General features: G+C 39.8%; 2 protein-coding genes and 3 non-coding genes across 5 annotated transcripts; 3 read left to right on the top strand and 2 right to left on the bottom strand.

Moving 5' to 3' along the window:
- Window positions 1–21,386: 21,386 nt before the first annotated feature.
- On the bottom strand, window positions 21,387–21,493 carry LOC126003055 (U6 spliceosomal RNA). The gene has a single exon (XR_007493599.1). It is a non-coding gene; the product is annotated as a U6 spliceosomal RNA (small nuclear RNA).
- A 6,693-nt stretch (window positions 21,494–28,186) lies between these two features.
- On the top strand, window positions 28,187–118,010 carry ELL2 (elongation factor for RNA polymerase II 2). Its single transcript, XM_049769176.1, has 12 exons — window positions 28,187–28,420; window positions 58,909–58,956; window positions 83,429–83,550; window positions 87,139–87,302; window positions 96,548–96,807; window positions 100,444–100,568; window positions 100,735–100,822; window positions 103,630–104,200; window positions 109,261–109,327; window positions 113,372–113,543; window positions 115,423–115,467; window positions 116,357–118,010. Exons 1-12 carry the CDS (start codon window positions 28,271–28,273, stop codon window positions 116,471–116,473), a joined length of 1,929 nt encoding a protein of 642 aa, XP_049625133.1. The 5' UTR covers window positions 28,187–28,270; the 3' UTR covers window positions 116,474–118,010.
- Window positions 70,169–70,330, top strand: LOC126002463 (U1 spliceosomal RNA). The gene has a single exon (XR_007493162.1). It is a non-coding gene; the product is annotated as a U1 spliceosomal RNA (small nuclear RNA).
- On the top strand, window positions 86,160–86,264 carry LOC126002355 (U6 spliceosomal RNA). Its single transcript, XR_007493088.1, has one exon. It is a non-coding gene; the product is annotated as a U6 spliceosomal RNA (small nuclear RNA).
- Window positions 99,521–100,003, bottom strand: LOC126001974 (signal peptidase complex subunit 1). Its single transcript, XM_049769169.1, has one exon. The coding sequence runs from the start codon at window positions 99,932–99,934 to the stop codon at window positions 99,626–99,628; it is 309 nt and encodes a 102-aa protein (XP_049625126.1). The 5' UTR covers window positions 99,935–100,003; the 3' UTR covers window positions 99,521–99,625.
- Window positions 118,011–144,179: the final 26,169 nt, after the last annotated feature.

The raw sequence follows: 144,179 nt of genomic DNA, 5'->3' as shown, positions 1-144,179 counted from the left end.
ACAAAGGGCAGAGTGAAAGTAAAGCAGGTAGAGTGTTTGCCTTGTGAACAGCCGACCAACAGGGACATCCCTTATGGCTCCCCTAAGCCTGCCAGGAGTATTCCTACATGCAGAGCCAAGAGTGACCCCTAAGTGCTGCCGAGTGTAGCCCCAAAACAAAGAAGCAAACAAACAAAAAGAGCTGATACTAGGGCCCAAGCCTGGGTAATGAGTTTGTAATGGCCAAGGCATGGGTACAAATACGCTTCAGATTCTGAAAATCTAAGAAGAGCAAGTTAGCGAAAGTCAGGAAAGTTCTGCCCAGAGATTTAAAGCCCCTTGCAATCACTAAGACCCAGGGCAGAAAAAGACTAAAAGTATATAGTACTATTTCTAAAGGTGAGGAGGTTCTGTCTGACCATCCTGGTTTGCTTTGTTCTCTCATCTCCATTCCGTTCTTCCAAAGGTCCTTGGAAGCATGCTCAGAGTCTCTGTACAGAATGCTTCCTCATGGTCAACATCTTCTTTACCAAATGTCACCCTTTCCTGGAACACAGTAGGTTCCTAAAATCATGAGTGAGTAGAGACTGCAAAGAGTACAGCAGGTAGGGTACTTGCCTGTACACAGACATCTGGATTTGATTACCGACACTCTATATGGAACCAAATCCTAAGTAATTGGGGTGTGGGTCCCGGGGGGGGGGGGAAGTGGTAGAGAGGATGGCTTGTCTCTGGGGGCAGGAATCTCCTTTCAGTGGGTTAAAAGGCTTGAAGTGATTAAATAATAGAAAAGAAAATACAGACCCAAAAGGTAAGCAGAAGAACAAAATACGTACCATCCTCATGCATGCTCCAAGTATTCTGAAAAGCACAGTCGAGTAGCATTTATCCCTATCTTGGGTTAGAAAACCATTAAATGGAATTATGGGAGCTGAGCAAGAGAAGTAATAATGGAAAGGCTTAAAATAAAACAGCTATCAAAAAGAAAAGAGAAAAGAAAATACTTCTGAAAATTTTACCCTTTATATTAGCTAACTATGGAGTTCTCTTCTACAATAAAACAAAAATTATTCATGTCCCACATTATGGTCATGAATAGGGGATGGCTCTAAAATGCTCTGTGGAAATCATCTCTCCATTCAGGAGCTTGGCACAGCTGCTCAGAGAAGTGGGTTATATGCAAACTGAAGCTTATATCCTAAGAATTTGCCTTTATAAGTAACAGCTCTGAAAGCCAAGAATAAAAAAAGTCTTAAGGATGACTGGTACAAGTAGCATCTATTGGCAAGTACCTTTTGGGAGGCAAGCTTTGAATTCTTTTGAATAAATACACATCATTCGTATTGTGCATCTACTTACAAAGTAAAGAGAAGGTTGATCCAGTTACAACTGCAGATTCAAACACTGGTTTGTACTAGCTGACATTTCTTTTTGGGGGGCGGGGTATATCCAGCAGCTTTCAGGGGTTACTCCTGGTTCTGCACTCAGGAATTATTCCTGGCAGTGCTCAGGGGACCATAATAAAATGCTGGGGATAAAACCCAGGTCAACTGCAAGCAAATCAAATGCCCTTCACGCTGTGCTGACATTCCTCCTACCGCTCCCATAGCTGACATTTTTTTATGTTTATTTTTTAATTAAAATATTTAAGTACCTTTATTTCTTTTTTTAATTACCTTTATTTCAAACATGGTTGTAGTCATAATAAAGCACACCCCCCTTCACCAGTGCAACCTTCCCACCACCAATGCCCTCATCTCTCTCCTCCCTCATCCCCCTACCTATCTTCAAGACAGACATTCTATTTCTTTCACTCACTACCATTGTCATGGTAGTTCTTGCTGTAGTTATTTCTCTAACTGCACTCACCAATCTTTGTAGTAAGCTTCATATGGGCTGGTCTTTCCAGCCCTCATCTCTATTGTCTGTGGCTGTTATTACAATAATGTCTTCGTTTGTTTGTTTGTTTGTTTGTTTGTTTGTTTTTGGGTCACACAGGCAGCACTCAGGGGTTACTCCTTGTTCTATGCTTAGAAATCGCCCCTGGCAGGCTCTGGGACCATATGGGATGCCGGGATTCAAAACCACCGTTCCTTTGTATACAAGGCAAATGCCTTACCTCCATGCTATCTCTCTGGCCCACAATAATATCTTTTATTTTTCTTAAATATCACAAATGAGTGAGACTATCCTGTGTCTATCTTTCTCCTTCTGACTCATTTCACTCAGCATAATAGTTTCCATGTCCATCCAAGTATAAGAAAATTTCATGACTTCACTTTTCTTGACAGTTGCATAGTATTCCATTGTGTATATGTACCACAGTTTCTTTAACCACTAATCTGTTGTTGGACGTCTGGGTTGTTTACAGATTCTGGCTATTGTAAATAGAGCTGCAATGAACATAGGGCATTTTTGTATTGTATTTTGTGTTCCTAGATTATATTCCTAGGAGTGGTATTACTGAATAATATGGGAGCTCAATTTCCACTTTTTTGAGGAATGCCCATATTGTTTTTCATAAAGGCTGGACTAGACAGCATTTCTTTACTTATGTAAAAAGTAAAACATTCCACAGCTGGAGCAATAGTACAGTGGTAGGGTGCCTGCCTTGCATATGACCAACCTGAGCTTGATCCACCTACATCCTAGCATCCCATATGGTTCTCAGAGCTAGCCAGAAGTGATCCCTAAGCACAGAGCAGAGTAAACCCTGAGCACCACCAGGTGTTGTATAAAAACAAACATAAAATGTAACTCAGCCCAGAGAAGAAGACAGAATTAACTAAAGGTGGTCAAGAGATAGGAAGATAGTGGTAGGAAGGAAAGAAAATACAGTCAAATACCTCCAGATTTGAAGTTCAATGGGAGGTTTCTTTGAATATTATGTTTCCACTTTTAGCTCAACTCATGACTACTCTTTCTGTTTTTAAGAATATATGTTCTCTGGGGCCAGTGAGGTGGAGCTAGAGGTAAGGTGTCTGCCTTGCAAAGCGCTAGCCAAGAAAGAACTGCGGTTCGATCTCCCCGCATCCTATATGGTCCCGCCAAGTCAGGGCAATTTCTGAGTGCTTATCCAGGAGTAACCCCTGAGCATCAAACGGGTGTGGCAAAAAAAAAAAAGAAGAAGAAGAAGAAAGAATATATGTTCTCTGTTTAAGAAATATGTATGACATTTATTTAAATGTAAACATGGCTTTTAAATGGCATAGAGATTGGCAAACTATATTATTAAAGTCTTCTAACCTCTCTTTTCTTTCTATTGCTATTTTAAATCTCCAGAATTTTCTGAGGGAAAAATGTTTTATTTTTTCTATTCTCTCAAAAGTTAAAAGAAACAGGAATATCCAATGATTAAGTGTCCTAGGATATTCTCTGGCCTTGCATTTTCCCTTTCAAGCTAGTGGTGTGAGCTAGAAAACAGAAGACCGAAAATGAAAAGATGGAAGCTGCTCCCAGTCCTTCACAGCTATATTTGTATATACCATTGACTGAAGATAGTCCTCCCTTGAATGCATCTCTCTCTCTCTTTTGAGAAAGAAAAGGAGGCAAAAATGGATTTTTAGCTTACTTCAAAATTAAACCTTTTATACCAGAAGATTTATAACAGAAACACAAATGAGCTACAAATGTGATCTAAGTCTAACCCATGTCCTTATGTATTTGGATCAAGACAGCTTCATTCAGACAAACCACATCTTCAGGGTTCAGAAGTCTGATAGGAAGCTTGCCACAATCGTGTGGAATGCAACTAGGGCATAGAAGTAGGACAATCATAATTGGAAATGACCACTATGGACTAGAATTAGATGCTTAAAGAAGAAAAGGTGATAGGTACCCCTCAGTGCAATATTGAAAACCACAGTGTCTAAAAGTGAAAAAAAGGAAGAAGTAAGGATGAGAGAGTTGAAGAAAGAGAAGGAGGAAGAGATTGAGGAGGAAGAGAAGAAAGGAATGAAGGAAGGAAGGAAAAGATAAAAAAGAAAGGAAGGGTGGAAAATAAAAAGATGAAGAAAGAAAGAAGAAAGAAAGAAAGAAAAAGAGAGAAAGAAAGAAAACATCCTGTACCTAAAATCATCTAAAATAGATTCCAGAGTAGGGTCTGGAGGCAAGGTAGGGGGGCAATCTTGTGGAAAGTGCGGGGTTGGAACACTGTATTATGAAATCCTAGCCATTAATAGTATTGTAATAGTGCTTAAAATAAATTTATAAAAACAACCACTATTAAGGACCATTGGAAGCAACTCTCAGTCATATCTGTATGCAATTTTCTCCAAGTATATAATGATTAGATACCAAAGATACATATATGTATCTATAAACAAATCTTGAGAAGATAATTTTAAAATAATACATGATTAAAATATGTAAATCATATAGAAGCATGTGAAAATGTGATCATCTTCTTTTCAATACTGCTCTTAGTACTTAAATATACTGTTTAAACTATAGTGATATACTATAGTGTCATTTCTGTGAGTAGAATAAATATGCTGGGGGTTAAACCCGAATTAGGTCCTATGAGTTTCTATTAACACTCTGGTGTGGCCTTATTATGAATAAAGGTGATGTTCTCAGAGGGAAAAAAAGAGAAAATGGGATCTTCTATATTTATATACACTATTTCAATAAAATTTTAAAAATAAAGTACCACATGGTCATAGATAAAATGCAAATTCTAAAATGCAAAGTAAAAATTTTCCTGTTTCATATTCCCTCTTCTCAAAGGTACTTAGTTTTGTGTGTGTGCCTTCCTAAATTTTCTGTGAATATACAGTATATATTCACACACATACACATCTATACTTAAATAAATATGTAAATAGAGAGAGAATATACATATACATATATATACATATATACCTGATATAGTTATGAAATATGTTAAGTGATTTCATTATGAAATCTTATATACACAGTGTATATAGAGTATTGCTTTGCCATCACTACCAAAACTTAAAAGTAAGACATAGACCAATAATGAAACCAGTCTCTTTAAAGTCTTCCACATCAATCGTCTTAATGAATCCCCTCTCTCATCCTACCTTACAACAGTTTCCACTAGCCTGACTTTCACAATATACAATCAGTCCCTTGTTTTTCATTTTTCTTTTGCTATCTAAGCACACAACACCAAGCACTATAATTTGTCCTAGTATTTATATTCTAAGTAAATGTAATCATTCCCTACACAGTCCTGCTGATTCCTTCTATTTGCAATATTTGTAGGTTTGCTTGCTTTTTTTTCTTGGTTAATATATCTCAGACGTTTTAGTGAATATACAGAATTACCTGATCCTTTTAATTCTGTGGCATGAACAAATAACTTGATAAATAACTTAATAGTTTCACACCTTTGGTAATTACAAATACTGCTGTAAAGAATAAGTTGAGCATTCATCTCTAACCCCTAACCAATTTTAGGGGTTGGATCATTAGTACTGCTAATTAGGGGCTGCTATCAAGGATGCTCAGGAAATTGAAGACAGAGATTAGAGCCAGCCCTCATATGCAAAGTATAGGGCCTCACGAATTTTTTAACTAAACATTTTTAACTAATTTTTTATTAAAAAGAAATTTTACTACTAATGTGAATCGAGGATGCATGTTGATTATTTCAGAATTATTGAAAAAATTTCAGGGGCCGGAAAGATAGCATGGAGGTGGGGGGCATTTGTTTGTCTCACATGCACAAGGATGGTGGTTCAAATCCTGGCCTCCCAGATGGTCCCCAGAGCCTGCCAGAAGCAGTTTCTGAATGTAGAGCCAGGAATAACCCCTGGGCACTGCCGGGTGTGACCAAACACCAAAAAAAAAAAAAAAAGAAAAGAAAAAAGAAAAAAAAAAAGAATAAGAAAAAAGAAAAAAACATTTCATGCCTAAAACAAGCTTAACATAAATATCATCTATATTGAAGATATTCACATTTTGCAACACTCACATTTGCTTGGAAGCAAGAAGACATCTTGAAAGCACACAGGGATTGTCTCTTTGTAACAAAGAGTTTTCTATTCTAACATTACAGTTACTAGAAGTAATTATAAGTGAATATTGAGTTAGTATCTTTGTAGGTAGTATTGATAAATTCATTAGAACACAGCCTAAAATGTAACCACCAAAAGATTCCAAATGCCATGGCACCAACAAAGCACAAGTTCATTCTTTCTCATTTTAGTCCAGTACTTTTGGTGGGCCAAGTTGAAGGAGGCAATACTATTCCGTAGAGATTCTGAGGTTATCAAGTTAATGCTACTTTGTTGTACTGTGAGCCTGTGGAACATGGTCTTGTTTGCATGCAGAAGCTTATCTCCATCATGTCAATGGATTGTGCCATACACAACAGAGGGAAGAGGAAAGAAAGAAAGCAAAGAGCAAGCTACTGTCAGACAGTACAGAAGTTTTACATATTATATTTCTGTTATGGGAGAGGAAAGATGAACTAGTTAGAGAAAATCTAAGTGGGGACATGCTGCTCTGGCCCTTTTAGCCAGGCACACTTGAAAAGTTGGTGCAGGAGAAGACTCAATTACTGAGAAAAAGGAATAGAAGTTGATCTGAGGGAAATCATACTTGCTGTGGCAACTGAGAATCCAGTATTAAACACTCCAATCTCTTTGTCACCAAGTCATTTTATCAGTCACTCGGCTGGAGAAATGCTTAAATCAGACTAATGTCACTTCTCCCTAGGCCACTGGAACTCCATGTCACTATCAACATTTATCTGAAAATCAGGAATGAAATAAATAAAAATAACTTTTTTTAAAGATCAATAAAGGGTTATCTCTATGCTCAGCACCTTACCTGAATCATCTAATCAATCTTTAAAATAAGCTATGAGAAAAAAAACACATTATTATTCAGCTAATGATAAGATAAGAAGATTAAAATTTAGTAAATTATATTGCCCAAGCTTCACAATTAGTCTATAATTACTAAGGGTTATGAATTGAACATAGAGCCTTTGTGCTTAATCTTAATTTCTACAGTGAAGAGTTACATTTAAAAGCTCTATCCTTAACAATATATACTGTTCAACATGAAGCTGAGATCAATAGTTTAAATATAGAGAAGTAAAATTCGGAGTAACTATTAGAAGGCATTCAAGGCCAGCCTGTCCTAGTATTAATGACACATTACCAATGATTGGATTTGCTTGAGCAACAATTATGTTAGTTAATATAAATATTTTCACTTTTCAAATAAGAAAAGTAGGGCATAGGGGGATAGAGAGCTAGATAGTACAGGGAGTGGGTAGGGCACTTGCCTTGGATGTGGCAGACCTGGGTTTGATTCTAGGAGTTAATTCCTGAGTGCAGAACCCAAGTAACCTCTGAGCATCACTGGGTGTAGAGGGATGGAGGGAGGGAGGGAAGGAGGGAAGGAGGGAGAAAGGAAGGAAGGAAGGGAGAAAGGAAGGAAGGAAGGGAGAAAGGAAGGAAGGAAGGAAGGAAGGAAGGAAGGAAGGAAGGAAGGAAGGAAGGAAGGAAGGAAGGAAGGAAGGAAGGAAGGAAGGAAGGAAGGAAGGAAGGAAGGAAGGAAGGAAGGAAGGAAGGGAGGGAGGGAGGGAGGGAGGGAGGGAGGAAGTAGAGAAGGAAGAGAGTAGAGAAGGGAGGGAGGGAGGGAATAGAGAAGGAAGGGAGTAAGGGAGGGAGGGAGGGAGGAAGGGAGAGAGAGAAGAAGAAAACTAGAGCACAGAGAATTTGCAATTTGACCAAGTTCACACAGTTGATTAGAGAAATGCATTACCACTAAGCTCATTCATTAAAAAAGACAGAGGTATAATTTGGATAGGTTAATAATTATGAGTCACATCATTTTGACATATATTTTTCCTGTAAATAGGACATTCTTAAGTGACAAGTTTTATCTTTAGTGTTTTTATATAGTAGATACATAATAATAAATATTCATGAAGTTTGGAAGAGATCTGATGCACAGATAAAGTATTTATAGGACCTCAATATCATGCTAAAATATCATTTCATATTTATCAATTAATATTTACTAGTTTCCAGATGGTGTCCTAGAAATCTACAGGGTACAATTCATTCTTATTTTTTATTTGTCTTTTTAAAAAATTATTTTTGTATTTGACTTCAGTCATGCAGACTACTCTTCAGATGACTAGATGTCACTAGGAAAAAGATACTGTCTTTTTTCCTCAACTATTGTTACTTTGGCCCCAACACTCATCTCACATCATTGCTTCAGTACACTTAGTTGCTTTGATGGACCAGTTTCTAGTTTGCTGAATGTTAGTTACAATTTCACTATGGTGAGTGAATAGGTATTGTTACTATATGTTATTGGGAATTCTAAATGTATTGCATATGCTCCTAGGGGAGGAGGAAGGGCATAAACTAAAGGGTTATATGAGAAAGTTCTGCAGAAATAAAAGAGTAATATATCCTGATGTGATAGTGATACAAATATATATATATATATGAAATAAAATTATATACAAGCAAGGTTATAGAAATAATGCATGACTTAAGATATGAAATAAAATTATATACAAGCAAGGTTATAGAAATAATGCATGACTTAAGACCTTACCTTGATTGTGGTCAGCTTGGATTTTATCCCTGACACTACATGGTCTTCAATTTCTTTGTATTTTCACAATTTTTCTAAGAAATCCCTTAGGAAACATTAGCAATATAATATACTAAGATCCGAATGTCCTAGATACTCATAATTTTTCAATATCAACCGCTTGAGTATTTTTTAAAATAATTTAAAAAATGTACTTCTATCTTTTGGACATTTCCACCAATTCACTGTTAAAAGCAATAAAGCTATGTGTGAATTTTTCACTTTTAAAAGCATTAATTTAGTCAATAGCTCAATTCAGTTGCCACCAGATAATTTAATTCATTACAATATCACGCTCCAGTCAGTCAACATACTTACTCTTCTGCTTTATGTGGGCAAATTTATATTTGGACTTTGTCAGTTGAATAATTGATTTTTAAAACCAATAATCCAATGTCATGTAATATGAGTTAAAGCAATCTGTAAACTACTTATATTTATAATTTAAAAATTGTTTGACTTTGAATCAAATCATGGGTAATCTTTCATAACGCAGAATAACAAGTTGTACATACTAAAGAATTGTAACTTGAATTCATTATACTTTCAACAGTGTTTAAATAAATCCTATTGAGGGGTAGAGAACTAGTACAGAAGGTAAGGCACGTGTACTGCATGTACCCCTTCTGTGTTCAATCCATGACCACACCTGGTCAGGAGTAGTGTAAGCCAGGTGTGATCTAGGAGATCTCTGTTATCACCAACTGTGCCCTGGAAGTCCCTTAAGATCACCCGTGTGGTCCTCGTATCGTTGATCCCACAGGGCAGTACTATATCATTAGGTAGTACTTTATCCTTTAGCCCAAGTATCAAACTACAGTCCAGATTGCCAACCCGTGGGCCACTCTGAGCACCACTTAGGAGTTTCTTCATCCACCTCCACCCCACCACCATTAATAATAATAATAATAATAATAATAATAATAATAATAATCACTAATAATAAGAACTTCTATCCTCTCACAGTATTTTCTATCAGACCTTACTTAAACTATAAAAGTAAAAGGACAGAAAATACAAACACGAAAGGACAAAAAATACAAACATGAAAGCTTGTATTTGTGTCACTAATCATACAAATAAAATAAATAAGCTAGATTCTGAAAATCACCTACTCCAGAGTTTCTCAAACTTTACTGTGCATTTTTCACTTAGAAAAGTTATCTTAATATACAAATATCTGAAACCAACTCCATAACAATTCAACCAGATTCTTGGGGCTTAGGCATGGAATCTATTTTCGACATTAGTACCTATTCTGAGTACTTTTACAGATGTTGCATCCTTTCACATCATCATTCATACTTTATGACATAGGTACTATTATCACTTCTATTTGACTCGTGGGGAATTGAAGCTTATTAAGAAAACAAACTGGATTAAATGGGGGCTCATCATAGACCAGGAAGCATCAATTTCTGTGTTTGCAAAACAGTCTCAGAACCCTTTAAACCATCTTCCCAGGAGTCTGCAGCCTGGAACACTATCATACAATCTAGGTGTTACAGAATTTTACTAAATCAGATACAGACAGAAAATAATAAAAATAGAATACAACCTGACTTCAGGTACAGTTAAAGGCACAAGTGCAAACAGAAGACATGGTAGAAACCTAGTCAATGGAGTGGTGAAATGAATATAATTAAGGCAGAACCGTTCTATTATTTTTCTGAGAGTTATCACATAGAAAAAGATGACGAAGGCATAGGTTAAATAATGTGTACAGGATCATACAATGAGTAAGTAATAAGACAAGAATCTGAACTGAGGAAATGTGAGAGCCAAATTCATGTAACTTGAAAATAGGAGATAATGATATTAATAAATTATAAATATAAATAATGACAGCTGTGAACTTAGTGATCAAATTCATAAATATTTACCTGGGTTAACTATGGAAAATAAAATCTTTTTCTTTTTTTTTTTTTTTTGGTTTTTGGGCCACACCCGGTAATGCTCAGGGGTTACTCCTGGCTATGCGCTCAGAAGTCGCTCCTGGCTTGGGGGACCATATGGGACACCGGGGGAATCGAACCGCGGTCCGTCCGAGGCTAGCGCAGGCAAGGCAGGCACCTTACCTTTAGCGCCACCGCCCGGCCCCATAAAATCTTTTTCTCAAAAAGTTAAACTTCCTTTTTGGGGCTGGAGAGATAGCATGGAGGTAATGCATTTGCCGTGCATGCAGAAGGTCGGTGGTTTGAATTTCTCCCGGCATCCCATATGTCCCCCAAGCCTGCCAGGAGCGATTTCTGAACATAGAGCCAGGAGTAAACTTCTGAGTGCTGCCGGGTGTGACCCCCCCCGAAAAAAAAGCTAAACTTCCCTTTTAACATACCTGGTCATTAAAAAGAAATATCAAGGGGCAACATATTTTTGGTTTGAATATATATGTCATAAATAAAGATATAAATATAAATATGTATAAAATATCTCTTATATATAAATATATAATAAAATATACGTTTATATATGTACATAAACATATAAATATATATAATCATATATATGAAACAAGAGGAAAAAGATTGCTCCCTTAAGAAATAGGTAATTAAGTGAATTAGTTAAAATAGAACCAAGGTAAGAATCAAAACTAGGGGCCGGGAAGGTGGCGCTAGAGGTAAGGTGTCTGCCTTGCAAGCGCTAGCGTAGGACGGACCGCGGTTCGATCCCCCGGTGTCCCATATGGTCCCCCCAAGCCAGGGGCGATTTCTGTGCGCATAGCCAGGAGTAACCCCTGAGCATCAAAAGGGTGTGGCCCAAAAACCAAAAAAAAGAAAAAGAAAAAGAAGAATCCCGGCATCCCATATGGTCCCCTGTGCCTGCCAGGAGCTATTTCTGAGCAGAGAGCCAGGAGTAACCCCTGAGCAATGCCAGGTGTGGCCCAAAAACCAAAAAAAAAAAAAAGAATCAAAACTAAAGTAAGACATGGTACTAGGGGCTGGAGTGATAGCACAGCAGCAAAGTAAGGCATATGCCTTGCACACCGCCGACTCTGGTTCAATCCCTGTTTTCCCATATGGTCCCCTGAATCTGCCAGGAATTATTTCTGAGCAGAGTCAGGAGTAACCCCTGAGTGCCACCAGGTGTGCCCCATTCCCTCCCTCCAAAAAGACATGACTCTAATTGCTCTTTACAATCTCTTCCCACATAAAGATTCTGAATGTTTTTTGCCTTATTAAAGCTTTGCTTAACATTATCCTTAGCATGGTGAATAGGGCAATTGCCTCGTACGTGCCCCATCCAGTTTTGATTTCTGACATTCCCTATAGTACCAGGATCCTGGCAGGAATAATTGTTGAGTGTAGAGCCAGGAGTAACCCCTAAATGCCATGGGTGTGCCCCCCCCAAAAAAAACAAAAATTAAAAGGCTTTGCTTTGTAAAGTCAGAAGGGTTCATCAATTTATATTTGGATTACAACGAGAGTTATCAAGGAGAAAAAAATAGCCTGACTTTGAGTGTTCTAATTCTGTAAACTGCTGTATTCTCTTTTTTTCTTGAATAAAACACAAAGTCAGCAAACAATTCCTTTTGTTACATACTGGAGAAATTATTTTACGTCATAGCAAAATCATTTGATCAGCTGCTGTCAATCTAGAAACTAGAATTATCCTCAGTGGAGAAAAACTAAAAGCTTTTCCTCTAAATTCTGGTACAAGACAAGGCTGTCTGCTCTCAATGCTCCTCTTCAACATAGTACTGGAAGTGCTTGCTACAGCAATCAGGCAAAAAAAAAAGATATCAAGGAAATCCAGATAGGAAAGAAAGAAGTCAAGCTCTCACTGTTTGCAGATGACATGATACTCTACTTAGAAAACCCTGAAGACTCTACCAAAAAGCTTCTAGAAACAATAGACTCATATAGCAAGGTGGCAGGCTACAAAATTAACACACAGAAATCAATGGCCTTTTTATACACCAATGATGATAGGGAAGAGATGGACGTCAAGAAGGCAATCCCCTTCACATTACTGCCACACAAACTCAAATATCTTGGAGTCAACTTGACCAAAGAAGTGAAGGACCTATACAAAGAAAACTATAAAGCCCTGCTCCAAGAAATAAGAGAGGACACATGGAAATGGAAACACTCATGGATTGGCAGGATTAACATCATTAAAATGGCAATACTACCCAAAGCATTATACAGATTTAATGCAATCCCTCTAAAGACATTCTTCAAAGAAGTGGATCAAACACTTATGAAGTTCATCTGGAACAATAAACACCCTCGAATAGCTAAAGCACTCCTAGGGAAAAGGAAAATGGGAGGCATTACTTTCCCCAACTTTAAACTGTACTACAAACCAATAGTTATCTAAACAGCATGGTATTGGAATAAAGACAGACCTTCAGATCAGTGGAATAGGCTTGAGTTCTCAGACAATGTTCCCCAGACATACAGTAACCTAATTTTTGACAAAGGAGCAAGAAATCCTAAGCAGAGCAGGGAAAACCTCTTCAACAAGTGGTGCTGGCAGAACTGGTTAGCGACTTGCAAAAAAGCGAACATAGACCCCCAGTTAACATCATGTATGAAGGTAAAATCCAAATGGATTAAAGACCTTGATATCAGACCCGATACCATAAGGTATATAGAACAACACATAGGTAAAATACTCCATGACATTGAGACTAAAGGCATCTTCAAGGAGGAAACTGCACTTTCCAAACAAGTGGAAGCAGAGATAAACAGATGGGAATACATTAAGCTGAGAAGCTTCTGCATCTCAAAGGAAATAGTACCCAGGATACAAGAGTCACCCACAATGTGGGAGAAACTATTTACCCAATACCCATCAGATAAGGGGCTAATATCCAAAATATACAGGGCACTGACAGAACTTTACAAGAAAAAAACATCTAATCCCATCAAAAAATGGGGAGAAGAAATGAACAAATACTTTGATAAAAATAAAATACAAATGGCCTAAAGGCACATGAAAAAATGCTCCTCATCACTAATCATCAGGGAGATGCAAACCAAAACAATGATACCATCTCACACCACAGAGATTGGCACACATCAAAAAGAATGAGAACAATCAGTGCTGGCGGGGATGTGGAGAGAAAGGAACTCTTATCCACTGCTGGTGGGAATGCCATCTAGTCCAACCTCTATGGAAAGCGATATGGAAATTCCTCCAAAATCTGGAAATTGAGCTCCCATTTGACCCAGCTATTCCACTCCTAGGGATATACCCTAAGAACACAAGAATACAATACAAAAATTCCTTCCTCACACGTATATTTATTGCAGCACTATTCACGATAGCCAGGCTCTGGAAACAACCAAGATGCCCTTCACCAGACGAATGGCTAAAGAAACTGTGGTACATATACACAATGGAATATTATGCAGCCATCAGGAGAGATGAAGTCATGAAATTTTCCTATACATGAATGTATATGGAATCTATCATGCTGGGTGAAATATGTCAGAGGGAGAGAGAGAGATGCAGAATAGTCTCACTCATCTATGGGTTTTAAGAAAAAAATAAAAATTTGCAACAATCCTCAGAGACAATGAGAGGAGGGCTGGAACTTCCAGCTCACTTCATGAAGCTCTCCACGAAGAGTGGTGAGTGCAGTTATAAAAATAACTACACAGAGAACTACCATAATCATGTGAATGAATGAGGGAACTGGAAAGCCTGTCTAGAGTACAGGTAGGGGTGGGGTTGGATGGAGGGAGATTTGGGACATTGGTTGTGGGAACGTTGCACTGGTGAAGGGGGGGTGTTCTTTACATGACCAAAACCTAATCACAATCATATTTGTAATCAAGATGTTTAAAAAAAAAAGAAATTTTCTAATTTGCCTAATTATCAACCAAGAGAAGAGAAAACCCTGTACTAATTTAAGCTGTTGGAGTGACTGATGAGAATGATGCAATGCTAAGTCTACAGAATACATGGAGAAGAATCTAAATTTTGGTTCTGGTGTTTGAAGGGATTTTAAAATTACTTTTAAAAATAGGTCATATATGCTTGCCTGAATTGGAGAAGGACTCTAGGGATTTCTGCAGTGTTTTAGGAAATCTCCATTGGGCAGACTCTTGTTCCCAGAAAGTAAAGTGCCCTTGAATATTATAGGACACAATTTCTGTCATCTTCAACAGGACCAGAATGGGGTGGAGCCACGGGATTTAACACCCCGCTGGCTACTGCCAAGAGACCAATTACTATATTCACAGCTAACTTAATGGGATCCTGAGTAACATCATTAAGGGCACAGTAGGCAATAAATGATTATAAAGAACCTTGTGAAATTCCCTAGGTATCTATGACTTCTCTACCTCCCTTATCTAATACCATCTGTGGATGCACAGATGACCTGGAAATGGAAATTGTGTAACTAATAACTTCTAATTGAAAGAAATCTAACTTAAGACTATACTGCTCATTGCATAGTAAGTCTTAGTTCACACCTAGGGAATCTAAACTGGCTATTGCTAATCTCTTTGGAAATTTGAAGCTCAATTGTCATTAAGTTTCAAAAGATTTACTTCTGTCAAGTGAAAATGGTATATTAAAAATTCAGCCGGCGCATAATAGCTTTTGTTAAGGAGAATTTTACAACTTCTTGAGAGGTGATTCAGGGTGCCAAATGAAGAGACTTTGTAAAAATGCAGGTTCTTGGCTACTCCTAACACCTACTAAATCTAAACCATTTGAGCCTGGAGCCCAGGGACCTACTACATCTTAACAAGCTCCCTGGATAATTCTTAAGTATATTATTAAAAATTCTGTCCTACAATACACTAGCCCTACCCTAAAAATCACTTGTAACTACTGAATCTTATAAAATGTGAACTTTAACAATCACTCCAAAGGTTCCTATCAAGATGGCATTCTAGGAGGGGAGATATGGGAAGGAACATTGGTAGAGGAAGTTGACAGCAGTGGTGGGACTGATGCTGGAACATTGTATGCCTAAAGCTCAGATATAAATAATTTTGTATATTATGATGTTTTAATAAAAGAATGTTTTTAATAAATAAAAAGCTAAAAATGTTTGAACTTCTAGCACAATTTTAATTGGCTAAAGAAAATCAGTGCTTAGTGAAGGGGGTGTTCTAAAAAAATAAAAAAGAAAGAAAACCAGTGCTTCTGAATATTTAAAAAATTCAACCACAAGTTGACTTTCCTCTTATTTTGGGAAAGGATACAGCATATAGCTAACATTTCTATAGCAATGTTAAATAAACTTGTAAAGGCCACAATGTTCTTCAGCCTCTTAACAAATATTTTGTTGTTCAATGATGTTTCTAACTCAAACAAAGCTAATAATAACACTAAATCCTAGAATAAAACAGGCTTTAGAAATTCAAGAGAAAAAGTTATGTAAGATTGACAATATTCTCTAGAGAGTCAAGAAATATCCACCAAATTCAAATGGAATGGAATGTATAACAAGCAAGGAATTGTTATTTTTCTTATTTATTTATTTTTACCCCATTAGAGTTTCAGGAGCCCAAAAGCTGTGAAAACTATTAGGAATCGGAAATGCAAGAACCTTTTTTAAACCCAAGTTTCAATGCTTGTTTGTTTTTCAGGCAGAAATAACAACTGGTACAAACACTTGATGAAAACAACATTTATCTATCTAACTGAGCTCACACAGAAACTAGAAATTGGAACATTTACCTGTTAAAAAATAAAAAGTTCAATTGCTAAGGCACTGGAAATCAAACCTCTTTCATAAAGAAAATTACCCCAATCAGACACCATTCAGCCAGGCTTCATTCACGTCACTCTCAAAAGGCAAAAATCTTCAATGGGATGAATCATCAAACAGCTGGCTTCCACCAACTGCCACTCCAATATGCAAGAAGCTGGCTGTCGATGGATGGCAGCGTATCCATACCATCTTGTTTGAAATAACTCAGGCTGAAGTAGTGGGGCTCTTCAGGAAGACCATCAAAAGGGACTTATGCCACTCATGCCAGGTCTAATAGAAGAGTCTTTTTCAAATCGTTGCATATTGACTGTGATGAAGAGAAAGTGCTACTTACTTAAATGCTCAAACTACAGAGTGCTTTTCTGTCTAATGTGGGGATAACTAGGGGATAGCACAAAAATGGCCCAGGAAGTAAGGCACTTGCCTTGCCCATGGCCACGTAGGCTATGATCCTGGTTAGATGCCCAGTACTACATATGCTTCCCCAAGAATTGGCAGGAGAATTTGTTCTGAGACCAGACCAGGAGTAGGCCTGAACACTTTTGTGCATGGCACTAAAAGCAAAGAAAAAAAAGAAGGTAAATAATGTATTCTGATTTTATAATCAATGTATATAAATCAAATGAAGATTAAAACCATTTAAATTATTGAGAAATATCCTGCCACATGTGAAACCCTATGTTTGATCTTTGACAACACACACACACACACACACACACACAAACACCTTTACATTCAGGTGGCAAGGGTCTACCCCTGAAACTGCATAATTTTCCAATCACTCCCAGCAGCTGCTCCTACCAGGTATGGTCCAACAGTAAAACTCAAAACAACTTGCTTCTTTCTAGTTCATACAATAAACAACAGTTCAGCAATGAAAACAGCAAACTGCAGAAGCATGTAATAACATGGTGAGTTCCGAATGAAGTGTGCTCAGAGAAAGAAGCCACACTAAAAGCTTTATACAGTATGATGCTATGTATAGAACAGACTGGGAAAGTGAAACTGCTGGGATAGAAAGCAGATCCATGTTAGGGGTAGAAGAAGAAGAAGGAAGACTACAGAGAAAGACCATAAGGAGGTTTTTTTTGAGTAATAGAACTGTTCCTTACCAAACATATGCAATAAATAATATATTTATTATATGTTAATAAAATAACTTTTACATGTTTATTTTGAAAAAGTAGGCTTATTTTAAGCTGAAACTTAAATATTTTACACTAACTTCCTGGAATGACACATTTCAAACCCCAAAGCCTTCACTTTTGTCTAATTTTAAATAAAATTTCAATGTCAGTGTTTTGGCAGATATTCAAAAATAATATCTAATCTGTTCAAATCTCTATGTCAGTAGTAAGTGTGGAAAAAAAATGGTTGATTTTGGGGCCGGGCGGTGGCGCAAGAGGTAAGGTGCCTGCCTTGCTAGGTGCTAGCCTTGGACGGACCGAGGTTCGATCCCCCGGCGTCCCATATGGTCCCCCAAGCCAGGAGCGACTTCTGAGCGCATAGCCAGGAGTAACCTCTGAGCATTACCGGGTGTGGCCCAAAAAACCAAAAAAAAAAAAATGGTTGATTTTAAAACCACAATAAAGAAACTTTTTAAATTGTATTTTATTCAAACATGTGTGATCTACAGAGTCCTTCATAGTTGAATTTCATATTTACAGTGAGTCAGGCCCATTCCCACCACCAGTGTCAACCTCCTCCACCAATGAACCAAGAGTGATTCCTATACCACCACCCTTTGCCCCTTGGCCTGCCAGTATAATAGGCCCATTTAAGTTTAGATTGTTATAGTTTATTATTATTATATGTTTATTATTATTGTTATAGTCTTTTGATTCTATTGTCATTGACTTTAGCTTGGATATTTAGTTCTTTCCTTATTTTCCTCCACCAATGCCTCTGAGACCACTTGGCCTTTGGCCCCCAGCCTTTCTTTTTATTCCTTTCTTTTTAGTTTTATAAAAAATGCAGAAATATGTGGTAAAACAAAATAATATGTGTCCCAAGGTTCTATGAAAAAGGTGGGGGCCTTCCTTTATTTAAAAGATAAGAAATAAAAAAATAAGGGCCCGGAGAGATAATTTGCCTTGCAAGCAGCAGATTCAGGACCAAAGGTGGTTGGTTCAAATCCCGGTGTCCCATATGGTCCCCCATGCCGGCCAGGAGCTATTTCTGAGCAGACAGCCAAGAGTAACCCCTGAGCACTGCTGGTGTGGCCCAAAAACCAAAAAAAAAAAAAAAAGAAGAAGAAGAAGAAGAAAAGAAAAGAAATAAAAAATTAAAATAAAATGTTAAAAAAAAATAGGGTGTATGTGTGGCAGTTGTTTTGTTGTTGTCATTAGTGGGGTTTTTTGTTTGTTTGTTTGTTTTTCATAGGCACAGCAAAAGATAGGGAAAATAGAAAGGGAAAACCTTTGGCCTGTAAACAGAGAGATCCTACCCATGAAACATCAAAGCATCCTGCCTTAAGACCAACTTCAGGGGGCTGGAGAGATAGCATGGAGGTAAGGTGTTTGCCTTTCATGCAGAAGGTCATTGGTTCAAATCCTGGCATCCCATATGGTCCCGGGAGCCTGCCAGGAGCGATTCCTGAGCATAGAGCCAGGAGTAACCCCTGAGAGCTGCCAGGGTGACTCAAAAACCAAAAAAAGAAAAAAAGACCAACTTCAGGCTCTGGGCATACTAAGTTGTCTAACCCTAACTGGTCTTTGTGATCCCAGTAAAAGTTCTTCTCAGTCAAGGTTGTCACAGTCAGGTTTATGTAGTTAAGAGATCCTGGTTTTCATACAGATCCTATGTCAAAGTTAGGATGACAAAGAACATCTTCTGATTTCCTCTCAATCAGGGAACCCTGCCCTAAAAGCAAGTTGTTGTTGTTACCAAGTCATCAGGATGTCACATGAACCCACTCTGCAGCAAGTCGGTGCCAGCGTAGCATTAGAGCCTTCCCTGGTAGAAGTTCGATTCCTGATACTGGTGCAGAAAACCATGCTGGTTCTATAGATGGGATCCAAGGTTCAGGGTTGAATTGCCAATGTCCAATCTTCTGAAGCCTAAGACAAGTTACCATGACAAGTATTCAGGGTGTAAGGCCCCACTGCAATATAAAATATATGCATCCCTATTCCTATTAGATAAGAACTTGTTTCCAACTGTAAGATTTCCACATTTTAATGTGCCTCTGCAAAAAGGAACAATATCACATGATACTACTGGTGCATAGGGGGGTAAAATTAACAAATTAAAAAGTTCAAAAACTCATTAGAGGGATTAATGTTCTGGCTATACATGAAGACAACACATATGGTTCCTCTAACCCCTACCAAAGAGTGAATCCTTAAACACAGAGCCAAGAGGACAGGAGTAAGCCCTGAGTACCACTAAGTATTCCCCAAAATTTTATTCCTATCAAAAAACATTCAAAAACTGGAACTAAGGCACAGATACTGACCAAGTCAATGTCTACATCAAATAGATCTCTTGAGGGATCCCTGAAAAAGACAAGATTTATCAACATTTATAGATCAAGATTATGTTGTTTTTAGCTTCCTGTCCTTTCAAATTTTATACAACCTGTTGAGTCGCGTAGTAATATCTATCATAATCCACTATTAACAATCAGTTCAGTTATCTTGTTTTTTTTAAGAAATGTAAAATCAAGGTCAAAGAGATCACACAGAGGATAAAGAACTTATCTTACTTCTGATTGGGTTCTATCCTTGGCATTCTATGTTTCCTGGGCCCATCAAGAGTGATTCCTGAGTTCAGAACTAGGAGGAAGGCCTGAGTATCCACAAGTTGTGTCCCAACACAAAAAAACAAATTAAATAAATAATGTAAAATCTTTGAAACTAACGTTTTTTATATGTACATTCAATAATATTTTTATACTTTCTATTTTGATAAAGTTCAGAAAAGTTAAAAATAAATACCATAGTCTCAATACCATAAATATTTAAGTCAAGACATAATTTTTCACATGGGAAGTGATATATTCAAGGAAAGAATTAAGTCAGATATAGATATAGAGAACAGTTCTTATTTCCCATTAATGCTCCCATTTCAAAATCAGATTACAGTGTTTCAAACACATTTCTGCTAAGTTAACATTGTTCAACATGCATTGGCAACAGGATGGAAGTATTATTATTCACAGATAAAATGATAATACCAGCTGTTAGAGACAAATATCCTTCTCCAGTTGAAAAGAACATTCTCTAGGATTGAACTAACATTTTGATTTTCTTAAGGGGCAGGAGAGGTAGCACAGCGGTAGGGCATTTGCCTTGCATGCTGCCAATCTAGGACAGATGGTGGTTGGAATCCTGGCATCCCATTTGCTCCCCCAAGCCTGTCAGGAGTGACTTCTGAGCACAGAGCCAGGAGTAACCCCTGAGCGCTGCTGGGTGTGACCCAAAAACCAAAAACAAATTTTTTTCTTTTCTTTTCTTTCCTTTTTTGGTTTTTGGGCCACACCCGGCAGTGCTCAGGGGTTACTCCTGGCTGTCTGCTCAGAAATAGCTCCTGGCAGGCACGGGGGACCATATGGGACACTGGGATTTGAACCAACCACGTTTGGTCCTGGATGAGCTGCTTGTAAGACAAACGCCGCTGTGCTATCTCTCCAGGCCCTTTTTTTTTTCCTTAAGATAATGTATAACCAGCAAATTTTATTCAGTAGATATATTAACTATATCAATAGCAATGAGCATGTACTAAAGGTTTGATACAAGTTTAAGTTATTTTAAGGGGTTACTACTGGCTATGCACTCAGAAATCACTCCTGGCTTGGGGGACCACAGGGGATGCCCGGGGATATGGGACAGAATCTGGTCAGACCTGGGCCAGCCATGTGCAAGGCAAATGCCCTACCCCTGCCGCTGCTCCATGGCTCCGGCTCCAAATTTAAGTTTTTATTGTAATTTTTGTTTGTTTCTTTGAACCATACCCCAAGATGCTCAAGGTTTATTCCTAGTTCTCCACTCAGGAATTATGATGTCACCCACCTTATTCCTTGGTGCTTAGTCCAGAATTCAACTTCCTAAGTCCCATTCCTTGCCATCCTCTTGCCTCCAGTGTTGATGGCTGGTCTTGTCCTATACTATTCTCTACTTCTTTTTTTTTTTTAAATATGGAACGCTTCACGAATTTGCGTGTCATCCTTGCGCAGGGGCCATGCTAATCTTCTCTGTATCGTTCCAATTTTAGTATATGTGCTGCCGAAGCGAGCACACTATTCTCTACTTCTACTGCGTCCCTGTGATGCCACAATTTTTTTTTTAAGAACCAGAATTTCTTAGAAAAGGAAAATAACTTATAAAGATGGGTATCAGGAGCTGGGAGAACTTCCCCAAAATGAAAGGGGCAGAGTAGCTAATAATAGATATAGTTTAAGTTACAATCCTTTTAATCCCTCAAGAAAGTACATATCAAGGCTGATTAATAGTACAGTGGGTAGGATGATTGTTTTGGTTGTGGTTGACCCAGGTTCAAACTCTGGCATCCTAAAGGCTTCCCTGAGCACTGCCAGGAGTAATTCAAAGAAAGAGAAAAAAGAACAGAAAAGAAGAGAAAAGAAAAGAAAAGGAAAAAAAGGAAAGGAAAGGAAGGAAAGGAAAGAAAAAAGAAAGAAAGAAAGAAAGAAAGAAAGAAAGAAAGAAAGAAAGAAAGAAAGAAAGAAAGAAAGAAAGAAAGAAAGAAAGAAAGAAAGAAAGAAAGAAAGAAAGAAAGAAAGAAAAAGAAAGAAAGAAAGGAAGAAAGAAAGAAAGAAAGAAAGAAAGAAAGAAAGAAAGAAAGAAAGAAAGAAAGGAAGGAAGAAAGAAAGAAAGAAAAACAAGAAAGAGAAAGAAAGAAAGAAAGAAAGAAAGAAAGAGAAAGAAAGAAAGAAAGAAAGAAAGAAAGAAAGAAAGAAAGAAAGAAAGAAAGAAAGGAAGGAAGGAAGGAAGGAAGGAAGGAAGGAAGAAGAAAGAAAAAAGAAAAACAAGAAAGAAAGAAAAAGAGAAAGAAAGAAAGAAAGAAAGAAAGAAAGAAAGAAAGAAAGAAAGAAAGAAAGAAAGAAAGAAAGAAAGAAAGAAAGAAAGAAAGAAAGAAAGAAAGAAAGAAAGAAAGAAAGAAAAGGAAGGAAGGAAGGAAGGAAGAAAAGGAAGGAAGGAAGGAAGGAAGGAAGGAAGGAAGGAAGGAAGGAAGGAAGGAAGGAAGGAAGGAAGGAAGGAAGGAAGGAAGGAAGGAAGAAATTAAACATCTAAAAGATTCTGGATCTGGGGTCCTAATTCTACTAATTTCAGCTAAATTTTCCAATACATTCCAGGAAATCATGGACACTTGGTTCCTCACATGTTTTATGGTATTAATTTGGATAGAAAGAGCTTCAGCCTCCATTCTCATAAGTCTCACTGGTGTTGCCCTCAACTTTACCTGCAATCTTATCCCCAGATAATTGTGCAGTTTAAATAAAACCAGTATGCTTATTACGCAAACCTGATCTCAATTCAGGGAAGAATTGAATCAAGGAATTCTTCCTTTTGTCAAGATACAATCTTACCCCATCTCAAGCCCTTCCAAAAAGGGAGGAACTGCTGAGATTCTAATTGAGTGTAACAGCAAAAATGGACATAGACCACAGAACAACCCTGTATTATATATAGTCCGAGCTATAGAAGTATTAGTCTTCCAAAGAATGAGCTGGGTTTCAGAGCTTGATTTTGCAATGACAATGATGATTAATAATGTAAATAATGTTATTGATTAAGTAACAAGTATTTATATTTCTAAATGTGTACACATATTACTTTTCTACTCTAAACTTAGTAATATTCTTTTAAAACCATCAAGCTTCTAACTCATTTGTAACTAAGAAGATATTTTGCACAGAAATGAAGATTTTGAAAGGAAAACCATAGAATGACTGGTGCAGGTAAAAAGAGCAGGAGGCATCCAGGAGATAAAATCCTAAGAAAGAATTTCTACCTAGATATTCTGGACAGATGGTGTCTAATCACCTGGGGTCTAAAAGCTTTGCGGCAGGGAGGTCTTGGGAAGAGTTCTTTCTTTGGGGATACTTTTAGAGCTAAGTCCGGTTTCAAGCAACAGTCCACGTTAGAAAGAGTTGGTAAGGAGGGCCACGCAGCATGAGTCAGCAGGGGAGTTGGTTGCCTTTTCTTGCTGGGGACGAGGTGTGGGTTTAACTTGGCATCCCTTCTCCCTTCGCTTGGGTGCTGGGTACTGGTTCATTGGGGTAGGAGGTCAGTCTTGATACCTAATAGATTAAGAACTGAGGGTGAAGAGTTTTAATAAAGTGGGAAATCTGGATGGGATTGGGAGGTGAAGGGATAGTCGAATTTCCAAAGGGGGTAAGGGGAAAGTATATGTAAGGGGCAGAAAAGAAGAGAAGAGAAAATACATTAAAAAGAAAAAGAGAAGAAGAAAGAAAGAAGAAAAAGAAAAAAAAGAAAGTAGTGAGAAGAGAGGAGTAAAGGGGAAGGGAATGCTAGTTTGTTTGAATGTGTTCGATGAGTAGGGCCTGTAGAATGAGTCTGTAGGTTACAGTTGCTGCTTCAGTGTTCTGGCTGGTCACATGCTTCTATCTACCTAGATATTCTGCTTGAGAGTTTCTCTGCTATAATTACATAAGGTTTTGTGTTCTCTTTTCTTAGCAGAAGTCATTAATTACTTTGTATTCTGACATTAATAAAAATTTTCTATGGCTTTCAGAAATATATCACAAAATTACCCATGCAGGTAGAAGCCAGAATGACTTTCACCAAAGAGATTGAAAACTAGGCTAATATAAGCCCCAAATTTATTTTAATTCCACAAAGTGATTATTAATTTAATTAAGTATGCCAACAAACAAAAAAACTATCAGAAAGTTCTTACAAAGCTGCTCTTTCTTTTATCTGTTTTCCTGTTTTTCTTGGAAAATAAGGTCAGACAAAACTGGGCCCTGGGTGTTTACTTGGCAACATTCAGTTGGACCAAAAAAGCACTGAGCCCTTTAACACCCAGTTACTCGCTCACTAGCTTTCCAAATGCCACACCTTAACTCCCTATTGCCTGTGTCTCACTTGCTGCACTAGTTCTAAATGGATCCTGAAGCATCTTGAATGAGTGACCTCAGTGCCCAAGGAGAAATGGGAGATGGTTATTAAATATGCTGTGACCAGGAAGGGGTGACTAGGTATTTGAAGGTCAACACAAGCCCCATTCTCTACCATCTTTGAACACTTGGCATCCCAGTTGAGTCATTACTCCTCAGGTCAGTTCCTCTGCCACTTTCCTGCACTGAATTATTGTATAAGATGACTTTATTTTCAGTTATTATATTCAAACAATAACTACGATGTGCTACGCAGAAACTACCTAGGAGTTGATTCAAGATGCTACTACCTCTTCTGGTTAGGCAGGTAAAGTGGAAGGGGAGGAGTCAAGGGGAGGGAACCATACCTGGCTGCCTTCAGAAATTACTCCTAGCTCTGTACTTTTTCCTAGCAAGCTCAGTGAGTGGCTTTTAAACCAAGTGTTTCAGTTCCTTCATTTATAAATGGATTCAGCCAGCACGATTCCCCAAATAATTTTAGATGACCTCTCTCCTTCTTACCAACTCTATCCAGAATCCATGCAGTCCTCAAGAGAAGTGTAAGTTCCTCCATAAAAACCTATTCAGACTTGTCTCTTCCTTTGAATTTTTGAGCTTATCATTAACATTACCCAAATTAGCATTCACTAATCCTCTAACTACTTTGCCTTAGGTACCTCAGTTCATCTTCCGGAGAGTCATATTTAAACAAAGTTGCTTGAAATAAGAGAGTAGGCCCTTTAACTTTTAAGCCTTTTACGTTTGATCATCATGAAGTGGCTAGCTGTCAATTATTTAAGCTGAATCATGGTACAGAAAATATGCGTGAGACAGCAAATTTCCCCAAATTGCAGTTTTCGGCAGGCCCCTCTACAAATGAATTCTCCTTATCAGTCCTACAACTTCCCCCTTGTGATTCGGTCAGGCATACAGAACTGGAGAACACACACTAGACTAGAAGATTACCATAGGTCATTCATTTCCTTCCAGGATGGCCAAGTTCAAAAGGTGAAAAATATAAAAAAAAAAAATCTCAGTACAATAATAAATCATTCACTCTAACAGGACATTAAAAAGAAATCTTTTCTTGCTGCAATTAAGAGCAAAAAAATCGAAAGCTAGTAAGAGGCTTGCAGATAGGTCAAACATTAGAAAACTGCAGGGAAGCACCCCACGCCCTTCCCCCGCCGCGCCGTGGTCTTTCTGGGGCTCCGAGTAAGCCTCCCTAGGCCAAGTCGGGTGTCCTGTGGGCGGGGATTTACCTACCTTGGCCGGAAACCCAGCGGGGTACAGGTTTGACTGGTTCTGGTAAATCCCTCCTCCCCCCGAAACCCCCAATAATTAAGGCTTTGGGTGTGCGGTCAGACCTTTCCTATCCAAGTCAAAGCAAACACAAGGAAGGAATCATTCCAGGATGGAATTATTTTTAGAGCTTTTCTTTTTTGGGGGTGATTGCATTAATTTCCCTATTCAATGAATCCCAGGTAATTAACACTCTAGTAAAGTCGATTAACAAGTGTTAATCATATCTTTAACAGCTAGGCGATCCTAGTGGGTTGAAATGAAGTCAATTAAAAAAAAAAAAAAAAAGAAATCCTGCCTTGTAGCTCAAGCTTGATTGCAGGTGTTTCGATTTCCCTGTTTTCCAAGGACGGAGCAGAGGAGCTTTGTCATTCATTCTCTTTCGACACATAACAATGCTGGAGGGTCGGAGTCTAGAGGTGGCGTGTAGAGTGTCTGGGGAAGGGATTTATCCAACGGGGGAGGGGATGAATCATTAAAAAAAAAAAAAAAACAACAACAACCTCCAAATTGGACTTTTCTGAAAAATATTTCAGAAAAAAAAATTTCCAAATCGAAAGGATGAGAGAGATAGTGATGAAAAGCAGGCAAAAAAAATTTTCGGGGAAATTCCTGGGAAAACGCTATCAGTGTCAATGTTTCAAGGGAAATCAAAAGCAAATCGCCTTTCCACGTTTGCAAAGCTGTCAGGGTTGCTTTGGCATCTGGGGTCCATCCAGTGAACCCCACCCCTGGGCTGGGAGAGGGTTCGGGAAATCCACCACCAGGGCAGGCTGGGTGGGGAGCCGGTTCGGGATTCGAGATCGATCGACCCCACTGGGCAGGGAGGGCCAGGAGCCAGGGTCCGAGAAGTTTGGAAATCATCTCGAAGCCGGGGTAGAAAGAGAAAGAGGCGCGGGGGTGCCAGGGAGGTGCTCCCACCCACCAGACTCTTCTCGGGGAGAGCTTAAGTCTGGAATGGAAACTCTGCCCGCCCGAGCACCCCACTCCATCCCTCCACCTGCCTCGCGCGGGGCGCCCTCAACACCCCCGTCCAACTCTGGAGGGGCGCCCCGGGAAACGTCAGGTGTTTTGGGGGGCTGCAGCTTCCACTTAGGTCACAGCCCCCACAAAAAGGCCGGCCTCCTTTCCCCGCCGCCCCCGGCGGGCCCGAATGAGTTGCAGCCAGATGTGGCTGGGGTGGGGTGAGGTGGGGCCCCCCTTTCTGGGGCGCTAAGGCGTTGGAGCCTGGACACCGATGGCAAAAATCCCCCCTCAACGCTTGAGTTCGCGACGGAACTCGAGGAGAGGGAGGCTTCGGGTCGGCCCAGAGCGGGTTTGGAGCCGGGACTCCACTTGGGGACGCCTCCTCCTGCTCCAGTCGTGGGGGGTGGGGGAGAGGTGATAAACTAGAGCCTTTCTGGGGCGCACGATCCGTGTCGAGGATTGGTTTTCTCAGCGAGCACCAACCGCAGGCTCGGGAGGAGAAGCCCCATTCCTCGTCGAGGCCCCCCTCAGAGTTGTTTTTTTTTTCCCCTTCTCTTCTCTTCGTTTTCTTCTCTTCTCTCTTCTCTTCTCTTCTCTTCTCTTCTCTTCTCTTCTCTTCTCTTCTCTTCTCTTTTCTCTTCTCTTCTCTTCTCTTTTTTCTTTTCTTCTCTTTTCTGTTTTCTCTCTTCTCCTTTTTTCTTTTCTTCTCTCTTCTCTTCTCTTCTCTTCTTCTCTTCTCTTCTCTTCTTCTCTTCTCTTCTTTTGGTTGTTGGGTCCCACCCGGCAGCGCTCAGGGGTCACTCCTTGGCTCTACGCTCAGAAATCGCCCCTAGCAGGTTCGGGGGACCATATGGATGCCCCCGTCCTTCTGCATGCAAGGCAAACTCCCTACCTCCGTGCGATCTCTCCGGCTCCTGGAAGCTTCCTTAAATATAAAGCTATAGTAGTGTAGTAGTAAACATTTTGGGGGGTGGGGGAAGGCCACACCCGGCTACGCTCAGGGGCTACCCCTGGCTCTGTGCTCAGAAATCGCTCCTGGCAGGCTCAGGGGACCATATGGGATGCCGAAATTCGAACCACCGTCCTTCTGCATGCAAGGCAAACGCTTCCTCCGTGCTATCTCTCCGGGCCCCCTCAGAGAGTTCTATCCCCCCCTCGGAGAATATCCCTAGGGCTGGCCGGGCTAGAGGCAGTTTAGGAGGGTGGGGGGATCCCCCCAGCTGCAGGTAGGCAGGCAGCCTGTCAAGTGGCGGCCGGGACCCAGCCGTGACGTCACGTTCGCCGGGCCTCCAGCAGCGCCGACGTCACCTCGACGTCAGCCAGACTTCTCCCCTCTCTGGACGTCCCGTCCGGGAGTCCCGGGAGCTCAACTAGGAGAGGACTTCTGGCCCCGCCCCCTTGGGAGAGCCAGCGGCCAATCCGAGAGGGCCTGTCGGAGAGCGAGCCAATGGGGCTCAAGCAGGGCGGGGCGAGGGCGGAGCGGGGCGGGGCGGCGGCGGCGGCGGCGGCCGGCGGCGGTCGGACTGCGCGTCGGCTCTGACAGCACGTCAGCCGCGGGATGGCCGGAGCGGCGGCGGCGGCGGCAGAAGCCCGAGCAGCCGCGGCCGCAGTGGAGGCCGGAGCCCGAGCGGCGGCGGCGGCGTTGGCACCGCGGGAGGGAGTCTAAGATGGCGGCGGGGGGGTCGGCCGGCCTGCGGGAGGAGCAGCGCTACGGGCTGTCGTGCGGGCGCCCGGGGCGGCAGGACCGCGTCACGGTGCTGCACGTCAAGCTCACCGAGACGGCGCTCCGGGCGCTCGAGACCTACCAGCGCCACAAGGTGAGCGCGGGGGCGAGGGGGCGGCTTTGGGGGTTCGGGGACCCTCCGACGGCGGCGCCCCGGGGGCTCTCGCTAGTTGCATCCAGCGGGGCCGGGCTGCGTGCGTGGCCGGCTTGGCTTTGCAGCCCCAGGTGGGAGCCAGCGGGGAGCCCGCGCCGGGCGCACGCACGACGCGGGGTGCACCGGACGGGGACGCACCTTGCTCCGCTCCCGGGAGCTCGTGGACCCGGCTCCGGCGCACGGGGACTCCAGACTGTCCGGCGGGGGGGGGGAAATGCTCCACGAGGGCCGAGATGATGCCCCGGCGCTCGCCCCGAACCTGCCACCCGACCCGGCGGGCGGCTCCGACCTAATCTTGCCGAGAGACATTTCTTCCCCAAGCCCGGTGTTTGGACACAGCCTGCGAGAAAAAGACGTTCCCGGGGTGAGCCAGGAGGGGCTCGGCCTTAGGTCCCCGCGATAGGGTGGGTTAGAATTCGTTTTGGGGGGCCGAGAGAGAGCCGATGGGGTGGTGGTGGCCAGAGCTGAGCGCACTCGATGCGGGAAGGGAAGGGAAGGGAGAGGCGCTAGCTCGCTGTGCGCCCCGAAGGAGCAGCCGCTTGCTTCGCTTCCTCGAGCGACAGACAGCGTTGTGGAAGCCAGCGGGGAGACCTCAAGGGTCCCCCCACCCTTAGTTCCAGCCCCGGCCCCACTTGTGGCGCTTGCTCCGCGCAACTGATCTTGCAAAAACTGGCCCCCAAGACCGGAGGGATACCGAAGCAACTCAATATTCAGATGAAAAAGTAGGGAAAGAATGGACATCTGTTGAGCTCCCACTAGTGCCAACCCGGCTAAGTACAACTAAGGCAAGTCAGAGCGGAGACGGTGTCGCAGGCGAAGTGGGAGCCTGTGTTGGTGGGAGCGAGCCGTGGCCAGACACATTCCCAGCACAGGTGTGTGCACGGGGGGGGGGGGGGGGAGCATAGCTTGGGAATAGAGGGTCCCACAACAGTTTCCTTGTTTCCAGTTTCCAGAAGAGTGGAAAAGAGCACTCTGGAGGGGTGGGGATGACACTCAGAACTGGGCAGACACATACGTGATACAGTGCCACAGAGGCCAGATGTGTGGAGAGAGGGGCGCAATACGCACCATCACACAGGTCGGCACCACACAGGCAGCTGCAATGTCACACAGGCACTTGTGTACACCGCCAGAGACAGTGGAGACAGATATGTGGACATGGGGATACATATATGTACTACCAGAAGGCATGTGTGACAGACCCATGAAAACATAGGTACACATATGCACAAGAGATAAGCAATGCCCATGCTTCTTGGAGGAAAGGGACGTGCGTATGCACAGGGACTGAGATCTTTCGAGAGAGCATGAAATCCTAGGGAGAAAGCTCTCTCCTCTCTCTCTCTCTCTCTCTCTCTCTCTCTCTCTCTCTCTCTCTCTCTCTCTCTCTCTCTCTCTCTCTCTCTCTCTCTCTCTCTCTCCCCCCTCTCTCTCTCCCCCCCCTTTCTCTCCCTCCCTCCCTCTCCCTCCCCTCTTGGTTTGTTTGTTTTTGGGTCACACCCGGCAGCTCATGGGTTACTCCTGGCTTTATGCTCAGAAACTGCTCCTGGCAGGCTCGGGGGATCATATGGGATGCTGGGATTCGAACCACCGTCCTTCTGCACGCAAGGCAAACGCCCTACCTCCATGCTATCTCTCCGGCCCCAAAAGCTTTCTTTCTCTGTATGGCTGGGAGATCAGTGTCCACCACGCAGTTGGTATTTGAGGGGATGAAAACACAATGCTGCTTTATCGGTAGCGTTGCCCCAGACTGGCACCTTCATGAAAAGAAGTAGCAACATGGAGTGGAGTGGAAACCCATTTCTGAAAGATGGGGGCAAGCAGAAAGGACAGAGGCAGACAATGGAGAAGACCTGTGAGACAACTTACCTGTTTCAAGGAAAGGGCATAGATAGAAATGACAGTGGAGAGAAGGTAGGCAAGGCAGTAGAAAGAGAAAAAACCCTGGAAAGGAAGGAATGCCAGTTTCCAGCGAGAAATGCAGGGAGAACAGAGAGACTGGAGCTACCGAGGTATTGCTGTGGATATGGGTCAACCAATCACTTAGGGGAACCCCAGGCCAATTTGGCAGTTGATACAAGATTGACAGGCATTAACGGCGTGGCAAAGAATTGGTGGGTAAAGGGGACCACTTGGTGTGCTCACTGATTCACATGGCTATGAGGGTCCAGGAATCAATTCATTTCTCTGTATCTGTGGCTTTCATTTCTACCTCTTTTTAAAATGTTTACATTCCGGGATTCAGACTGGAACTCTCACTCCAGAAGACCCTACATTTATATGTGTGTCTTCCACAACACAGATCAAAGCCCCTTTCTCTCCTAAAGAACGATGTAACTTTTTTTTTAAATTCAAAGCCACTAGCTTTCTTTGCTGCTGCTGCTGCTGCTGCTATTGACTGTTAAGATCACTGCCTTTTTCCATGTGGATGTATGCAAATAAATGTGTCTTATCAGTCTATATAGAGGCAAAGAAAGGAAAGGGGGAAAGTCTTTTTATTTTTTTTTTCCAAGCACCTCTACTTTATCTGAATGTTAAGTTTCTGTTTCTCCCAGAAAGCGGATGATAAAAACAGTGTTGTACAAGAAGGGTTGGGAAATAGGCTGATTTGCCACTGTCTTCTTTCTTTCTGACTTAACCAGGTTTCTGGCCTGTCTGACTTTCACTTTAACCTGGAGAATGAGACTTTAAGCCCTGATTGCAGAAAACTGGGAGAGTCTGAAGAGGAGAAATAATGAGGGGACTTAGGTGACTGTCCACACTTGTCAGTTCTCATTGCGGTGTCCTCTGACATGCTCAGCTAAGCCTCTTCGAATGCATCATTTGTGCTGCTTCTGGCTCAGGCCAGATCGGGCTCCCCCAGAGGGAGACAGGGCAGCAGCTGCCAGCAGCCTGCATCCGACAAAACTAGCCTCTCGCAGCAGAGGGATGTTATTTGGCCTTTTAGACCTCCTATCCTCATAAATAGGGCTCCTGACTTTAAAAGGAGTTTCAGGGAAACTCTTCTTTCTGGGATAAAATGGCTTTAATTTATCGCGTGAAACTGTCCCCACCTTTCCTGTGCTCCAATCAGGAAGGTACTTAGTGCTTGACAAGTAGCCTCTAAGTGGCCTTGGCCTGTACAGCATTATAAATTACTCTTCCTAATGAATTTCTAAGGGCCAGACACTTCAAGTTGATATCCTAAATTAAGTATCAAGTAATTACTTTTATCCAGATTATCTTGTCCATCGGATTTACTCTCTCAAATCAGTCCTTTAGAGATACATTTAGGAATGTTAGAAAGTTGGATTTTGTCAAAATATGGAAGTTCTTTAGCTATAATTGAGCAAGTATGCTGAATTATTAGGGTTCGTGGAAACGGGATCCTTAATTAGAAACAGTTTTGCACTGTTTCAAAGACAAACAAATCTAATTGACCTTCATTATTCAAGCTTTCTATTTTTAGAGAAGAATTAAAGAATGCTAAATTGGGAACCTTTCTAAATAGGGAGAGGGGAGAGGGGGAGGTGGTAGGGGACAAAGATACCAGCAATCCAAGAATGATAGTTACAGCTGCAGATGATGACTCCATAAAGTTGTTTTCTGAAAAGTTGGTTTCCTTTTAGTTTAACTTTGGTTATACATGAGATTATTAACTGGGAAGCTATTTTCATGCTTTGCTAAATAAATTCAGATTACTAATACCAGATATTTAGGATAACTAGCCAAATTCATTTTCTTTTTAGGCTGTAGGTAATTGTGGGCATAGACAAGTCAATAAATAAATGAAACAATAAAATCACAAATAGGAAATTTTATCATCTTCCTAAATTGGTGTCTAGGATTGTATGGTTTATATAATCTGTATTTTTGAAATTAACCTGTTTTGAAATTTAACTTACTTGATATATTGCCATTATATCCTATTGAATATATCCTAAAACTATATTTAAAATTTAATTAAATCCTAAACTAATGAAATATATTTTAATTTCTTAGTAATGTAGTTTGCTTTATGTTGACATTTGAAAACATTTATAGTAATACAAATCTTATTAAAATAATGTCTTTAGTTTCTGTCACTGTTGAGTCTATAAATCCAGAGTTTTTACTTGGGGAGGAGTTGACGGGGACACACCCAGCATTGCTCAAGGGATTCTCCTAACACAATTCTCTGGGGCCACAATTGTGGGAAAAGGGTGAGGAAGATCATACAGTGTCCAGAATTAAACTCAGGAATGCTTCAGGCAGAATATACACTGTAGCCTTTGAGCCACGTTCCTGACCCACAATAAAATATATAAAAATGTTTCCTGAGGGGCCCAGAGCAATAGTACAGAAGGTACGGTGCTTGTCTTGCATGTAGCCGACCCCAGCTTCAGTCCCCAGCACCCCATAAGGTTCCCCAATCCCCATAAGGAGTACAAAGTCACGAGAATGATCCCTGAGCACAGCCAACAAGGAAAACAAAAGAAAACAAAGCAAAACAAAAAAATTTTTTTTATCAAAGTTGCAATGGTAATGGCCCAAATAACATTACCACTTTTACTCAACTGCACATAAAAAAATCCTTATAAATTTATTTAACAGAAGGGGGAAGAGTTTGTTCATTTCCTAAGTCTAAGGTCAGAAAACAGTTGCCTCTAAGAGGTGTTAAGTCATGCCAACTTTACATTTTTCTGCCTTGATTAATTCTTTCTAGGAAATGTTAGTGTTTGAAAAGTTTGTGTAAATATAGTAATTTTTAATTTTGTATGAGGAAGACTATTTTTTCTAGTCAAAGCAAAAGACTGTTTAAGTCTCCTAAGTTGGTCATTACTAATAACTCCCTTTGAACCAGTTACTTACTTGATATTTTAATATCACTAATTTGACAGGTCAGGAGGCAGGTGATTTCCTCAACTTATTTTCAAGTGAATGTTTAGCATTTGATTGGTTGTGGCTTAAACCTGAAGGTACTAAAAAAGCTTATATCTCTTTATTTCTTTCTCTCTTCCTCTTTCTGCCTGTTCTCTGACAATTCCGAGTGTGTGCACATGCAATAATCTTTACAAATGCAAATAAGCTATTCAGACAATGCACTCCAACACCCAGGCCTGTACAGATCTGCCATAGCTGTTGGACATGTTTTACTGGATAAAACTGATGGAAGCAATAGTATAGTACAATTGCCTTGCACACAGCCAACCCAGGTTCGATCCCTGGCATTCCATATTGTCTAATCCTCCGCACTCCCCAGCACCACCAGAAGTGATCCCTGAGCATTGCCTAGTATACCCCCCCCCAAGAAAAACAAACAAAAAAACTCCCCAAACTGAAGTTTTCATTAAGGAGGTTCTTTCATTGCACTTAAAAAATACATCCAGGTTTGGGGCCGGCGAGTGGCGCTAAAGGTAAGGTGTCTGCCTTGCAAGCGCTAGCCAACGAAGGACCACGGTTCGATCCCCTGGCGTCCCATATGGTCCCCCCAAGCCAGGGGCAATTTCTGAGCCCTTAGCCAGGAGTAACCCCTGAGCATCAAACGGGTGTGGCCCGAAAAACCAAAAAAAAAAAAAAAGAATTGAAAAAAAAAATACAACCAGGTTTAAAGGAGTTGACTTTGCTTACTTTTAATTTAAGTCCATTTCAGGTTGACCTTGTTCTTAAACTGCTTTCTATCAGGTGAAGTAAAGTTTGTGGCCTGGTCAGGTGTTCAGTGCAAAGGAGCCTGCACTCCTCCCAGTTAAAAACAGTAGCCAGATTGCCTAAAAAGATAGACAGGGAACCTTGGCAGCAAAACTGGGAGGAAAAAGAAAGAACATATGTGAATAATTGGAACATGTTCAAGAAAAGAATTTAAAAGGAAAGGGGCATCAAATTCTTGGAATGATTTACAGGAAAGCTTACTGAGGACTATCACCAGGTCCAGCATTTCCATTTGCTCTGTTTGCACTTGTTGCTTTTTTTTTTCTTTTTTAAAAACACAACTGTGAAAGCTGTGTGCCTAGTGCTTATTAGGTAATTTGTGATAAAGCCAACAGAGAGAGGAAAATGAACATTTCAGCTGAATCAGTGCTGGATTGTATTTAAAAATTTGCAATGACAACAGAGAGTTCAAGAGAATAGTACTAGAGTCCAGTATTGGGAATATTTGAGAAGTTGTCCCTAAAATGTGATAATGAGTATTTTTATATTTTAAGATACATTAAGTTTTAGAATACAGAAAATACACACACACACACACACACGCGTGCGCGCGCACACTTTCCACATTTAAACTCTCCTTCATTGCTCAGCTCTATATGACTTATACAAAAATAGAAAAGTAGATCTGGAATTGAATACAAGAAAATTATGATTATATCTCCAAATTTAAATTAAAGCTGAGAAATATTACATAATTCTGATCAGAGCTGGGAGAATTGCCTTCCTGTCTTGTCTTTCCATCCCTCTCTCCTTTTCCTTCCTAATTTATCTTATCTCTAATTTCTGTTGTAGCACTGTGGCCCCAGGAAGCACATTAAATGGTTAGGAAGAACTCTTATAAGGGCTTCCACCAAAATTTTGCCAGAAAAAGACCACGCCAACATTTAAAGTGAAGCTTGTTAATTTGGTTACATGCTCCTTCAAGATGCAAGACTAAATCAGTACTTTAGATTGAACTGTATATTCTGAACAGTTGGTCATTAGTTTAATAGCAACTAAATGGGCAGACAAATGGCATGAGTTATTGTATTGGGAGTCCTGTTTGGTTATTGCTCTCAAAAAACATCTTCAGATCTTAACATACTACCAGGGTTATTGCAAGGCAGACTAGATGGAATGAAACATTTCCATACAAGGGGAATGACACAGGAAAACTAAGGACAACTATAGAAAAGCTAGCTGACTCAGACTCACAAGGAAAGCCCTATTTAATGTAATCCAAAATGCAGGAGAAAATATGGTTGGGTGTAAGAGAAGGAAAGCAGAATGAAGGAAGCTGAATTATTTTCTCTCAATACTAGAAAGACACTAAGAAGGTTTTAAAAATCAGTTTAGTTTTGCTTTGGGAGTATTTAGGGTCTGACATCAGTGTGTGATAAACATAAGGAGAAGCTGAAAGGAAATTACTTAGGCAGTGAAGAAGTCAGAGATAACTAACTGGTCCAACTTAGGATGCTGTGGGAGACATTACAAATAATAAAAACTTTAGAATTTAATGACATTTTCTAAAGAAGTAAGGTTGAATTGGCATTCAGCATTAGTAAAAATGAAGACTCAGAAGCAGATGGGAGAGTATGCACCAGGAGTTGGGAGATAAGGAAGATGGCGTAGCTACCATTTTAAGTAACATTCATGGAGTTTTGAATGTTTGTGTGTGGTTTGGTTTGGGTTTGGGAGACATATCCAGTAGTGCTCAGGACTGAATCTGGCTCTGTGCTGGGGTTTGTAGAGTGGGGGTGAGGGCTCTGTCATGTACTAGGAAACTTGCGCTGGGGATTGAACCAGTGATTATGTATTATATTCTAAAAATGAATCTGGAAGTTTGAACTAGACTAAAGCAATACTACATTGTTTACCTATCTTATACAGATTCTTTCATTTGAATGGATATTTAGGAGATTGGTAATTTTTTTTGAAGGAAGTTAAAATTATCAGAGAAAATAAATTTTTGGGTTTTGAGTAGGGATTTTTAAAATTTTTATTTCTATGGGCTTTTTTATTTGATAGAATCTATAAATAATAATTTAAATTATCAAAGAGCACAAAAATGAGCATCTAGTTTGATTTTAACATGATGATCGACCCTCCATAGTTTCTGTTTCTAGGAATCATTGAAATCTAATGAGTTCACCATAATATACCCCTGACTTAACATTTCAGTAGCATTTTAAAAGGCCTTTAAAGAACTCAGGTTTTCACTGTGTCCAGGTTACCTTCATTTCTATGAAGGTGATTTGATTCTCATTTCCATTTTGATACATTCATGTAAAAAAAAAGGTAACCGGTAGTTCGTAAGCTTTTCTTAAGACACTTATATCATTAGTTATGTGGTTCATGGTCCATAGAAACAACCATGCCTGAAAGAACTTCTCTGGACAGTCAATTTAAGGTTGAAACCAGGTCTAAACTTGATAATAAATAAGATTCACTGAGGCACTTTAAGGTTTAAAGACATCTACGTGGAAATTAAGTGTTGGCATATTTCAAAATAAAATTTACCGTGGCATTTGGTTTTTCTTTCTTAGAAACTATAATACTTCAGTGGACCATTAAATACCCACATATTAAAAAGAAGCAGTTGAATTATAACTACAAAATATTTGTTCAGCAAACATTTGTTCATCTTTTTACATAGTATAGGTATAAAGTTATACTGGAAATATAATGCTGAATAAGTCTAATATTCCAGCCATTTAGAGAAATGTTTGTGATTTAGTAGAAAATTGGCAAATTCATAAAGAAAATGATACGGAAGTCTGGTGGGGTGGGATTATACTTTAAAAGAGAAAAGGATTATGTAAAAAATGTGTATAAAAATCAGTCACTTCTTGGGGGCCGGGCGGTGGCGCTGGAGGTAAGGTGCCTGCCTTACCTGCGCTAGCCTAGGAGACGGACCGCGGTTCGATCCCCCGGCATCCCATATGGTCCCCCAAGCCAGGAGCGACTTCTGAGCGCATATAGCCAGGAGTAACCCCTGAGCGTCACCGGGTGTGGCCCAAAAACCAAAAAAAAAAAAAAAAAAATCAGTCACTTCTTGCCACACATCCTCTACTGCCCCTAGGTTAAAGAGGGTTGTCCCTACCACACCCCTGAGATTGTACTTTGTACTCTTCCATTTAGAAACACTCTTTCTGAATTTTCTCTCCTTTCTCTCTGTTTTTTTTTTTTATTGACTTTTGAGTGTTGGAAATATCAACTCCTTTCTCTTATGTTTTTACTTTTTTTGTGTAAACTCATCCTATGGCTTTAAATGTCATCTGTGTCTTATAATTTCTAAATATCTGTTTACAGCTCTGACTTTTCCTCAAATCCACTCACTTCCTGCTAAATTCTTATAGCTTCAACAAACCTTAATAAGACCTTCCAGCTTAATGTAAGCATAGTCTTTGATTTTATGCTTCAAAACCCTCCGTTAAACAGGCAATAGACCTGTGGATAGGTTGCTTGCATTGCATGATGCCAACCTTAGTTCAGTCCCCAGTATCCCACATGACCTGTCAAGTAAGACCAGAAGTATAATTCCTGAGTGTAGAGCCAGGAAAGTAATCCATAAACAATGCCAGAAGTTGCAGCAAAAACAATATATATATATATATGTAGTTCAAGACTGAAATGATAGTACAGTAGGTAAGGTACTTACCTTGCATGCGGTTACCCTAAATTTCATTCCTGGCATCTTATATGGTCCCCTGAAGCTGCCAGGACTGATTCCTGAGTGCAGAGGTAGGAGCAAACCCTGAACATCATCAGGCATGGCCCAAAAATAAAACCAAACAACAAAAAGACAAAAACCAAAACCTTCAGCTTCCTGCGTGTTCTCATCTTAACAAGGACATCTGAAAGAAGGAGCAATTGGCTTATCTTCCTTGATTTGTCTGGGTTTTCTTTAGGCACTTTTGCTCTTTTATTTCTTTTGGGGGTGGGGCAGCACCCAACTCACTCAGGGATTACTCCTGGCTCCGCATTCAGAAATTACTTCTGGCAGGCTGGAGACCATATGAGATACTGGAGATCCAACTCAGGAGGGCTGCTTGCAAGGCAAACATCCTATCCACTGTGTTATCATTTCAGCCACTTCAAGTATACACTTACTTCACCCTCATCATTATTCTCAACTCTGCTACCATCTCCTCTTGAGGACCACTGGCACAAAGATCAGCTGTGTTCTGGATTTCCACTCTTCCTCACTCATCCTTACAGTCTATTCTTCACACAGTGAAAAAAGAAATTTATTTAATTTTAGTGTTTGAGATACACCAGGCAGTGCCATGGGGCTATTCCTGGCTCTGTGCTTAAAGTTTTTCCCACTGGTGTTCAGGGGACCCCAGGGTACCAGGGTTTGGACCCAGGCTTTTAGTATGCAAAGCCTGGTTCCAGCCTATTGAGTTCTCTCTGCAGCCCCAGACACATATTTTAAAAACCTTACCTGTGATCCGGCAATTTCCTAAACGATTTAAAACATTTAGTGTCTTCCTTTCAAGAGTGTTTTAGATAATTTGAAGAAAATCTTATCTTCCAGTCCAGATTCATTTGACCACTTCTCCTTATACTTCTACTCTTAGAGTCAGGACCCTAAAGAATACATTTTATTTGCACTTATAGGCAGATTTGACTTGTAAACTTACCGGCAGTATAAAGGTTAAAACCCCCCATTAAGCTCTTGCTTATAAAGATTGATGGGATATTATGCCTCAAGTATTGTTGGTTTCACAGGGGTGGGAAACCTTTTTCTTGCCAAAGGCCATTTGGATATTTATAACATCTTTCGTGGGCCACACAATGCGGGCAGACAGGCGGCAGGCAGACGGCAGCTGATGAGAAGCTGCAGGTCGGACGTTCTCCACCCTAAATTAAAGTTTGGGTCACAGTAACTAACATTTTAGTTGGTTATATACTTTAGATTTTTCCACTTAAGATTTGTTTGAATTGGGCCCGGAGAGATAGCACAGTGGCGTTTGCCTTGCAAGCAGCTGATCCAGGACCAAAGATGGTTAGTTCGATTCCCGGTGTCCCATATGGTCCTCCGTGCCTGCCAGGAGCTATTTCTGAGCAGACAGCCAGGAGTAGCCCCTGAGCACCGCCGGGTGTGGCCCCCCAAAAAAAGATTTGTTTGAACTGTTGTTATGCCAGCAATATATTTCCCCCCTCATTTGCACTATAGCCAATAGCTTTAGTTTTGGGGGTAGAGGAATGTATTTCCTTCCTTCCTTCCTTCCTTCCTTCCTTCCTTCCTTCCTTCCTTCCTTCCTTCCTTCCTTCCTTCCTTCCTTCCTTCCTTCCTTCCTTCCTTCCTTCTCTTTCTCTTTGTACTTTATTTAAAGAAAATGCATTATATAGTTGACATAGTTGATCATTTGTTTCCAGGTAAGTGAGAGAAAAGTTATTTTTCAAAAAGAATAGAAAGAAAGAAAAAGGAAAAGAAGAGGGGCCGGACCATTGGCGCTAGAGTTAAGGCATCTGCCTTGCAAGCGCTAGCCTAGGATGGACAGCGGTTTGATCCCCCGGTGTCCTATATGGTCCCCCACAAGCCAGGAGCTATTTTTGAGCGCATAGCCAGAGTAACCCTGAACGTCAGTGGGTGTAACCCAAAACCATTAAAAAAAAGGAAACGTGCTGTGTATGTAAATATTTTAGGGGATTATTATTGTTACTGACCCTAACCTGATTGGTGATTTTACATACACAACAGAAAGGAAGAAAAAAAAAATTATAAAGACAGACAGAAAAAAAAAGTACAGTAGTAAGCATATTTGTGAAAATTATTGTATCTCCAATGAAGTCATTAATACAATAACAGGAGGTTGTAAGCTTTTATTGTTAGCTGTACATTCTGTTAAATTGGAGTATTCCTATAGGAATGAAAGTATCAAACAATTGAAGTTGTCCAGCAATTGAAAGCACTAGTACTGATACTGCAACTTTTGTGGGGCATATTCCCAGCTGCCAAGCCTCCTAGAAAAGGAAGATTACTGAGGGAGGGTGTGCACTTGCTACAAAAAAACCTGGTGATATTATCCTCAAAACTGGTGTACCTGAAGTTTGGTCAGATTGGTGTCCCCAAAGAGAATCATAGAGGGATGATGGGATGGGACCATCGATAAAATGGTGATTCTGGGTGATGGATACAGCAGAAATGACTTCCGCAATGTGGGAATGTAGTCCTACCCTCTCCCTCTGAGATGGCCAGCTTTCTGCTGCATTGCAGGTGTAATCATGATTTTTCACAGCTTGGTTTACATTTGAGAAAAAAGTGAGTCTGTGGAGCTGGCCCCCGTGTGACTATGTTTGTGGGTGTGATAGGTTGAACCCAGAGCCTTGCACATGCAAGATAACCCCCTTTGCCACTGAATTGTACACCTGGCCCATAATAGCTTTCGTTATCTTTCAAGGCAAATATTATATTAAATGGATAATAGCTCAGTGTTTTTGTGCTTGTTTGTCTACTTCAACTTTCTCTACTGCTTCAGTTATATCTTTTCTCTTTCACTCTTTCTTGTGTTCATTTACTCACTTGTTCTTGGTCACGGTGTGCACCTAGTTGAAGGCCTCAAACCAGGTGTAGCTATGCCTGAAGATTATGCTCAGCACTTGTAGGTTCTTGGCTCACATGTTCATTCCTGTGCCTCAGAGCATGGGCTCTGCCAGGTATCTTTATTCCATAGAGTTTCTAATATGGCTCTTAAAATCTGCAGAGTATGTTCAACTATGTTGTGAGTTGACTGAAACAAGGCAGACTGAGATTTTTGTAAATTCTAGTGACTCCACTTGATATCTAATGAAAGATTGGGGGGGGAAATGGGAATACTGTGGGACTAGAAATATAGTACAACAGATAGACCACTTATCTTGCACATAGCTAGCCCAAGTTTGATCTCCAGCAACCTAGCCCACCAGGAGTGACCACAGAGCATAGAACCAGGAGTAACTTCTTAGCATGGCTGGGAATGGTCCAAAAATAAAATAATAAGACTATGGAGATGTTGTTAATATGTATTTACCATTTTCATTGAGGTACTGGAATTTACAACATTGTTAATCATACTTTTTATTCATGTACGTTCCTGCACCACACCCATCACCTGAGAGCCTGACTCTCTACTTTGTCCCAAGAGCCCCTCCTTATACCCCTCCTGTAAGCACTGCCTATAGACAAAAGAAGATGCTGTTTATTTAGGTAATTTTGGTTTGTATCTAGATTTTACATTCATAGTACTATTCTTAACATGCTAATAGCTTCCTCTAAGAACAGAGTAAATTTGATGGGGGGGGGTGTTTGTCTGTTTTCCTATGCAATTTTCTGCTTTAATTCCAGTTTACTTCTCTCCCTGCCTACTGCTTCTATTATAGTGGTTAAAATATAATTCCTAGATAGAATTTGAGTTATCTATCAGATTATATTTTAAAGCATAAATACCTCTTTAATAACTTCGGGTTCTTGAAATGGTATACCAAGTCATTTAATAGAGAAAGATAATTCAATACATCTTGTATCTCAAGGGAAATTTTTTCTTTTTCTTAGGATTTTTTTTGAGGGGGATGGGGAAGTATAGGACATACCCAATGGTCCTTATATTCTCATTATAATGCCCAGGGTTCATTCCCAGCTATACTCCAGGAGCAGGGGTCCTCAAATTTTTTAAACAGGGGGCCAGTTCACTGTCCCTCAGACCATTTGAGGGTCTGACTATAGTAAAAACAAAACTTATGAACGAATTCTTATGCACACTGCATATATCTTATTTTGCAATGAAGGAACAAAACAGATACAAATACAATATGTGGCCCGTGGGCCATAGTTTGAGGACCACTAGAGCTTGGTTGTACTTTCCATATGCAAAACTTGTGCTCTTGACTTTTAGCCAATTTCCAGCTTTTTTTTTTTTTTTTTTTACTTGCACAAGTGAAACAAATTTTTTTTTTTTTTTTTTTTGGTTTTTGGGTCACACCCGGCATTGCTCAGGGGTTACTCCTGGCTGTCTGCTCAGAAATAGCTCCTGGCAGGCACGGGGGACCATATGGGACACCGGGATTCGAACCAACCACCTTTGGTCCTGGATCGGCCATTTGCAAGGCAAACGCCACTGTGCTATCTCTCCGGGCCCGTGAAACAAATTTTTTAAGTGCTCAATAGTTCCTTTAACATGGAATAGAAAAATCAAATGAGGGGTCGGAGCAATATCACGGCAATAGGGCATTTGCCTTGCACGCGGCTGATCCAGGACGGACTTCGGTTTGATATCCGGCGTCCCATATGGTCCCCTCAAGTCAGGAATGATTTCTGAGTGCACAACCAGGAGTAATTCCTGAGCATCATTGTGACGTGTGTGCCCCACTCCCCCCAAAAAGAAAAAGAAAAATCAAATGAGTGAGCCTGAGAAGCCTTTTTTTCTGCCAAGTGCCCTTTGAATATTTATAACATCATTTGTGGGCCACACTATTCCGGCAGCAAATGAGAAGCAAACATTTCCATCCCATCCTGGGTCAGGCCACATGCTTTTATGGGTCTTATATATCCCATGGGTCAGACATTCCCCTTTCCCCAAAACTATCAAATTTCAGGTGTTGAACATTTTGTACAACTATTATTATTATGGAGGAGAAGGAGTGGCTAGCTATATAAAATAGTTGCTATAAGTATGGTATTTGTTGGATTGTCATTGAGGGGGTTTGAGGTCACACCTGGTGGTTTACATAAACTACTTCTGGCTAGGTGTTCAGAAGATGGATTACGTGCCAGGGATTGAACCTGGGTTCCAACATGTAATTATGTGCTGCAGCCCTTTTAGCTATATTCCCAGCCCAAGAGTACAGTTCTTAAACAAGTAAGAGTTTGAGTTCTAGGTCACTTATTTGTTTAATCTTTGGTATGTCATTTACCTGGGATGTGGATATGTATATTGACCCCTCCAAACTAATCTGGAGAATTTACGGATGTAAGAGTGAAAATGACTATTGCGCCTGATATATTTAATTACTTAACAGGGCACTGTAATTCTTTCTTTAAAACAATCCCACCAAAGCAGCCATCTGAGCCATTCATTACCTTTTATAGACAGTCTTCTAGTTTGGGCAAAATTCCAAAATTACATTTGACTTTGGAATTTTTTCTCATGATCGTGTCTTTTCTAATGCAGCTGACTCAGATAAATATCAAATATTTAATAAATGTTGACTCTTTAAATAATTCTAGAATTCTTAGATTAGGTCATATCAAAAATAAATGCAAGAGTTAATTTTGAGATAACTACATGAAGGGTTCAAAAGGAAAGCTGAAGTTTTCCAAGTATATTTCTAATCTTTAGATTAAAATTTAGAAAGATATCTGTAATGTGTTTCTTAGAAAACTCTTTAGGCATAAAACTATTTTTCTTTGTATGGTCTCAAAACTCACAATAATCAATAGAATAAAAATAACCATTGATTTTGTCTATGTTTGCAAGCAGTATTTAAGTAAGCAAGGTATTTTTATAACAACTTGTATAGGATGACTTTTATTCAGCTATGAAGGAACCTGAACCTCCCACCTCACCCACCCTAAAATAATTTGCTATAGAAAAAATGATACTATAGGTTGGAAAGGTAATTCAAGTGCTGGTATGCATGCTTTGTATGGCAGAGGTCTGGGTTCAAACCTTGACACCTCATGGCCACCCAAGCATTACGAGGTAAGACACCAAAACATACTTTTGTATTTTGTTTGGGATTAGAGAGATATTGTTGCAGTATGGAGCATGTGGCCAACCTAGGCTTGATTTCCACATCCATATGGTTTTTGAGCACCGCCAGGAGTAATTTCTGAGCATAGAGAGAGGAATAAGCCCTGAATAAAGCCAGGTGTGATCCCAAAACCAAAAATAATTTAAAAATATATTTGTACAAGATTATTAAGTAAATTATATCTTATGTTAGCAGACATGATAACAGTGTAAAGAAGATTCCATGAAAATAAGTCAATGTAGATTGTTTGGGTTGGAAGGTAATCTTTGTTGCAGTGGAATTGGTATATGATGGCAACTATGAGAAGTATCACCAAGGGCCAGGGAAATCCCACCAAGGAATGTAATATATGTCAAATGTAGAGGCCTCATGTTTGATCCCATATAGTTCCCTGAGTACTTTTGGAGTGTCCATAGGTGCCCTTGGAATTGTTGGTCCCAGTACCAATACCAGTACCAGTACCCCTACAGCCAGGACAAGTATCAATCACTAGGACTGTGGCCCCTGATGCCCTGATCCTTGGAGCACTTACCTTACTTACACTAGGAGCTAAGGAGATAGCTCAGACGGTTGGGGTCATTTTCTAGGCTCTAGGTCTCTGCTACTATGTACCTTTTCACCCCCAGCATTGCCCTACCAGAGCCCTTCCTTACCTGAACAGCTCTACATTTGCTAGGCCCAAGCACCTGATAGAATATTGATTAGCCCCTGAGGTCCAGAGCACTGCTGGGAAGTCAAACCACATTCTTAAGTACTGTTGTATTGGCTATCAGTGTTTGTTTCATGATGCGCTACATCAAATAACCTATATAGAAGGTTACTCCAAGAAGCTCCAAAAGCAGTGAAATGTCCTAGAATTTAACTGAACATTTGAAAACCATCACCTTTATGAAGCTGCTGAATCATTTACCAATAGAAATTTTCCTATTGAGTCCCAGTCTATGTCATATATTCTTTGCTGAAGAAAAATATTGGTGACCATCATACTTACAGTTACTATTTAGTTAGACTCTAAAGTTACTTGATTTTCAAGAGCTAACTTGGTGCAAATATTTAATGAAAGGTCAAAAGTTGAAGTTCCATTGAAAGTAATGGGAATATACTTAGCAAGTTAAACATTATTTTAAAGTATGCCATATCTTTGGTCACTTAAAATTGCAGTATCTTTTATTTATTTTGTTTTATTTGGGGGAGGGGGAGGTTTGTGCCGCAGCCAGGAAACCAACAGGGACCAAATGGTGCTGAGGATCAAGTCCAAGGTTTCAGCATGCCAAAAATAAGGCCTAGTCCTGGGAATTCTCCTTGGCCCACATACATCAGCTTTTAAAGATGCATTTCATTCTGTAAAATATACACAATTAACTGGGATTATTTTTTGCAGTTAATTTAGGCTGAAACTAAGTTAAATATCTCATGCTTTAGACATTTGCTTATAGACATTTGCATATTCACTTTTAGAATTGTTTGGGACAAGAGCAATAGTATTGCAGGTAGGACACTTGTCTTTCATGTGGTCTACCTGGATTCTATTCCCATCATTCCATATGTTCCTCTAAGGACCTCTCAGAATAATTCCTGAGTGCAAAGTTAGGAGTACCCTTAATCATTGTCAGGTGTATCCCAAACAGATATACACACACAAACACATGTTCCTGTTAATTATACCATGAACTTAGTGCCTAGGCAAATAAGTGGCATGTCTCCTCCTATTGACTTTTTAAAGACATTTCAGAACTAGAACACAATGACATGTCTAAATCTGGGATTAAAAATGAAGTGTGTAAGGTTCTTTTTTTAATTTTTTTTTATTTTGGGCCACACTCGGTGATGCTCAGGGGTTACTCCTGCCTATGCACTCAGAAATTGCTCCTGGCTTGGGAGACCATATGGGATGCTGGGGGATTGGACTGTGGTTCCTTCTGGGTCAGCCACATGTAAGGCAAACACCCTACCACTGCGCCATCACTCAAGCCTAAAGAGAGCACCACCATCACCAAGTGTGGCCATACCCCCCTGCGGTGGAATGCAGCAAGGGAGAGATCCAGTGAGGCAGAGATCCTTGTTGTCCGGTGAACCATGAGCACAGCCATGCCCTCAAGATGGGACACAGCAAGATCCTATCCCATATATATATATATGTATATATAATATATATATGTATATATAATATATACACACACATATGGCTTTTTATCCTAGAAAGCTGGATACATAGTCTTCGCAAATGCGCATGAGATATTCTCCTAGATAGATCACATATTGGGCCATAAAATTTATCTCCTTAAAATCAAGAGTTTAGAAATTGTATCAACTATCTTATCATGAAGCACTGAAAATAGAAGTGAATTACAAAGAGAAAAACTTTTAACGCCTAAAAATTAAGCAGCCACTACTGAACAACCAGTGGGTCAAAGACAAAATCGAAGAGGAAATCAAAAGATTTTTGGAAACAAAAGAGAATGAAGACATGAATTTTCAGTATTTGTGGGGCACAGCAAAAGTATTGAGAAAATTTATAACTTTGAAAGTATTCATCATGAAGGAAGAAATGGCATACATACATAGCTTAATGGCACAGCTTAATTGGAAAATTATTAACAAAATAAAACAGAAATGGGCAGATGGAAGAAAAAATGCTTAGAGCAGAAATTTATCAACTGGAATCCCCCCCCCCCAAATCCAAAAGATCAATTAAAGCACAAAAGGTTCTTTGAAAAAATAAACAAAATTGATATGCCAATAGTAAGATTTACAAAGAAGGAAAGAGAAAAATCAAAAGAAAAAGATAAAATAGGTGAAAAACCTATAGAAAGAAAACTACAAAATACTGCTTCAAGAAATAAAAGGACACAAAGAAATAGAAGCATACCCTGCTCTTGGATTGGGAGGATTAACATAATAAAATGACAATACTTCCCAAAGCATTGTATAAATTTACTGCAATTCCTCTATGGATACCCATGATACTTTTCAAAGAAGTGGATCAAACACTCCTGAAATTCATTTGGAACAATAAATGCTCACAAAAATGCTAAAATAATTCTTACGTAAAAGATGGGAGGCATCACTTTACCAACTTTAAGATGTACTATAAAGCACTAGTCATTAAAACAGCATGGTATCTGGCCGGGCCGTGGCGCTGGAGGTAAGGTGCCTGCCTTGCCTGCGCTAGCCTAGGACGGACTGCGGTTCAATCCCCCGGCGTCCCATATGGTCCCCCAAGAAGCCAGGAGCAACTTCTGAGCGCATAGCCAGGAGTAACCCCTGAGCGTCACAGGGTGTGACCCAAAAACCAAAAAAAAAAAAAAAAAACAGCATGGTATGGAAATAAAGACAGACCCTCAGATCAATGGAATAGACATATATTTAGAGCTTGACCCCCAGACGTACAATTATTTAATCTTCGATAAAGGAACAAGAAATACAAAGAGGGGCAAAGAAAGCCTCTTCAAGTGGTATTGGAATAACTGGTCAAGTACATATAAAAAATGAACCCAGCCAGACCCCTCTGTAACACCATGCACAAATGTTAAATCAAAATTAAAATAACAAAAAAAAAAAAAAAAAAACAAGTGAAAAAATTGATCTGGCTATCAGATCTGAAACCGTAAGGTACATAGAAGAAAACATAGGCAAAATACTTTATTACATTGAGACTAAAGGTATATTCAAGGGGAGGCACTACTGTCAAAGCAAGTGGAAGCAAAAATAAACAAATGGAACAATATTGAACTGATAAACTTCTGCATTTCAAAGGAAACAGTGACTAAGATACAAAGACTACCCACAGAATGAGTGAAACTTTACCTAAAACCCTCCTGATATAGGGTTAATATCTAAGATATACAAAGTATGAACAGAAGTTAACAAGGAAAAAAAATCTAACCCCATCCAAAAATGGTGTAAAGAAATGAAGAGACAGTTTTCCAAAGAAGAAATACAGAAGTCAAAAGGCACATGAAAAAATGCTCCACATCACTTATCATCAAGGAGATGCAAATCAAAACAACAATGAGATATCATCTCATGCCACAGAGACTAGCACATATCACAAAGAACAAGAACAACCAGTACCAGTATTTATGCAGATGCTGAAGAAAGAAACTCTCATTCATTGCTGATGGGAGTGCTATCTTGTCCAGCCTTTATGGAAAATAATATGGATATCCCTCAAAAAAAAAAAAAAAAACCCTGGAAATTGAGCTTCCATATGATCCAGCAATACCAATCCTAGGGATATATCTAGGAACAAAAAATCATAATGCAAAAATGCCCTCTGCACTCCTATGTTCATTACAGCACTATTTACAATAACCAGTATCTGAACGAAGTCCATGATCCTGACAACAAATGAGTGGCTAAAATGTATTAGTACATCTACACAGTGGAATACTATGTAGCCATTAGGAAAAATGAAGTCATGAAATCTGCTTACACATGGTTGGACATGGAGTTTATTGTGCTGAGTGAAATGAGTTAGAGGGATATTGATAAACATAGAGTAATTTCTTCATCTGTGCAATATAAGGAAAATAAAAGACAGTGTGGGGACGATATCTAGAGACAATAGAGATTGGATTAGGAGAACCAGTACATGGTAGGAAGCTTGCTGCAAAGAGCAGAGTGTGCAGTTAGAGTAGAAAAGGGTCTAGTACAAGTGATAGTTTGAATTGATCATTCTGAACAAGAACTGGGTGATGAAAAGGGTTAAATGATATGCATGACACCCTTTAATTAATAGTAGTGCAAACCACATAGTCGTAAAAGAAGTAAAAGAGAAAAAGAGAGAAAAAGTGAGTAAAGTAAAATGCCTGTCTCAAATGCTGGCAGGAAAGGGTGGTGGGAGGGAAGAGGGCATCAGGTAAAGTGAGAAGGAAACTGGGGACATTGGCAGTGGAAATACACACTGGTGAATGGAGGTTGTTGTATATTGTAAGTGTGACTGGAACTTAATCATGAACAACTATACCTTTTGGGAAATAATTGTATTATGAGCAACATTGTAAACATGTTTAAATTAAAAAATTTTTAAAAGCTGGAAATTGAGCTTCCATATTATCCAGCAATACTTCTCCTAGGAATATACCTTGAAAATCCAAAACCAGTACAGAAATACCCTCTGCACTCATTTGTTCATTGAAGCACTGTTTACAATAGCCAGAATCTGGAAACAACCCAGGCCCTCGACAATAGATGTGTGGCTAAAAAAAAATGTAGTGCATCTACATAGTGGAATACTATGCAGCCATTAGGAAAAATGAAGTCATAAGTTTGCTTTTATATAGAAGGAAAAGGAGACTATTGTGCTGGGTAAAAAGAGTCAGAGAGAGAGGGATAGACATAGAATATTCTGACTCATCTGTAGTATATAAGAAAAACAAAAGACCGGATAGTAATAATGTCCAGAGACAGTAGAGATGAGAACCAGTCATGATAGGAGTCACTGATCAAGAGGTCCATGATAGTAAGCTCACTACAAAGAGCAGTGAGTACAGTTAGAGTAGAGAAGGGACTACTGTGAAAGTGATCATTGGAACTTATCACTCTGGACAAAAAAGGGATGCTGAAAGGGGATAAAGTGACATGCATGGCATCCCCTTATTAATGATAGTGCAAATCACAGTGTCAAAAAGGAAAATGAAGAGTGAGAGAGAAAGAGAAGCAGAAGGCCTGCCCCAGAGACTGGAGGTGTGGGGAATGGGAGGGGAATGGGGAGGCATTGGTGACAGGAAAGTTGCACTGGTGAAGGGTAGTGTACATTGGATGACTGAAACCCAACTACGAACATTTCTATAACTGCAAAATAAAAATATTATATGGAAAAATTTTAAATATGTGAAAAGCAATAATGCAAATACTTACAATTGTTTAGGATATGTGATTCTTTATAAAATATAATAATCTGATTTCAGAAATTGTCTTGGTTTTATAAATGTTTCCCAGAAAACAAAAAATATCAGCTCTTAGAGAACTCAGTGGCCTTTAAACACTCAGTCCTAGGAAGTAGTTTGTTTTGAAGACGAGAGAAGGAAAAGACTCATCTGTATTTTGCCCTCATAGGGCTGGTTCAGGCTTGCTGTGTACCACAAACTCAGTGACCTTGGCAGGGCATCGTACCTAGTTGCCATCCACACTCCCATCTTCCTCTGAATAGAAGTGTGAGGTGATGTCTCTCTGCACCCTAAGAGTAACCTTAGCAGCTTAAAAGCCTAAAATTTTTCTGTATAATACTAAATTATGTCAATAAAATAATCCGGACTCTTGCTGAATTAAGCAGCACAGATAAAAAAAAAAAAAGAGGTAAGGTTTTTCTGAGGTTAAATGACAGAAAAAAAAATTGTTTTTCAAGTCAAAATGACTCCTGTAAGTTTGTAAGATAAGAATAAGGTATATTCAAAATATTTTGTCTATGTAACCTTGAATGATATTCCATAAGATATAGGTATTGTAGTATACTGCATGTCTTAATTGAAAAAAGAATTTATAATATATGTTTTAGTAAGTTGAATGTAATATCAATAAATGTTTGTAGCTAAATAACTCCGTAGCTTAATGGCTAGGCCAAAGATAGCCTATGAAAAAATATACCTGCCATATATATCTGTAGAATTGCAAACAATAATTGGAGCCACAAATTCAGCATAGTTAATTAGAAAAGTGGCAGCAACAATTTTTTTCCTTTGGTTAGAAAAATGTTTAATTTCTTAAAATTTGAATTCTATCTCTGCAGGCTTTTATTGTCTGGTCATGTTACTTTCCACCTGTTTTTTTTTTTTTTTTTTTTTCTTTCTTTCTCATTTTAACCTTACTGAGTTCTTTGACCATATAGTCTTTGATTTTTATTTATCCAAAAGGAAGATCTGAGGTAATCCATCTTCAGTTTGAGTGTGAAGCAAGCAATTAATGTACACTGTCAAAATAGCATTTGGGATGGCCAGCCAGGTTGAAGAAACAGGAAGAAGGTATAAATAGAGAGGGAAGTGTTTATCCAATAAACAAACCAGAAAAGTAAGTGTGACCACCCCACAGTTGGTGGAGTGGAAAATGAACGAGTCCTGTGGATGGAGGTGCTGGGACAGGGCCAGAACCTTACTTTATTGAAACTTGCTGAGAAGAGCCAGTTTCAAGGCAGGCTGAAAATCATGTCTAAGAGCATTGTCAGCTATTTAAACAATGACTGATCTGTGGAGGAATTAGTGGGGAACGAAGGGCTAGCTGCACTGCTGCTGCAAGGTCTGATGAAGGCAGGAAGCCTTCATAGCAAACTAGGAGCTTGGTTCAAAGAAGTTTAGGTTCAGCCCAGTGTTGAGAGATGATAGGGCCAAAGCCACTGTCATTGGGGCCTGATATCAAGCCTTGAGCACTTTTTATCATTTTTCCTTGCTAATATTCTCTCAGTCCTCCATTTTCAATCCGTTCCAGATATTGTTTTACTAAATGAGTGTGCCTAAATGAAGTATCCCCCACTTGATTTCTAATCCTTTCGTCTAGCACTAGTCCATTAATTTTCCTCACTCAAACTGACACTGCTACTTTTCCCCCATCACTGCTGTTAGCAACTCACTTTCTTATTCCAGAATTGAGAGCCTCTAATTTGTTTATCATGCCAAAGGCAAGGCAGGAGGCCATCGATCCCTGAGTGGGTCATGGGGGGAGAAGAGGAAAGTTCTTTTGACAGAGCAGTTAGTTATTGAAATCCTGGGGTATTATATTGAATTCAACTGAGCTGTCCCCTTTCTTTGGCAGCAGATAGAAGTCACAAATAAGGGCAGAAATTGAGGTCAAAGAAAGATAAAGTAGATCATTACTTTTCATCTTTTGCCCATGTTTCCTTTTCAGTGACCTCTGACCCCTGCAGACTGCCTTTCCTCTGTACACAGCTCTGGTTCCTTAGGCAGCTTCTCAGCTTAGAGCCTCAAGGGCTCTAACTCCACTTTTTTGAATTTGTCTTTTCTAAGTTGTACTCAAGATCCATCTTTTATGTAAGCCCTTTGACTTTTCTAGTGTCTGAGAGTTTTGGTTTGAGGAGTCACATGCAGCTGAGCTCAGGGACTACTTCCAGCTTAATGTTTTGGAATTGCTTTCTACAGTGCTCAGTAGACCATCTGGTGCCAGAAAGTGAATGCGGGGCTTCTGTATGCAGAGAGCATGTGCTCTGGTCTGTTCAACTGAGAATTCTTGCTGCATCTACACATAGAATTTAAAGTAACATTTAATTATTTATTGATGTTCTGTGGCATGAAGAGTTAAGCGCCAGACTTGGAAGTCACCCATAACTGAAGACTATGAAGTAAAAGGCAGAGAAAAAAAAAAAAAAAGCAACAGGGTAAAAGAAGAGGATTGGGTCCACATTCTGTTTTTAGCTTAATTATTAATGGGACACATGGTGAGTGGTGGAGAGAGTGAGTGTGGGGAATGAACCATCACTATATTATCATTAGCTTTTAGTTTCTTTGACTCTAGTGTCATGTGATTGAATAGTTAACTAAGAGAAAAGAAGAGGGGAAAGAGATGCTAAATGTAAGGTTGTCAGGAAGAATGTAAAACACAAAAGTTACAGGCAAGTAGAAAAGTGGGGATTGGGAGAGGATTGCAAGTAGTATGGAGGCTGAAGCACATGCCTTGTGTGCAGTCCACCCAGTTTAATCCCTAGCACTGTGTGGTGCCCAGAGTATCTGTGTGTATAGCTCTGGAGGGCCCAAACATTAAGAAGTACAGCCTTGGAGCACAGTAGGGCATCTTGGGACTCCCTGACAGCACAGAGGCCAAACGTCTTCGCTTCCTTGGGTCCTCATACTGAGTTGCCAGCATAGTAGGCTAAGAATCACAGGCATGGACTTTGGGCCTCCTGATTTCTGCTGGAAAGGCCCCCCTCCCTCATCTCTATACCATCCCTCTTATCCTCCTCCCCACAAAGGTCTGGTTTGGTGGGATGTGAGAGGATATTGCTTTAGTGTTTGCAGTTTGCCATCACTGGGATTTCTAACATGTAATGTCCAGGGCACTGATAAACTAGCTGGCAGTGAAGAAATCCATGTTAAATAATAGAGAACTACTGAATGGGCCATTTGAACATAGAGGAAGAGGAAGAGGATTTAGAAAGAGGAAAGGAATGGACAGCAGATCTTGGGGGTGGGGGTCACACCAAGCAGCAATGCTCAAAAGTTACTTCTACGCTCAGAAATTGCTCCTGGCAGGCTCTGGGGAACATATGGGATGCTGGGATTAGAATCACTGTCCTTCTGTATGCAAGGCAAATGCCCTACCTCCATGCTATTTCTCTGGCCCAGACAGCAGACTTTGAAACTAAAGGTGTGACCCAAGAATGAGCAGTGGGCCAAAGCAATATTACAGTGGTTAGGGCACTTACCTTGGACATAGTCAACCCAAGTTCCATCTCTGGCATCCCGTATGGTCCTCTGAGCCTGCCTGGAATGATCCCTGTGCAGAGAACCAGAAGAGCACTACTTAGTGTGACCCAAAACAACAATCAAAACAAGAACTAGAAGGACTCAAATCTTTTAACAAAAGAGTCTTAAGTCAGTGAAGTCAGCAATGAGAGTCAAGAAGTACAGGAATGGGAGCTGGACAGATAGCACAGTGCTAGGGCTTTTGCCTTGCACGTGGATGACTTGCACTTGCAGGACGGATGGTGGTTAAATTTCTGACATCCCATATGATTCCCTGAGCCTAACAGGAGCAATTTCTTAAGCGCAGATCCAGGAATAACCCCTGAGTGCCAAAAACAAAAACAAAAACAAAAAAAAGGAGAAGTACAAGAATGGTAGGCCAGACATAATTTCAGATTTATTGGGGAGCAGATTTCTCAGTGGCTAGGACACAGCAGCCCCCACGACCTCTAATGTTTAGTTGAAGGGAGATGCAGAGCAAGACTTGAGTGGGACACTGTGCCCTTGAACCAGATTCTGTGCTCTCTAAATTTAGGAGTCACCTTGCTTCTCACTGCAAGGCCATCAGGAACCAATGTCAGGCTGCCTTTGCTTCAGGATGAGGGTTCATCTTTAGAAGGTGGCTTGGTTCTGGAGGGTTCGTATAGCAGTTAGGATGCTTTCATTGCATGCTGCCAACCTTAGTTTGATTACCCAGCAAGCATTAGCATAGAGTTTTGGACTGCTTTGGACTTTGCTTTGGACTTTGCTAAGTCTAAAGACAAAAATGTTCTTTTTATAGTAATAGAGCAATGCTAGTACCTATTTTCTATAATAATTTTGCTGCCATTTGGTTTATATTCAGATAAAATATCTATGAAACCATTTTTTTTTTTTTGGCTTTTGGGCCATACCCAGTGATGTTCAGGGGTTACTCCTGGCCATGTGCTCAGAAATTAATCCTAGCTTGGGGGACCATATGGGATGCCAGGGAGGTTTGAACCACAGTCCATCCTAGGTTAGGACATGCAAGGCAAATGCCCTACCATTTGCACCACTCCAGCCCCTCCTTAATCTCTTCTTAATCTCTCCTATTTCTCTTTAGTGTAATCCCAATTATCTTTAAGATCTGCAGCATTTGGGGAAGTAACTGGAAATGGTAGATAATCTTTGCTCTGCAGTGGCTGAATTAAAGGGCACATGGATGCTTTTGTATTACTTTTCATTTGAGACAGATAAGACGAGTACCCCTATTGTTTGTTTTACCGCATTGTATTTGATATGAGAGTCTGAAGAGTAGTAGTTCAAATGTTGATAAGTTATCTTTAAGTATTACTCAAATATACTTTGAGTAAGCATTTGTTTGAGAAAGCATTTCCTTAGAAAAGTGGACTGAATGGGGCCAAAGTGACTGCACAGTGGTAGGGTGTTGGCAGGGCATGCAGCTGACCCTGATGGACCCGGGTTCGATTCCCAACTTTCCATATGGTCCCTCAAGTCTGCCAGGAGCAATTTTTTTTTTAATTTTTATTGTGACCAAAGTGCATTACAAATCTTTCACTGCATCATTTATGGCACATAGTGACAATGAATGAGGAGCATTCCCACCACCAGTGCTTCTTCCCTCCGCCCCTGTTCCCAGTATGCATCCCATATCTCCCTCCTCTAACTCCCAGTATGCTAGTGCAACTGGTCTCCACTTTACAGCTTGTTGTAGATTCATTCTACCGTCATTGGAGATAAAAAGGATAAGAAAAAGGGGAGAAAAAAAATTTGGTGAGAACTACCAAAAAAAGAAAGAAGAGAGGGAGAAAAAAAAAAAAGGAAAGAAAAATGGAAGAAAAAAGAAAAAAATGGACTCGGCAAATAAAAATAAAAATAAATCTCTAAATAATAACAACAAGCGTGAAAAAGAAAGAGAAAAGTGGAAGAAAAAAGAGAAGGAAAATAAAGTAAAAAACTAACAAATCGAAACAAAACAAGAAAAAGTATGGGTGCTGGAGTGGTAGGGTGTGGCATTGCCCCGACTTTTTTTTTTTTTTTTTTTTTTTTTTTGCATAGGCACAGTAAGCATTAGGGAAGAAAGGGAATTCCCATGGCCTAAGAGATTCAGGGTTTCTCCATCCTTGAAGCATACCATCATGGGATCAACCCCTGGCTCCATATGTACTCATTACCCCATCCCAAAGGCTTTTTTGTGATGCCAGGAAAGTTTCCTCTCGGTTGTGTATGAGAAAATCAAGCCACTGTAGCTAGCAATCTTGGTATTTGCACAGATTATATAGGTCAGGGTCTAGGATAGAGTCTCTAGGTTCTAGAGGTTCCTATTCATCGTTGTTGTGGTATTGTCTTCTGTAACACTTGTTCCCTATTTTCGTTCAGTACTTAAGTCGAAGCCTAGGATATTATGGATCCAGAGGTTCTGCTCAGTCTCTGTTGTCCAAGTTGGACCTCTGCACTAAGACATGTTGTTGTTGTTGTTGTGTTTTTTATGTGTCCTGGACTATAGCCTAGGGTAGGGTTTTCCTTATTAGTCCCAAGGTAGGCTCTGTTCAGTCACAGTTGTCAAAGTCAGTTTTCTGTTGTTGGTGCTCTAATTTTTCACAGTTCAAAGGACGAAAGCTCTTCTGATTTCCATTTAGTGTTAGGTGATGTGATAGGACAGCCTGGTCTTAGGTCAAGTTTTCCTTTCCTCATTGTCATATCAAAACTGGCACAAGTTGGTGCCAGAGTAGTGTTATAAATCTCCCAATGGAGCTCAGTTCCTGGTGGTGTTGCCCAGAACTGTATCATTTCTACGTCAGGGATCTGGGGTTTCGGATTGGACTAGCACTGTCTAATCTCCTGTGGACTGGTTGTATTCACATGACACATGTTCAGGATGGGAGGCACCCTTCTGCTATAAAAAGTGAATTCTCATCCCTAGAAGATAAGATCTTGTTTCTGTGTCTATGGTTTCTCGTTTTTTACTGTGCCCGTACAAAAACGTATGGTATAATACTGTGTTGCTAGTGCTATTCTGGTTAAGGATGACAGGCTGCACACACAGTCTCTGTCATCTGGTTTTGTTCTGAGCTTTTATCCCAGTCAAGGCTTTTTGTACCAAGCAGCACCAAAAATGGTAAGAATAGAGAAAAAAAGTATATATATTAAAATAGAACAAATAAATAAAACAGTTTAAAAAGAAAAGGTATTCGAATAAATCAAGTGGTGGAGGAGGCTACTTGTATATTTAGGAATACACATCTTAAGATGTATGTTATACAGGTATTGAGCTTCCATAGGCAATATAAGACTCCCAATTAAGTCTTTTGATATATTCTTGTGTGGAGTAAAAGCCAAGGTACTTTTCGATTCACAGGCCTTGAAATTGAGTTTGAGAGATGCTTTGCTGCATTACGAGACCATATAGTGTCTTTGAGCTGGGAGTTTTGCCGAGGCCGATTCGTGTATCATGCAACAGTCCGATTTGGTGGGGGTGAGAGGGGCCATCAAGCATGAGTCAGCAGGCATACTGGCTGTAGTTCTTTGCCGATGCATGAGAATGGGGACCCAGAGGGTGTCTTTCACTGAGAAGCTGGAAGGTGGTCTGTTGGGGCAGGAGGTCAATCTTGGTGCCTACCGAGTTAGGAACTGAGGGTAAAGAGGGTTAAATTAGGGGAAGATAATGTATCAGGATTGAAAAATGAGGGGATAGAGGAGACACAGGGGTAGAGGAGAGGCAATACATGACAGGGGCTATATACAATACATATATATGAATTGTTTGTGATTATGGCTTGGAGTCAGTACAGAAAGTCACGTCCATAAAGACTGACTTTAAAGATCTATTTGAGTGTTATCATCCAAATCTTTGGTATTCCGTTTCCTTTCCTAGGAACAGTATAGAATGAAGAACATTTTTAGATAATGCTTAAAAAGTATATTTGTTATAAAAATGAGTATTAGTAAGAAAAGACACCGCTGCGGGGGGGTCTAGTATGAATACGGGAGGAGTTTCCCTCCTCCCCCCTCCCCCCAGAGCCCAGTTTCCAAACCTGGCCCTGAAGACCAGTTTGGCATGGGGGGGGGGAAATCTCGGTCTCCTGGACAAGGTGGTCAGCCCAGGAGGCCATTGGCCAGCTGTCTGCCCAGATTCCCAGCCATACCCGTAGGAGAGGAGCAGGAATCCTGGCATGTGGGATCCTCTGGGTCCAGCTGCAGCCTCCCTCTCCAGTATGAAAAAGCATGGGGGAGGAGTTTTCCTCCTCCCCACCCCCCCCACCCCCAGAGCTCAGATGCCAGGCCTGGCCTTGAAAGCCAGCTTGGCGTGAGGGGCTCTCGGTCTCCAGGACTAACTGGTCAGTCCTGGGGGCCTTTGGCCAGCTGTCTGTACAGATTCCCAGCCATGGGCAATTTCTGAGTGCAGAGCCAGGAGTAACTCAGCACCACTGGCTGTGGCCCAAAAACAAAAAAAAAGAAAGAAAATAAAAAGAGGGGAGGGGAAGGAAGGGGAGGGAAGGAAGAGAAAAAAAAGAAAAAATAAAGAAAAAAAAGGAAAGAGGACTGGTAACTTTGTAGGAACTTGTATCTGAGACTATGGTCGATTTTTACAATGATTTTCAATGGACAAAGCATAATAAAACAAAATATTGTTTTAGAAAATACAGTCTCCTCATGAGGCTGCTATATGATTAGTAACCTGTTTGATCAGCAAAAACTTGTCTCTGATAAAATGTGAGAAACTGAAAGCCACAATTCATCCTCAAAATTTTTTCTATTTTGGGGCAGAAGCACAGCTGGGAGGGTGTTTGCCCTACATAGGGCCTACCTAGGTTCAATCCTCAGCATCCCATATGGTCCCTTGGAGCCTGCCAGAAGTGATTTCTGAGCACTGAGCCAGGATAACCCCTGAGTGCTAAGGGGTGTGGCCCCAAAATCAAAACAAATTTGTATCTCATGGATACATAAGGACTAAAGCCTTGCTTGAGGCTGACCCCAGTTTGAGCGCTGGCATCTCAGGGATCACCTAGTTTGACCCTAGAGGTCCCCAGCACCAGTGGGATGGCCTTTGTCACCCACGGAACCACAGGACTCAGGTAGCACCTTGTCCTTGCACTAAACCATGGGTCCCAAGTGTCCTGAGCCCACCAAATCTTTACAAATAGTCCTAGCCTCTTGTTAGAACTTTCTCAAGTTCCTTCAGTTATCTCTTCCCTCTCTTTCCTCCTTTTAAAAATATATCTAAGGGCCAGAGTGGTGGTGCAAATGGTAAAGCTGCCTTGCCTGCAGTAGCTAGGAGGGACTGGTTTCGATCCCCCAGCATCCCATATGGTTCCCCCCAAGCCAGGAGTAACCAGTGTCACTGGGTGTGGCCCAAAAAAGCAATAATATATTTATCATAAAATTGAACTAACATCCTATAATTTTTGCAAATCATCCCAGCTGTACACCTAAGCAGTAACTTTACTTGTGTGAATCAGAGAAGTACCAAAAGTACCATGTTGTTCACCCCAAGTGTCTCGATGTGCCAACATGTAAACCAAAGTATGCCATGAAAGATAGTCTTACAGACTGCTGACCAAATGCACAGATATAGAGTCTTCAATTTTAGTTCATTTCACAAAATTCAGTTAACTTAATTGTTTTTAATATGTCTTTCCTTTCTTTTCATAGAATTTAACTCCTTTCCGACCTTCGATTCAGTTTCAAGGGCTCCAAGGGGTAAGTACGCATCTTGAATTCACAAGAAGATCAACTCTCTTTTCCACTCTTATTTTTAACTCTTTGTATTTTGTAAATAAAACTACTCTATTTCTCTTTTTTTGTAAAGCATTTTATATGTAAGTCACTGGTTAAAAAGTACAGATCTGAAGGGCTCTTTGGGTTTTAACAGATAGGACCTGGTAGAATCAATGGGAAAGAGGCAGTTGCTATAGAATGAGTGTTGGCCCTACCTTGCTAATTCTGAACTGTGTGTTCAACCCCTCAGTCTCCTTTTTATTCTTTGAATCGGGAACAAAATATATGGACTCAGCATTGTTTCTGAGCTTGCAGCTGCATTCCATCTGCCCTTCCCCCTCCCCTCCACAGAGTCCTCCCCAGCCTTTAGGGACTTAGTAAAAACAAAGAGTCATTACAGGGGAGAGAGTGGGTTGGCACAGCCCACAGGGAATACACAGAGCCACAAATGTGAGGGTCTTCGCACAGTGCTCCTCTGTGTTTTCACAAGAGCCATAACTTAACATTGCCTTGCTGATTGCTTTAAAAGCTCCGAAGAAGTATCCTTGCTGAGTTTTCCCATTTGGAAAGTGTTTAGCACTGTCACATAGAAGATACAACTTTTTTTTTTTTAAAGATATAGATTTAGATTTCCCACACATGATACTCTTTCTTAATGAAATAAAACATTTCTTTCAGTCAGCTCTTTAATGTGAAAAATGGGAAGTTTTGCTGGAAAAGTATTAGGCAGCTTTCACAAATGAAATCTTTCTTTTTTTTTTTTTATCAAATGAGATTGGAACTATACATTTAGTACCTTGGTAATGTTATATAGACATATTTGAAGCCCTACCATTGTTAAAACAGTCTATAAGTGAACATTTAATTTGAATGGTTTTTCCTATTTCTCTGCTTTCTTTAAGCCTTCAGAGTTAGACAGTTGCTTGTTACTAATTATGGGATCCCCTCCCCCAGTAGTATTTAGAAGGTCAAAATCTGGGTCTTGGCAGGTTTACTTTTAAGCATATTTACTTATGTGCCTGAACATGTTCTCTTAGGTTGAAGTTTTCTTCTAAATAAATGTAAACTGGAACATTAAACAAAGTACAGCAGTGTGCTGTTAAAGAGTAAAAATGTCAGAGAATTTATTGATTACCCAGATTTTTTTTTTTGGTGTGGGAGAGGGGCCCTTCCCTGTAGGGCTCAGGGCATACTCTTGATTCTGTGCTCAGGGATCATGCCTAGCAGGCATGGCTTGGGGACCATATAGAGTTCTGGGGATCCAATCCAGATCAGCTACCTAAGTTAAAACAAATGCCTTGCCCTTGATACTGTCTCTCCAGCCCCATTGACCTCGATTTTCTTCATGGTCATTGAAAAACAATTCTTGAGAATCACAGTAGTTTCAATAAAATAATTTAAAAAAAAAAAGACAAGAAACACAACTCCTAGGATAAAAAGTGTAAGTTGTGTCTTTGACAATTTATTTCATCTCTTTCTCACAATAGAAGAGGCTGGATTAGAAGTGGAATTGTGGGGTCTGAGAGATAGCATGGAGGTAAGGTGTTTACCTTTCATGCAGAAGGTCATTGGTTCAAATTCTGGCATCCCATATGGTTCCCTGAGCCTGCCAAGAGCGATTTCTGAGTGTGGAGCCAGGAGTAACCCCTGAGCACTGCTGGGTGTGACCCCAAAACCAAAAATAAATAAATAAATATAGTGGAATTGTCATTGAGAACAGCATTGAAAATTTTCTGGATTCAGTCAGAGGAATCTTTAGGAGTTGTAAATTCTGGTTTCTAAATTTATGAGAATTAGGAGCTGAATAATTGAGTCAAAATGACTGGTTGATTCTAAAGCATAAAGGCCAATCAAAACCTCACACAACTTAACCCACCCCTAGGTTAGTCCTAACTAAAGGTTTGCCAGGATTACATATGTTTGCACATAAATGTAAATTTAACAGAAACGGTAACTGGTAAGATTTACCCGACTACTACTGTATTGAGCTATTCAAGTTAAAATATTTAGAGAAATGTATTAGTTTGCTAAATTGAGTTTCCAAAAACTACATTCTTTATTGCTGGGCAAGCATTATACAAACTAGGGGAATTCTGCCTCATATTTTTGCTGGGTACTGAGAAGGGGGCAGATAAGGATTTTCCAAAAATGTGTGTTCCAGTGTTGTTTATTACACTTATTTTCCTGCTTGTTGAGGTTTCTTGTGTAAAGCTACTCAGCTGGTGGAGGCAGAGCCAGCACAACTAGTCTAGATTTTCACACACCGGAGAAAGGTGCTCCCCACAGTGCTTATGTGATCAAGGGAAAGATGCTGGATGGAGGCACTTGTTTCTGCTGCAGTTATCTGCCAACATAGTTATTCACAGTAAACAATAAACCTATACCTGGTTAATAGATGTGCTGATGAGTTTATTCTCCCTTTTGATTCTTGGTACTATACAAACTTTCAGTTTTGACAAGTGAGCCAGGTACTATGTTAAGGACATGATGTGCAATAACACAGGAATAGATCAACTTGGGTTCTGTCAGCAGGAAACTAAGGAAGAATATGAGAAGCTAATGTAGATTAAAACACTGGAAGGATTCGTAATCTAGAACCCACCATTATTTGCTTCTATGGAACAAGTTTTATGTCTGTATTTTTGTTTGTTTATTTGGTGGGGCACACCCGGTGACACTCAGGGGTTACTTCTGGCTATGCACTCAGAAATACCTCCTGGTTTGGGGGGTGCATTAGGGGACATGGGGGGATCCAACTGAGGTTTGTTCTGGGTTAGTCACACGCAAAGTAAACACCCTACTGCTGTGCTATCGTTCTGGCCCCTATCTCTGTATTTTTAATTGATCTGAATTCTCATTTTAAACAAGGGTTTTGGTAGGTGGAAAATGTTACGTGAAAAATCAGTATGTGAAATTTAGGAAGGCCTATAAAATACATGAAAACACACACAAAGAGAGATCTGTAGCATAGATACTTTTTATCATCTGAAATGGCCAGGGTTTTCAACAGAGTGTGCCTGCCTGTTATTCAGGTACACTGGACTAGAGAATCAGCCTGGGGCTGTAAGAACAATGTTAACTTTGTCACTATCAATAGGGTTCCAGGAATACCACAGTATTAACTCAGTATACATTATGGCAAAGTTCTTCTGAAAGTCTTTCTAATTTAATGGCCGACTTTCAGATTCAGCAATCCTGGAGGCTTTAGAAAATAGAAGTTAGTTTTGCATGAAGCCTTAGAAATCATTTTAATAAGAGAACTGAAAATACAACTTGTTTGTCTATGATGGATATATGCCTGCTGTAAAATACTGAGTCACACACTTTTCCAAGAATGAACAAGGAATAGCCAGTCAGACAAGTTTTAAATGTATGCCTTCCAAAGAGACTCAGTGACCTTCTGAAGACCGAATCAACATTTAACTGCTAACTCTAACTCTAAAAGCTTAAAGAGTGCTATAAAACTCTACAGTACAGTTGTTAAACTTTTTTTTTTTAAATTGGGAGTTTGGAGAGAAGATCTTGTTTGAAAAAACTATACTTCACAGTATTTGAAGATGATATTTCAGTTCAGAGAGATAGTATAGGGCAGGGGTTAAGGTGCTTGCCTGCAAAAGGCCCAACCTGGCTCGATCCCCAGCACCATATATGGTACCTTATTCCTGCCAGGAAAGATCCCTAAACCTAGAACCAGAAGTAAACCTTAGTTTACATAGTCAGTTATAGCCAAAAACAAAACAGTGTGAAATTAGTGGCAATTTCAGCCTAGCTGCAAATATTTTCCACATACTTACTGCCTTTCTCTACCTGCTGGCTTCTTAACTGATGATTTCTGACCCTATTTGGGATTGCAAAACTGAAATGAGGTCATTTTAAAATAAATTATTTATGATTAGTAATTGTTTCATTTGTATATCTATTTTCTATCCCTATATACCTGGAGTCACATAAAAATTTCTCAGGTGAAAAGGGGACATGAGTGGAGAAAGTTTAAACAGTCCTGCTAACCAACTTGGTACCTAGGAAGTAAAGATAACTATGGGCTTGAAACGGCACAGAGATAAAAATAAACTCTGGGCACTGCCATTCCTTCTAGATAATAGGCCTGCACTCTGTCCTGCTCCACCCCTATATTTGGTCTGACTAGCCACTGGTTTTGCCAGCGGTTACATTTAGTCGGTCTGCTGAAAGACTGCTGACTAAGAGCTACCTTTATATACTCATCTCCAAAGTAATTAACACGAGGATCTTAAAAGTGTACCCATTTATAATGGCAATTGTTTTAATTTTTTTTAATATTCCTGTAGTTGGCTTGACTAGATAACATCTTAAATATTTGCAGGGAGTTATACAAAGCTCTTAACCATGTGTTGATTTAAAAGTTATTAATAAAATAATACATTACCTATTCTGAAAGAAATATTTAACTTGGACACATAGCAAAGATTATCATTCTGCCTATCCACATATAATCTCATATTTGACCAGAACTGTAAACAGGTGTTATGGAAACATATTTTGTCAAACAACAGTTAAATCAGTTTGAAGTTCTTATATTGATCAAATTCTCTATTGTATATTACTACTCCCATGTATTCTTCTTTTCTTTTTGAATAAGATCTAGCCATGGGCTTCTAAGTAAGAAAGCAATGAGGGGTCAGAGAGATGGTACAGTAGTAAGGTGCTTGCCTTGTACTCAGCCAACTCAGGTTCGATCCCTAGCATCCCATATGGTCACTTATGCATGCTAGATGATTTTCCTGAATGGAACCAGGATAACTCCTGAGTATCACCAGGATCCCCAAGAAATCAATAAAAAAGAAAAAAAAAAAGAATAGCGAGTTAAGTTCACCAGTCTGTACGCATCTTAAACATGCCTTCATATATAGAGTGCCATCCCCTGGGAATGTTCTAGGGGTGGGAGGCAGTCTCAAATGGTTCCCATGTAGGCTATGCGAGAACAGGACTTCCCAAATAGGATCACAAGCAAGATTTGAAGACAACTATGTAGATCATTGCAGTCACTTTGGGTGCCATGACTGAAGCTAGATGGAAAGCTGATGCTGTCACAGATACTAGATACCCCAATATGAGGCTTTCTTGGGTGCTGGATCAGAGGCCTCATCCTATGGAGTATGTGCTTCGCTTCTGGGCTGCCTGTGCCCTTGGACTGTATTCTAGCACTGACTGAAGCTTACTGTCTTCATTCAGCAAGCACTTATGAATACTTGCTGTGTACCAAGCACCATGGTAGACACTGGGGATAGAGGTAAATAGAAGCTCGAAAATGCCAACTTTCATTCCTGACATCATCTATTGTCAATAAAATCTGGCACTGGTGGCTTCCCTTTTTTGTTCCCACCAAAAACTGAAGCTTAATTAAATTCAATTGTTTGTGTTGCAGATGTTGTCACCTCAATAGCTCTCACTTATTTAGGCTTAGGAAAGAGTCATTGTTTTTCATTACATTATAACACCTGATGGTTGTTAGAACTAACCTGTCCCTCAATTACTTAACTATCTTTGTATATGCAAGGTCGTATCGTAAGTAGGGAAGATGAGCTTCTAAAAGCTTTATTGAAAGTTAAAGGTAGGCTTATTCTCCATTTTAGAGATTGGTCCCCAGTTGCTACACATACACACACCTGACCTATGTATTCTCAGCTTTTACCCTTCTAAAGAAGCCCAAATTTTCTCTTGCACTTGTATCTCTCTTCTCTTCTCTTCTCTTCTCTTCTCTTCTCTTCTCTTCTCTTCTCTTCTCTTCTCTTCTCTTCTCTTCTCTCTCTCCTCTCTCTCTCTCACACACACACACAAACACATATAAACATTTCTTTAACTTTAAGTGAAACTATTTTTACTTCACTTTCAAAAAATAAAACAGGAAAAACAATTTAGCCTAATACATCCATACCCCAGAATTTATTTAAAATAATATTAGCAGCAAAAAAAATGCAGTCTCATTGATTCCAAGGTGTGTTTTCTTTGTATTTTTTAAACTTTATTAATTATTGATTGATTTCTGGGCCACACCCAGCAGCACTCAGGGACCACTCCTTATCAACAGCATCTTATTATGTCCTTTGTCAATATTTTATATTATGAAATGCTATTTCAAAAAATAAATTACCTTTCAGTTGCTGAAAACTTAAGAGTCATTTAAATATAACAAGACAATGAAAGTAATAAAATCCTTTGTGCTCTATAATAAGATTTTATTTAAATAGACTCTTTTCAGAGGTTTTCTTATTTTACTCACATGCCTGTTAACTCCATATGCTTAAGAATGGGGGGTTTAATAGGGAGGATACATATTATATATAGCTATTCCTGATTTGTGACTTGAATTGAAATGAGCAAGGGTATAAAATATAAATGTTTCAATTTTTTTGACGCAAATTTTTATAAAAGTAACTTGTTTGGAAAAGATGCTTAAAAGACTTTTGTTTTTACAGATTAAAATACATAAAGCCCAACTTTGAATCTAATACCTATTTTTATTAGGCAAAGAATTCTGAAATCCCCATAAATAATCAACTGACTTTTACTATATTTAGCCTGAGTACACAATTACTTTTGTTGTTTTGTATACAGATCCCATTTCTCAGGATTACAGCTAGAATTCACCGATTATTTAATAAAAGCTAAGAGCCCTATACTAAGCACTTTATATGTATTTTCCTTTGATCCTCACAGGAATGCTATGAAGCAAATTAACTCCTATTTTGCTGGTGTGTAAAACCAAGCTCTGAAGCTAAATCACTTGTTGAAGCTCACAAAATTAGTGAGTAAAAGAGCCTGCACTCAATTCTAGGCACATAACGCCATTGGCCATCCTCATCTTAGTATAATCAGTGCTCAGTGAGCATTTTATTCTTTCTCACGTTCCCTCACAACTTGGCTGAGCACTTTTGCTACCAGCATGACCAAGGTGGCTAGGGTAAAGAGGTGATGATATTCCAGCAGAGGGTTGAAGGATTGCTTGAAGTTGGCTGATTAAAGGAGGTTAATGCTTTTCTGATTGGTTCAACATGACAAAGTGGTAAACAAACAGCTGTGGCCAATAGTTCTTCCTTGTTTGAATCTTTAAACATGGGAATTCTGTGTAAGAGCTAGACATTTGGACTTTAAACAATCCCTCGGACCCCCTGGCTTTTTTGTTTCTGTTTTGCTCTGCTAGAAATGAAACCAGGGTCTTACACAAGCAAGACAATATGACTGAGCTTTGTCCCCAGCTCCAGCAAGCTCTTTTATGATAAAAAAAAGGTTCCTTATCTTTATAAATATGAGGAAGCGTGCATAAGTAGGCATAGTCTAAGTAGAAGAAGGTTCATAACTTTCATATATTATTATTCTAACCTCCCTAGTGCAAAAAAATGCTGCAGTATCTGTTTTCAGACACATTTAGACACAGTTCCTATTAAGTGGACACATTTTTCCTTGTGACCCTTTATCTTTATGATAGCATATACACAACTAAATCAGGTTTCACAGCATAATGCTTCTCCTTCATTGAAATACTCTGGTATTTTCTATTTTGTTTAAAAAGATGCCTGGCCACAGTTCACTACAGTGTGATGACTTCCAGTGTTTCATAGTCTTATGATTCAAAAGACACTGTAAGAGACTATCATTTAAAAGCTTTTACCAGGGCTGGAATGCTAGCACAGTGGATAGGACAACTGCTTTACATATGGACTGATTCCTGAATGCAGTGCCAGAAGCAAACTCTGTGTACTGCCCAATGTGGCAGAAAAAATAAAAAGTTTTAATCAAGGAGTCATACGATCATGTCTCCCCCCACCCCTCATGTTTGTATCTTAATGTGCATATCCAATAGCTTCTTTGACTTCATTTGAGGAGGAGTCATAGATGGTTCCGTGCTAATGAGTATAGTCTGGCTAGAAGATGAGGCCATCTTTGATAAAGTAGATGAAAGAGCAACTAGCAGCAGGATACCTGACTGATTTGGGACATTCTGTACCTAAGATGTGCACCCAAAACTTTGCTCTTTGTTGAAAATGGATTTTTTTTTTCCTTTTGCTTTTTGGGCCACAACCGGCAGCACTCAGGGGTTACTCCTGGCTCTTGCTCAAAAATCACTCCTGGCAAGCTGGGGGACCATATGGGATGTGGGAATCGTACCCAGGTCCATCTGGGTCAGCTGCTTACAGGGCAAACACCCTACTGCTGTGCTATCTCTCCAGCCCTGAAAATGGGTTTTTAAGAAGCAACTGCAAAGGGTGTTGTATAAAATTTAATTAGATTAGGAATCTTAATAGTGAAAAGGCAAAAAAAAAAAGGGTGTGCTTACAGAAAGAATTGTGTTACAAATTATATTTAAAGTTTGTTGTTGTTAAACTGTCCTAGAGCATGGGCCTCATAGATCAGAATACAGATTTGCTTTAGATAGATGGAAAGAAAGTTCATGAATAGTGGTGGTGGGAAGGCTTATATGTGGGCAGAGATTGCCGAATTAGTATCCTTAGCCACATTTTCAAAAGTCAAAGTCTGATATTGATGAGATTTTAGCAAAGGCTTGACAGAGAAATGTCCAATTGATAGCTAAATGGAAAATTTAGTATCACTGGCTTCCAAAGCACTAGCAATTAGGAATTTTACTGTGAAAATTATCTCCTTTGCTAAAGTAACACCAAAGTAAATGTCCAAAAAGTCATTTTATTTGAAACCGATCTAAAGAGTTACAATACTTCCCTAATGGATATAAGAAAGTGAGTGCTAAGTGTCAAGATTGTCCATATATTTAGCATAGAAACTTTTGAGCTTGTCATTTATTATCTCTGATTAATGAGTAAAAAGTAACATAGACCATTATAAAATTAAAAGACTAAACATATAGGCACAAATATAAACCTCTATAGAAGAGAGGCTATTTTACTATACAGGATAACATAACATCATTGCTGGTGATTTTGTAATTGTGTGATCTAATAATAGTTTATTAATTTAGTAAACACTTAGAGTTTCTATTTTGTAATTGTTCTATAAACACATTTTTTGAGAAGTCAGTTTAAGAGCCTAAAAGGAAAAGCTGAGAAGTCAAAGCTTTAAAAAAAAACAACAACAACAACAACTAGGTTAATAAAATAGAGGCAAAAAAAGAGAGTAAAGAAAATGCAGTCTAGTCTTGAACTTCTTATCTAAAGCCAGACACCAGTTTAATATCTTCTGTCAACTACTTGATAGAGTTGCTTTGTCATCTATCAGTGAAGAAAGAAAGTTTTCTCCCATCTGTGATCGCTTTCCCCAGCAGAAAGAAGGTACAATCAGCTTTGCTGGTGTTGGCAAAGGGAATGGAAGACAGGGAGGCCACTTTCCTTTCTTAGTTACAAGTTGACAGATATTTTGGAGCAGCTTTATGAAATATTCTGGAAATGGTTCTGGCCAAGAAAGGACAGATTAGGGAATGAAAATTAGAAGTTGCATTTTCAGTAATGAATTGCTATTCTTAGTGTTTAGGAAAATAAAACTCAGTATGTCGAGAATTGGTTAGAGAGAATTTTACTAGGGCCACGATAGTAAAAATTGGGGTGAGTTCTGGGATTCAGCAGCATCTCAGTTTGTGATGTGGCTCTAAGCTCTCTCTTTTTTCCAAAAATCACCTTTTTGGGGGGGCGGGGTTGGTTTTTGGGCCACACCTAGTGGCGCTCAGGGGTTACTCCTGGCTCTGTGCTCAGAAACTGCTCCTCGCAGGCTCCGGGGACAATATGGGATGACAGGGATGGAACCCATGTTCATCCTGGGTCAGCCTTGCAAGGCAAATGCCCTAATACTGTGCTATATCACTCTGGCCCCCAGAAAACACTTTTGCCTTGAACATATAAACATGGGTCTCTGTAACCGCAACTGAACGGGTCTTCCGGAAACATAACGAAAGACTTTATCCCAGGCTCCATCCTAGGAGCAACATAATGACCAAGACCACCAATTACAGAAGATGGATTAAAACAACACTGAAGAAGCAGAACTCCTAGAACCACAAAGAAAGACTCCATCATAAGCTCCATTCCTTGAGCTGCACAGTCACCAAGATCTCTAGATACAGAGGTCTGATTTTACCATCCAAGACGAAAGAGAAGTCTTCCATACACCACAAAAGCACCGAGGGGAGAGTAAATGATCATGCAAGGAGTCTACAGTTAATCCCATGACAGTATACTTCAGGGGTGGAGAAACCCTGCAACTCCTAGGCCAAGGGAATTCCCTCTATAATATCCCCAATACTTAATGTGCCTATGCAGGGGGAAAAAAGAAAAAAAAACACAAAATATTCATCTTTCCACACATTTATTTATTGATTGATCGATTTTTTTGACGTCTTTATTTGGGTGTAGATATTGAAGTTGATATCTCCAATTTTATTTTATTTCATTTTATTTTATCTTCTCTTTCTCTTTCTTTTTGCATTCCGGCATGATTTGATTTCAGAACCGAGACTATTGTGTGGTGCTTGTCTTTATTGCTGTAGTGCTCACTGGATATTTAATTTGATATTTCTTTCTGTATTGTTGTGGTGTTTCAATGACCTTTTTCATGTCCTCTCTCAAACTGAGGTTGAAAGCCTCTAGAAGATCTCTGCCCATTTTTAAAGTATTTGACTACTTTTTTTTTTCTTATTTTGTACCCCATTCTATTGCTTTTCTTTCCTTCAAACAAAGCCACATAACTCGATTTATCTAGCTCTGCCTCTTAAATAGAGGAGGAAACAAGGGAGGGTACCAGGACCAAACAGATATATGACCACTAATAGTAAGCTAGACAAAGAGGGGACCACCTACTCTAGCAGTCTGGGGGGTGATGGTGGGGTTGCAGAAAGGAAACTGGGATAGAGGAGGACAAATTTGGTGATGGGTATCCCCTGATTCATTGTTAATATGTACCTAAAATACTACTGTGAAAAATATGTAAGCCATTATGATCACAATAAAAATTAAAAAAAAAATAAACATGGGTCTCTGTCCCTCCTTCCCTATTTCTCCCTCTGTTTGGCTCCCTCTCCCCTCTCATTTTTCCTCCCCCATCTCTCCTTTTTCCTCCCTCTCCCCTTCTCCTTTTCCTTTTCTCCCTCCTTCCTCATTCTCTTTCTCTCTGCTTCCCTCCATCTTAATTTTCTCCCTTCTTCCTCCTATTTTCTAAATAAAAACTATTTTACTTCACTTAAAATATATACAATATACTTACCTGGCAGGGGAGATACCATGATCACGAAGGTGGTTTCCCCAGGGCGAGGCTCACCCATTGCACTCTGGGTGTGCTGACCCCTGAGATTTCCCCAAATGTGGAAAACTCGACTGCCTAATTTGTGGTAGTGGGGGACTGCATTTGCACTCTCCCCTGTAAAAAGAAAAAAGAAAAAAATATATATATATACCCACACACACACACACACACACACACACACACACACACACACACACACACACAATACATAATAGCAAAAGTGTGGTACCTAAGTGATCATAGCAAAGGGCAGCCTTTGATCTCTGATAACACAAAACAATCACTCAAATAAATGTTTGTAATATTTTCAAGTAACATATAAGGCATAACCATATTCATGATATAGAAAAACTTTACTGTTCAATACTAACAATTTTCCTCATGATGATTCTGATTGCCCTTTAGTTTTCTTGTAATCTGTTATGTCAGTTTTCACAGAATAGGAAGGAAGGGAAGTACTTGAAGATAGTTCATTTCCTCCTGAACAGTGAGATGAACCTAACTTCAGCATTCGCTGCTATTTTGATAACTGTATTTGACTGTAAAGAAAATGGTTTCCTGGGAATAATAGGTATTTTTGTTAAATATTGAGATAGTGTTTCTTTCTAAATAACTTGAAGATTAAGATATTTATAAACCCAAAATTAAGATAATTATGAATGCTAGATTATATTTAATAAAATTTTATATTTCCCAGTTTCTATTTCATAAAACAGAAAGAATAAAAACCAATAATACTATCTTAAAGTTAAAAAGAGCCTTTTACAAATCTAACATTTTTGTTTTATTTTAAGATCTCACTAGCGATACTCAGGGCTACCTCTGGGTCTGTGCTCATGAATTATCCCTGATTGGCTCAGGGTATTATATCAGGTTTCAGGAATTGAAGTTGGGTCAGCCACATGCATGATGAACACCTTGCCTTTGTACTAGCTCTCCAGCTCCCTATTTATGTGTTTGCCTTACTCACAAATGACCCAGTTTCATTCCTGGCTATCATTTCTTATCAATTCTGTCTTTGATGTATTTGTTCCCCCAAACACCTCTAGGAGTGGTCCCTGAGCACAGAGCAAAGAATAAACCCTGAATTTCCCTGAGTGAGACCAAAAAAATATCAAAAATAAAAGTAGGTAAATGTACATTTTTAATGTGTACAAAGTAGACCGGAGTAATTGTATAGTAGGTAGGATATTTGCCTTGCAAGTGGCCAATTCAGATTGGATACTCAGCATTCCATATTGTGCCTGCCAAAGCACTGCTGGGAGTAACTTCTGAGCATTGCCACAAATGGCCCAAAACAAAAAAATGTAAATAAAATTTTACAGAGTACATGCATGAATAAAGATAAAATATTGTCTCTAAAATAATTCTCTAAATTTTTCTATAAAATATTCTCTAAATATTCTTTTTCTGTAAATTTTCTAAATATAGCAATTTTTATGTTCATATGAAAAGCTTTGCCCTTTTCTTGCCAATAGCACTTTTCTATATTCAAGGACTTAACTCTGACTTTGCCAGCATGTTTTGCCAGCAGTCTCCACATTTGCTCCTTAAAAATAAAGTCCTGTATTTCTTACAACCATAAATCAAGTGATCTAAGAGACTTGGCAGATCCTCTTATTTACAAAAGTTCTCCTCTTAGAAACCAGATCCGTAGTTTCTCGTTTAGCTCTTGGTACACTGTGCATACATGTAAATCTGAAATAACTTTACTTCCTTTATAGATTTGAAGGAATTAGCAAATGAAATCTGAAAAGAAATATATTTAAATGCCCCGTACCTCAGGAATATATTTTTAGGGTAGATACTTACAAAGTTACCTACAAAATGTCTAAAACTTTTATTATTTTACAACTACCTATAACTTTGACATAGTAAAAAAACAAGCAAACACAAAATTTAAAATATTGTTTGCATTTATGCAGATTGAATATCTTAAAGCCACAAAGTTGTGACCCCTTGAGAACCCTTAATTCTATTTTCCTTGTTTCTTTGTTGTGCTGTAGCTAGTATCTGGGACTCTCTGGGGCACTGAGAAAGCCTTTCTGTTTATGGACGGGACACTGGGGATGTCGTGTTTGCTACCCTTCTGGCGTGCAGCAGCAGCTGTGGTCTTTTCAGCCTTCTGTGGACACCTGTTGTGGGTGATTTGTTATACCTTATCTCTCAGTACTTTGAGTTTGAAACAGTTGAAAATACTGCTAGTCTCTTTGATTTTGTGTTTTTCCACCTTTTGGCTTCTGTTTTAGTAGACACTTACTAAGCTTTGACTTTAAAGTTTCTGTCTAGTGTCTTGAGGATTCAGAATAGAGTCCACATTTGATGGTTCACAGAACACTTACTATGAGCCCTTGACCATTTGAAAGTTACATTAAAAATGAAGCAGTGAAGCACGTGGTTGTGCTAAAAGAGGTGTAAGCATCAAGTGGCCTGAAAATAGCATGAGAACTCTCCCATTCAGTCTTTATCAGCACATTTTGGAGCACAGAGCATGTGCCGGCGGACATCATATCCAGCACCTTGAGACCTTGAGTGAGTTATCTCTTTAAACTTTACAACTGTTTTGAGGTTATAAAGTCATTATCCACATTTTTTTTTTCTGATGAGACACCTGAGCATTAATGAGGTTAAGTTATTTATTTAAGGTAATAAGTTGCACAAAAGGTAGATTCCAGGACTAGAGCTAGAAACTATGCTCTTTGCTGTCAAGCCCAGCCATATATGTGATGTGTTTGCTCAGCTTCAGCTTCATCTGTGTGTAAAAGAGACATTCTAATTTTACTTTTTCCCCCTCAAAACATTGAAGGAGACCCAATTTAGAAACTTGGAATATAAAGGAATCCAATAGTAAAAGAAAGATTTAAAAAAAAAGAAGAAAAAGTCAGCCAGTGGTTCAGTTGTGTGCACTGCATGTAAATGGCCTAGTTTGCTCCTATACAAATCACCATGGGCAGTTTCCAAGCACTGTGGGAGTGTCCTGGATAATCCATAGCATCATAGGGCTGGAGCAGCAACTTATCCTTGTGCCCTTGTATTGAGTTTATGCATTGGCTCTATTCAGGAAGACCTACCAGATATCCTGACAACCACTTGGAAGATCCCCAACACCACTCCCAAATATAAAGTAAAATAAAATAAGTAATAAGAACAAGAATAATACAGGACACCATTTCCTATCTAGGGTACACTTTGGATACCTGTTACTATGTGAGGCCCTGAATCCAGTCCTCCTGGCAAAACATTCCCTCCCACCTCAGTGCTGCTGGATTCTGCCCAAGGAGTCCCTAAGCATTAACTGTCAGACTTGTGCCTCTGTGCCATACCTCTTGGGAGTGGCTCCCAGAGCCTGAGCACTGTTGTGGCCTTTATAAAAATAATATGTAAGGGGACTGAAGTGATAGTACAGTGGGTAGGACGCTGGCCTTGCATGCAGCCAGTCTGGGTTTGACCCCCAGCATCCCATATGGTCCCCCGAACACTGCCAGAATTAATTCCTGAGTGTAGAACCAGGAATAACCCCTGAGGAAGGTCAAGTATAAGAGTTAATATTTTGCATGTACTGTTGAGAATTTATGTAAAATGTAGCTAGCCTTTTGCTAATTAAGCTATATCCCTGAATATTGGACAAATTGCTGCAGCTTCTCTGTCCCTAGTGCAGAGCTGTGGTTTTGTCTTTGTCCTTAGACCTTATGGATTCTATGATGATATCACAATGCTGCCTCCTAAACCCCTGTCCTGTGTCATCCTTCTCTTTCCTCAAACAAAGCAGTTCTGACTGTATTTACAACATAGGGTAGGTTTCTCCATAAAAAGCATTTTAATAATAGCCTTCTGTTAAAAATCGTCTGGAATATGGACCAGAGTGATAGCATGGTGGTAGGGTACTTTCTTTGCATGTGGCCAATATGGGAGAGACCCAAGTTCAGTTCCTAGCATCCCATATGGTCCCCTGAGCCTGCCAGGAGAGATTTCTGAGTGCAGAGCCAGGAGTAACCCCTGAGCACTGCTGGGTGTGGCCCCAAAAAACAAACAAACAAAAATGTCTGGAATATTATTGGTATTAGAAAATGGTATTAAGTAAACTTCCAAATCGATACCCAAAAATTTTCATTTATGTATTGTTTTCTGGTTTTTTTGTTCATTTAACTTTCAAGATTTCATGATAACAGGTTGGGCTTGGGTGAAACCATGTATTCTACAAAGCCTCAGGCTCTGGGCCATTTTTAACCACTTCGGTTAATCTTGCAGATTCAACATCTGTCAAGCAAAGTCTCACCTCTAGATTTACACAGCTGTTGCTAATTAACATGTGTGAATTCTGTTTTCTACCCATGGTTCACTAATTCCCTTGGTCTCATGCAAAACAACACATCTCTCAAGACTCCAGAACTAGAGGCAAGAAGATTGTCTATGAATTAGAAGTTGGCATTTATATTTTATAAGACTTATTTCTGGGCCGGAGAGATAGCATGGAGGTAAGGCGTTTGCCTTTCATGCAGGAGGTCATCGGTTCAAATCCCGGCACCCCATATGGTCCCTGTGCCTGCCAGGAGCAATTTCTGAGCCTGGAGCCAGAAATAACCCCTGAGCACTGCCGGGTGTGACCCAAAAACCACACACACAAAAAAAGACATTTCTTTTAGAATTCTTGGTTAGACTTTATCTCCAAGAAACTAATGATTTTTTTTTTTTTTGGCCACACCTGGTGATGCTCAGTGGTTACTCCTGGCTTGGGGGAACATATGGGAATCCAGGGGATTGAACTGTGGTCGGTCCGAGGCTAGCGCAGGCAAGGCAGACACCTTAGAGCTTGCACCACCACTCTGGTCCCAGAAACTAATGATTTTTTAAAGAAAAATATCTGCTTCCTATTTAGTTGATGAATGCCATTACTAAGTTCAGGGTTATTATAATTATTATTTGGTGAGGTTTCTCTAAATTCTTTAAAATACAGATGACTTTTAAGGTTTTAGGATCATATTTTCAAGTAGAATTTGTGACATCAAATAATCTTGAGTGTTTTAATAAAGAGAAAGAAAAAACAACTTTTCTTCAATATTTTTGTTTTTTGTTTTTTGTTTTTGTTTTTGGTTTTTGGGCCACACCCAGTAACGCTCAGGGGTTACTCCTGGCTATGTGCTCAGAAGTTGCTCCTGGCTTGGGGGACCATATGGGACACCGGGGGATCAAACCTCAGTCCGTCCAAGGCTAGCGCAGGCAAGGCAGGCACCTTACCTTTAGCGCCACCGCCCGGCCCCCTCTTCAATATTTTTAAAGTTTAATATAGAGAACAAAGAGATGGTGCAGCATGGAGGGCACTTGCCTTGCACATGGACAAACTAAGGTTTGATGCCATATACTGCATGTATATGGCCCCCTGAGCACTGCCAGGAGTAAGCCCTGAGTTAAATATAAATGTAAGAGGACTGGAGCAATAGCACAGTGGGTAGGTGTGTTTGCTTGGCAAGCAGCTGATCCAGATTCAGTCCCTGGTATCTTATATAGTTCCCTGAGCACAGAATCAGGAGTAATCCCTAAGCACTGTCGAATGTGGCCCAGTAACCTCTATGTATGTATATAGGTATATAAATATATATACCTATATATACATACATATATACATATATGTATATGTATATATATACCTATATATACATAAATATATACCTATATATACATACAAACACACACATATAGTTCCACAAACTCAGAAGCCACATGGCTTATATTTGGAACTAAGCATAGTATGTTAAGACAGAAATTTCTATCTTAACACATACCATGTGCTAGGCAACTTTATGGGGGTCCCTCCCTTTCATTTTATTATTTATATTTGCCTGCACTGATGAGCTATGATTTTACATAGATTCTTACATGGCCTATTTCAGATCCATTTCTGATATTTTTTATTATCTTTGCATATAAGGCTTATTTGGATTGAGTCTAATCTAGTCCCAAGTTTTTTCAGATGAATCCAACAGGAGTTTATTAGTTCTGTGCTGTTCCCAGATACATATGAAAGTACAGCGAGGCCCCTGAAAAATAATCACACTCTGGAAGCAAAGGCAAATAAATAAGTTCTTACTGTCCATCTGATGAAGTCAGATGAGGAAACTGTGAGCACCCAGAAAAGAGTCTTCTGAACGCATCGCATTGAGGGAAGGACAACTTCCTAGATGAATCTAAAATAAATGCTGTGTTAGCCAGGGCTAACACAAAATACAAGACAAAGCACTATATGTTCTGTGCCTTCATATCATGATTATTACTAAAGCACCACCTATGAGCAGAGAACAAGGCTCAACTCCCCTTATGTCCTATAAGGGACTAAGAAGTAGCAGGAAACCATGCAGAAATTGGTGACACTTGAGTCTGACATAGTCAGATTGGTATTTTATGAGGCTAGTTTTGACAGCTAAATTGGAGGATGTGACTGACAAAGTATAAATGTTGAGACTAAAAAATAAGTTGCCCAAATCAAAGGTTGTGTATCTCTACCCTCTGCTTTGATATGGAACCAAACAGAGGAGAGAGATGTGGAAGTCCATCCCCTGGTCAAGTAGTGTTGGCACTGAAATCAAAAGAACTTATGGTCACCACATGAGGAAGAGAAGAGCCAAAATTAACTCTTCAATGTGTCAGTAACCCAGTGATGGCTTATTAGCAGGGGAAACATGGATGACTGAGACCATGTGGAAAGCTATGCAGTATTGGGGAGATTATGATGACCATTATTTTTATATAAACATCAATTCATTAGAACCTATTTACATTTTGGAAGGATTTCTTACTAAAATGAAATAAAATTAATATGAAAAGTAGTTTCTTAGTCATAGAGCCCAACAGGACGTTTTTGTTGTGGCCAACAAAGACAGACTTCCATTGGATTATTAGTACTGCCATGACTATTTTGAATCAATATCTCAGATAGTCTCGTTGGCTCTTTTTTCTTTCAAAAGTTATTTTGTATTTCTTAATTGTGCATTCATTTTTAAATACAGATTTTTCTATTCAGTCGTGCTGTGTGCTCTCAACCTTTACCCTCATACAGTATCTCTAGAATCTCTATTTGCATCTTTCTTCTGACAGTGACTCTCAACCTTTTTTCCTGGAAATACCCATCTACCAACCCAGTATACCCAGCCACCTGGTCTCTTCTAAGTAATTTTTAGCTCTGAAGCTACAAAAAGAGTCATAATAAAAGTCAGCTTAAAGCCTCTTTTCAGCTGGTTAAGTCAATATTAGGCAATTACATTTTTATGTTCTTGACTAGTATGGATTCTCTTTGTTAAGGCCCTTCATATCACATTCATAATTGTATATATTATGTATGTATATAACTACACACAAATATATAAAAACCCTTCTTCTAAAGCAGCATTTCCCAAAGTGCCTGTAAGTCATTCTGTACTTATGCTGGGGCACTAGAAGGATCCAGATAGAAGTCTCAGATACAATTGAGGGAAGTGCCAATGAGATGGGAGGTCCATTTGTTTATTTGGGAAGGTAGATTTCTGGGAGGATACTGAAATGTTTTCAGTGAAGTAAGTCATTTTAAAAGAGAAAGAGAAATATAAGGGAAGAGACAGATAGGTATTTAAAGGAGAATACAGGCTTCTCAAGAGGGGAAAATTGCTGGGCAATTTTTTAATAAAAGGGACAGTAGGCCAGATAAATTTGGGAAAACTGTTCTGGGGAAAACACTGACATTACATTTGATTTTTCTTTCTTTTACTCTTCACATTCAAAATGTCTAAGAGGACTGGAGAGGAAATTTAATTTCATTAACATTACTATTTGAAACCAATAATATTAGTTTTGAAATGTTGCCACTAATTAAGTCCCTCCCCCCAATGACCATACCTTTAAAATTATCAAGTAAGGATGATATTGCAGTTCTGAGGAATGACTTTTTTAAGGACCACATCCTGCAGAAGTACTAGAACCCTAAAAAAGCTCAATCTGTTCTATACTATGCTTTCATCAAGATTTTTTTTTTATTTTAATACTTAAGCCAGAGCAATAGTACAGAGAGTAGGTGTTTCTCTTATACTCGCTCAACCCAGGTTTGATCCCTGGTCCACATGGGATCTCCTGAGCCCTGAGCTCAAAGTCAAGTATAAGCACTAAGCACCTCCAAGTGTGATTAAAAAAAATTAATACTGTATATACAAGAGCTAGTTAAGAATAATAAGAAAGGCTATTTTACTTTTATTTCCCCCTTAATATTTTTCTTGTTAACAAGAAAGAATGTGAAGACTTACTTCTTTCCATCATTATACCTATTAACTATTAGATGTAAACTTAATGCTATTTTTCTATTTTTCTTTAGAGTTGTCACTTTTTTTTTTTTTTTACTGTTTTCATAAAGCATCTGTCATGTATCAATTTCAAGTGTTTTCAAGTATATGTAGGGACATTTTTCCATCACTGCCCTTCCTGGTCATCAGGAATATTTAGCTCTTACTGATTCAATTTTTTCCAATGTCTGAAGACTCCACCATCGCATCTTCTCTTCTATGCCCACACTGACATAGGTTTTTGCATCTGGACTGATCTGAGAAGCTTTTTTTTCCCCCTTCCCTAAACTCATAATGTTAGGCTTAGAGTCAAAACTACAGCTCTAGTTTGAAAAATAGGACTTGTGGCTTTCAGTTGAAGTTTCTATTTTCTATTCTGACTCTAGATTATTTATTCTGCTCCTAAACTCTGTAACCTGAACAGTATATGCAAATACTTTTCTCTAGCGCTGTTGAAATTTTTGGATTGTTGGCAGATCACAGATTCCTTTTGAATTTGAAAATGGTTCAAGAACAGCAAAAACCTATATTGTTTACATTTTTTATTTAATTTAATTTATTTTAAGATATGTAGTAAAATAATAGTTGCATTAAGCCATTAGTTAGTATTAAGAGACAGGTGGGCCTTCAGAGCTCCTCGTAAAAATGAAGAGGTGGATTTTTCTTTTTTTTTTTTTTCTTTTTTTTTTTTGGTTTTTGGGCCACACCCGACGGTGCTCAAGGGTTACTCCTGGCTGTCTGCTCAGAAATAGCTCCTGGCAGGCACGGGGGACCATATGGGACACCGGGATTCGAACTAACCACCTTGGGTCCTGGATCGGCTGCTTGCAAGGCAAACACCGCTGTGCTATCTCTCCGGGCCTGAAGAGGTGGATTTTGAAGTTTTACATAGAAAGTACTATTCTGTCTGATAGAATATGCAGCAAAGAATGCTTAAGCTGGCATTTCCCACATTATTTTGAGGATAGAATTCCCTTTTCACATAAAGGAATGTTTTAACAGGGTTTGGAAATTCTGGTGAAAAGAAAGTAGACTCTTCATTTCTGATCCTGGTTCAGTGATTTATAACATTTAACAAACATTTGTGAAATAACTACATTGTAGTATCTACTATTAGAGATACTGTAAATATATTCAAAGAACAACCTAGACAAAAGTTTCTGCTTCCAAGTCAGAGGTTCTAGTCCTAAAAGAAAGACAATAAACTTAATCTGTAAGTAGAATAGTGCAGGTATAGTAGATAAACGTTTAATCAGATTAGGAGGTTATAAATTTGAGTTGCAATTTTAAATGGGCCATAACCTTAGCAAGTCCCTGAGCCCCTCCCTCTGTTCCTGTTCCAGAAAAAAGAAGAAATGGAATGAAAAGATCTTAAAGGCCTTGTCAGTACCATAGGTCTGCTTTAAGAAGCAAAAATTATCACATCAAACTGTGCTATTGCTGGGTCACAAGCATGTCGTTGAACATTTATTTATAAGTGCCTTGCAAAAATGGCAGAATAATAGTGCTCTAAAATTATTGTTTAAAGCTGCTATAAGTTTAAATAAATTTCAATGCCTAGAAAAAAGACCAAAACATTTCTTTTTGCACATGTGCAAAAAACCTTTTGGGCCCATCTGATATCCTCAGTCCAGTTTTAGACTTGGGGTGGAAAACTTCTGCACAGTGGCACAAGGGGTGCTAAGCAGATGATGGCGAGCCCATTTCAAAGAGCCATGTGCCCAGAGCACTTCTGCCTTCCATAGAGGCCTGTGACTGAATGTTGAAGTGACCTTTCAGACAGTATTCCACTGCCACATGCCCAAACTTGTATCTGAGAGTAATTAGAAGCTTTGACTTGCATGTCTTGCTATACACTATTTATGTTAATTACAAATGTCTGAAAGTTCCTGAAACTTTTTCTCCATAGCTTTTTATTGAAGGCAGACTGGAGGTTGGAAGGAAGGTTGTAGATGGTGGTCCTTAAGCCTTTGATTTAAGGTCTCTCATTTTTGGAATGAAAATTAAAATCTGCTTTGTCAGTTGCCCAGAATATGGTGGTAAAGTTTTAGTCTTCATCTAATAGAAGCTATTTTGAATCATAATCTCTTAATAGTTAAAAAATAATAGTTCAGAGGCTGGAGCGATAGTACAGCTGCCTTGCAAGCAGCTGACACATGTTAGGTCCCAAGTATCTCCACCAGGAATGATTCCTGAGTACAGAGTCAGGAGTAATCCTTGAACATTGCTGGTGTGACCTTCCCCCCAAAATAAAAAACACACAAAAACAACAGCAGCAACAACAGCAAAATATAATTGTTCATTCTGACACATTTAGCTAAGTTATACAAATAGGTTAGGACTCCCTAAATATATACTGCTCCAAAGGAATAAACTTATAGGAAAAGCTTGAAAGAAGGGCTGGAGCAATAGTACAGAGGGAAGACTTTTGCTTTGCATGCATTTGATCTGGATTTGATTCCCAGCATCCTGTATGGCCCCTTAAATCCTGCTAGGAATGAGTCCTGAGCACAGAGCCAGGATTAAGTAACCCAGAAGCCAAAATGAAAAGAAAAGAAAAAAGAAAAGCTTGAATGGGTACCATTAAACTTGGGACATTCCTATCACTTAAAGGAATACTCATTTAAAATTGTTTCTAAATGAGGTCAAAGAATTTCTTTTCCATGGGAGGAGGCCCATAGCCAAAAATGGCCTGAGGGGCACCACCGACACTGTCATTTCATTCTCACCTCTCCTGAGAGTTCTAGAGCTGCAAAGGCCAGCTGAAGAAAATGCTGCTAAACAATTTTGGAAGCAAGGACTAGCTGTGATTTAACTACCTTGACAAACTGGGATTGTTCTGTGTCAGAGAGAGGAGTGGAGACTCTAAGCCAGTTCCTCAGAAACTTCTAATTGCACAGACTTCTCAGGTCTCTTCAGCCATTCCCTTCACCAGTTTTAAGAAGCTCTAAATTTGTTAGAGTTCCTCAGAGCTTGGTGCCACTGTGTGTTTCACTGTACCTTTCTTCATCTGTTTCTTTTTTTTTTTTTTTTTTTTTTGGTTTTTGGGCCACACCCGTTTGACGCTCAGGGGTTACTCCTGGCTATGTGCTCAGAAATCGCCCCTGGCTTGGGGGGACCATATGGGACGCCTGGGGATCGAACCGCGGTCCGTTCCTTGGCTAGCGCTTGTAAGGCAGACACCTTACCTCTAGCGCCACCTTCCCGGCCCCTCTTCATCTGTTTCATTCGTAAGAGTCAGATATTTTTTTTCTAGCTTAAGAGTTTGCATAATTTAATTTCTTTAAATATTTATTTTGACCATATTGGCTTACATATCTTTCACAGTAGTATTTTAGGTACATATTAACATTGAATCAGGGGAATTCCCATCACCAAATTTATCCTCCCTCCACCCCCGTTCCCTGCAACCCATATCCCCCACCTTCACCCCCCCGGGCTGCTAGAGTAAGTTGTCCCCTCTGTGTCTAACTTACTACTTAGTGATCATATATCTGTTTGGTCCTGGTACCCTCCCTTGTTTCCCCCTCTATTTGAGAGGCGGAGCTAGATAGTTCAAGTTATGTGGTTTTGTTTGAAGAAAAGAAAAGGAATAAAATGGGGTAAAAAATCAAATAAGCTGAAAAAAGTGTGTCTTATATGTACTATCTTCAAGAAATTAAATACAGTAAACCTTATGTTTTGGGGGGGTGGTAAAAAAACAAACAAACCTTATGTTTCAGAGATACAAAAGTTGTTTAATGGCTATTTTGTCTTTAAACCTTTCATAGAAAGAGCCTGAGATAAGTCTTTTGAAATATATCTTCAAGATTCCTGCCCTCTGTCCCTTTTGTTTATACTTTGGGTTTGAGGTCACAAAAAGAGATGTTAGGGTACTGCTTCTGCTCAGGGTTGCTCCATGAGATTTTTAGAGATTTAACCCAGCACGCACTCTAGCCATTTAGTCGTCTCCCCAAAACCAAGAGCCCTTATCAAAATTGCTAAGGGGCTGGTGCAATATTACAGCAAGCAGATAGGACACTTGCTTTGCACACAATCAGGTTTGATCCCCAGCATCCTATATAATCCTCCAAGATCTACTAGAAGTAATTCCTGAGTGCAGAGCCAGGAGTAAGCCCTGAGGGCCACCAGGTGTGGCCCCAAAGAAACAAGAACTTGTTAACTGGAGTAGCCATTCCAAAAGAAGTGTTGTAATAGCTCCTATTAAGTCAAGTACATGGATGTGCTGTCTCTATGATGTTTGGAAGTTGTTGAAATTCATTTGCATTTCTCTCTCTGGCCAAAAATACTTTAAATGTAGTTTATGTATACTGTTTGCCTTCAGTGTCTTATGATTATAATGTATAAAACTGAAATGAAGTTTAAGTGACTTCGTTTGAATTAGAATGAAACTTTTCCCTGCTTTAAAGATACTCCTTTCCTTCTACTTTATTAATTTTTAGAAGTCAATGAATTTTCATACTTGTCTTAAGGGACTGATGTGCTTGTTTCTGATCTGTAGTTTATCAATCACTTTGCACTTCAGGGTATAAGTCTGTATCTGACTTTCAGTTGATACCAGGAGCACCCTCCCAAAACAAGTATCCCCCTGGGGTGCAGTATTGCCTTTGAGAACTTCTATTCTAATCATACGTGATACATGCTTTCAAACATAGCAGCAGGTACAAACCATGAGTGGTATGTAATTTTTTAACTCCTTTTTAATTTGGTCTCATCCTCTTCTGTTTGTGATCAATTTTTTTTTTACTGACAGTTGCTTTGAGGGATGTTTTGGTCACTTAAGTTCTGTAAAACTTTACCAAAGAGTGTGTCCTGGATATAAAGTGACCACCACTTGAAAAACTGTCAGTCATTTGCCCATTCCATGGCAGATTTACAATTTGAGGTGTTTCTCTCCTTTTTCTTTATTCTAGCTTGTCAAAATACCCAAAAATGACCCTTCCAATGAAGTGCATACCTTTAATTTCTACTTGTCAAATGTGGGTAAAGACAACCCTCAAGGCAGCTTCGACTGCATCCAGCAAACATTCTCTAGGTAAGTACATTTCAAGATCTGAATAGAGGAGTATTGTTGCTATTTCAGAGTGTCTTAAAGTTAAACAATAAAAACAATCCACAGAAATAAAAGCCAATGTCACAGCCATCTATTTTAAAGGTACAGATTTTCTACCTATAAAATACAATTATTTTAAATTAGAAAGAAATTTAGAGGTCTTAAAAAAAGTTTTTTGCAGTGCATCTAAATAATATTTCTATAGGATGCTGAAGTTGAAGGGAGGGAGAAAAAATTCATGTCTTACTTATAGCTTTTCTTCCTCCTGTGCAAGCTCTGTTTAAGAGCAATTTCTCCCCTACATCTCTTATTTTATAGAAGAAACAAAACTAAAAATTAACCCTGTCAAGCAGTCACTCCTGATTTTACCCAAATAGGTGGGGTACATAGGAAGCCAAGAATACACAGCTCCCTCCAGAGTACCAGGGAGCTCTTATCTACTCAGGTCCTTAGTGAACAATAAGCTTCTTGTTTGCTCTTTGCTGTGGTTGTTTCTGATTAAAGAATGGGCCCATGAGTAAGGGGCGGCTGCTCTGCCTGTGCATAAAGACAAGACTGTGGAGTCCCTGCTTCCCGGGAGGGAGATCACCGACAGGGACTCCTGAGTGCCCAGAGCCTGTCTCTTCCTATCTCGCATCTGCACAGAACTTGAAGCTGTGCGGGCACTTGCTGGGTGGAGGGGTGGGAGGAAGGAAGAGGAAAGGAAATTTGCGTTTAGGGGAGCATGAAAGAGATATTGACTATCAGCCACTTCACTGAAAAACTTCTGAATCCTCCCAGTTAAGGGGACAGCAGAATTTTGTTGTAGCCAATCTACCTTTCCAATTGCTTTCTAAAAACTGTTCACCCTAAGTTGTAAATCATGTTAAAGATTATATAGACCTTTTCACACAGTTTACTGGAATAACCATGACTAGGTGGCTATTTACATTCCAATGGATTGAGCTCAGGCTGGCTGTATCCAGGACAAGTACCCTGCCTGCTATGATATCTCCTTTTCTCCTGCTGTCTTTTTGAAGCTGTCCCATGATTCCAGTAGTCTCCATGACACATTTCTCTTCTGATTTCTCTCTACCTCTTTTTTTGTTGTTGTTGGTATCTTTTCATTCTCCTGTGATTTTCTTTAATCTATTATTTCTTTTAAATATTAGTCTTTTCCACAATCATTTACCTTCTGAGACATCTCCTCATTCTTCCAAAGTTGCCCTGTCCAACAATGAATTCATTTTCTATTTTCCAACCCTACCCCAGTGTCCAGATGAACAGCAGCTCCACTTGCCTTGCCTGTCCTTGTCTCTAGTTTTTCATCTTTCTTTCTTCACTGTCTCTAGAAATAATGCACTATTCTGTATTCCACTGTCCTCACTGGCTCAAGCCATCATTTCTTGCCTCAAATTCTTCTAATTAATGTTCCTGTGTTTTCTATTGTGTCTTCTTTTCTGCTTGTTCTCCATGCAGATTGAACTGTCTAAAATACAAATGAGGCCTTTTCCCTTCATTCACAGTTTCTTTTTTCCTTGGTATAAGCCCCAAGTTCTGCAAAACACCCTATCTGATGTGCTACCAGGACTTATTACTCCTTAAGTATGGTTTTTCTTTCTGGCTCTCTGGCCAAACTGAAAACCTCTTTCTTGCTCTCCCAAAAACACCTCTCTCATTCTCCCACCCCATACCCCACTGCTCTAATCATCCTTCGATCAATTCAGGCATCTTTTCCTCAGGAAGACTTTGCCTCACCTACAGGACAAGGTGATATGCCTTCCTCAGAATCTCCACCCCATTCCCCATCATACTGTTAGTGTTCTGATTTGCTCATCCATGTACTATTAGATAGAGTACTATTTGGAAAAAAAATCACAATCCTTAGCAGAAAATGTATCTGTTTGCTTCACACATCACTTGCCATAGAAACCCTGCCCAATAAATCTTTCTTAAATGAATGAAATGACTTTTTAATAGAATTTTGAGACAGTTGTTAGCAATTTGTAAAATTTTTGCTATTTTTGCTATTTTTGTAAAATGTTTGCTATATTATTATAAGCTGTTGTATCTAGAGAATTTCTTAGTGAAATAAAATAATTTTATTTAGAGAAGTTTACATAAATCAGTGAGAAGGGAGAGAAGGAGGGAGAGTGAGAGAGAGAGAGAGAGAGAGAGAGAGAGAGAGAGAGAGAGAGAGAGAGAGAGAAACTGAAAAGATAGTATAGAAGGCATCCTAGTGTAGAAGGCAATTGTAAGGCACTTGTCTTGCACACGGCCAACCTAGGTTTGATCTCCAGTATCCCATCCCATTTGGTCCCTGAACACTGCCAGAAGTTATTTCTGAGATGCCAGGAGTAAGCCCTGAGCATTGATGGGTATGGCCCATAAATAAAATCGATAGAGCTCATGGTCATGCAAGCATGAACATGGGCTTCTCTAGAGGGGAACTAAAAGAGTACATATCAGGTAGAGATGCGGGCCTGTCTCCAGGGTGGAGAATGTGCTGCGTTCAGGAATTGAACCATCTTATATAGAAATGTAACTAAGTGGTAAATAATAAATTCTATAATTTTTTCAAATATTTAGACTGATAAAATAATCTAAAATGATGCTTGTTTTGGCAGCACATAACTAAAATTGGAATGATCTAGAGAAGACTAGCATGGTTCCTATAAAAGGATGACTTGCAAATTCGTAAAGTGTTCCATATTTGGGGGGAACCATGGTGCTTAAATAAAGAAATTATTATTCATAAAAACAGTAATCTAAAATGCTTGGCAGTTCTTTAGCTTTAAAATTAATATCTTAGTAAAAATAAAATCAGGACTGGAAAGAAAGTTCAGTGGGGAGTGTACTTAACTTGCATGTGGTCTACGTGGGTTTAGTCTCTGCCACTTTATTAAGGCCTCCAAGCACCACTAGGCTCTGAGCACAGAGCCATGAGTAAGCCCCAAGCATGCTATGTATGGTCCAGAAACTGAAAAGAAGAAAAGTAAAATTTGTTGTGGTGAGTCTTTTTAATCTACCTACTTTTAATTGTGTTTGTCATTTTTCTACTAAAAGGAAATTCTTTCTATCCTTTCCACCAGTGGTAGATAATTCTTAAAAAAATAGTTGACTATCAAACAAAAGTAGAACTTAAAGTGCTTATTATCATGACTCTGATTTTCATTTCATAACTGATTTGTTATTATTTTTATTATGGGACCTGATCTGCTCAAGACTGTGCACTCAGAAATTATTCCTAACATGGGAAAGGGAATGTTGGGGGTTGGACTCAGGTCAGTTGCGTGGAAGGCAAGTGCCCTACCCACAGAACTATTACTCTCTAGCCTTCTCCATAAACTGATTTTTATTCAAAATGTTACGGAATAAAGCCTTTGAGAACTCATTTTATGCATTCACTCAAATAAGAGGTGATGAAGGACTTCAGAATTTTGGGTAATAGATTTAAAATGACCAGTTTGATTTATTTGAGAACTGCAACAGTACTATGGCTGCTGAAGTAAAGAATTGCCATTTTTGTTCACCTTCTGATTCAGGGATATCTTTCTCTCTCTCTAACCAAGCCACTGTCTTACTTGCCAGCTCTGGAGCATCTCAGCTCAATTGCCTGGGATTTATACAAGATAAAATTACAGTGTGTGCAACAAATGACTCATATCAGGTGACCCGAGAAAGAATGACCCAGGCAGAAGAGGAATCCCGCAACCGAAGCACAAAAGTTATCAAACCCGGTGGACCATATGTAGGTTTGTATACATATTTTTTGCTTCTCGCTAATTGGAATAATTCAAGATGACTATAGGTAAATACTGATAATATTAACATTACAAACACAGAAATTAGCTTTTGTAACATATGGCTTATAAACAAATGACATGACCAAAGATCCTTTGATCTTTTTGTTGTTGTTGTTTTGGTTTGTTTGCTCTTTGGATTTATGGGGTGGGGACAGGGATCAAACCCAGGTTTTGTGCACATGGCAAGTGCTGTACTGCTGAGCTATCTATATCTGTGGCCTATTCTTTTTTACTGCTGGCCAGTTGGGTGGATTGAAGCTTTCGTTCATAAATCCTGAATCTTCTGTTGTCTGTTACTACTACACAATATTGGAATTTGGTAAATAAAAACTTTATTATGAAGATTATAATAGTTGGACCTTTGTATTTTCTTTGTTATTAGATGGTGTCACTTCAATGATGCAATATAGTGCTTTTGTTTTGCATTTTTATTTGGGATATTTTTATAGTCAAACACATAGAATTTTTGAGTTGATAACTTCATTGTCACAGGTTATATTCCATTTTCAGAGCATCTCTGAAAACAAGGAATTTTTACTACAGAATACTAAAATGTGCTTATAGGAATGTATTATAGGGTATTATCTCTTTCATACCTCAATTGTGATGTGGTTTATAGGCTCTTTGTCCTCGTCTCCCTATTTGTTATCAGCTCATTCAAATATGCATCAGACTGAAGAGGGAAATATAACGTTTTTTAGGGTGGTAGTGTGGGTTACACCTAGCAGTGCTCAGGACGTTCTCTTGGCTCAGGAATCACTCCTGATGGGCTTGGGAGACTCTATGGGGTCTTACAGATCACACCTAGGTTGGCCCATAAAAGGCAAACACTCTACTCACTATATTATCTCTCTGGCCCAGGAACTGAAAATTTAAAGCACTGACATTATCAATTTTTTTAGATTGGTTTTTTTGGTTTGGGGCCATACTTGGTAGTGATACTCAAGGTCTAGTCTTGCTCCATGCTGACTGAATGCTCAGGGGCATGTGGTTGCAGGGATCAAATCTGGGCCTCCTACAAAGCCTGCTGAGCAGCTTCTCCTGCCATAGCTTCTGTGGTTTTGAAGAGTCACATTGACTGTTAATAGTAGTAGAAAGAACTATAAGAGCGAGGAAGAGCTCTTCCCGGCCCTGGGAAGTTTAATAATACAAATCACTGGATGGTAAATAATAAAAGGATATTTATTTAGAAACAAAAACTCACCAAGAAAATCCTAAAAAGTAAAAACTAGTCTTCTGAAGAACCACATCTCTTAACCAACATCTTCCTATGGTTTGGTATAATTCTGCTCCTGTTTTCCCATTGCTGACCCAGCTGCAAAATCAGATTTCAGAAACTCCACTAGTGTCGCTAATAAGTATTTCTTTGGAACAAAGCCAGTGCTCCTGGGACTTAGTGCTTAGCTTAGATACATTTAGTTTGGTTTAACAACAATTCATGGCTTCCCTGGGTATCTGTACCCCTGGGGCCTGGTTCCATGCCCAGTAAATTCCCAGCAATGAGATTTTCACCTCTCCTCTCCTGCAGAGTGAGGTAAAGACTTTTCAGCCTTCCTTTCTTTCTTCCCTTTAAAAGTTACTCAATTAACTTTTGTGCTTGAAGGCTTAATCTCATTGTTTTTAAGATATACAGTTGAATTTAGATACAGACTAGAAATTTTGCTTTTGTAGTTACTGAGTGTCTTACTCTGCTCAAAACCACCAGTTTATTTATAAACAGCTGGACAACTTGGTTTGTCTAAAGGAATTAGAAGACTTGAGCCATTCAAATGCTTTTTTCCTTCCCAGTCTGACTTGCTGAAAACTTTTACTTGATTTGTTCCAAGATTTCCAAATCTGTTCCTGTAATTTTCCATGAATAACTCTTGGGTAGTCCCAGAACTCATATGCATGTCCCTGTCCTAGACAAGTACGATTCATGTGTAGATTACAAAACAAACTGTTCAGTACCCACAAGCTGACTCTACAGGTACAACCTGGTGTTACTAAGGAAGTTCAGAATTTACAGTTTCTTACTAATTTGACAGGTACTTTAAACACACATTGCAGAGTGACCTCTAAGTTTGAAGTGATCAAGCTTTAATGGAATTTGATCTGCCAATGATCCAAGCAGACTTAGTGCCTCTCTGCCCTCTGCTGCACTCTGGCCACTGAGCTTTCTTGTCCAGTGTTTAGACTCGGCTCCAAAATCTGTTAAGAACCTCCCAAGCTTTTCATGCTCAAGCTCAGATAACAACCAACTCAGTCTGCCTTTTTTTTTTTTTTTTTTTTTGTTTTTGTTTTTTTTTTTTTGTTTTGGTTTTTTTGTTTTTGGGCCACACCCAGTGACACTCAGGGGTTACTCCTGGCTATGAGCTCAGAAATTGCTCCTGGCTTGGGGAACCATATGGGACGTCTGGGGATCGAACAGCGGTCTGTCCTCAGTTAGTGCATGCAAGGCAAACACCTTAGAACTTGCACTACTGCTCCAGCCCCAGTCTGCCTCTTCTTTTTGTTTTGTTTTGTTTTTTTTTGGGGGGGATAACACCCAGCAGCACTCAGGGGCTACTCCTGGCTTCATGCTCAGAAATCACCCTGGCAGGTTCGAGAACCACACGAGATGCCAGGATTTGAACCACTGTTCTTCTGCATGCAAGACAAACGCCCTACTGCTGTGGTGCTATCTCTCTTGCCCCAGCCTGCCTTTTCTTAATAGTCCCTGTTTCCCATTCCTTTTAATAATTTTTGTTGCTCTCATCTTTGCCTTCAGTTCTTCACCTAGAATTCAAACCTAGTTGCACCACTCTATTTTTGTTTGTTTGATTTTGGTTTGGGGGCCTCACCCAGTGGTACTCAGGGCTTACTCCTGGCTCTGCCCTCAGGAACTGCTCCTAACAAGCTCAGGGGACGATATTAAATGACAGGGATCAAACCTGGTTCTGCTGTATTTGAAAGCAAATGCCCTACCTGCTATACTTTTACTATAGCCCTGAACACTCAACTTTTTTAAAGTGTCAAATCAAGTCAAAATTGCAAAGGACCCAATTGGCTCTCCTGTTTGCTTTTTCTTTTTATGTTTGATTTTTTAAACTGTGTGTGTGTGTGTGTGTGTGTGTGTTTGTGTGTGTGTGTGTGTGTGTGTATCCAATCTATTACCTTGTTTCTTTCAGGTAGCTCAGCATGCATCTTACTGCTTTCTTCACACTGTCAAAGGGATCTAGTTTATTTATCAGCTCTTTGTTAAATAATAATTTCTTTATTTAAGCACCATGCTTATAAACATGTTCATAATTGAGTTTCAGCCATAAAATGCACACCTCCCTACACCAATGCAACTTTCCCACCACCAGTGTTCCCCCATTTTCCTCTTTATCAGCTCTTGGTGCTAGTCAGTCACCTTTAAAACCCAAAGCCTTCCTTGGCATTTCACTTGTGGCCACTCATCTAAATTGTGCAATCACCCTATGGGACAGGTTCTGATTACTACACCATTTTACATGATCAGTTTGTTTGTATCAACAAATAGCAAATGACATGTTGGACCTCATTTTTAAAGTCATGTTCTTTTGGTTAAGACAATAGAAGACACCTCTTTAATAATAGGTAAAAGTGGTACCAAAAGCTCAGCTCTGCCAGCTAGAAGTACCTGTAGAACAAGACTTTATTCAGCAGTGTCAGCCTCAATAGAGGACAGATGAGATGAATGCTGGTGGTGGCCTGATGCCAGGCCACGTTGGTGACAGCTAAACCTCACATACCAGCCAAAGGCTTAAGAGAGAATCCAGAGGCCTACCTGGCCTTGAACTCAGGGCAACATGCTGCTTCTGCCTTCATTTAGGCTGAGAGAAACAGAAGCATCTTTGCATAAGAAGCAGTAGGAGAGTTTTTAACTTAGAAAACATTTTTCCTCAATGACATTTCCAGTTCTAGTCATGGTATTAATTTCAGTGGTGAACGCTCTTATAACCCTTTGCCTTTGTTAAAGAAGAAAATCACTGTTTAATGAAGTTAACTGCTATCTTAGGCTGCTTAGATCCTATCTGTACTTTTGGAGTTTTGTTTGTTTGTTTGTTTCTTAAGATCAACACTTTAACTGCCAAAAAAGTGGCCAAAATGGCCATCCAGGGCCATCTCCTAAAGGAGATGAGCTTCGCCCAAGGTCATGAAGAAGATTATATAGGAAAAGAATATAGGGGTGTTCTAACCTTCTGATGATCTTTAAAATGATTGGCTATTGTTTATCCTTCCTTCTGCTTCCTTGTCCTTCCCTGATAGGCTACCTGGTATGGCCAGGTACCTTGGGGTGATTGATGTCTGTGGAAATAGGCTTGTGGAGACCTACACCATGTATGAACTTTGGGTTTTGACTGAATGATATATTTTTCTTGTTAAAAAATATTTTATTCCTGGGGTCGGAGTGATGGCGCAGCAGTAGGGTGTTTTCCTTATCACAGCTAACTCAGGACGAACCTCAGTTCGATCCCTGGTGTCCCATGTGGACCTCCCAAGCCAGGATTGATTTCTGAGCACATAGCCAGGAGTAACCCCTGAGCGTCACCCAGTGGGGCTCAAAATAATATATATATATATATATATATATATATATATATATATATATGTTATTACTGGCTTTATTTTATTTTATTTTTAAAATTTTATTAAAACATCATGATTTACAAAGTTATTCAGAGTTGTAGACATACTGTGTTCTAACACCGATCCCACCACCAGTTTCAATCTCATTCATCAGAGTTTCCATGTTCCCTCCCACCAACCAGTTATATATTTTTATGCAGGTTGAGTTTTATGTGCAGACTCGGGTTTTATAAAATAACCAATATAATTTTATACTTCTATTTCATTTTTTTCTAGCCTCTGTTCCATCTATCTTGTTTTTGATGATTATGTATGGGTTTGATTAACATTGAGTGCACAGTTTAACATTTGTGCAATTTCTTTTTTTTTTTTTTTTTGGTATTTTGGAGGGGTTTGGTTTTTTTTTGTTTTTTTTTTTGTTTGTTTGGTTTGGTTTTGGTTTTGGTTTTAGGCTCACGCCCATTAGCACTCTGAAGTCTGGCTTTACACTCAGAAGTCTTTCTAGCAGGCATGGGGGACCGTATGGAGGAATTGAAACAGGGTTCATCCCAGGTTGGATGCATGCAAGGCAAGCGCCTTACTGCTGTGCTATCGCTCCAACCCCACCAGCTTCTTTTCTTTATCCATCAAAAGAAGGTAGTATTTTTTAGTACAAAAATTTTTGTTTAAGTTACCATGATAACAGTTTAAAAATATTTGATAGTTGAGTTTTTGTCATATAATGTTCCCACACCATCCCTTCACCAGTGTTCATTTTTGTCCCCAGTTATCTTCATCATCCCACCTCCAGCCCCAGCCTCTATGCCTCTGTGGCAGACACTTTTCTTCTCTTTCTCTCTTTCTCCTTTTCCTCTTCTTCTCTTTTTCCATCTCTTACTATCCCTCTTTCCCACTCTATTTCTTCCCTTCCATTTTACACTCTTCCTCTTTCTCTCTATTTCTCTCTCTCTCTCTCAGTTCTCTTACTCTCGTTTTCTATTCTTCTCTCCCCTCTCTCTTAGTCTCTCCAACACCTCTCCCTATCTCTCCCTCCCTTTTTCCCCTCCTATCTTCCATAACACCATTCCTTCTGATATTTTTACCCAGGGCCTTAGACAGATGGGCAAATACCTTGTACCACCTCACAGTGAGGGCAAAAGTTAGATGTATGCTCCTTGTTATGAAACAGTGATTCAGATATAGTCCCAGAATACACAGCCCTGTCGGATCCACTGCTGCTGTTTATATAAGGAGCCCAGGGAATTGATTAGCAGTTGGGTCTGGGAAGAGAATTAGGTTCTCCCATAGGTTTTATTAAAAAGGCTTTTCTGAGGCAAATATGAAGAGGGGGGAAAAAAGCCTTTCTTCTGCCCTTTTTGAACCAGATATCCTGCTTTGCTTCTTTTTCCTTATTGTTTTTCTTTAGCATCTTAGTTCTATAGCTACTGGCAGTGATATTTTCTTCATCTATAATCTGTCTGACCCTAAACTAGAGAATTGCTTCTTCTTGGTCAGGAAGTACAAAGACAGTGAAGAGGCAGCAAACAAGTGATCTTTGAGTATCTTTCAGTGTGTTTGGATGATTCTTTCAGCATTTGAAAGAAATGAGTTGTCCTCTGACTGACTCTTGAAAAGAAAGAAAAAAATAGGTAAAGGTGAAGTAAGTGTACTGATGATAGGGGAGACATGGGACATGATGATGGGACAGCCTTAAGCCATCTTATCCCTGCCCAGAGTCTGGTCTCCTCTCCCCAATGCAGAGTAGCCCCAGATTTGTCTGCCTTTTGCCAACTTTGGAAAGGGTGAGGGAAGCGAAGAGACTGAAGCTCTCCTGAGAATAAGGATCAGAGGTGAGGCAGAAACACAGATGTGTCTTCTGAAACATGAGCCTGTACTGACTTTTCTGTGTGTCTGTAATTTTCTATGCTTGCCTTGAGTCATTCTAAATGGCTATTTGTGTGTATGAGCATTAAAAGGCATTTTCAGCCCACCACAGAAAGATGAGAGGGAAAAACTGCACCATCGACTTGTTTTGGGGTAGCATAAATAAAGCAGATTTCAAGAAGATGGGAATATGGAACTTAAAGCATTTCCCAGCAAGGTGTGATCCTGAGCCTATTGTTTTGTCCACAAATTCTTAGGAAGAGTCTCAAAACTAATGCTAACACCATTGCAATTGAAAAATGGTAGGGTGGGAAGGTCCCATTTGCTAGGGTATAAATGTCTCTCTGACTTTAAGGCTCTTGCAGCTGAGAACATGAAAAAACATATGTTGACTCTGGCTCTTCTGCCTGCTTGCTTTCTTAATCTTGTTCTCTTGTTGCTTGACACTTTGCTAGTTAGTCTTACTTCAGTTTGAAAGCCAGCAAACACTGACTCAAAGTTTATTGGTAGACAAAGTAGCTCAGCATACATTAGAAAAACCCTTATTTAAAACAATAATAACAAATTCTACCACAAAAAAGTCCAAGAAGGAAAGCTTGGTTGTTGATCATAGAAACTTCCATATGACTCAGTGAGTACTTTTCCATTTGAGTTTATCTCATCATTGCAAACCTGAAAATGGTACCCGATGCCTAATCATCAGGTTTCCCCAGTTTCACCCAAGAGATTCTGCATACATGGCTGTGAGCATGGTGCTCTCCCACATTATTTTTTCAAAATAAGTAGTGTTGTTCTGCCCATCTCATATAATTTAGCCACCTCTCAATTCAGAAAAATACTGAAACAATCTATATCTAACTCTAAAACCTACATCTATCTCTAAAACTCTAATTGCCCTTGATTTAATAGTTCTTATCATCATGTAGTGTAACCTTCATGTTAAGTTCTTTTGTTGTCCAATACTTGGATTTGATATGTGCCACTGGTTAAAATCAGAGAATTAGAAAAATGTAGCAGCCAATAAAAGTCTTGTCTCTTTATCTCTGCTCTAGGTAGAATAGTGTCAGATAAACAACCCAGTTAATCAGGCCACTAGAGCACCTGAACTGACAGAAATCTTAGTCAGCAAAATTCCATCCTTTTAGGTTGCTCAACATCGAAAGCTGCTCTGAAGTACTCCATGTTTCTGGTTATCCTAAAACAATAGCCCCCTCACAGTATCCCACCATTTTCTTCCTCCTCATTATCTGGCAAACATAAATTGAGGGGCTTCATATACTAGATGAACTGTAAGATTCCACCTCAGAAATGAGAAAATTCTCACTTCTGATTCTCCAAGAAGGAATGGTTTCTCAATGTCAGCGCCAGCTCTTTCCTTGTAGCTTTAAACATTCACATAGTCTTCAGGTTACTTTACTGAAGCTTAAGATCATTTCTAAAAGTAGCCACTGGCCAAACACTTGTCCCTGTTAAGTCTAAGCAAAAAGGTGGGTTAATGGTAGCAAGGCAGCAAGCCTGTGTGGAGAGGATGTTAAGGCCTCCTTTTTGCCGCTTTCTACATTTCTGACTCGTTAAGACACTCAGCACCACAGAGAAGATCCACTTGTCAGCTCTGTGGAAAGTATCTGGTTGTTTGGTTGGCTTTACATTTTGATTTGTAGTTTTAGAGGGTTAGTTCATTTGTTTTTCTTTTTGGATGCTCAGAATTTGTTTTGGAGTGTTGAAAGTGAATGTGACTGATACATTCATTGTTAATCCCAAATTATACCTGACTCTTCACTCTGTGAGAGTTCCTGGGTCTGTGAGATTATTAAGTGATGCCTTAATGATCCAGCCAAACATGTACATGTTCTCAGTGAAGTAGGATAAGTACTTCACACATTTCACATGTTCACTCTATATCTGCCAAGGAAATGGCATAGAATGGGTATATTTAACTTCAGTACTTAACTCAGGTGAGCATGGAAATAACTATTTCCTCTTAATGTCAAATACCTCAATCTTACACTTTCCAATCTATTGCTATGGCATGTGTCACTAATTATACTGCATGTGTAGCTAAGTGACTAAAATACTATCATACTTATCTGTAATACTTCTCTATCCCAATAAATGATTCTGTGAAAAAATAATATTTTACTCATTTACTCAGAATGTTTGCATTTGATAGCTCTTACACGTCAAAACTAGGGGCAGGGGCCCGGAGAGATAGCACAGTGGCGTTTGCCTTGCAAGCAGCCAATCCAGGACCACAGGTGGTTGGTTCGAATCCTGATGTCCCATATGGTCCCCCGTGCCTGCCAGGAGCTATTTCTGAGCTGACAGACAGGAGTAACCCCTGAGCACCGCCGGGTGTGGCCCAAAAACAAAACAAAAAAAAAAACAAAAAACAAAAAAACAAAAAAAAAAACTAAGGGGCAGAAGATATTTCAGCAGAGTACGTGCTTATTATTATTAGCAAGGTTCAATTCCCCTGAGCACTGCCATGTGTGGCCCTGGAGACCTCCAGTAGTGACCTCCAGGGTGACTAGGCATCCCTGGCACTGCAGTATTCAATCAGCATGGTACCCTTTGGCCTGGTTGGCTAAGAATCATTGGTGCGGACCCTCCCCACCCACACACACAACTCCTGAATACTGCTTGGGAGGCCTCTTATAAAGTAAAAACTGAAATTCATAGCCTCTATTCTCTCCAGAAATGTAGAGTTATCTAGAGTTGTGAAAACTGAGATCTTCATTTTCTGCAAATGCCTTTAGGGAAAAGAGTGCAGATTCGGAAGGCACCTCAAGCTGTTTCAGATGCAGTGCCAGAAAGGAAGAGGTCAACCCCCATGAACCCCGCAAACACGATTCGAAAGATGCACAGCAGCAGCAGTGTTTCCCAGAGGCCTTATAGGGACAGGGTGATCCACTTACTGGCACTGAAGGCCTACAAGAAACCGGAGTTACTGGCACGACTGCAGAAAGATGGTGTCAATCAAAAAGACAAGAACTCCCTAGGAGCAATTCTGCAACAGGTGAGGACAGCTTGCTTCTTGTTGAACAGTTTGTCTGAGAAGGCTTGTAGTTGCTGCTGTTGTTTAGGTAGAGACGTTTTGGATTATTTCAGTTCATGAAATGTGAAATATAATCCTGACTATTAACTTACTCTTTCATAAGAACTAAGTGAAAAGTGGACATTTACATTGGGTTTATAAGTTACAGGCTTCTGAATGGCTTGTGAAAAAGTAAAGTTTCAGAGCATTATCTTCATTTGGATTAAACAAAATTTTCCCTGAAATCCCCTTAGGAAAGTAAGACATTTTTGTTGCCACTTGTCAGTAGTGAATCAACTAAACATTGCTTCATTTTTTATTGGTTTTTAGGGGCTGAAGTTGTGCTTTGGATTTTATTGGTCAAGCTTATTGGTATAAGCTAGAATATTTTTATCTAATAAATAGTTCTATATATATTTTACCTTGCATACTCTTTGCTGTCTATATTACTCTGATTTGACTACCATTGAGTATGCTAAGATCAGTCACTCATCTTCTTTAAAGGATATGAATGTGTAAAATATTTGTGCTGATTAATTACCTGATAATCACAAGCCTATATACAAAAAGTAGGTCATTCGTTTTGTCAAAGTCAATAGTTTGTCATAACTGCCTACATATTTTATTCTGACTTTGGATTATACATGTTGATGAATATCCAGTGCACCCTAAGTGCCAACCCAGCTGTTTACTTTTTATTCATTTATTCATTTGTTGGTTATTGAAACAAACCCATCTATGTTCAGCGCTTGCCTCTAACTTTGTCATCAGGGATGGTGGTGCTCAGGGAATCATATGCAGTGCCAGGAATTAAACCTGGGTCAGCTATATGCAAGCAAGTACCTTGCTTGCTAAACAATATCTCTGGCCTGATCTTTTCTTTCTTTCTTTATTTTAAAACTGTAACAATTCCAAATTTTTCTTAAATTCATCACTTAAAACATAAAACTGAAAAAAAAAAAAACATAAAACTCTGCAGATTTTTATCTATAGTCAAGAAATAAGGCCTTAAAGAGGTTTTTTTGTTTGTTTTCTCTCACATTTAAGACTTGATACTGTAATGAAAGAGGAAACCATAAATTTTAATTCTGGGCTAATCATTCCCCAATTTATCATGGTCAATCTTGGAGATTTTTAGAAAACAATTATTTTTTAATTTAGACACCATATTTTATAATACTATTATAATAATTTTTCAGAGACACAAAGTTCTAATACCACACCCTCTACCAGAGTGTCAGCATCCCTCCACCAAGGTCTCCTGTTCGTCCCCCTTCCTCTTGTAAACTTGGTTCTCTAAGGCAACTTTCAAGGACCAATGGAAGAAGTCATTCTGTATTGAATCTTCTAACAAACTTCACTTGGCATGAATTCCATCCACATAACAGAAACTCGTATTATTTCATCTTATAGCTGAGTAGTATTCTATTGTTTATCTATAACACAGTCTTTTTTATTCACTCATCTTCCTTTGGGCACTTCTGTTGGTTCTATATCTTGACTATTTTGAATAGTGCACATAACAAATGTCTTTTCAGTATAGTGGTTTTTGTCCCTTGGATAGATAGATGCCAAAAGAGTGGAGTTTCTGGGTCATATTGAAGTTCAACATTTAATTTTTTGAGGTCTCCATTACTGTTTTCTTTAGTAGCTGAACAAAGTTCCATTCTCACCAACAGTAAATGAGTGATCCTGGGAAGTAGTTTAAATCTTGATGTCATATAGTACTTTTAAGAGCTTAAAGACAAGATGAAAGTAAGAATGAGGGTGTGTGTTTAGTCATTTATTTGATCAAAGGGGAAGTTCAGGTTATGAATCACAAAATATGTGGTGGCTGAGTCTTCAGAAGGTTGTAAAAGACTTCCTAGCTTAAAGGATGAGAGTGCAAAATGATGGCAGAGGGAACTCAGAAGCTGCTACTGATTTGTGTCTATATGTGATTACATATATGCCTAGACATAAATATATTTTAATATGTATGGACCTACTCCTGACATGAAGTGTTGATTCTTGGGTAGAATCTAGAAATACTCTCATCCTGCCTGCATATTAGAATCATTTAGAGAGCATATCTCAACCAGGCCCGCAGTATATTTTAAAGGGTTCATATATGAAAAACTTAGCTAAAAAACTCACTTCTAATGAGATGTCAATGAAATGACCTTAAAATTAGTTTAGCTGTGAGAGCATTCTATTTTATAACCTTAATATCAGTTTAGCTTTGAGAAAAAAAATCAGCAAAGTATATGTAGTAGTATTTTAAAAATAAAAGACTTTTATTTAATACAAAAACTCTATAGAAAATAACATTAAGATTATATTTCTTCTGACCTTAGACCTCACAGTTGAATCCATACATTTGTGTTGTCATGTGATCTAGGTCTGGACACTAGGAATTGTAATTAAATTGTAAGATTACTCTTGGAAATAAACTGGCTGAATAATAACAGTTATTTGAGGGTTATTTTGGTTTATGTCTTAACTTACTGATTTGAGGGAGTTATAAGGCATTAGAATAAGTGATTTTTTGGGAGAAATGACAGGCCCAGGAACAAACTTAGCTATCCAAGTAAATGACAGACACAGTATCAAAATTGATATTTTGTATGGAGATAATTTTTGTTGATTGCTGAAGGGCAAGTTTCTTACACATTACAGCACTGTTTGGTTTTTACTTACTATAAATGTTTAAGGATTTTTTTTTTTTTTTTTTTTTTGGGGTATGAAAGCAATTTATTTCACTTCAGGCAACAAAAGCAGGTGTGACAGCAAACCTGAATCATAAGAGCCCTATCAACCATCAATTATTTTTAGCATGCCTCTTAACTTTTCTTTCCCCCGGTTTCTTGTCCTCTGTGCAAGAGTCTTGAACTGGTAGCCACTTTAGGGGGTGCCGGCGGTAAATGGGCCACGGAGGAAGCGTCAGCAAGCACGAAAAGGCAAATCCAGCCATCACTATGTAGACCGTCCACCCGAACTGCTCCGCCACGTACCCGTAGATAAATCCCACTATTGCAGAAAAAAGAATGATGCCCTGAAACATCTGTTCCGCCAGCTTCTGGCCTTTGTAATCCATTTGCGTGGGGAGCGAGCTCAGGTGCTCCAGCATGTCGTCCTCGGGCTCGGGGCCGGGGCCGTGCGACGGGCAGCGGGGCGCCGACAGTCTCGGACCGGGCAGCCGCAGCGGGGGCAAATGTTTAAGGATTTTTATTTTAATTCTAAAATAATGGAGTTAATGACCAGAAGTAAGTAGTAAAACTGCTAACATAACTGAGATTGCTTTGACCATAAAAAGAAAGATTTTAAAACAAGCAAACACTTTCTTCCCGTTTCCTAATGTGGCTTAATACATGATTAGAAGATCTGGTGCAAATGGCATTGTTGGGGTGAGGGTGTTTGTTCAACCACATATACAGGGTTCTTACTCCCAAATGAAGTGGAGCAGCAGTTTTTGCTCTCTGAACATTGCATTGTTAGCTTTTGGGTCCTTTGATCCTTTGGGTCTATTGGTATAAGTATTTCAATGGAAATCCAGTTAAAAGATGGCCTCTTCTAGGCTAGGAAATAAGAAAAACAAGACAAAAACATCTAATGCTCTGTTTATACTTCAATTACTAGGTAGCCAATCTGAACCCTAAGGACCTCTCCTATACCTTAAAGGATTATGTGTTTAAAGAGCTTCAGAGAGATTGGCCAGGATACAGTGAATTAGACAGACGCACATTAGAGTCAACACTTTCTAGGTAAGTTTTCTGTTTCCTTGTTTCCCTTTCAAAAATGAAGGTAGTAAATCATTGTTTTAGTCATTGTTCTTTTGGTATCAAGACTCAAAAAGAAAACATGGATAAACTTTCTATCGTGAACACTGAAAAATATTTTCCATAATTAGAATACATATGTCATTTACAGAAAACTAAATCCATCTCAGAATGCTGCCAGCACCAGCTGCTCAGAATCTCCTGTGTGTTCCAGTAGAGACACTGCATCTTCTCCTCAGGTACTTAATAAGATGTCTAGTCATAGGCTGGAAATGGATGTTAGAGGGCTTATAATTTAAGCCCTCTGATCTGTAAGCCAGGGAAAGAGGGCTTAGAGAAGTGTCCAGCTGGTTAGTTGCATAGCTGGTTATCAGCATAAGCAGCCATATAAAGTCCTATAGCTGGTTAGTGACAGAACTTAATGGAGAATCGGGGTCTTTACTTTTAGCCCAGAATCCTTCCCTCAGAAGAGTACTGCTTACCAAATGTCTCCTTGGTTTTTATCTGTGAAGTTTGTATTTTGGAACCAGAGAGGTACAGTGGGTAGTGCACATGCCTTAACATGATTAATCCAGATTTGATCCCTGACACTGTATATGGTCCCTTCAGCAAGGCCTAAACACAGAGCCAGGAGTAAGCACAGAGAACTGCCTGGTGTGGTTCAAAAACCAAAACAAATTCTAAATTTTATCTACTTTTCTAGTCATTGACTAGAGTGACTATTTCTGAACCAGTTCCAGATACATACAAAATTGAAGAATTTGCCTTTATTTTCTTCTAACATCTTCTAATTTATTTGATGTTGGAGGCTTTGTTTTTCTCTCATTTTTATGAACCATGATTTGCAATACTGTAAATAAGAGTTTCATGTCCACTTCTCTCCACCAATGTCCCAGGGATGACCCCTTCTATCCACTCCCACCCCCAAACCCAGGAAGTTCATCTCTTTAGATCAAGTTTCCAGTTCTGTTACCTTGCATCATTGATTGTTTCCTTATTGTCATTTTTATCACACATATGAGAGAGATCATGTGTCTCTTTCTTTTCTGACTTCACTCCACCAGTTCTATCCATGTGGCAATGTAATTTCAGCTTTTCTTATAGCTGAGTAGTATTCTGTTAAATACATGTGCCACATAGTTCCTTATTCAGTCATCTGTTCTTGAGCACTTGGGTTATTTCCAGATCTTAGCATTTGTGAATAATGCTGCAGTGAACATAGGGGTACAAATGTCTTTCCAAAATAGTGTTTGGACCCTTAGGTTAGATGTGGAGAAGTGAAATTTCTGGGTCTTATGGAAGTTCAAGTATTAGTTTTTGGAAGAATACCCATATTGTTTTTCTTGGAGGCAACTGACATTTCCACAAACAGTAAATAACGATTCCTTTCCCCACATCCTAATTAGCACTGATTATTTTTCATATGTGTGTCAATCTATGTATATTAAGCAAATAAGCAAGTCCTTCCATTCTCACATGTTTTCTTCAAGTGTTTCAATTAGAGTTGAAACAGAATACTTCAATCAATTTTCATTTCAGTTTGGAGCTTCCCCTAGGGTTTCAGCCCATCCGAGAAAAAGGCAAATAGATAGACTTGGGGGAGTTTTAAGTTCAAGCACACATGGTTTTGCCAGGAAATGGTCAGATTTAAATCCTCAATTTCCTGATTTTCTGCAACTTGCAATAGAACATATATCTCATCACTCCATCAATTTTACAACATTTTTAAGACCAGTGCATAATAAAGAGTGTTCTCTCTGAATTTCTTCCCAAGGGTTAGGAAGCTGACAGACATACAGAGAAAAAGCAGTGTGCCCTGAGCAAAAGTCTGTGCACATGTCTGAAAATGTTAAGGATCTATTACCTATCTCTCCCCATCTGTAAAAAAGAAAGCAGAGCAATGGCAAAGTAAAGTACTGTCAGTAGAGGCCTGACTTCTAATGTCAGCAACTCTGAAGCTACTTATGCTCTGAACTAATTGTATACTAGGTGCCAAATCAATGGTGCTGAACTGAGAACACAGGATAAATTAATGGAATGGTTAACTCTGACTTTCAGGCTGAATATGTCACAGTTGTTACATTGTGATGTATGTTTTGTGTTTCTCAGTTAGGAATTTTTAATTTAACTACTGTAATTGTTGCCAGATTGAGTTAATATTAAAAATGTTTGAAATTAATTTTACATCATTTCTACAGATCTATGAACCAATTATGAAGGCTTACATTTTTTTTTTGTTTTTGCTTTTTTTATTTTGGGCCACACCTGGTGAAGCTCAGGGGTTACTCCTGGCTATGCACTCAGAAATTGTTCCTGGCTTGGGGGACTATATGGGATACCAGGGATCGAACCGAGGTCCATCCTGAGTCAGTCACATGCAAGGCAAACACCCTACTGCTGCATTATCACTCTGGCTCCATATGAAGGCTTACATTTTAAGTCAAGTAATACAGGGAAAATACTAGATGATATTTTAGTAGTGAGAGACTTAGAGAAATTACTCTGAAAATGCTAGCTGTTCTCATCTTAAGATGTGAGCCATAATAACTGACAATTGTAACATGCATATTTGGAGATTTTTTAGCAATTTAGAGATTAAATACACACATACTTCTTGTCCTTTACCAACTCGGTTAGTGTCACAGAATGAAATATAACAATCTACTTTCTCCTCTCAAGAAATACCATTTTGCAAGCTATGCATGCCAACAGAGATAATAGTCCATCAGCAATATATCATACTCTGCTGAGTGGTATAAGCCATATAAACTAGCATAATCATCTCCATGAATTTGAGTGAAGCAGAATACTCAGAAAACATAAAATTATCTTGGGGAAAAAAGTATGTTCACCAGATTCTTTTTCTAGTGATATTACTTTGGTTGATAAGGTATGTTTGGAGAAAAAGGAAGGCAAATCTCCGGGAGAGAGATTAAAGTCTAAGTTACATCATTGTTCATACAGTCACTCGTCCAGCCTGTGTTGAATTTTGGTGACTTTGGCTTAGTTTATGTTTCTTTCTCCCCCTCACTCCTTCCTGATCCAGAAACGGTCCCTAGATTCAGATTTCATTGACCCTTTGATGAGTAAGAAAGCTCGGATCTCTCACCTGACAAACAGAGTGCCACCAACGCTGAATGGCCACTTGAATCCCACCAGTGAGAAGTTGGCTGCGGGACTTCCGCCACCCCCTGCAGCTGCTGCTATTCCCAGCCCCCCACCACTGCCTTCTACCCACCTGCCCGTCTCTAACCCTCCCCAGACTGTCAACTCCAACTCCAATTCCCCCAGCACTCCAGAAGGCCGGGGGACTCAAGACCTGCCACTTGACAGTTTTAGTCAAAACGGTAGTATCTATGAGGACCAGCAAGACAAATATACCTCTAGGACTTCTCTGGAAAACTTAGCCCCTGGTTCTGATCTCCTCAAGTGTCCAAAGCCTATGGAAGAAAATCATTCATCGTCTCACAAGAAGTCCAAAAAGAAGTCTAAAAAACACAAGGAAAAGGACCAAATGAAAAAGCATGACATTGAGACCATCGAGGAAACAGAAGAGGACCCGGAAAGAGAAGAGGAAATTGCCAAGCTCAGCAATGCCAGTCCAGACTCCAGTGAAGGTATCTGATCTCTGTCAATACCGACCACACTTACTTCATGAATGCAAGTGTGGACTCATGAATGTGTGAGCTTGCTTTTAGGATTCCTGATGCTTTTATTATCATTTGACCTCCATGGTAGTTATTGATGTCACTATTTTGCTTTGGAACAGGTTTTCATCTCTTGAAATTATTTTTGTTTTTGTTCTGGTTTTTTTGGGGGGAGGGGGTCCTTACCTGGCCAGGCTCATGGGTTACTCCTGGCTCTGCATTTAGGAATCACTCCTGGTGGTATTCGCGAACCATATAGGGTAGTAGAAATTGAACACAGGTCCACCCCATGCAAAGAAAGCACTTTCCCCACTGTACTATCTCTCTGGCCTCTCTTTCCCATTTTACAGTTGTTATTTTGAGCCAACTCTTGGGTTTTCTGTCTTATTAATGAGATACTGTTCTTTGAGGATGACCTATCCTCCTCCAGACACAGGTATGTGACTCTAGCCTATTGGTGACTCTTGAACTGATTTAACTAGGCACACAGTAATAAAAATAATCCTTTCTGGGAGGCAGAGTGATAGTACAGTGGGTAGGGCATTTGCCTTGGATATGGCCTACCCAGGTTTAATCTCTATCTGATCTCCAAGACAGGAGTAACTCCTGCTTTAATTAATATTAGTACACGGGAAATGTCATTTTTAAATAAGACAGTCAAGGTAAAATTACATCTGCAGGGCCATAGCATTATCTTTGATCAGAGTGACAGCAGCTTCATTTTTATAGTACTGTAGTTGCCTTATTAGTATGTTGGCTCTTAAGACATTTATACCCTAAATTTTGAAAACCTTGTTTTAGTAATTAATATTAGTTTTTATTAATAAAAAATTAAATAGTTTAAGCTTAGAATCTTTAAGAGGCAAATATCTAGCAGTTCTAAAATGCTTAAGATAATGTTTTACCTCAAAAGAAGAGTTAATTGGGGGCCAGAGTAGTGGACACAGCAGTCAGGTGATAAGTTTGCAGGTGGCTAACCTAGGACAGACCAAAATTTGATCCCCAGACGTCGCATATGGTTCTCCAAACCAGGAGCGATTTCTGAGCACAGAAAAGTAACCCCTGAGCATCACAAAAAGCAAAAAAAAAAAAAAAAAAAAAAAAAAAAAAAACCACACAAAAACTAATCAGTAGGAATGCTGCTTACCCTAAGGTGTAGTGACTTTTAAAAGCTAATAAATTAGATTTTTCTTATTTAACAAAAGTTGCCCTCCAAAACTTGCTGTCTTGCATACCAGCATATAGAAATCTATAGTTTAGCACGGAGGCCAATTTAAAGCCCAGAATAACTAAGGCAAAAATTCCCCTGGAAAACACAACTTTATAAAAGTTGCTCTAGTGGTTTTCGGGGGGGCTGGAGAGATTGCATGGAGATAGGGTGTTTGCTTTGCATGCAGAATGGTGGTTTGAATCCTGGCATCCTATAGGATCTCCTGAGCCTGCCAGGAGCAATTTCTGAGTGTAGAGCCAGGAGTAACCCCTGAGCGCTGTCGAGTGTGACAAAAAAAAAAAAAAAGAAAGTGGTTTTCAACCTTTTAACCTGCAAAAGGCTCTGGTCTGAGCTTGCTGAGGGCTGGAGGTGGTTAACCAGTAGTGTGAGCAGTGCTGCTTCTGGGGGTCTTGTCTTGTTAAGCTTTATTCTCATAAGAATGGCAAGAATAGTAGGAAGACGTAAGGGACTTAGCTGGCACTAGGAAAGGGCTGTAGTTTGGGATATCTAGATATAGATAGAAACTTAAAACACAACTTACTAGGAACAAAAGGTTTATATTGAGAGAAATTAAGGATGAGGTCATGTTTCATGAGATCATGGTTGAGGCAATAGATGAGGTCATGGATGAGGTAATGGTCAAGTGAAGGAATTCCAGAGCAAAAGGATCTGTGGAGTGGTGACCAGGTAAAAGCAGGTACAAGTTCACTTTCATCAGTGCTTCTGACAGGATGTTATCCTTTTTTGGAATGTTACCAGGGTGGCCCAGTCCACACAAAAATAAGCTTCTGATGTGCCTTACCTTGAGTCCATTTAAAATGACTCAGCTTGTCACAGACTATAACACTGATATCTGTGACTCTTAAGTCTGACTGTTTTACTATATGGAAAATAACATAGTATTATAACATAGTATAACATAGTATTCTATAATGGCATAGTCTACTATAATGTCCTTATTGACCTTAATTGAACAGGGGTGGTGAACAGAATTTTTACCTCACTCAAAATGGCAAAATGCAATATGTGTTTAATATATTATAGTTTTTTTTTAGTTTTTGTGTGTGTGTGTGTGTGTGTGTGTGTGTGTTTTTGGGCCACACCCGGTAACGCTCAGGGGTTACTCCTGGCTATGTGCTCAGAAGTTGCTCCTGGCTTGGGGGACCATATGGGACACCGGGGGATCGAACCGCGGTCCATCCAAGGCTAGCGCAGGCAAGGCAGGCACCTTACCTTTAGCACCACCGCCCGGCTCCCTTAATATATTATTGTTAAAATTAGATGCTTTTGTGTAAGTGTTTGTCTGTTTTGACAGGTCACTGCTGTGTGGTGTGGCTCTTTGACTCTCACAGTTTAAAATTTTGCCTCTTTGTGTTGAACTTGTTCGCCACCCCTGTTAATTGAATATGTTGCATGTCAAAGCATATGTCCAAGAATATTCAGCTAAGAGTTGTGGCCCAAAGATGCGGGTCTGCCCTTTTTCTGTGAGGTGGTGAAATCCCATGTTGAGAGCTTATAAACCAAGTACCTAGATGTGTTTGCTATACCTCCAGCTGCAGATGGTGATCCTGAATCAGAGGAGGCTGTGCTGGGAGGGCAGAATTCTGATTAGAGACAGACCAGCTGTTAGAAGATCTAGTGTCTGAGTTTTCTATGGAGGGCATAGTACTCTCAAAAATCAGTTGAAGATTTTAATACAAGAGAGTTCCAGATTCAAACTCTGCAGCAGTAGGAACTTTGATAGTGGGTCGGCCTAACACTAGTATCTGTGGCAAAGATGAAACTAGGAGATACAACTGGTACCTTTTCTTTTGACATTCAGGTTGTTGTTGGGGCCATTGTGATAGGACAGCAGTAGGGTGTTTGCCTTGCATGCAACTGACCCAGGTCAGACCTGGGCTTGATCCCCAGCATCCCCTGTGGTCCCCTGAGCCTGCCAGGAGCAATTTCTGAGCATAGAGCCAGGAGTAACCTCTGAGCATCACTGGGTTTGGTCCCAAACCAAAAAAAAAACCTCAAACATTCAGGCTGTTGTAAAAGCAGTCTCTTTCATGTTGCCTGGTCCACATTCAAATGAATTTAGATAGATAGATAGATAGATAGATAGATAGATAGATAGATAGATAGATAGATAGATAGATAGAGAGAGAGATAGAGAGATAGAGAGATAGAGAGAGATACACATAATCACATATACATATATATACACACGTGTATATAAAATAAAGTCCACAGTCTGCATGATTTTTTAGTATATTTTACCTTTAAATGCTTTTTAATAATATCTTTATTTAAGCACCATGATTACAAACGTTGTAGTTGTGTTTCAGTCATAAAAGAACACCCCCTTCATCAGTGCAACCTTCCCACCACCAATGTCCCCCATTTTAAACTTTCTAAGCTATTAAACCAAGAAATTATCAAAGGCTCACCTTCATTTCATTTTGAGCCTTTAAGTCTTACCAGTTGGCAAAACCAGAGTTTCAGTTATTACTTTAAATCCATGTGAAGGAATTTTTTTCCAGGTTTTTGGGGCCACACCCAATGATGTTCAGGAGTTACTTCTTTTTTTTTTTTTTTTTTTTTTTTTTGGTTTTTGGGCCACACCCGGCGATGCTCAGGGGTTACTCCTGGCTGTCTGCTCAGAAATAGCTCCTGGCAGGCACGGGGGACCATATGGGACACCGGGATTCGAACCAACCACCTTTGGTCCTGGATCGGCTGCTTGCAAGGCAAACGCCGCTGTGCTATCTCTCCGGGCCCCAGGAGTTACTTCTGACTCTGAACTCAGGAATCACTCCTGGCAGTGCTCAGGGGAGCATATGGATGCTGGATCAAACCCAGGTTGATGCAAAACAGGTGACCTATCCACCTATTCACTGTACTATCACTCAACCCCAACTGATATATTTTTTTAAATCACCCTAATGAAAACTTAAATTTACCTACCTTCTCTGGAAGTGGTATATTTCTAAAAATTGAACTTTGGAGAGATTTTCCACTTTTATAGCATTATTGGGGGGAGGGTTGGGGCCACACCAAGTGACGCTCAGAGGTTACTCCTGGCTATTGCTCAGAAATCGCTCCTGGCTCGGGGACCATATGGGAAAACAGGGATAGAACCCAGGTCTGTCTGAGTCAGCTGTGGGCAAAGCAAATACCCTACCACTGCACCATTGCTCTGGCTCCCTCACAGCATATTTTTGCTATTTTTTTTCTTTCTACATTTTGTTCTTTAAGAAACTAATGTGTGCAGCATCATGAAAGCTAGATTAGAAGAACATAAATGGATTATTCAGTAGTAATTTATTGTACATTGCTTTAAATTGGTGGGAAAACTTCCTTCCCAGCCCCATGGTCTACATACCAAAAGGACAAGCAGGAAGACTACAGTGATGGAAGTAGTCTGTTATCTGACATGATCCTCTCATCTACCTTGTTAAAATCCTCTGAAAAGTGATGATGCTGTAAAATGTATCTCCCATTGTCTAAGGACTCTGCCTCTACAGTCTTTGAATGACTGGGCAGATGCCACGATTATGGAAAGAACAGAAGAGTGACCTTGGGTTGAGATGGAATTCCTTTATGGTGCAGACACTGCCACTACGGGAGCTCTCAATGGTCAGCTTTGGTTCTGCTGCCACTGGTCATAGGCCCCTATTGTTTGTGCTCAATTGCATTCCTTGCTCACTGTTGCTTACTGAGATAGAAGAATAGAATTTGAGGGCAAGTGTTCCAGCTGTTTCTGATCTATTTTAGAATCAGGAATTTTAGAACCATACTGTTTGGTGAATGCTGGATTTTCTGTTTTTCTTTGCAGGAGTTAAAGAGGATCTTACTGCCTCCACAGAACCTTCTTCGACCATCGAACTCCCAGATTACTTGATGTGAGTCTCCTTGTCAGCCCTTGAGAGGGGATCATTGCAGTTTAGAAAGGCTGCAGATTCTTTTCCCGTCTTTTGCAAATCAGAAAACTAAGAAGTTCCCAAAATAGCGCCCTCTAACAGCCCCTGCAATTGAAAGGCTGCCATCAAGCAGCCTACACCCACACCCACCCGCATCTGCAGGGGCAGGTTGCCTTTGCTCTGGGCTCTGCTCCTTGGCCTGTATGTATAAAGCTTATTCTTTGTTCCAGGACCAGCTAAAAGTTTGGTTAAGGGCCCGGAGAGATAGCACAGTGGCGTTTGCCTTGCAAGCAGCCGATACAAGACCAAAGGTGGTTGGTTCCAATCCCGGTGTCCCATATGGTCCCCCGTGCCTGCCAGGAGCTATTTCTGAGCAGACAGCCAGGAGTAACCCCTGAGCACCGCCGGGTGTGGCCCAAAAAACAAAAAACAAAAACAAAAAAAAAGTTTGGTTAAGGAAGACAAAGGGGATCTTACTTCAATGCCCATTCTGATGCAAAGGATAGTTATTATTGATAAAGTGTTTCAACTCCTGCAGTTAATAGGGTATAGAGTGCTTTGTATTTAAATGCCGTTCTAACATCAAATGAGTTTTTAAGAGGAAAAAAATGGTCAAGTTTGATCTTAACCTGGGTATGACCAGTCATAATGATTTTCTTGTTAGGACAATGAGCTGCTAAACACTGAGCTGGCGACATTTTTGTCAGTGGTGATCACAAAAATTATAATGCAGAAACATAAGTCTAACTTTTTTACAGACTCAATGACTTCTGTAAGAAGAAAATAATTAAGTTGTAAGAGCCTAGAAAAATGGAGAGTGAAAGAGCAGGCAGGCCTGACTACAGACAGCTGTGAACATCAGCAGTTGTACAAAATGGGGTGAATGTGAGATGAAAAGTGGAATCAGGGCTGCCTGAGCATTTTTCCTCTATTAGCTACATCGATGGTGAACAAGTTAAACAGGATATTTAGTCATCTACTAGGTCCCAGAAAGTGTTTGTTTCCCAAGTAGGGAACATATTGTCCTACAATTTTGTTCCTTCTTTTGAGCAGCAGTGTGAAAGCTATACTTATTGGGGAATGGCATGAAACTGTAATGCTGATTATCCCAACAACAAAGACCATAAGAAACTGCTGGCTGCTCTGTCGTCTTTGGGAGCACATGGTCTTAGAGTTCTCTGGCAGCTTTGCAAAACACTAGCCACCCAGAATTTCCAAGAAAGGTGGGTTGGAGGTCAGGGAGTGTCTAGATCCCCTTGGGGAAGGGGCCACACACCAGCAGAAAAACCCTTCTCTGGAGAAGCTTGGGGTTGGGGGGGGGGGATGAGCCCTCTCAGGCCACACCCAAAGTGCCATAGCTCCAACTGTGACTCAGTGAAGGACAAAATCCTGTTGTTTTGATCCTTCCCCCAGGTATTCCAGGCAAGCTTATCTTTCCTTATTCAGTTAACTCTGTTTTCAAGCCTTGGGGATTTTGCCTCTGGTGTATTTCTGTGGATACATTTTTAATTTTGTTTTTGTTTTTTCTGTTTGTTTGTGTTAGTCACAAAAGTACATAGCCTGTGGGGCCAGACACACAGCCCAACAGTAGGGCGTTTGCTTTGCACGCAGCAGACCCAGGATGGACAGAGGTTGGAATCCCGGCATCCCATATGGTCCCCTGAGTCAGCCAGGAGCAATTATGTTTGCAGAGGCCAGGAGTAACCCCTGAGCCTTAACCCGGTGTGACTCAAAAACAACAACAAAAAAGTACATAGCATGTTGATTATACAAAAGCAATTTATTTTTTACAAAACTGAAATCTGGGGCCAGAGAGATAGCACAGCAGCATTTGCCTTGCAAGCAGCTGACCCAGGACCTAAGGTGGTTGGATGGTTCGAGTCTCTGCATCCCATATGATCCCCCATGCCCACCAGGAGCCATTTCTGAGCAGATAGCCAGAAGTAACCCCTGAGCACTGCCAGGTGTGACCCAAAAACAAAAACAAAAATGAAATCTTAAAGACATGCAGCTATTTCCTAAATATGTTATTAAAGAGCTAACAGAAAACTCGCCACAAGATGCTACATATATTTAATATATTTAATACTTAATATTTAATTGTTCACACCTTTTAAAGTAAACCAAGAACATAAATGTAAAGTTTTAATCATTGGCCTCTGAATAAGTCATACTTAACTACAGTTTCTCTAATTTTATATAATAGAAATAATTATATTACTTAGGGTGATGAATTATCAAAACTGGTTAAAATTTTTGTTCGATTTCTGCATGAAGAACTGACTATAGGATCAGAAAAAAAGTTGTTTAAAGTAGAGAAATATGGCGAATTAAAATGCCAGTACAGGGGCCAGAGTGACAGTATAGTTTATTGTGTAAGCTTCTTGCCTTGAGCACAGCTGACCTCATCCAATTCCTAACACCACAAATAGTGTCCCATGAGTTGCCAGGAGTGATCCCTGAGCAGGGAGCCTGGAGTAAGCACTTAATGCTGTTGGGTGTAACCCAAAAAAACAAACTGCAACAAAAATGCCTGGTGTAACTAATCTTCTGTATTAGCAACACGATTAGATGTTTTCCCAGCTAAGGAATTAGGGGAGGAAAGTATTGAGGGTATGGCCACAAGTGTGAGGAGGAGAAAGTGGGATAAGTATTCTGTATAACAAATTGACCCTGAGAGTCATTTTTGATCCTGATCCTCAGGATGCTCTTCCTGCCTGCAGGGGCCCTCAACAATGTAAACCTGGGTCACTGTCTGGAGGAGGGGATCAGGACTAGAGTTGGACAGCCAGCTCCAGGCTGTCTGACACTTGGAGAATGAAACCTCCACTGTTGTAGTGAGGACCTGAAAGTGGTTTACTGCTTCCTGTTTCTAACTCCAGACACCTGCACTATTCCATTTTAACACTAAGCATCTCTAAAACCTTTTTGAGCTCTGTCTTACCCCTCACACCTGCCCCAAAATTACTTTGGAGAAAACCAAACTGAAGTGAAGGGGACTTTGCTCATACCCTGAGGCTGGGTATGAGCAAATCTCCTGCCACTTGTCTGGAAAGCTTTGAAGTTTCCATTTCATTCCAAAAGATGCTGAAGCATTGTGTGTTGTATTCTGTCACCTATCAGGCCAGACAGACCCTGAGGTGATTCGCATAGCCTGATCCAGTCAAACAATAATTACTTTGCTTTTACTTTTTTTTTTTTTTTTAAGATTCTTTTGTTTTTTTGTTTGAAGTTAGTATGAGATACAGAGTTAAACTTTTGATAGTTGAGTTTCAGTTTTACAGTGCTCCCCTCACCAGTTTTCATTTTTCTACTACCAATTTCCCCAGTTTCTCCGCTCCCCACTCCACTCCCCATGCCAGAAGTGGCACTGGGATCATGTGGAGAAGCAAGAACTTTGTATATCACAGACATGAAGTACTGTTCTCGTATTACCTGGACTGGAAACTGATGAGGGAAGGGAAAGGAGGGAGAGAAAGAGAGAGAGGAAAAAAACCTGCCCCAAACTCCTTTCGGACTTCTTATACTTGCTAGTCAGGAGGAGAAGTGGAGGCCCCAGCTGGCAGCAGGTGTGAAGGGCAAGGAGACCAGTGACCTTCCCTATATCTGGCCTGTGTGCTGCCTACCAGCCATTTTTGTTTGTTTTGGGGCCAAATCCGGTAGCATTCAGGGCTTACTCCTATTTCTGTCACCATAGTTGGGGATCAACTAGTGACTTAGCCTGGTGAAAGACCTGGGAGATCGCATCTGTGTGAAGGCTGTTTTTTTTTTTTTTTATTGTTGTTCATCTTCTCACCTTTCATCATGGCGCCCCAGGGATAGTTCACATTTACACTCTATCAAAGCTCCACAGCTCTCCCATGAGGTCTTTACAGGAGGATACAGAGTAGTGTCCAGCCTAGAGAAACAAACCAAATGCCTATTGAAAGCCTCACAGCCCTTTATGAAGTTTCTTTTTGTCACTCTTATTCATTCATCTTCCCCCTTACTTTCTCTCTCTCTCTCTCTTTTTTTTTTTTTTACCAGAAAATATATCGCTATTGTCTCCTATGAGCAAAGGCAGAATTACAAGAACGACTTCAATGCAGAGTATGATGAATACCGGGCCTTGCATGCCAGGATGGAGACTGTAGCCAGGAGATTCATCAAACTGGACGCGCAGCGAAAACGCCTTTCTCCAGGTTCGAAAGAGTATCAGGTGAGGCTTTTGCTCCTAGCTGTGCTGGCTCTCGGCTATGCCTTCTTTCTGTTTACCTCCTCAGCTGTCCTTAGGTGCTTTAGAACTCTGCAGCCTGCAGTCAGTACCTCTCACAAGGCTTCCCTAAAATGTAATGTCCCCCTCCCAAGGTAGTGCAGTGCTAGAGATAAGCATACTGGGTGCCTTGCCTTGCTCATGGACAATTTGGGTTTGATCCCCAGAACCCCCTGTAGTCTCTTGAACCCTGCCAGGAGTAATCCCTGAGCACAAAAATAGGCGTAAGCCCTGAAGGCTACTGGATTTGGCCCCAAAATAAACAAGAAACGTAACTGGAAAAGTATAAAGAGGATTATTATTGAAACAGTTCTTAGAAGAAATAAATACAATGAACATAACTCTGCTAATGGAAGAAAATTACTAATTGTATATATCATATAGAATGTATGTGTATGTAGTACTTAGTACTTAGTATAGACTAAAAGTTATTTTTGAAACCTCCATCAGCAATAGGAAAAGGAAGATGTAGATTATCTTAAATATACGGGGGATTCAGTGTCCTGTGACTGGGGGAGTAAGTGAGGGGACGGTATAGTGCCTTCAACTAGTCAGAGACTGACACTTGTAGTGTTTTTACTTCTCTGCTTTTAGTGATGGTGCTAAAAAATCACTCACCAGGTGCTTCCTTGTACTTACAGTTGTTAGCAAGAAGATTGATATGCATGTCTTCCTCTTGTAGACCAGATGGTTTTGTTTTACTTCACAGTCCTAGCTGGTAGGCACCTTCTCAGCCCACTCTTGTTCCATCTGACAGGAGCCTATGTCTGAGAATGGATAGGTTTCCAACAGAGAGAAACATCTGTGCCCTCACAGTCATTTTGTCCCCTGTTTAAGTGCCAGAAAGTGAGGTGAATCAAGACTTGCGAGTTTAGATTCATAGCATATTCATAGCATACAAAGGGCATTAGGGGCTAATTGTTTGCCCAATCCCCTAATTTCCCTTCCCAAAGACAATCAGCATTGATATTCAATATATTCTTTTAAAGGTCTCTTGCATAAGTGTATAAAAAGAATATAGAGATACAACCAAATTTACATATACCATATGTAGTTGATCCTAAGATGCCATCAATTATAAATTGCAGGATAGTCTTTCAGGAAGTTAAGCTATATATTATTGTCTGATTTCACTAAAATATGAAATGTGTTTATTAAAAAGTGTGAATTACTAAAATATAGTAGTATTGCATTTCTCCCTTTTAAACCAATAATAGCAAACTATATAAACCATTACATATCTACTTTGCTTTTTAAAAACTCAACAATATAGGCATTTCAGAGAATTTTATGTCATTCATAAAACAACCCCTCCACCTCCTACATTTCTAATGGTTCTATAGTGTTTCTTTATTTAGATTCATTAACATTTAGATTTCGTTCATTCTGTATACCTTGGATGGGGCATTGGGACCTCAGGAACCAACCTAGGGTTTTTCTCCTACAAAGCGCACACCATGAGTTATATCTGTACACCATACAAACTATGTAATTCTGCTCTAATACTTTTGTTTAGATGTTGTTTTGATTTACTAACCACTAAAAACCAAACCTGACACTCTGAGTAAGCAGCGGCTATGGGAAATGTTTAACAGCACGTTGCGGTGAGTAATATTGTCCGTTCCACTCAGGCAAGGTAAATCTGCAAAGAGAATCTAGGTACTAGGTCAGTTTTACATTTTATCTCTTGATAGCAATTACCACATTGCCTTTCTTAAAGATTCTGCCAATTAACTTTTCTGAGATCAATATTTCCCAAACCTCTGCTACATGGTTTATATTACCAGAACAAAAGTAATTCTGATTTTTGCTTTTTATGTTATAGAACGTTCACGAAGAAGTCTTACAAGAATATAAGAAGATTAAGCAGGTAGGTATCATCAATTCTTGTTTGTTTGTTTGTTTGTTTTTTCTGTTGTTTATTTTATTTTATTTTTGGCTTTTGGACCACATCTGGCAGTGCTCAGTAGCTACTTCTGACTCTGACTTCAGAGTCAGGGATCACTACTGGCAGTGCTCAGGGGATTGTAAAATGTGCCAGGGATCTAACCCAGGTAGGCCGCTTGCAAGATAAGTTTCTTTCTCGCTGTACTATTTCATTTTTGTTTGTTTGTTTGTTTTGGTTTGGTTTGGTTTTGGTTTTTGGGTCACACCCGGCAGCACACAGGGGTTACTCCTGGCTCTATGTTCAGAAATCACTCCTGTTAGGTTGTTAGAACAACCGACCTTCTGCATGCAAGGCAAACATCTTACCTCCATGCTATTTCTCCGGCCCCTTGCTGTATTATTTCTATAGCCCCCATTTTATCTTTATTTATTTGGGGGGGTCACACCTGGCAGCACTCAGGGGTTACTCCTGGCTCTATGCTCAGAAATCGCTCCTGGCATGCTCAGGGATGCCAGGATTTGAACCACCAACTTTCTGCATAAAAGGCAAATGCCTTACCTCCATGCTATCTCTCCGGTCCCTCCATTTTATCTTTTTAAACCTGTCATTGGGGCTAAAGAAGTGATACAGTAGATAGGGTGCTTATCATGCATGCAGCTCACCCGAGTTTGATCCCCTATATCGTTTAAGATCTCCTAAGCCCACCATGAGTGATCCTGGAGCAGAGTAGAGAGTAAGCCCTGAGCATTGCTAGGTATGTCCCTCACCAAAAAAAAAAAAAAAAAAAAAAAAAAAAGACTTAAAAAAAAGGTCTTAAATAAAATTAATTCTGCCATCTCATTCCCTGTTTCATTTTTGTTTCAATCTGCAGTCGAGTCCCAATTACCATGAAGAAAAATACAGATGCGAGTATCTTTATAACAAGCTGGCTCACATCAAAAGACTAATAAGTGAATTTGACCAGCAGCAAGCAGAGACACGGCACTAGAGCCCCGCTCGGACCAGAAGATGTGAATGAACTTATGCTTATTTATTTAGAATTCCAAATGAGTTGCTCTAAGATTCTAAAAAGTGAAACTTTACCTGTTAAAAGTTTCAGTATTAGTAAACTTGAGTTACTTCTCTTTTTCCTTTTTCCATTGTACTTTGCTTCCTTGTATTTTTGAAGCTGCTTTTTGGGACCCTTCCTATCCCATCTTCTCCCCTCCCACACCTACTGTGGTTGTCAGTGGAAATCATTTCTTTATTTGATACTGGTATGAGTACAGTATCTAGAGTTCAGATCAGCTTTTTCTTTAAAAACTGTGCTTGTCATAAAGTGATTTTTTTTAAGGATATTGGGAATCCAATATCCACACTTCAAAGTCATGTGTGTTTAAAAAAAAAAAAAACAAAAAAAGAAACAAACCAGTAATGTGCAAAGTGAAGTGCTTTTGGATATACATAAGCCTATTTTCTGACGTTTCTTAATGCAAACTCTTTGCCTTAAATGGTAGAATATTTAGAAATTTGCACAAAATACAAAAAAAAAATGAAAACATTGTTTTGGAGGGTTACGAAATAGAAATGTGTGAGAGTGTCTGTGTGTGGATGCACACGCACCAAAGTCTGTGCAGGCTGACTTGATCGAGGACGATGAATCCACCCTGCAGGTTAACCCCCATTGCAATGGATGCCTTAAGGTGTTTGCTAGTCATGTACATAGTGTGGTTGATCATTAGCTACACTGCTTCCCACTGATTCAGGCAGTGGGTACACACCATGGCCTACCAGCGTCTCAGCGTGTCCCCAACCTGTGTGTGTGTGCGGAGGTGGTGTGGGTGTGAGTATGCGTGAAGGAAAACAAGCTGCTACTCTCAGTAGGCCAAACGCTCAGGTTAAACAACTGACGAGTGTTACTGTAGGTTGTATTGTTGTCATTGTCAATTGTTTCTGTCCAAGAGCTACTTCTACTGTGGAAGACAAAAAAAGCATTTCCATTTCAACAGTTTGTCAGCTTTATTCATGTTGGGTGAAACTGATGTTATAAAAATGAAACAGATCTATAGTTTTGGGGCAAAATTATAAGATGAAGCGTGTAGGTGAACCTATTTATATACTGCTATAAAGTATTTTTTGAAGAGAGATATGCAAAGAAGCTATTACCTACATTAAATGTATATTTAAAGTTTTTTTTTTTTCATCCTGGGTGCCAGGAATATAAGAAAAGAACGGATATATGTAACCATAACATACTGTGATTCATCAAACAGCACAAACTTTCATTTCCTGAAGTTTATCTGTTGACATTGATTTGAACTATCGCTTGTTTTATCATGTGGGAACATAAGTTATACGGTCAAAATGTGTGGACTTTGAGCTGATGTTGATCCAAGTTGTGTTGTATCACCGTGTTGTCTTTTCCAAAGTGCTGCCAGTTAAAAAGGGAAGCATTTATGTTTACAAATCTGTTCTGAAATGTTTGCCAAAATTTTGGTAGTATCTTTAATAAAGATGTTTGTCTCCAGCATCCAAAAATAAATAAATATCTTTGTTGTGTATCACTATAAACCAGAAATGTGGCTATCTAAAATCAGAGAGAGCATGTTGACAAAGTTTTAAAATAGAAATTCTTCTAAAATATTAACCGCAAAGAGAAGTTATGGTAAAAAGTGTGCAGATGTATACAAGCTGTACAAAGACTGAAACTAGATTCTGAATACTATTAACACTCTAACTTTACTGTGGAAATTTGATTTCTTTATAGTTTGGTCCTCCTAGGGAATTTGATTTCTTAACAGCGTTGAGATCCCTGGTGCTCTTCCTTTACCTCAAAATGGGTACAATCATTACTAAATGTTTGTTGGTTTCAAACTTTCAGTTGAAAAAATAGAACAGGAAAGGAAATGTATTTTGGGATAGATTAGGTAGCAGTTTTACTATGATAGAGTCTCCCAAAGGATTTTTCTATGGGTCATGAACTCATTGGTGTCTTACAGTGGTTGTCTTGGCTTTCTTGTCAAAGATTGTGTGCTGCTATTCTTTGTGCACTCTGTTTCTAAAAAGCAAAGTGTTTGGGCCACTTGTTTCACACAGGTAGACTCTAAATATAGTCCCATGTCTCTGCGTTTATCTGAATATCTTTTGGGTGATTTGCATTGCAGTTAAAGTATAAGGACCATTCATTTGGATGTAGTACTAATCCTTGAATTTTCTAAATCTCAAAGTCAAACTGAGGTTCAGTTACAAGCTTTTCTATTTTTCTATTTTCTCTTTTCATTTATCTTTTCCTCTTGTTAAGTTTATCCCTATCAATAGGTACAAGTCATCTGTCCCCTCTACATGTTTGAGGTTTTCTCACTGCCAACTCTTTTCAGAACTTATTTACAAATAAGCCTTCCAGTTGATCATTACTCTTTGGATCTTCTACCGACCTACATCAGCGAGTCTTCTTGTTTACAAATTGGGTAATAATGGAAGCTGGAAATGCTTGTGAAAATTCAGCATTGCACACCAATGGACCTGACCACCAATCTATAAAAGCCTTAATTAACTGTTTGCTGTGTGCAGTAGATAGAATCTTGCAAACTGTGTATTTCTGTTACAAATATGAAGTTCTAAATCTGCTATTACCCAAGACTGCATCTCTTTTGAAGATGGGCATGGCCTCTTTAAATATTTATAATTATTCTTTATTTCCTCCTAGAAAATTTTTAGATTCTTGGAAATGATTTTTTCAGTAATGAATGGCCACTTAGTTTCATTTGGTTTTGTAGAATAATTTAGTTTAGTTTAATTTTTTTTTTGAGAATGTAAAATCTACTGTCAAAATAAAATTCTGAGATGTGTCCTTTAAAAAAATATTTCATCAAATGATTTTAAGCACTCTGAAGATTTTTACTGATACCCCATAAATTAGTTCCAGATTAAAGAAGCATCTGATTTATGTTTATATTTGATGTTTTGGTTTGTTTCCCAGTGTGAGGATTTCATCTCTTATTTATTTTCCTTGGATTACTTTAGAGGGATTATTTTTCATCTCTAAACAGGGATAGATGCTTGCTCTTTCACAAAGCAATTGTTGTGTTCCTTCTATATCACTGCATCATGCCTTACAGAAATTCAGTATTAATTTTTTTCATCTCAGATTGATTTTTATTCTTTATAGGTATCTTCTTTTTCCCTTGAAGTATTTCTTCTAATTTTGTAAAAACGAATACATGCTTGCATGTTGGAAGCAAGATGTTAAAATGAGTCTTTGATACATACCATCCATCCATCAGCTCTGACATTGCTTGGTCACCTCAACCCTTCCACTCTTGTACCCTGTGTTTCTGGAGCTTAGCTCAACTCTAGAACCAGTTCCTTGTCTTTCTAGCAGGGTGAGTGATGAGTCACGAATGCTTGGTGTATGCCTTCACTACTTTTGAAGTTCTTACAGTTTATAACTTGCCTAATTGTAATTAAATCCTTTTCTTACGTGGATTGGATGGGGGAAATTTTAGCCAGCACTTTGAGAAAGGATATTTACTGATACTACTAAATGAAGGCAACAGACGATGTTATCAATGTTCTTTGTAACCTGAAAACTGAATGAGATGGTGAGGCTCATTTAAAAATATTTCAAAGTGTTGAAAAAAAAAAGGAAGAAATATATACACATACACTTGTTTCTTAGTCATTTGCCCAAACCATGTCAGGACTCTTGAAAGTAAAATGTTGCAGGGACTTGTCACTTGTTCCTGAGCTCAGAAGCCATGGTGGCCCCTGTTCTATCCCAATTTCAGTTTAATAAAAATGTTAACTTTGCAGTTCTGGTGCTTGTTTTTAATTGTTTACTTTCTCTCATTTCTTAATAAAAGGACTCTCTTGATGCCCAGGTAATCCGTGTTCACCTGGGACTGAGATAGCTCTGCATGGGTGGGAGGAGGGAACGGAGGAGGGGTTCTGACCCCAGGACCCTGTCTGATCACATACTGCAGTCAACAGGCATGGAGGGTTTCTTAGGCATTACATAATTTTCTCTTGCACTGTCCCATATTTCTCCCAACAACTCTTTCTCTCCCCCACTGCTGCCACCCTGTTTTAAAAAAGAGTAAACTTAAGATTTAAAGATGCTGAGGTAGGGCAGGTGCCATAACACTGTAGGGAGGGCATTTGCCTAGCACTCAGCCAACCTTGATCCCCAGGTTTTGGATCCCCAACCTTTGATCCCCAGGATTCCATATGGTCCCCTGAGCCTGCCAGGAGCAACTTCTTTTATTTTCCTTTTTGTTGTTGTTGGTTTTTGGGTCACACCCAGTGGCACTCAGGTCATACTCCTGGCTCTGCACTCAGAAATAGCTCCTGGCAGGCTCCAGGGACCATATGGGATGTTAGGAATCGAACCAGGGTCTGTCAGGGGTTGGACGCGTGTAAGGCAAACACTACTGCTGTGCTATCGCTCTGACCCCTGCCAGAAGTAATTTCTGGGTGCAAAGCCAGGAGTAATCTGAGCACTGCCCCCATCCAGGTAGGTTTCAGGGGACTATATGGGATGCTGAGGATCAAGCCCAAGTTGCACACATGCTAGGCAAGTGCCCTACCCACTATCACTTCAGCCCCCCAAATACTTTTTAATAAAAGGTTGTCTTGTCTATTTTTGAATGTGTCACCCTAACAACAGTTTGAGGGACATTGGACTAGTGCAAGGGGAGGGAGGGAGAGAGGGAGAGAAGGGAGATAAGAGAGGGACAGAGAAGAGAGAGAAGGGGAGAGGGAGAGAGAGAATGAGAGAGAGAGAGAGAGAGAGAGAGAGAAAGAGAGAGAGAGAGAGAGAGAGAGAGAGAGAGAGAGAGAGAGAGAGAATGGTGCTAAACTTCCTAGACCCATCAGGTCAGGTTTACAAGGAGCCTCTGGGACAAAAGAAGTTCATGCTGTTATCTTACTATCAGCTGCTTCCCCCAAGAAACAGTAGTCCTTGTCTTGACTTCTTTCGTCTGCTCTAAAGTAGAAAATAAAACAGGGTTATGAAGAGGTTTTGGTTACTGTTTGTAAAGAACTTAGGGGTGCCTTGAAAACAGCTATCTTGGTTACAGATGACATGTTAAAAGCAGTGAATAGAACTGGTTGAAACATTATTTTCCAGGTGGCAATGAGTCCATTTTAACTGACTAGAAAGGTGGGGGTGGAGAAGGAGGGGCCAGAGAAAGATTTAAAGTTTTAAGGTGGGGTGTTTGGGTTTGTGTCATTGAATGCTAGGTCTACACTTACCTGTTTCACTGGTTTGACCTTTCTAGGTTTGGGACAGGAGGCTGGCAGGGCCAGTGGGTGGCTCTGATATTTGATGATTGCTTCATTCATAAGTTAGAGTCATATGGTTTGACTGAGTATGACAGTAGAGATGTGTCATCTTCAATTCTTGTTGACCAGCCAGCCTGGTTTGTCTTCCTGTAATGAATACTGAGTAAAGTTGTGCCCACTCATACCACATGGATGATCAGAATTCCACATCTATAGCTATGAAATATAGGAGAACCCTGGTAACATTGGCTACCATGTTTGAGATGTATAGGTGGGCCAGGGATGTATCAGTGGCAGAACATGTGTCTTGTTTATGGGAGACCTGAGTTTGATCCCCAACATTGAAAATAACAAAACTGGCTTGCTACTTGCTCTGTCATTGTTCTAGTAGGCTCACAGAATGACATTGGTGTGGGAGATAGCAAGGTCTGCCTGTCAGCCTCCCTCCTTTACTTCCTTTCCACCCACTGTCCACACTCTTTACCTCCAGACCACTATCACCACATCCTCCTATATCAGAGCCTTGGTCAGCATTCACAGCCTCATCATGCCTCCAGCTCAGCTTCCTGGTGACTTCTCCACTTACTGTTTTCCAGAAAATCTTCCCTAGTTCAGATGATCTTGGGTCTCCATGTACATGTTCTTTTTCATCTTCCAGTTTTCCTTGGTAGCATGTATCACAATTGTAACTACAGCCTATTGGGTAGCTAAATGGTTCCAGGAGAGTAGGGTGTCCCCAACTCTTAGCATAGTACCTGGCATGCCACAAAGGCTCAAAATTCATTTATCAGAAGACCAAACGAGGCAGGATCTTATATAGGTCAGACTTAAAACCTGTGACAGAGGTTTGGATTCCACTCAGAGGCCTCAGAGGCTGCTATTCCATTCAGGTTGCTGTGTCACTTTGTGTTCCCAAACCCATGATTCAGGAATTAATACCAGGAGCAGACTGATTTGACTCTTAGCATCCCATCTGTCACAAAGAACTTAATGGGCACAAGGAACTTACCTTTAGTAAAAAGTATCTCCTGCAACCCTGCCATTCACAGCTCTAGTCACCTGGAATGTGAAAGACTAAAAGGCCAGTAATGGGTTTGGAATTCAAATGAAATGGTTCTTAAAATTACATTTATAACTTCTCATAGTTGACAGGTTCTTGATTTTAGAGGCAAGTCTCATTTTCTCACCTAATAGACTTCAATAGCTTGCTTTTTGCCTCTCAAGCATAGAGAACAGGACTTTAAATAGATAATGTTGTATTTCATGTTCCATCTTAAAGCATCCTCAGCTTGACATGCCTTTAAATTCAAAATTTTCCTGACATATGGTACGCTGGCACTTCTAGAACCTTCCTAACAGCAGGCCTTTGGTGGAGCATTGAAAGACTTTGGAGCACTAGTAATGCCTGAGCTAGCAGCTGTCATCCATCTTCTGCAGTAAAGGAAATAAAGATGTCTCGAGACAGCTCATAGATGCTTATACACTCTTCCTGGTACAGGAAGCCTGGCACTCAACGTTAAACAATAAAAATAACAACCCAGGGGCTGGAGAGATAGCATGGAGGTAAGGCGTTTGCCTTTCATGCAAGAGGTCATCGGTTCGAATCCCAGCGTCCCATATGGTCCCCCGTGCCTGCCAGGAGCAATTTCTGAGCATGGAGCCAGGAGTAACCCTGAGCACTGCCGGGTGTGACCCAAAAACCACAAAAAAAAAAAAAAAAAAAAAAAAAAAAAAAATAACAACCCATAAAAAAAAACAAACAAAAAAATAACAACCCATGCGTTGTGAGATCACCCCCAATACCATGTTTCTAATCCCTCAGAAAGATAGGTCTGAAGAAACAGGGTAGCAGTGAAGAAATAATACACCAAGCCAGTAAGGAAAAGATGATCATGGCTTCTGTGGCCTTTTGCCTCATACTCTCTGCCTGAGCCAACAAGCCAGTACTCTTCTTTATTAAAACCAATTCCCAGGCCTGGAGTGGTGACACGGAGCAGTAAGGTGTCTGCCTTGCCGGCACTAGCCTAGGACAAACCGCAGTTCCATCCCCCGGCTTCCCATATAGCCCCCCCAAGCCAGGAGCAACCCCTGAGCATCACTGGATGTGGCCCAAAAAAACAAAATAAATAAATAAATAATAAAATAAAATAAAGCCAATTCCCATTACCTGGAGGGGGAAGGTTGAAAGAGACACAAACATACCTACCCAGTGGGCTTTTACATATCAAAGGAAGAGGTTGAAGGAAGGAGGAAGTTGAGGGGTGGGGGAAACATCTTTATTTGGGGTTTATAGATGGTTGTCATCTTACAGACAATGACTGACCAGGGTATCACCCCAGAAATCTTGTTGGAGATTCTGGTCTCTCCTAAGCCACAGACCACGATCAAGCTGAGGACACGCTGCAGTTTCAGTGCCCCACGTGTGTGGGGGATCTTACCAACTCAGAAGGTTGTGATGAGACCCACAGAGCTTTCTCTAGATAGCATTTTTATTCCTATTTAATTCTTTCCTTGCACTCCTCAGTGGGCCTGACAACCAAGCTGTCAGTCAGAACCCACTAACTAGCCAATTTTTTTTTTTATTTTATATTTGGGCCACACCTGGTGACACTCAGGGGTTACTCCTGGCTATGCACTCAGAAATCACTCCTGGCTTGGGGGACCATATGGGATGCTGAGAATCGAACAGAGGTGTGTCCTGGGTCAGCCGCATGCAAATGCCAAACGCTCTACCACTACGCCATTGCTCCAGCCCCACACAGTAGCCTATTTCTATAGATATTTTTCATAAGAGTGATTGATCCCAATAGTAGACACATAACTCAGAGCATCTTAAAGCCTTTGCTCCTGGTTGTTCCACACAATACGTTTCCTCTGAGTCTTTCCAAATGCCACGTCAGCATCTCTGCCATCACAGCTACCGGTGCATTAGATAGAGTGCTGATGCATGGCTGCCAGTGCATTAGACAGAATGCTGATGCTTTGGTTTCAGACATGAGCTTGACCTTTGAAAACTAGAATAACTCTTGTTTTCAGTTGTCTTTATAGGGTATACAGGGTTTGCCTGCTCTGTTTTGAGTGTCTTCCTATCATATGGTCACTGGAAGGGGTAGAGAGTCTACTTGAGCTAAGCTGCTTTGGAGAAATGTCTGCTGTCTTGGAATTTATCATCCCTCAATCCCATGGCCCTTTCCTTCTCAAATACAAGAGTTCATTTAAGTCAGTTTTGTCTAAAGACTACCAAGGTTTCAGGAGGTCTCACAGCCACATGAGCTACTGAATGCTGCAGCTGAGAGCAGTTATAAGGGAACACTGAGGACCAGCTGCAAAGTCACCTTCTATTCTTCATCCTTGCTTCTCTCTTGCCCAGCTGCCAGGTCATATTAGTCAGTTATCATTACCCACCTACTCCTCCCATCATAATTCACAATTCTGGCCTAAACAAGTATCACTGCTTTTTCCTTCTTTGTGTGTATATGTGTGTGTGTGTCTGTGTGTGTATATGTTTAAACTTTTAGTCACCATGATTTACAATTTTATTATAAAGCTAATAGAAGGGTTTCATAAATATAATTCAATACCACACCCACCACCAGTGTCCGTTTCCTTTCACCTTTGTCTCAGTGTCACCCTCACTTCAGTCTCAACATCCTCCTCTCTCATCCACTGCTCACAGCTCACTGCCAAGGTAGTTCAGTAGATCAGTTTCTAGATTCTACTGCTCTTGACGCTTTGCTCCCCTATTATGGTTCTTTACACCCACCTCTGAGAGAGATCACTCATCTCTTTCCTGACTGACTTCACTCAGCTTGATACTCAAATTGCATCCACAGGGTGTCAAATTGCATGATTTCTTTTTTTGGGGGGGTTGATTTTTGGGCCACACCCTGAGATGCTCAGGGGTTACTCCTGGCTATGCGCTCAGAATCATCCCTGGCTTGGGGGAACCATATGGGATGCCAGGGGATGGAACTGCATCCATCCTGGGTTAGCATGTGCAAGGCAAGATGCCTTACCACTTGCGCCACCGCTCTGACCCCAACATCTTTTTTTTAATAGCTGAATAGTATTCCATTGTGTGCATAAACTACAGTTTTTGGGCTTAGTTCTTTGGGCCACATCCAGCAATGTTCAGGAGTTACTCCTGACTCTGCACTCAGGAATCACTCCTGGCACACTCAGGAATCACTCTAGGAATTAATCCTGGGGAACATACAGGATGCTGAAGATCAAACCCAAATCAGCCTAATGCCCACAAGAGGATAATGCCTAACTCTGGTCCCACAAAAGGATATTTTAATTTTGGGGTTTAGGGACACACCAGTTGTCCTTAGGGGCTAGTCCTGACTCTGAACTCAGGACTGGCCCCTGGAGTACTCAGGGATCTATGTGTAATAATGTGTGGGTCACAGCCATTTATCTGCATGCTAGACAGTGCCTTCCCTCCTGTACTATCTCTTGACCTTCTGGGAGGATTTGCCAGAAATGGTCAATGCAAACAGAGGCTTTGGGTGGGACAGCCACACAGCACTGTGTTCTCAAGACTCCTACAAACCTACTTTGGGGCTGTTTTTTTTTTGTTTTTTTTTTTTTTGTTTTTTGTTTTTTTTTTTGCCCTCAAGGAGGTCATTCCTGACACACCTCAGCATTCCTCTAGGACAGCACCTGTGGGGTGAAGTGACCACTAGGTCACTTTGACATAGGTCGCCTTTCATTTACAAAGTCCCGTCTTATGTAAGAGCCAAAACTCTAAGATGTGCTTAAAATCAAGTGTCTTTGCTCTTTTAGAGTGAACTTGCTTTAGGCTGGTAGCCAGGGGCTTCTTGCCATCATGCTTTTCCTCCTACCACTCAGGGCCTCCTCAGGATTGAAAGAGCTATGTTTTTGAAATCCAGGGTGACTTTCTCCAGACATTGGCCAACCAGCTGGGCCTTAAGGAGCTGCTCAAACCTCTCAGAAGTGTCCAGATGAAGTGGCCAACCCCCCACCCCCACCCCATATATTTCTGCCACCTCTTAAGGGAGAAATTAGCCACTTAGGACCTTTTCCTAAAAGACCCACCAATATGCTAACACCGGGCCAGCCTAGCCAGAGCTTCTTGGTGGCTTCTTGGTGGCCTTGGTGGCTGCTGCCTGTGAGGGTGGAGCAAGGTTGCCTGAGCCCAGCCTCAGCTCTGCCCTAGGTCTCGGGGATTTGCAGCCACAGATAAGAGACAGCCCTATGTTCTTCGGACTTGAGGATCACAGTCAGTTCTTTTACATCACATTGTTTATCATAGTAGCAACTGAGTTAAAAAAAAAAAAAAGTAAAAATCATTGGTCTCAGGGCCAGAGCAATAGCACAGTGGGTAGGGTATTTGCCTTGCATGCAGCAGACTGGGCTTTGATCCCCAGAATCCCATTTAGTCCCCTGAGGAGTGATTCCTGAGCACAGAGTCAAGAATAACCCCTGAGCACTATCAGGAATGGCCCCCAAAACAACAAAACAGAACAAAACTGGTCTGTGTGGCCCCAGAATCAAAATAATAATAATAATAACAGAAAGAAAATGGCAAAAATTACAATAATAAATCAATTTATTGGGGCCAACACGATAGTAATACAGGTAAGGCACTTGCCTTGTACATGTGTTTAATACTCGGCACCAATATGGATCCCCCAAAGCCCTGCCAGGAGTAATCCCTGAGCACAGGTCCAGGAGTAAACCCTTAGTACCACCTAGTACAGCCCAAAGTAGCAAAGAAACATATATAATAGTGTATATAGGAATATAAATGTATATCATCCTGGCTTTATTATCTTTCAGTTATTCTTGTCTGATATCTCCTTTTATTTGTTTTTATTGAAACTATTGTGATTTACATAGTTCTTTATAGTTGGGTTTCAGACATACAATGAACTAGGGCCAACCCCACCAACAGTGTCCAACTCCCTCCACTAATGTCATCTGAGTGCATTGGATATCACCCCATGAACACCCAGCCTGCCAGCCTAACAAGCACATGTTAAGTTTAGGTTGTTAAAGTTTTGGCCTCTTGTTTCCATTGTTGTTGACTTTGGCTTGGATAATTAAGTCTATCCTTTTATAACACTACCAATGCATCTGAGACCACTTGGCTCCTGGCCCCCAGACTTCCAGATTTGTGTTTCTCCTCTTCCATTCAGTTTCTTTCCTCCTTCTTGCTTACTTTGGGCCCAAGGGTGTTCAAGACGACTCCCATTATATTTCTTCATGCAATTCATCCAAATACCACATATAATTCATAACCATTTTAGATTTATCCTTCTTCTTCTGGCTTACTTCATTTAATATAATATCTTCCAGATCCATCTTTTATTCCCTTTTTAATTTTTAATTTCATTGTTAAATTATTTTAACAAGGTCTTGTGTTCTTTAATTTTTCTTTCAGAGTGTGAATATATACATTTAAAATTCTTAGTTTGCTGCATATATATATGTTAAAGGTCTGAGAAGTAAGAAAGAAATAAGGTACTTGCCTGAGTCCCTGGCACCACAGAGTTCCTTGAGTACAACCAAGAGTGATCCCTAAGTACAGTCAGGAATAAGTCTGGCATACAACCAATTGCTGCAAAAAATTAACAATAATAATTTAAAAACTGAAAAACCTGGGGCTGGAGCAATAGCACAGTGTGTAGGGCATTTACCTTATATGGGGCCCACCAGGGATCAATCCCCATGTTCCAGATTATCCCTCGAGCCTCCCAGGAGTAATTTCTGAGCAGAGTCAGGAGTAATCCTTAAATGCACCAGGCATAACCCAAAAACAAACAAACAAACAAAAAACCCTGAAAAACCTGTGGACTAAATGGTTCTTTTTGAAGCCTTTGTATCAGGCCTGTGATACAGAAAGCATATGTTCAGCATTCCCTATGACAAACCCTCTAGTTCCTATATCAATAACTTTTTAACTTCAAGCCTACGAGAAGAGCCAGAGCTATGGAGAGTAAAGTTGGGTTTCCTACTAAATGCTCCTTTGGTCTGGCAGCTTGCTTCCATGCTGTAAAGAACAGATCTTTTTTTTTTCTGACTTCAACCCCAGCAGAATAAGCCCCTTGTCAAACCCTGTTAGGTGTGTCTGTTCATTCACCCAACAAACATGAATGAGTGTGCAATTAGCCTTTGTGTTGGGTGAAGATACAACATTGAAGAAAAACACAGGCTATAGCACAAATTCACTTGATTCCAATGTTGTAGAACAAAAGGATAGTGACAAGAATGAATGGCAGGGAACATGGGCAATGAGAGAAGGGGCCTGCCGTGGAAGTTAAGGCTTAAAGGATAAATAGGAGTCAGATAAATGGAGAATGTTGAAAAAAGAGGACTGTTGGAAAGCTCCCAAGATAAGAGAACTTTGGTGGTGCAATAGTACAGAGGAACTTGCCTTGCACATAGCTAACCTAGTTTCGATCCTTGGCATCCTATATGGTCTATAATATGGTCCCCTAAACCCACCAAGAGTGATTCCTGAGTGCAGAGCCAGGAATAAGCCCTGAGCACTACTGGATGTGGCCAAGCACCATCCCCCCAATTTTTCTTTTGTTTTTGTTTTTGTTTTTGTTTTTGGGCCATAGCCAGTAATGCTTAGTGGTTACTCCTGGTTCTGCACTCAGGAATCACTCCTGGCAAGCTCAGGGGACCATATGGGATGCCAGGAATTGAACCCAGGTTGGCCACATGCAAGACCTACCATTGTGCTAACACTCTGGCCCCAATCCCTCAATTTTTAAAAATTGCTTAAAGGAAGACTTTGGATATGCTCAATGCCATCTAATTTCCTAAATGCTCTCTCACTAATAGGAACAGTTTATGGTCTTTCATGGTGATAATCATTTCCTTCAATTGCTGCTTTGCCCATGGTTATCCAATTGCTCCATCACCATTTTTTGAAGAGACTGTCTTTATTCCATTTCAAATTCGTGGCTCCTTTGTCTATAATTGACAAGTATAATTGATCATGTACTTGGGGGGTTGTCACTGGATATTCTATTCTGATCCATTATTCTGAAACTGTCTTTGTTCCAATGCCATGCTGTTTTGATCACCATGGCTTTGTAGTGGAGCCTCAAATTAGGTAATAAGATACCTCCCAGTTTCTTGTTTAATATGGATTTGGCTATCCTAGGTCTTTTATTGTTCCACAAAACTTTATGGGGCCGGGAAGGTGGCGCTAGAGGTAAGGTGTCTGCCTTACAAGCGCTAGGGTAGGACGGACCGCGGTTCGATCCCCCGGTGTCCCATATGGTCTCCCCAAGCCAGGGGCGATTTCTGAGCTCATAGCCAGGAGTAACCCCTGAGCGTCAAACGGGTGTGGCCCAAAAACCAAAAAAAAAAAAAAAAAAAAAAAAAAAACTTTATAATTGATTGTTCTAAGTCCTTGAGGAATATTGTCTGAATTTGAATAGGGGTTATGTTGAATCTACATAGTAGTTAAATAAGATGGTCGTTTTGGTGATACTGATTTTTCCAATCCATAAGCATGGGTTGTTCTTCCATTTCCTTAAGTCTTCTTCAATTTCTTTCTGAAGTGTTGTGAAGTTTTCATGTTATAGGTTTCTCACCTTCCTCATTAGGCTGAATCCTAGGTACTTTATAGTTTGGACACTGAAATGAGATCGATTCTTTGAGCTCTTTCTCCTCTGAGTCTACTTGTTGTTTTGAAAAATTCTGTGAATACTATTTAGCTTTTTTGAGTATGACTTACAACTCACTAAATATGTTTTTAGGAACTAAATATGCTTCTAGATGGTATTTTTTATCTTCAATTTATTTCATCTTAGTTTTATGTTCTTTGGGTTATTCTTTTCTGGTATCTTTTATTTAATTTTTGTTTTATTTTTAATCTTTAATTTGATTTTTTAATTTTTTAAACAAATACTTAGTGTGTTCTTTAATTTTTATTTCAGAGTACAAATATATGCATCTAAAATTCTTTAGTTTGCTAGAATACTTCTTGATTACTTTTATTTCTGCCTTTGAGTTTCAACTTTTTTTCTTCTCTTTTTTAAATTTGATTGTGGTGTTCTTACTATGCCAGAGTCAATGTGAAAATACAGACTTTATCCTGTCACAGTAGAACTCTCTCCTAACTTGGTATTTGTTCACAAATGATAATGTTGAGAACTTGGTGTGAGCTGAACAATGAGGGGCTTAAACTCAGATTTAATTAGCCATTATCATTCTACCCTATATTAACTCTCAGCAGTGAGCTCCAGAGTGAATCCATCAGCCTTCAAATTAAGGTAAACACTCCCATTTCCTAATCTTTTGTTTGGCTACATATATTTATCTTCACTTTTTTTTAATTAAAAGCTTATTACACTAACACTACCATAATATATAATCATAGTCACAAGAAAATCAAATCATAATAAAAGTTAAAATTTCTAACACCATCTCTGATTTTAAATCAAGTTCAATTTCAGTTTAACAATTATGTTGTATAATTGAATGTTTTAATGTAGATTTTGAGACTTTTTTCAGCTTTAAAGAGAAAAATAAAATTTCTTTTTTTTCCATCTTCACCTTCTTATTTGATTCTATTCCACAAGCTACAAAATTGATTGTTATTACTATTGTTTTCACCCTCCCTGCCTACATTTTCTATGTAGTGGTAATTGGGGGAGGTATTAAATATATTTGATCCAATAAGCATCTTCCCTCCATCTCTGTCTCTGCAATGCAGCTCAGACCCTAAAGAATTTCACCATCTGCTTTCCTGTGCCGCATCCATATTCAGTCATTGCTCTGGGAAATAAAAGAAGAGAAAAGAAAAGCATCCCTGGGCTCTTATAAAATTATATATAAATATATATAGCAATAAATGTTTATATATCAAAAAACTTCGATGGAACTATGGTTCCGTGTTATGAATGGACAAGAGGAAAAGCTATTTCCCTGCAGACAATTATAGTCTATTACACTGTTTAACATAAATATATATAATTTTGACTTTGGGGCCATAGCCAGCAGTGCTCAGGGGCTATTCCTGGCTCTGTGTTCATGAGTGACCCCTGTGGTTCTGTGGCATCGTATGTGGAACTGAGGAGCACATGCCAAGCAAGCACTCTCCAGTCTGTCATTTCAAAGACTGAATCTAACTGCAACCCAGAAGGTGAGTCTCTCTCTCTCTCTCTCTTTTTTTTTTTTTTTTTCAAATCACTCCTGACAGAGTCAAGGGACCATGTGAGATGTAGGGAATTGAACTCAGGTCAGCATTTAAGGCAAGTGCCTTACCTGTTTGACTAGCTCTCTGCTCCTAGCTCTCTACTGCCTCTCTTTTCTTAGACTAGTTTTACATTAATTGGCAGAAAAGGCAATTTAAAATTTTGCTTATTTCTCATTTTCATTATAGACAGATTTTTTTCATGTTAGAAATTGAGAACCAGTGGGTAGAAACAGCTCAGTGCTTTGCATGCATGTGGCCTGTAGTCTGACTGACACTGCACCCAAAGTGTGAACATAGGGCCCCCCGAACTGTGGCCCTACACTGCCTCACAGGCTGACTGAACACCCAATCTTCATGTCCACTGACTTCTCTAGGGAGAAGCCCCCCCCCCCCATAAAAACCCATGCATTTAAATATCATCCACTTTGTTTTTGCAAACAGGAAGAAAAAACAAGTTTATATGACCATGTTTTGGTTAGAAGATAATCATGATTTGTTTTTTCTAACTCAAGTTAATATGAATGGATGATGAGCACTTTGCTTCTTAGTGTCATTTAAATATTTTACTGAGTAAATGTTAGATACAGAGTAGTATGTAGATACTGCTGAAGATATGACAATAAGGAGTAGAGAGAGAAGAGAAGATTAAGGAACTTGACTCAAATATAACTAAGTTTAGTTTGATCCCCACCACCATGTGTGGTCCCCTGGGTCCCACTAAGGAATGATCCCTGACTCAGAAGCAGGAGTAAGCTCTGAGAATCATCAGGAGGAGCCAAGAAACTGAATAGAAAAACATGAATATTCTTGGGGCCAGACTGATTGTGCAGTGGGTAGGGTATTTGCTTTGCACACAGCCAACCCAGTTTGACCCAGTTTGATCCTCTGGCACCCCATATGGTCTCCAGAGCCTGCCAGAGTATTTTCTGAATACAGAGCCAAGAATACAGAGCCAACTGTAGCCCCCAAACCAAAAACAAACTAACCAATGAGCAGACAAATAAATAAATGAATATTCTTGTCTTAAACAATGAACCCCTTGTTAGTTATGTGTTACTCGATTATATAACCCTTAACTGTATCATTGATCTACTAAATATATCTTTTTGAAAAAAATTTAAATGAAAGGGACTAGAGCTATATAGTACAGCAGGTAGGGCATTTGACTTGCATGCAGCCAACCCAGGTTCGGTCCCTGGCATCCATATGGTCTTCTGAGCCTAACAGGGGTAATTTCAGAGTGCAGAGTGAAGAGTAACTCCTGAGCACTACCAGGTGTGGCCCAAAACCAAAAATAAATAAATAAATAAATGTGAAGGGGCTGGAGAGATAGTACAATAGGTAAGGTAAAGTTTGCCTTGTATAGGGCTTGTATACAGTTTTGATCCTCAGCATCCATGCCCCCAAGTTCATCCGGAATGATTCCTGAGCACAGAGCCAGGTGTAAGCCCTGAGTACCACTGGGTGTTACCCCCAAACAAAATAAAAATTAAAATGAGATTATGGTGAAAGAGTTCCCCAAATTAAGAGTAGCACACAGTTTTTGAAATAGTCTGTCCAGTCATATACCTATTCCCCTTCACCCATCCGGAAAAATTAAGTCTACCCACTTTCTCCACCACCTTTGCCAGTAGACCTCTCAGGGAGGTGAGCTAGGTGTAGTCAGGAGCCAGGGTGTGTTCTGACTCCTCTATCTGGCATGACTCTTTTTCCAAGAACAGTGCAGGTCTGCTACAGGATGGCTTGGGAGCATGCCAGTGTTTTTCTTCGAGGTGCCACATTAGACTCAGAGAGAGAAAATACCGTAGGTCAAAGTCTCCTGGAGTGTGAGGCTGGGCCCTCTCTTAAAGGTCATTTTTGATCCTCCTTCAGCTCTGGTGTGCTAGAGTATAAGTCCCAGGAAAGAGACTGTTTTTATGGAAAAAGTTTTGAATAAATCCTCAGTAGAACAGGGGATCTCAGTATCATAACATTGGACATGAACTCCAGGAAACCTGTACTGTTCCTTCTCCCATAGTTAACATGTTAAACTGAAGCTCTCACTGTCACTTAGGTGAGAGATGGAAACAGGATGGCTCAGTGTTACCAAGCAGGGGAGCAGAGGTGGGATTAACAGGACTAGAGCATTTTCACTAAACCCAGGGAACACCACATGGAGACCCCTGTGAAAATGCCTGTCGAATCAAAACACATACTTGGATTTTTATTTATTAAGGTCAAGCATGTATGTTTACAGGAACCAGAGCAATAGTGTAGTGGGTAGGGTGATTTCCTTACATGTGGCCAACCCAGGTACAATCCCTAGCACCCACTATAATACTCCTATAACACGAGGGTTGTTACGTAGTTATTTCTCTAATTGTGCTCACCACGTTTTTGTGGTAAGCTTCATATCACTGGTTGAACCTTTTGGTCCATATCTCTATTGTCTTTGGTATTATTACCATACTGGCTTTTTATAGTTCTTAAATCCCAAAGATGAGGGAGACTATTCTGTGTCTACTACTGTTCCACTGACTCATTTCACTCAATGTAATAGTCTCCAACCTTTGATTTTTGAGTCTGTTTGTTCTGACTATTCAGATGTGTTTCTTATAGGTAGCAGAATGCTGGATTCAGCTTTTTGATCCATTTTGACACTCTGTCTCTTAACTTGTGCATTTACTCCACTGACATTGAGAGAGAAAATTGTCATGGGATTTAGTATCATCTTTTAGTAGAAGTTTGCTGCATCTGTTGGTCTGTAAGTGTCTTAAAATAAAACCTTTTCATTTGTATTTTAAGGCTGGTTTTGAGTCTTAAAGTTCCTGAGCTGTTCTTTATCCATGAAGCTATGTATTCTTCCTTCAAACTTTAATATGAGTTTGTTTGGGTGAAGAACTCTTGGTGAAGCATTAATTTCATTGAGTTTTGTCACTTTGTGTCACTTGTCACAGATTTCCCATGAAAGATTTGCTTTAAATCTTTAAGATGCTAATTTGAATGTAATTTCCCTTTATGATTGATCTTGCTGCTTTTAGTATTTATTCCTATATGTAGAATATGTCTGGGGGTACTTTTCTTTGAATCTCTTTTAGCTGGTACTCTTTAGGCATGTAGGATTTGGTTGCATGCACTCTCTAAACTCTGGGAGTTTCTCTGTAATAATGTCCTTGACTGTTGATTTTTCATTGGGGTTTTCTTCCTAAGTCTCTGGGACTCAAATGATTATTATGTTGTTTCTGTTGAGTTTATCAAGGACTTCTATTTTCATCTGTTCACATTCTTTGAAGATTTTTTTTATTGTCTGATCATTTGTTTTAAAGCTCTTTTTCCTTTTTTTTTTCGTTTGTTTTTTGTTTTTTTGGGCCACACTCGTTTGATGCTCAGGGGTTACTCCTGGCTAAGTGCTCAGAAATTGCCCCTGGCTTGGGGGGACCATATGGGACGCCAGGGTGTCGAACCGCGGTCCTTCCTTGGCTAGCGCTTGCAAGGCAGATACCTTACCTCTAGCGCCACCTCGCCGACCCCTAAAGCTCTTTTTCAATCTCTTCTGTTGTATGGAGTTGTTGTGTACCTCATCTTCCAGCTCACTAATTCTGTCCTCAGCTGCTATTACTCTGTTGAAGAGGCTTTCCAGTGAGGTTTTCATTTCACCTACCAAGTTTTTCAGTTCTGTTATTTTAGTTTGGAGTTTTCTTATTTCTATTTTTATATCCTCTTGATTCTTATTTGTGGTTCATTCAGTTTATTCAATACTTTCTTTGAGTTCTATGAGGATCCTTCATATTACTTCTCTAGACTCTTTATCTGAGAAGCTAAGTAGATGATTGGCACTTTTCGGGTCATCAGAGCTGCCATCTTCATTCTCAATGCCTGGTGTTGGCCTGTTATTTCTTCATTATCACACTTGTAGTGTGGTGAATTCTATGTGTTGTGCTGGGATTCATTGACTAGGAGAAGTGTACGGCCAAGGAGAAGAGAAAAAATAAAAAAAAATTCCATTCAAAATACATAAATCAGTCTAACAAAAGATGTGAATGACTAATACTATAAAAATTGAAAGTTACTTATGAAAACTACAGAAAACAAAAAAATGCAAAATATTCTTATCCTTTTTGAGAACAAATTTCTGCCCTTTTCATTTTGTTGTGTTTTGTTGTTGTTGTTGTTGTTGTTGTTGTTATAGTTTTCCTTTGGGGGCAAAGGAAAACTGGCAGCACATGGGGTTTACTCTTGGCTCTGCACTCTGAAATTTTCCCAGGCAGATATCTTTAAAATAGAGTATTGTAATAATACCCAGAGACAATAGAGGATCCGGCAGACCAGTCCATGGTAGGAAGCTTTACAGAAACAGTAGAAAAGGGCCACTGTGACAATGATAGTTGGAACTGATCCCTCTGGACAAGAACTGGATGCTGAAAGGGGATAAAGTGGCATGCATGGCACCCCTTCATTAACAGTAGTGCAAACCACAGTGTCAAAGAAGAAAAGATAGATAGAATTAAACTTTTTCCTAGAGCAGGTCGGGGAGGGTGGGTGGAAGGAAAACTGGGGACATTAGTAGCAGGAAATGTGCACTGGTTAAGATTTTTGTACATTGTATGTCTGTAACTCAACATGAACAAGTTCATCTGTGGAAAAAATGTATTATAAACAATCTTGTGACTATTCTGTTTAAACAAAAATAAATTAATTTAATTTAACTTAATTTAAATTGAAGTAAAGAAATTCCCCTGGCAGGCTCAGGGGCCCATGGGATACAGACAATCAAACTTGGGTCATCTGCATGTAAGGCAAATGTCCTACTTGCTGTTCTATCTCTCCATTATCCCAGTCCTGGTTCCCACTTATTTTGTTTTTATTTTTTGGGGGTTCACATCCAGCAGCTTTCAGGGGTTACTGCTGGCTCTGTGCTCAGAAATTGCTCCTGGCAGGCATGGGGGACAATAAAGGATGCCGGGATTTGAACCACCATCATTCCTGGATCAGCTGCATGCAAGGCAAATGCCTTACCACAGTGTTATCTCTCCAGCCCCAGTTCTGCCCTTTTAATAACAGTTTTGGACTTATAATTATGTTTTATAATCAGAGAGGTAAAAACTAACATTAATATTTTATTCATTTGTAGAAAATTTATTTTGGTTGAGTTTCTTTGGTTTTGGAGCCATACCCCACATTGCTCAGGATAATTTCTGTCTCTCTACTCAGGGATCACTCCAGTTGGTGCTCAGAGGGGTTATATAGAGTGCTGGGAATCAAACGAGGGTTAACTTCAGGGCAAGCGCTCTAACCATTGAACTATCTCTATGCCCCAATGAGAAGCTTTATCTTAAAAACTAATGAGTAAACAAAATGAAACAAAAAGTTTCAAATGACAACTTCTTAAAAAGTTTATCAAAAGGGAAGGGAAAGACCAAAAGGTTGTATGAACATCGAGTAGAAATAAAAAATGATCAGACTTAAACACCAAATCCAAAACCAACTACAACAGAATCGATACCCAATCTACAACAAGTTAGACACAGAAGGGACCACTTATACTAGCAGCCCAGGTGGCAAAGGAGGGGCGATATGGGATGCTTGCTGGGAACAGGGGTGGAGGGAGGACAACACTGGTGGTGGGAAGGCCCCTGATTCAATGTCACTATGTACCTAAAATACTACTGTGAATGATTTGTAATCCACTTAGGTCAAAATAAAAATTATTAATAAAAATAAATAAACACACAAAAAAATATAAAGGAAAGAAAAATAGAAATGAATAAATTGGGTTAAAAAGTTGCCGTGTGTATTGTGAAGCTAGCACAGCAAGTGGTGATGAGCATCTAGGACTACAGACAGACACAAATTTACAGACTAACATATTATGTCTTAGGCCAGGCTCTCTTCAGTCATTTTTCTTTAAGGAAACTGTTTGAGGCACACAGTCTGTTCTGGATGATTCACACAAGGTAACAGCATGCAGGTAACAGCAAGGTCAGCCAGAACAGTTGCTGCCTTGCAGCTCTGTAGATCAGTGGGCCCTCAGCTGGGCCTCTAGCACAGCCAAAAATGTCCATTTCCCAGGCACTGTTGTCCCTCCCTCATCCTTCTCAGCTCAATCTTAACCCCTATGGGGCATTTCAGAAAAGCCGCTCTTTTCAAAAACAAAGGTAGATTTATTGTTCTCTGATTGTGAACACATTTCCACACACAGCCTAAATGTATCATGTGCTTTGACTTCCCCTATTGTATTCAGAGAGTTAATTCCCTCATCAGGTTTCTAACAACCCTTATCAAAGATCTGGAAATTCTGTGATTGTGTGACTCAGGAACATACAAGTAAGTAGGTATGATCACTTGATGTCACCCTTTCATTGGTGTCCTTTACTTTCCTTATTAAAATTTTTATTTTATTATTTTTTTTTAATTTTGGGCCAAAGCTGGTGGTACTCAGGGTTTACTCCTAAACTCTTCACTTAGGAATCACTCTTGGCAGGTTCAGGGAACCATAGGAGATGCCAGGGATTGAACCTGGGTCAGCTGCATGCAAGGCAAACACCCTACATGCTGTGCTATTGCTCTGGCCACAAGATATTTTAATATTTTTAAGTTAATTTAATTTTTGTTTTGTTTTGGTCAAACTCAACAGTGTTCCAAGCTTACTCATGACTCTGCATGCAGGGATTATTTTTTGGCATTGCTCAGGGACCATATGGGATGCTGAGGATCTTGCCTTGCAAGATCTCTATGCACTATCTCTATGATCCTATCCTTTACTTTTTAAAAGCAATATCTTGGGGCTGAAGAAGGCAGTGTGCTGCTTCCATATGGTCCCCTGAGTCCACTAGAAGTGTTCCCATGAATAAGCCCTGAGCACAGCTGGTCCAAAAAAAAAAAATAATAATAATAAAATAAAAAACAATGCTTATTTATTCATGTATTAAATATCAAACTATATATCCCCATTAGATACATAATAATATATGTGATACATGTGTATAAGTACATATGTATATAAAAATGGAGCTGATGACAATACCATTCACTACAGAAATGTAACACTAAAAGAAAATCATTACAACAGCTTCTATAAATTATGTTGATGCAGAGCACCCCTTTCTTAACAGTAGTACAAACCACAGTGCCAAAAGAGAAAGAGAGTGAAGTTAAATGTCTGTCCCAGTAGCATGGGGGGAGGGCGGGTGAGAGGAATGAGGGCATTAGGTAGGGTGAGAGGGAAACAGTTGATATTGTTGGCCGGAAATGGTGAAGGCTGTTTTATGGCTGTAACTCAATCATGAGCAATTTTATATTTGAAAAAAAAAAACTGTAGTATGAACAACTTGTAGCTACAGTATTTAGATTAAATATATATATATATATATATATAATATATATATATATATATATATATATATATATATATAAGCTGAAGGGGTCAGAGCAATAGAAGAGGGGGCATAGCATTTGCCTTGGCAAGAGACCTTGATTTAATCCCTAGCATCCCATATAGTCCCCCAGGTACTTTCTGGAGTAAATTTTGAGTGCAGCATCAGGAGTAACCTGTTAGATACACTCAGCTATTACCCAAAACAAAGGCATCTTTTCAATTTCCTCTTTCCTTTTCACCTAGCTCTTTGATATGTCAAAGTTCACCTGGATCTCACTCTACCCTCCCCCACCTGGTTGAATTTGTACTGGGAGAATAAAGAAAGGTCAGTTTGGCTTGGTATACACAGGAGCACAAGGCAAGAAGCCACTGACTCTATGACTCTCTCCTGACTGGCTTGGTTTATTAATTCTTCAGAGACGTCTATCTAGGGTTGAAAATACAGTGCGTGAGGTGATTTCACAATGTGGGATTATTATACAACTGGTGCTCAAACAGCAACCCAGGGACCCAAGAAGATCCCAATGATGGTTAATTATTTGACCCTCTGTTGTATAATCACCATGATAGCCTCCTTTAGCCGGACGGAGTGTGCATTGCCCATCACCAGAACATCAGTGCATGGGGTTCCCATTCTGAATGGCTGCATGTTGCTCTGGTCCAGCTAGTTGCTCAGCTGCTCCAGCACTCATCGTAGCAGAGGTCCCCTTCAGCAGCCAGAAGCAGGCAGTGAAGAGGAGAAAGCTGAAGACATCCCAGAGGCTGGTGTCCATCACCTTTCTTCTACCAAAGGTGCTTTGTGAGAGCACTTAGGTTCCCCAATCTGCAACAGCTTATCTAGGTCACTGATGGGGTAGAAGCCAGAGAGGAAGCCCCATTGGAAAGGAACCAACAACAGAGAGATGAACATGCCACCCCCCAGATTCTGGTCTAGATACCAAAGGCCTTTCCATCCCAGGTGACCTCAGTAGCTACCACAGAAGGAGAAGGTGGAGGAGAAGGAGAACCCAAACCCAACTGAAGCCTAACTGAGGAGAAGCTGCTTTCAGAACCTCCTGCAACTTTCTTCTAGGTTAACTTCTTTTTTTTTTTTTTTTTTTTTTGGTTTTTGGGCCACACCCGGTAACGCTCAGGAGTTGCTCCTGGCTATGTGCTCAGAAGTTGCTCCTGGCTTGGGGGACCATATGGGACACCGGGGGGGGGGTGGGGGGGGGGGGGGGGCCGGGGGGGCGATCGAACCGCGGTCCGTCCAAGGCTAGCGCAGGCAAGGCAGGCACCTTACCTTTAGCGCCACCGCCCGGCCCTAGGTTAACTTCTTGATTCTATTTGCATCTATCACTATATTGTTGGTTAAAGTGTATGTTCTACCTGGATAGATCTTAATAGTTACTATATTATTCTATTTCCCACTGCAAACAGAAAATTTTGTATCCAACTCCAGTGATTTAATATTAGTTTGCACAGTTCTAGGAAAATGTATAATGCTGTTAGATTTTTACTAGTTCTCATAGATCCTAGTGAATGTTTCCCTATTGCTGTGAGGCTTGCCTGTGACTATCTCACAACTTATTCTCAAATTATGTCTGCAAAAATGTTCTAATGTCTTTGTCCATAGAAGTTGATGGAAAAGGAACTTGGATATTATAGACTCTTATTATAGTGCTCATTATAAGAATGTTTTAGCAAACTAATTTTCAAACTGTATATATACACATCTGCATATATATGTATATATATACATCTTCAGAAATGTTCCTATGATTTTGTTTAGAGAAGCTTATGGATAAGGATGTGCTAGACACTTATTGCAGTGTTCAGTGTAATAATGTTTAAGAATTTTTATGTTCAGAGAAGTCTATGAAAAAATTGTTGATGTGTATAAGATAAAGATATGTAAAAACCTGATTATTTGAAGAATAATGTATGCATAATATAACCTATGATGCTTTTTATAGCTCACGACCTTACTTCCTGCTAAGAGGTATTTTTTCCTCTTATTTCCCCAACTTTTACTGTACCTATGTAAAATAACAAGCAATCTGTTGTTGCCACCTGTGGAAGAGAACAATAGAATAAAACTTTTGTAGCCTTTCTCAATTGTTTTTGTTTTGTTTAGGGTGAATATGTTAGATGACAGCCAGCTATTACCCAAAACAAAGGTATTTCCCAATTTCCCCTTTACTTTTCACCTAGCCTTTTGATAAATAAAAGCCCACCAGGATCTCATTCTCCCCTCTCCCACCTGATTGAATTTGTACTGGGGGATAAGAGAGGTCAGTTTGGCTTGGCACACACAGAGACCACAAGGCAAGGAGTCACTGACTCTATGACTCTCTCCTGACTAGCTTAGTTTATTAATTTTTCATGGCTACTCTTCTTCAGACCTGTCTGCCTGGGGTTGGCAATGTAGTGCATAGGGTGATTTCACGACATAGATTATTTTACAGTAACCCTTGAACATTGTCTGCTTTGCTCAAAAACAAACAAAAATGATTTTGAAGCCAAAAAAAAATTATCACAACCTGAAAACAGGTTGAGCCTTTTCCAAAACAGACCACCACCACCAACATGGGGTGGATTATGAGGGAGGGATGGATGGGGTTGGGGGACATGAGACAGTGGTGGAGAGAAGCAAACACTATTTGAGAGTGTTGGATTGTAACATTGCATGCATGAAACCGTATCACTAATAGTACTTGCCGAAAACAAACAAAATTGTAATAAAAACTAAAAACTGGAGACATAAAAGGTAAAATATTGTTAGTCCATGCTATTAAGTCCTTTTGCATTTATGGGCCCACATTCTATATGGATATTGCTTAATATTGAAGGCATGTCATCCTTTATTTAAAGCTCTTAAGTCTAACTAGTCCCTAATAAGTGGAAATGACAGCCTTCCTCATTTTTATTTCATTTTATCATTTTTCCTCACGTGATGTCATGGCTTATGCTGGAAAAGTAGTTGCAAGTATGTTGACTGTGAAATTAGTAGCAGGGGCCTATGTGACAACTCTCTATCTCTCTCTGTCTCTCTATCTCTAGCCTGTCTCTGTCTCTGTTTCACACACACAACTCTCTTCAAAGTTCTCCTAACACTCAGACCACCCAAGGGACTGGAAGGTATCAAACCAAGGTGAATAATTCCAAGTCTATCATGTCAAGTGTCTAAAATTCCTTGATTACCTACTGGAAGGAGGGAGAAGTGGGAAACCTTGAGAAATGAAAAATAAATGTAGGGTGACCCAAGTTCCCAAATCAATTTTCCCATCTTATTATGACCAGGAAGTCTGCAGTGTGTCAAGAATCTGAAAAGACTGAGATTCAGCCAGGGTCCACAAATGGCCCTTTGCTCCAGGGGTGCTTAGCTGGGTCCTACAGGTACCCTGGAATAAAATTATGGAAGTCCATTTGGAAAAGTAAAAGACACACTTTATCACTTTCACTCCTTGTAACTGAATTAGTTCCTTGTAATTAGAAGGTCACACTAGTTTGCCTGTCATCATCCATTGTTATCTTGAACCACTTCAAAATATTATTAGCCTTCACCTATTACCTACTTCGAAACTACAATATTTACTAAATCACCATTCATTAAATATGATCATGGATCTATGCTCATTTAGTGAATTTATTCAGAAACATACTATATTTGTTTAAAAATGCATCAAGTGATCGTCTTCTCTGGCCCAGATAGTTCAGTATGGAGCTTGTGGCTGATGGAATAAAGTTTTCTTTAACTTTACTCCAATTGTGGGGCCTCACCCTTCAACTCTGATCCCTAACACTGGGGGGTTCTCCAGGATTGAACAATGATGATTCAGTCATCTACAAAGCTGCATAGGTCCTGCAAACATACACAAGGACCCCCCTCCCCTTACATTGCAGGATTGAAGAAGACACAGGAACCTCCTTTCTTTTCGTGGTGGAGAGTCACAGCTTGAATGAGAAGGACGTCCTGCAGATCCAAACTGACTCAGCTTCCAGAACCAGGACAGAATGCAGATAGTCTAGTGCTGGTGCTGATGGCAGTAGTGACTGCTGGATATCATGAGCAAGAATGAACATTCTCTTACTCAGACAGTGGATGGGAGGTTTGTGGGTCAAACTGTCCCTCCTCTAAACTTTGACTTATGCTATTTGTTTGGGATATATCCCAAATCCTGCTAAAGAGATGTAAGTGTTAATAAAAAAAAAAAAAGAAGTGGGCCGGAGAGAGTAGCATGAGGTAAGGCGTTTGCCTTTTATGCAGAAGGTCATTGGTTCAAATCCCGGCATCCCATATGGTCCCCCGTGCCTGCCAGGAGCGATTTTTTGAGCATGGAGCCAGGAGTAACCCCTGAGCACTGCCGGGTGAGACCCCCCCCCCAAAAAAAAAGAAGGTTTGAATCCCAGGTTAGGAAAGTTGCTCTGAGAGCATTCTCGTTTTATGATTGTTTAGAAAGAAGACCCCAAAATATGGAGGAAATGTGGGGGACAGGAGGACTTTCTCTGCAGGGTGTAGGAATGGGTCAGGGAAGCCACCTGATAGCACAGAGGGAGATAGACCCTGAGGCTAAAGCTGAAGGTCTCAGGCAGAGTTTTGGGATTGCTGTTAACCAGAGCTGTCTGGCCCAAATATCAGTAGAGCCTTAAGAGAATGTGCCCAGACTAACTTCCTTGGAGGGAAGCATCAGTTAAGGCAAATAAGAAGGAAGGATCCAGAAGTTCAACACTGCCTTAGGTCCAGGTGTAAGCCCCATCATCAAGCATGGAGTAGAAGAGAGCCTAGAATCAGACTTCCCCCCAAATTGCCAAAGATTGTTGATAGTGCATATATCTAGAGCACTCTCTGGACTCCTGAACAGAAGTGGACCTCAAGAACAGGAGAAGAGTTTGGGCCTAAGGTTCTTAAAA

Source organism: Suncus etruscus, chromosome 2 (genome assembly GCF_024139225.1).
Source record: "Suncus etruscus isolate mSunEtr1 chromosome 2, mSunEtr1.pri.cur, whole genome shotgun sequence".
NCBI lineage: Eukaryota > Metazoa > Chordata > Mammalia > Eulipotyphla > Soricidae > Suncus > Suncus etruscus.
This window is presented reverse-complemented; position numbering and strand designations above follow the sequence as displayed.

Excerpts from the sequence above, each read along its gene's own strand:
- LOC126001974 (XM_049769169.1), bottom strand. The coding sequence starts at position 99,934 with ATGCTGGAGCACCTGAGCTCGCTCCCCACGCAAATGGATTACAAAGGC.
- ELL2 (XM_049769176.1), top strand. The coding sequence starts at position 28,271 with ATGGCGGCGGGGGGGTCGGCCGGCCTGCGGGAGGAGCAGCGCTACGGG. Across the intron at positions 58,957-83,428 it reads AGTTTCAAGGGCTCCAAGGG|CTTGTCAAAATACCCAAAAA; the intron begins GTAAGTACGCAT and ends TCTTTATTCTAG. Across the intron at positions 83,551-87,138 it reads ATCCAGCAAACATTCTCTAG|CTCTGGAGCATCTCAGCTCA; the intron begins GTAAGTACATTT and ends CTTACTTGCCAG.